Source organism: Trifolium pratense, linkage group LG3 (genome assembly GCF_020283565.1).
Source record: "Trifolium pratense cultivar HEN17-A07 linkage group LG3, ARS_RC_1.1, whole genome shotgun sequence".
In the NCBI taxonomy this organism is placed as follows: Eukaryota; Viridiplantae; Streptophyta; class Magnoliopsida; order Fabales; family Fabaceae; genus Trifolium; species Trifolium pratense.
The window spans coordinates 39,504,338-39,648,516 of NC_060061.1; the positions used below are offsets into that span (position 1 = coordinate 39,504,338).

At 33.6% G+C, this 144,179-nt stretch overlaps 9 protein-coding genes, 6 long non-coding RNA genes and 2 pseudogenes across 20 annotated transcripts in view; 7 read left to right on the top strand and 10 right to left on the bottom strand.

Moving 5' to 3' along the window:
• Positions 1-478: 478 nt before the first annotated feature.
• On the bottom strand, positions 479-1,099 carry LOC123915083 (probable CCR4-associated factor 1 homolog 9). The gene has a single exon (XM_045966231.1). It carries the CDS (start codon positions 1,097-1,099, stop codon positions 479-481), a length of 621 nt encoding a protein of 206 aa, XP_045822187.1.
• Positions 1,100-4,005: 2,906 nt separating this feature from the next.
• LOC123914503 lies at positions 4,006-5,224 on the top strand. The gene is made up of 2 exons (XR_006811840.1): positions 4,006-4,253; positions 5,014-5,224. It is a non-coding gene; the product is annotated as an uncharacterized LOC123914503 (long non-coding RNA).
• A 3,627-nt stretch (positions 5,225-8,851) lies between these two features.
• On the top strand, positions 8,852-9,423 carry LOC123914501. The gene is made up of 2 exons (XR_006811838.1): positions 8,852-9,113; positions 9,201-9,423. It is a non-coding gene; the product is annotated as an uncharacterized LOC123914501 (long non-coding RNA).
• Positions 9,424-17,435: 8,012 nt separating this feature from the next.
• Positions 17,436-18,208, top strand: LOC123914499. Its single transcript, XR_006811836.1, has 2 exons — positions 17,436-17,652; positions 17,757-18,208. It is a non-coding gene; the product is annotated as an uncharacterized LOC123914499 (long non-coding RNA).
• A 6,243-nt stretch (positions 18,209-24,451) lies between these two features.
• Positions 24,452-25,231, top strand: LOC123914500. Its single transcript, XR_006811837.1, has 2 exons — positions 24,452-24,668; positions 24,773-25,231. It is a non-coding gene; the product is annotated as an uncharacterized LOC123914500 (long non-coding RNA).
• Positions 25,232-26,687: 1,456 nt separating this feature from the next.
• LOC123914502 lies at positions 26,688-27,259 on the bottom strand. Its single transcript, XR_006811839.1, has 2 exons — positions 26,998-27,259; positions 26,688-26,910 (listed from the first exon to the last, which is right to left on the bottom strand). It is a non-coding gene; the product is annotated as an uncharacterized LOC123914502 (long non-coding RNA).
• Positions 27,260-27,391: 132 nt separating this feature from the next.
• On the bottom strand, positions 27,392-34,735 carry LOC123916561. The gene is made up of 6 exons (XM_045968042.1): positions 34,677-34,735; positions 30,536-30,852; positions 30,307-30,439; positions 29,806-30,210; positions 29,262-29,682; positions 27,392-27,639 (listed from the first exon to the last, which is right to left on the bottom strand). The coding sequence occupies exons 2-6, from the start codon at positions 30,850-30,852 to the stop codon at positions 27,392-27,394; spliced, it is 1,524 nt and encodes a 507-aa protein (XP_045823998.1). The 5' UTR covers positions 34,677-34,735.
• Positions 34,736-39,477: 4,742 nt separating this feature from the next.
• Positions 39,478-42,869, top strand: LOC123914495 (KH domain-containing protein At3g08620-like). Of its 2 annotated transcripts, none has more exons than XM_045965697.1 (7): positions 39,478-39,725; positions 39,849-39,937; positions 40,033-40,181; positions 40,899-41,015; positions 41,161-41,277; positions 41,605-41,748; positions 42,436-42,869. In XM_045965697.1, exons 1-7 carry the CDS (start codon positions 39,643-39,645, stop codon positions 42,580-42,582), a joined length of 846 nt encoding a protein of 281 aa, XP_045821653.1. In that variant the 5' UTR covers positions 39,478-39,642; the 3' UTR covers positions 42,583-42,869. The 2 variants fall into 2 exon arrangements, with proteins under 2 accessions (XP_045821653.1, XP_045821654.1); XM_045965698.1 differs by having other exon boundaries at positions 39,652-39,725; positions 39,853-39,937; positions 42,436-42,810.
• A 14,402-nt stretch (positions 42,870-57,271) lies between these two features.
• On the top strand, positions 57,272-60,507 carry LOC123914494 (metal tolerance protein 4-like). The gene is made up of 7 exons (XM_045965696.1): positions 57,272-57,591; positions 57,868-58,037; positions 58,512-58,710; positions 58,882-59,060; positions 59,150-59,300; positions 59,450-59,580; positions 60,009-60,507. Exons 1-7 carry the CDS (start codon positions 57,360-57,362, stop codon positions 60,186-60,188), a joined length of 1,242 nt encoding a protein of 413 aa, XP_045821652.1. The 5' UTR covers positions 57,272-57,359; the 3' UTR covers positions 60,189-60,507.
• Positions 60,508-61,083: 576 nt separating this feature from the next.
• On the bottom strand, positions 61,084-63,246 carry LOC123914497 (60S ribosomal protein L10-like). The gene is made up of 4 exons (XM_045965699.1): positions 63,100-63,246; positions 61,964-62,465; positions 61,762-61,843; positions 61,084-61,347 (listed from the first exon to the last, which is right to left on the bottom strand). Exons 1-4 carry the CDS (start codon positions 63,194-63,196, stop codon positions 61,279-61,281), a joined length of 750 nt encoding a protein of 249 aa, XP_045821655.1. The 5' UTR covers positions 63,197-63,246; the 3' UTR covers positions 61,084-61,278.
• Positions 63,247-66,661: 3,415 nt separating this feature from the next.
• On the bottom strand, positions 66,662-68,416 carry LOC123913323 (annotated as a pseudogene).
• Positions 68,417-69,361: 945 nt separating this feature from the next.
• LOC123915084 (probable CCR4-associated factor 1 homolog 11) lies at positions 69,362-70,189 on the bottom strand. Its single transcript, XM_045966232.1, has one exon. The coding sequence runs from the start codon at positions 70,187-70,189 to the stop codon at positions 69,362-69,364; it is 828 nt and encodes a 275-aa protein (XP_045822188.1).
• Positions 70,190-72,497: 2,308 nt separating this feature from the next.
• On the top strand, positions 72,498-76,912 carry LOC123914504. Its single transcript, XR_006811841.1, has 5 exons — positions 72,498-72,618; positions 73,627-73,671; positions 73,969-74,021; positions 74,120-74,152; positions 76,573-76,912. It is a non-coding gene; the product is annotated as an uncharacterized LOC123914504 (long non-coding RNA).
• A 2,194-nt stretch (positions 76,913-79,106) lies between these two features.
• Positions 79,107-80,726, bottom strand: LOC123914498 (annotated as a pseudogene).
• A 9,679-nt stretch (positions 80,727-90,405) lies between these two features.
• LOC123915085 lies at positions 90,406-91,950 on the bottom strand. Its single transcript, XM_045966234.1, has 3 exons — positions 91,622-91,950; positions 91,412-91,519; positions 90,406-90,639 (listed from the first exon to the last, which is right to left on the bottom strand). Exons 1-3 carry the CDS (start codon positions 91,722-91,724, stop codon positions 90,530-90,532), a joined length of 321 nt encoding a protein of 106 aa, XP_045822190.1. The 5' UTR covers positions 91,725-91,950; the 3' UTR covers positions 90,406-90,529.
• Positions 91,951-92,085: 135 nt separating this feature from the next.
• LOC123914493 (probable LRR receptor-like serine/threonine-protein kinase At1g06840) lies at positions 92,086-101,806 on the bottom strand. Of its 2 annotated transcripts, none has more exons than XM_045965695.1 (20): positions 101,453-101,806; positions 100,787-100,966; positions 99,344-99,494; positions 99,005-99,076; positions 98,756-98,827; positions 98,389-98,532; positions 98,229-98,300; positions 98,051-98,122; positions 97,244-97,318; positions 96,977-97,045; positions 96,797-96,862; positions 96,610-96,681; positions 96,356-96,442; positions 95,865-95,933; positions 95,157-95,644; positions 94,447-94,605; positions 93,971-94,306; positions 93,633-93,883; positions 93,105-93,239; positions 92,086-92,648 (listed from the first exon to the last, which is right to left on the bottom strand). In XM_045965695.1, the coding sequence occupies exons 2-20, from the start codon at positions 100,890-100,892 to the stop codon at positions 92,298-92,300; spliced, it is 2,847 nt and encodes a 948-aa protein (XP_045821651.1). In that variant the 5' UTR covers positions 100,893-100,966; positions 101,453-101,806; the 3' UTR covers positions 92,086-92,297. The 2 variants fall into 2 exon arrangements, with proteins under 2 accessions (XP_045821651.1, XP_045821650.1); XM_045965694.1 differs by having other exon boundaries at positions 101,321-101,774.
• A 30,660-nt stretch (positions 101,807-132,466) lies between these two features.
• LOC123914002 (probable LRR receptor-like serine/threonine-protein kinase At1g06840) overlaps positions 132,467-144,179 on the bottom strand; it is a 14,487-nt gene continuing 2,774 nt past the window's right edge. Inside the window, exons 6-20 of one of the 4 annotated variants that reach the window (XM_045964960.1) lie at positions 144,048-144,119; positions 143,864-143,935; positions 142,716-142,790; positions 142,298-142,366; positions 142,140-142,208; positions 141,926-141,997; positions 141,610-141,696; positions 140,927-140,995; positions 140,290-140,774; positions 139,719-139,877; positions 138,952-139,235; positions 134,181-134,232; positions 133,729-133,979; positions 133,231-133,365; positions 132,467-133,076 (exon numbers count right to left, since the gene is read on the bottom strand). In XM_045964960.1, coding sequence (XP_045820916.1) covers positions 132,768-133,076; positions 133,231-133,365; positions 133,729-133,979; positions 134,181-134,232; positions 138,952-139,235; positions 139,719-139,877; positions 140,290-140,774; positions 140,927-140,995; positions 141,610-141,696; positions 141,926-141,997; positions 142,140-142,208; positions 142,298-142,366; positions 142,716-142,790; positions 143,864-143,935; positions 144,048-144,119 — 2,260 coding nt within the window. In that variant the 3' untranslated portion in view covers positions 132,467-132,767. Of the gene's footprint in view, positions 133,077-133,230; positions 133,366-133,728; positions 133,980-134,180; positions 134,233-138,951; positions 139,236-139,718; positions 139,878-140,289; positions 140,790-140,926; positions 140,996-141,609; positions 141,697-141,925; positions 141,998-142,139; positions 142,209-142,297; positions 142,367-142,715; positions 142,791-143,863; positions 143,936-144,047; positions 144,120-144,179 lie in introns of all 4 variants that reach the window. The other 3 variants (XM_045964959.1, XM_045964961.1, XM_045964958.1) reach the window with 3 other exon arrangements.

Consider the following 144,179-nt stretch of genomic DNA (forward strand, 5'->3'; position numbering starts at 1 on the left):
AACGGTGTCATTAAAAGAAATGGTGGGAGTTGAGATTCTGATGCCAGGAAATTCAGCATTGAAAGCAGAGTTGATGCCGAAACCGGTTCAAACATGGAATGAAATTAAACACCACTAACTAATTTCATTAGGTCCTTGGTTGTTTCACTTTTGTCCTTGTCTACTTTTTGTTCAAAACTACTGGAATTATGTTGTGACAACGTGAAAAAAGCATGTTTTACTTTGGAAACCATTGTTTTGAAAATATTGATTTGTTGTCCATGAACTATATTGTGATTTTGCACTAGTTATTCATATAATAAGTCATTTCATTTGGTTTCAGGAACATATATTTAAATAGCGACAGTACAGAACAATATAGTAATATGAATAACTATGAAATAAAAATATCATATCATAAAAGACTCATTTCAAATAAGAAAAACAGAATAAAACTATGGCAATTTACATTTGATTGTTCAATATTCGATTTTACATTTTACTGAGATGTAACTTCTAATCCGAAAATCATTCCAGCATGATTTGTAGCTTCGTTGTTTCTGAAATATATGGGTATCATCTTTTGAAAAGTCTGCCACGTTAGCAGACTATCAGACGCGGCTTGGTGGGATTTTCCAGCGATTCGGCCAACCTTAAGAGTACTAGCAACACATTCGAGACCTCCATATAGTCCATTGCAATAACGGATCATATGTTTCATATCATATACACTCCTTCCAAATAGGAATCTCAACACACGCGAAAAACCTTCCAAGCTATCCGGAAGATTACTCCGTGTTAGTATCTTCACAAGATATGCAAAATCGTAGGTGCCGTGAAATGTCACCCACGTCACTCTTTCATTGCAGACAAGCCCAGACCTGAGCATCAACTCAGAAAAGTGGAACCAACTCACACCGTGAATGACGTTGTAGTTGAAATCAATACCTTGACGTCGGAGAAGATCAATGGAATCTTTGTTGTGGGGGTCGCGCTTGACGTCAAAATCACGAAAATTAAAGCTCATAAGGTTGAAGGTGACGGCGATCGACTTTAGATGGATAAATGACGCCGGGGAATTCTGTATCCATCGAAACAAACCGATACCTATCGACAACATGATGTATGAGATCAAACTCAGCTTCTATATTATATGCCCAAACACGACGGATTACGACCGGTTTCGAATCTTTCTTCAATGTCGTCATCTGAAATTTCTTGATGATCAAAGTGTGATCTTAATAAAACTCTGAATGAAAAAGAAATAAGCAAGAGAGAACGTTTGTTTAATGTTTGAATTCGAAAGAAACTGCATACATGACTAAGGTAAACCTCTCGCTATATATACTAAGATAAGATTTAGTTTAGCATTTATGATAAAAAAAAGATTTGATTGTATTCAGTAAGAAAAGATTTGGTTAATCTTCAGAAGAAAAAAAAGATTTAATATTTTACTACTACTACCGAATCTTAAATAAAAAGATTTAATATCTTTTTTTTACTTGTTGATAAAGTAATATCTCATTTTTTTTTATTACAAGTATTATCTCATTTATTAGTACCAAAAATTTTTTATCTCATTTATTTTTATTTTTTGATAAGATTATCTCATTAATTGTACGATTTTCTCAAATGAAATTGATTGAATTACTGCTATTAATTCATCTTTGTACCATAGATTTCTTAATTTTTTTTTTATGAAAGTGAATTTTTGAAAAAAGAATTGAATTTTTAAATGATTTAATAAAAAAAACAGAAAAACTGTATTTTAAAAAAAGTCAACGTCGGAGCTCTGAAATTGGACAAAAATCCTAAAATCGGCCGAAAACCCTAAAATCGACTCTAAACCCGACTGGAACCCAAACATCAGTAGAAAAATCTAAAATCGACTCTAAACCCAAAAATTTGGCCAAATATCTAAAATCGGCCAAAAACCCTAAAAACGACTATATACCCTAAAATCGGGCGGAAAAAGCTAAAATCGGCCGAAAACCCAAAAATCGGCGGGAAAAACTTAAAATCGGCCAAAAACCATTAAATCAACTATATACCATAAAATCGGCCGAAAACCCAAAAAATCTGTCGAAAAACCTAAACTCGACCCTAAACCCAAAAAATTGGCCGAAAAATCTGCCAAAAACCCTAAAAACGACTTAACACCCTAAAATCAGTTGTAAACCAAAAAAATCGGCCGGTAAAACCTAAAATCGGCTGAAAAACCTAAAATCGACCAAAAACCCTAAAAAAGACTATACACCATAAAATCGGACGAAAACCGAAATAATCGGCTGGGAAAACCTAAAATCGGCTGAAAACCCAAAAAATCGGCCGAAAAACCTAAAATCAGCCAAAAACCCTAAAATCAACTATAAACAATAAAATCATCCAAAAACCTAAAAAATCAGCCGAAAAACCTAAAAGCGGACAAAAACCATAAAATCGACTATAAACCAAAAAATCGACTGAAAACCCAAAAATTGATTATATGGTTTCCTGTCAATTTTAGGGTTTTTCGGCCGATTTTTTGTCAACGTCGGAGCTCTGAAATTGGTAAAAAATCCTAAAATCGGCCGAAAACCCTAAAATCGACTCTAAACCCGACTAGAACCCAAACATCAGTAGAAAAATCTAAAATCGACCCTAAACCCAAAAATTTGGCCAAATATCTAAAATCGGCCAAAATCCTTAAAAACGACTATACAACCTAAAATCGGCCGGAAAAACCTAAAATCGGCCGAAAACCCTAAAATCGACAAAAAACCCTAAAATCATTTATAAACAATAAAATTGGCCGAAAACCCAAAAAATTAGCCAAAAACCATAAAATTGACTATAACAAAAAAAATCGGCCGAAAACCCAAAAATTGGCCGGAAAAACCTAAAATCTGCCAAAAACCATAAAATCAACTATATACCATAAAATCGGTCGAAAACCCAAAAAATCTGTCGAAAAACCTAAACTCGACCCTAAACCCAAAAAATTGGCCGAAAAATCTGCTAAAAACCCTAAAAACGACCTAACACCCTAAAATCGGCTGAAAACCGAAAAACTCGTTCGGAAAATCCTAAAATCGGCCGAAAAACCTAATATCGACCAAAAACCCTAAAAAAGACTATACACCATAAAATCGGCCGAAAACCGAAATAATCAGCCGGAAAAACCTAAAATCGGCCGAAAACCCAAAAAATTGACCGAAAAACCAAAAATCGGCCAAAAACCCTAAAATCGACTATAAACCATAAAATCATCCAAAAACCTAAAAAATCGGCCGAAAAACCTAAAAGCGGATAAAAACCATAAAATCGACTATAAATCAAAAAATCGCTCGAAAATCCTAAAATTGATTAAAGGGTTTCCTGGCCAATTTTAGGGTTTTTGGCCGATTTTATGTTTTTCGGCCGATTTTTTGGGTTTAGGGTCGATTTTATTAAGATAAATAAAATTAAACGAATGAAATTCAATTACATTACTAAAAAAAAGAATTTTACGATTGAAGGAATTTAACCACTTTATCTAAATAATAAAATTTAAAAAAATCAAGGGAATTCAAAGAGATAGATAGAACTAAAAGAGAGTAAATTCGATTTTAATGAAGTGGCAATACAATGCTTAAATAAAGTTGGCACATACTCGTAATAAGATAACTATATCAACTATACAAATACAACTGGTAACTAACTTATGGAATACACATAAAATATCTCTTTTTTTTTTTTGTTTACAATGAGCTGGGGATCGAACCCAGAACCTATAACATACTACCCAAATAAGATATTTGAAAAGTTAACAAAACCAACTTAATTTAAAAAACACGGAGCTTTTGGCTATAGATGTTGTTCGAATCTCGTAGATAGACATATTACATATTTTTCCCTCAATATTTTTCTTAAAATAAAAAGTATAGTGTTTTTTTTTTTTTTTGACAAATAAAAAAAAGTATAGTGTTGAAAACACAATATATATATATATATAAAAGTAACTTTAAAAAAAAAAAACTTTATTGTAGTTCCCGCTTTTTATTTTTATTTTAGACAGCATTTCCTGCTACCGCTAAAGTTGATTACCCTATCTAAGAAAACCTCAATAGTAAAAAAAACAAAAAAGCACAATCACCAAAATAGGAACGGTTTCCATGTTATGTTAACTCGTACTTACACATAGTAACCACGCTAAACCCAACACGTTGCCCCAGCGCCACCGCTACCACCGCGCCGACCAACTCTTCAGCCACCGTTACCACCGCGCCGACCAACTCGATTACGTCAGAATTCAGGTACGTTAATGGCTTTTCACTCTTTAATTTGTACTGTTTTCTGTGATCTCTGCATTAAAGTCAGAATCCAATTCCAAACCCACTATTCCCGTTACCGCAAACATTGACTATTTTTGCTATCTAATTCTCGTTGTAACCCACTTTTGCATTAGCTGTTCAAGTAAAATCAGGACAACCTGTAAGAACTTAGAAATGATAGATATCATATTTGTTTGTTTCAATTATTTGTTTCACTAATTTCAATTGTTTAATAGGTGAAGTCATAAGGTGTTTGTGAAAATGCCTCAATGAGATAGATAGATATAACTGTATCTATTTTTGTTAGAGTTAGAATGATGGGACTTTTGTTAAATATAGTTGTTATAGCTTTCATGTTTAAACCTTCATCCTACAACTTTATGGTTCTTAATTTCTTGCACCGTCTAAAACTAGAAGAATCTGATTTTTCTACTCTATTGATATAGTGCATAATGGATTGATAATATTATTATTATTGATAATTTTGATATACTTGCAGTTTTTTTTTTTTTTTGACTAATTGCAGTTGTTATAAGCATATGAATATTTTATATGCTAGTTCTAAAGATGACTATTTTTATAAGTTATTGATGTTATTTACAATTTAAAAGAGTATTATTCGTTTTAAATTTTTTATATTTCTTTTATTAACGGGTCTAGTTTTAATATTCATAGTCGGGCCTCCGGATTTTCGGGGCTGGCCATGGTGATAACTTGCTGATCGGGTATGTTTTTGTCTTAGAAAGTATGTACATTTCTAGCTAGCCAAGCAGAAGAGCTCGGAGAATCAGACGATGCAAGTGACTTTGATACTGATGATGATTACGAAGATGAATCTTCTATATATGAGGATGATTATGTAGAGAATGTAGACTCTGACTCAGAATAAAAAGATTTTTTTAGTACTATTGCTTATGTAATATATTTTGCTTGATTTCTATTTTTTTATCTAATTACATAATTGAATTTTATCATAGAATCAAAGGGAGAAGGGTCGAAATCTTCCGGAGAGGAACTATGTCATTTGCATATCTTGCATCATTTTTACCTAATTTGGAAGAGAAGTAGAAGGATTTGAAAAACAAGGAAAGTAAAATCTTCCTTAACAAACTCCCACTTATTTATATAATTTGGAGGAAAAATCAACGCACAAGAATTAAACAGAAATCAAACCTCGAATCCAACGACCTAGATGATAACTTCGGAATTTTTTGTTTTAAACAGCATATATTAAATAGGTAAATATACAAAAATGTACCAAAAAAAAAACACACAAAAAAAATAGAGTTTGGCAAAGGAAAGGTTCGAATTGGGGACCTCTGTCAAGCATCATCAAACATAAATGAACACAAACCACTGGACTATGAACTTATTCATTTTGTTTCCTGCATTTAATTACTATTATTATATGGTAAATTTCTGTAACCAACTAATGCATTATATTTAAATTTTTAATCATTTAATTATGTGCATTAAAATTAATTGGTAATTGTTTAGTTTATGCAATTGAATATTCTTAACTAAATTTAATTTGATTAGAGAGTAGCTGCACCCTATCTTTAATTAAGTAAAATTATTATTTATTTATTTTTTACAAAAGTAAAATTATATATTGAAAGTTTAAATTTATGTTAGTGACATTGGTGGTAATTAATAACATTAAGACAAAAAGATCAAATGGTTAAAACTGGTTAATAAAATTCAAAATCTCAAATTAAAATCGGTAGTTTTAGGTAAAGTTGATGACCCTTTCATTAAAAGTTTAAAACTAGGTTTTCGATGAGATTTCAAACAATCTGTCTATCCATTCAGAGTCCGATCATCAAAATTCTTTTTCTTGTTCCTTTGTCTTTCCAATTAGGTGATATTGAACGGTCGGATTGATTAAATTCAAAATCTCCATTCAAAATCGATAGTTTTAGGTAAACTTCATGACCATTTCATTAAAACTAGGTTTCCGATAAGACTGTTATAACAATCTGTCTATCCATTCGAAGTCTGATCATCAAAATTCTTTTTCTCGTTCATTTTTCACACCAATTATGTGATATTGAATGGTCGGATTGATTAAATTCAAAATCTCCACTCAAAATCGATAGTTTTAGGTAAACTTCATGAACCTTCATTAAAACTAGGTTTTCGATGAGACTGCTATAACAATTTGTCTATCCATTCAGAGTACGATCATCAAATTCCTTTTCTCGTTCATTTTTCACACCATTTATGTGATATTGAACGGTCGGATTGATTAAATTCAAAATCTCCAATAAAAATCGATAGTTTTAGGTAAACTTCATGAACCTTCATTAAAACTAGGTTTTCGATGAGACTGATATAACAATCCGTGTATCCATTCAGAGTCCGATCATCAAAATTCTTTTTATCATTCGTTTGTCTTTCCAATTAGGTGATATTGAACGGTCGGATTGATTAAATTCAAAATCTCCACTCAAAATCGATAGTTTTAGGTAAACTTCATGCTCCTTTCATTAAAACTAGGTTTTCGATGAGACTGCTATAATTTGTCTATCCATTCGGAGTCCGATCATCAAAATTATTTTTTCTCATTCATTTTTCACATCATTTATATGATATTGAACGGTCAGATTGATTAAATTCAAAATTTTCAGTCAAAATCGATAGTTTTATTCAAACTTCACGACACTTTCATCAAAACTAGGTTTCTGATGTGACTACTATTACAATCTATCCAAAGAAAAGAGTCTAAGAACAAAATTCTCTTCAAATATGAGAATAGATTCATATATAATTTGTTTAAACCCTCGTGCATTCTCACGGGTCACTGACTTTTATTAGATATATTCGTCTTATTTTTTCTATCATTTTTTATTGACTATTTTGTTATTTTTTTTTGGGATAGAATTGACTATTTTATTCTCATTTCTATATTCCTACCTATGACGTATTTTATTCTTATTTTTAAGCATATAATAATTCATTTCTCTTATAAAAAAAAAAATTATTGTATTTATCTTTTTTTTTTAGTGTGATTGTTGAGTTGATCATAATCATCTCTTTTAATTTGTTGCTATTTTTATGCATATATATTGTTCTATTTTGTTGTTTTATTCCTATTTTGAAGCATATCATCTTTTTTTTATCTTATATTCTTTATATATATATAAATGTGACTGGAGGGAGTAATATTTAGGCTTAATTGCACATTTGGTCCCTTATCTTTTAAAAGTTTCAAATGTTCTCTTATCTTTTATTTCGTGTAATACGTTAGTCCCTCCCGTCAATTTTTTGACTAACGTTGTTAGATGTAGACACGTGGCAAACGTTGATACACTTGGACAGACACGTGGATTTTTTGTCATATCATTTGCCACATCATTTCCTTTTAATTTTTAAATTTAAAATAAAACAAAAACAAAACTGATTTTTTTATTTAAATTTTGTTGTTTTTTGTTTTTAATTTTGTTGGGATTAAATTGAATCTTTTAATCTATATCTATACTATATATAAAGAAGATACATGAGTTTTGATGTGGACTTTTTATAATAACAACAATACCCTTGATTTTTCTTAGTAGCAATAAAAATCTTTTATTAACAAACTCACCATAACATAAAACACATCTTATTTTTTTTAGCAGCAAAATTTTTTTATTCACAAACTCAACATAACATAAGACATTTTTTTAATTGTACATAAGTTAGACACAGGCAGGCGCGGAACGCGCTTGCCTGGCCCGTTAGTATAAAGAGAATATATGAGTTTTGGTGTGGACTTTTCATAATACCAACAATACCCTTGATTTTTTTAGTATCAACAAAAATCTTTTATTAACAAACTCACCATTACCTCCTCAAGAAATTAGTTCCACAGCTTTAAACCAGCTACAGGAGTACCAAACTCATGGCTTTGAGCAGCAAATCGAAGATCCTCGAGTGAGAACGAACGCTTGCAACAACGACATCAGCTGGAGTCCACCGCTTAGGGGCATCCTGAAGATCAATGTGGATGCTCACCTAAGCAGTGATGGCCATTGGTCGACGGGGCTGGTTCTAAGACGGTCGAATGGAAGCACCGTCGGGGTTGCAACTAGATTTCACAAAGGGACAGCGGACATTGTTACTGGTGAAGCTATGGGTTTAATGGATGCTATAGAGTGGATCGAAAAGATGGGGAGCAGAGTGTGATCTTTGAATTAGACTCGCAAGTTATTGTTAAAGCTGTTAAGGGACAAGATGATATTTGCAAGAGCTGGGGAAGAGTAGTGCGGCGCTGCATGCATTTCCTAAAGGAAAACCCTAGATTAGACATTAGATGGGTTCAAAGAAAGGCAAACCAAGCTGCTCATGAAATGGCTAAATGGGCCAAAATTGAGCCCTATAAGAAATGGACCACTAACATCCCCTATTGTGTTTGGCTTGTTATCCAAAAATATAAAGGCAGTGTAATTTCTATTCAAGTTGAATAAAATTGCTTTTTTTTCCCCCTCAAAAAAATAAAATAATAAGGCTCACATTTTTTTTTAGCAGCATAAAATAATAAGATTGGTAAGGTTTTTATGTGGCCTATTCTTTTAGTGTGCTAAAGGGACAAACACAATTAAATAATGATTCTTAATGCTTATAAAAAAAATAAATAATGATTCTTAATTTTAGAATGAATTGTTTACAACTTCTTAAGCGCTGAAATCTTTTTATCAGTGTGACGAGAGGACGAGCTTTCTAAATTATAAAGTGATCAAATCTCGTGTTACATTGCAAAGGGGAGAAACATGGCTGAATCAGTGAAGTTTATTTATGTTATGATTATTTTTCTTTCCATATTTCTTGTCGCAAATGCGAACAAATGGGCTGAATTTTTGCGTAAGTCTTTCTTTTATTCTTTTAAAATTTCTTTCTTTTCATCATACTTAATATTTTATCTCATTTTATTCTCTTTTTTCATGACAGATATTTATAGATGTTTTACTGCTGTCGATTGTCCACTAGATATATGTATCGCTGGTAAGATACCGGACTGTAAGTTCAACCTTTGTAAATGTGTTACAGCGCCGGTGGTGGAACCAGAAGTTTAGTGTTAAATCCCATGAGTACACAAATTAATAATACTCTTGTTATTTAGTTATATTTTGTTGGCACCCAATAATTTGATTTATTTTCTTCTTTTTATTTATTTCAAGAACCTTGCATTTCGCCATATTATTTAACCTTGCATTTATTAATATGATTTTAATCGAATTCATAACAATTGACGTCTACCGTGGGCCAATCGTAACAATTTTGAAGTGAGCACCATGAGATATAGAGGACTTTCCGGAGACAATTTTGAATTGTGGAAAGTTAAGATAAAAGCAATTTTAATGTTCGAGATGATAGATAAAACATGGAGTGTTGTTATCCGGTGCCTCAGAGATAAAGAAGGTCAGCATGGAGAGACGGTAGTAATAATACTCGACATCACCCTAGAGTGTTCTTTACAAAATCAATTATTCTCATCGCAGACCCAAACATATACATAGAGTATCTTAATTAAGTTTCGGCAAAAAAAATATTTGTATAAAAGCGAAAATTAATATTGTACACATGAATAAATATAATGTTAACGAATACAGATAGTACGGTACAGAAAAACACAGCACAATGTTTAATGTATTGACCAAACTTTATCTTGTATAACATTGAATGGATAAAAAGTTATTTTGATATTTTAAACAAATTGTGCATGAGACAAATGTAATTTAGTGGGAGACTAAAATTCCAGTTTTTGTCTAATTCATTGGCCCCAATTTATCGAGAAATAATTTTAAAATCAAACATAATACAACTAAAGTTGTTCCATACAATCTTTTATTCTATAACAGATCAAAAAGGCACTTTTAGAATTGTTTTAAAATTGATTTTTCATAGCAAAAATTGGAATTTGAAATATACCTTCATGATGATATCTATAATTCTAGGATTTTTATTTTATCAAATCTTTTCTACAAAATATAACCAAATCAAATCCCCTCAAAATGTCTCGTTTTTTGCATTTTTTCACAAATTAATTCAAACTGTTTTGCATCATCTTTTGCGTTTTCGTTGGGTTTATATGTTTGTAACATTAAAAAAGTACAAGTGAGTTTGTGTAGAACAAGATGATTTAATTGCTCTTTTGGTAGCATTAATATTGGTGTCAATTTTTTAGCACCAGAAATTACTTCATGTGCTTGTTGTCATCATGACAGCAACTTGGCTTAAGATGCATCTATTGGTTTAAAATACAGAGAAAAAGGAAAGTGGAAGGAATCAGGTTTTTCTTAGCAATTTTTGGGCTTTTGAGCACCACAGTGTTTTTTTTTTTTTTACTTATTTTGTATTTATGTTATATTCTTTCTATATTTTTATTTTATTTTTTTTAGTAAAATTATAATAAATGATATAAAACTTGCAACGTGGTTAAAAGTAATAAGAATATATTAGTAATTTAGGTGGTAATCAATTTTAATAATATATTAGTAATAGACAATAATACTTTGCACTTGCGGCCTATCAGTGTGACTCTATTCTTGAGTTAGAGATTAATTTGTTACACACTAGACCTTCTTAATTAAATATAATAGCTTGGGTGCAAAATTTAAGAATTAGATGGAAGTAAAACTTGAACATCGTAAAATTATTAGTTCCATAATACATAGGTTCCATAAGGTAGAGAATCATAACACGTTTATGAACGTGGTAAAAAAACACAAGAAAAAAGGATTTAAATTGTGTCTTAGTCATTTTATTGGGCAAAAACAATAATTAAATGATACTGATCCCTCCCTCCCAAAATATAAGGAAAAATTGGTCAAACAAAGTTGATGTATTTGGTTAAAAATTTAAACTAAATACATCAACTTTGTTTGACCAATTTTCCCTTATATTTTAGGACAGAATGAGTAGTTTATGAGATCAGGAATAAGGACATCTCTCCTGAACATACACAGACGGGATCAGGAAAAAGCAAAGTGTTAAACGCATGACACTTCACTTCCATAGCACCAGCACATGTAGATATTTCATTTGGACAATCAGAAACGTGAGTACACTTAATCAACGCTGCAATGAAAATGAGAATAAAAAAATAATGTTATTAAAATGGGCTAAAATATTTTGTAGGATGTAACTACGAAAATTTGAATATGATAAAAAAAATGGCATACCATCAACGTTCATTGCAATAAGAAATAGGGAAAAAAAGATAATTATAACATAAACAAACTTAATAGCTTCAGCCATATTTTCTTCCCTTTGCGTGTTAGAAATAGAATTTCGTTTTTTCACTTTATAATTTATTATGAAGTTTATCTTCTCCTTACATACATTATATAGTTTTTAGTGCTTAAGTACACGTGTTATTTACCGCTTTAGCGCACTTGGTAAAAATGTCACATAAAAACATAAAAAATTACAAAAGAGGAATAATCTTGTTGGATATCTCATGTAAGGAATTACATGTCTCTTAAGTACATCAAAGTGTTGTTTGACCCATTACCATTATAAAATTAATTTTAAAAAAAATCTATCTACTAGACTACTACTACTACTCTTACTGCTACCGATATTACTCCTACTGTTACCGCTATTTAGGAAGCACCGACACCTCTATGATTAGGCGTGTCGTAGTGTCCGACACTCGTATGACACTCGTCCAACACGTGTCGGAGAGCTCATATCGGTGTCGGAAAAAAAATCAATTTTTTCTTTAGTTTGACACTCCTTTGATCGGTGTCCGACACTTATAAGACACTCGTATGACACGTATCCCAAAAATAATTATTTTTTCTTTGCTTATACTCTCCTTATCAAACATATATACAATACAAGAGTTAAAAATGTGTAGAAATAACAATATTGATCGATGAGGGATTGAAGACATTACATTTTGATTACAATATTTTTAGTTTATTATATCGTAGATGAATAAATAAGGGTAAAATACTATTATATCTTGTTTTTAAACTTTTTTTAACAAATAATTTGCTCAAATTAGATTTACATGTATATATTTTGATTCTCAATTTATATGTTTTATAAATATGTAGCGGTGTCGGTGTCATATATTTTTTACATTAGCGGTGTCGTGGTGTCCGTGTCCGTGTCGTGTCGCGGTGTCCGTGTCGGAGTCCGTGCTTCATAGACTGCTACTGCTACCGCTACCAGATAATTTTTGTTCATGGTTTTTACAATTCTCCAAGAGAATCAAGAAGAACATGTCTTTTACATATCAAGAGGTTAAGAACTTAAGCAAGGCCATCTCCGATAATTTGGAGGCCCCAGGCTAATAATAAAAATGGACCCCAAATAAAAAAAAAAGAATTTTTTTTATAAAAAGAACATTATATATTTAAATTGTAAGTAACATTAAAATATAGTCATTATAAGATGGAATGAGGAGCTAAACTGATTGTAATTTTTTTTTTTGTTACAAGAGAGAACAACTGATTGTAATATACTAACAACTAACGATTTCCCATTAAAAAAAATAGTCATTCTATTTATTATGAATTGACCATAAATAAAATAAAAAAAATGTCACAAAATAAAAAACAATGTCACAGGTGGGATTTGAACCCACCACCTCATCGAACTCTCAAAGTACTTAAAGCAATAATTTAAATTATGGGCTTGAAAATAAAATTTTGAGGCCCCATATTTTTGGAGGCCCTGGGCTGGAGGCCTGGTTGCCTTGGCCCAAAATCGGGCCTGAACTTAAGATTAACATTAATACATTCATTCCAATACCTCTGATATTCATTCCCCACTTTCGCGGGGATCCATCAACATTAAAAAAATTATCAAATTTCTATTATTTTCAATCAAACTAGTTGTAAAAAAAGTTTAATCATAAAACAAATAAAAAGGGTAAATAGGGCTTTACCCCCTGCAAAATAGGAGAATTTTGCATTACCCCCTGTAAAATAAAAAGTTGTGATTCCCCCCTCGTAATATTAAGATTCTTTGTTTTACCCCCCTGAATTGACAACATGGATTTGGAATCTTAATTTTGCTGACATGACAACCATACGTGGCTTTTTTTTTACACATGGTTTTTTTTTTACTGTTTTTATTTATTTAATTTTTATTTTGCCACATATTAAGCTATGTCATTTAAAAAAAATAAAAAACAAAAAAGGGGAAAAACAAATAGCAAGAAACATCAACAATCTCCACCACTCTCATGGGAAGAACAAACAACAACAACAAACTTCATCTTCAATCTTAAATTTCATCTCATCAATTCAATCTCAAACCCATAAATCCAAAACCATAAAAAACTCATAAGTTTCTCAAAACATAAAATCTCACGGTTCATTCTCCACCACCAGCCACCACCACCGTCGTCGTCCATCTCTCTTTCCCACCAATTGCATCTCTCTTCCTTGTAGCATCACTCTCAATTTTGTTGTTTGTTGATTTTCCAAAAAATTAAAATTAAATCAGGATTAATGATGTTTGGAGAACATGTGTTGTTATTTTTCTTGAACTTGTAATTGCTAACCCAACCCATATCCTTCACCAAGATCAAAGGAATGAACACGTGAGAGGTAGAGACCAAGAAGGAGAGGGATGAAGGGGTTGATTATGTTAGGGTTGTTGTTGGTGGTGGTGGTTATGGAGGAGGTGGAGGAAGAGTTTGAATTGGAGGAATTGTGGAGATGATGATTTTTTTTTTTTCGATTTAGGGATTTGAGATGAAAGTTGCTTCCTGGGATTTGATATGAAGGTTGTTTTTTGGAAGAAAAAAAATTGTGGGATTTGAGATGAAGATTTTTTTTATTTTTTTATATTTTAAATAACAATGATTTGGAATAATTATAATAATAAAAAAAATAAAAATTCATAAAAAATCCACATATGCATGCCACATCATAAAAAAAAAAGATTCCATGTCTAGTTGGCGAATTAGGGGGGTAATTGAATGAATCTTTATATTACAGGGAGGTAATCACAAAAAAAAATTTTACAGGGGGTAATGCAAAATTCACCCATTTTGCAGGGGGTAAAACCCTATTTACCCTAAAAGGAATGGTTTAAATCTTGAGATTGATTTTGTATATCATAAAACGGTTATCCAAACCTATAAAATTTATCAGGTTATTATTAGGTTTGCATGTTTGTTTTGGTTCACACCAATTAAATTTAGATTGGAATCTAAAATTTTACTATGTTTTGTTTTTCACACCCTAACTAACATCCCTGTGAAACAAGTGAAACAAATAACAAAAAAGTTTATCTACCGTATAATTTGTCATAAAAAATAACAATCTGACATTTCCAAAAAAGCAATAATACACTGTACGATGTTATTGTAAAGAGAGAAAAATAGTACTAATAATAATAATATGGATAGTGACATTTATGTTCATCTTGAAGCATAAGCTGATCATTCTCATTCACCAACATGATCAACCATTCCTAAAACTAATTAAAAATGACTTAGCTAACAACAATTTTCAGCTAACAAACACTTACATATTCATATGCTCAAATATAAGTAAATTATCAATTTAATAAAGGGTAAATAGGGTTTTACCCCCCTGCAAAATGGGTGAATTTTGCATTACCCCCTGCAAAAAAAAATTTTGTGATTACCCCCTGTAATATAAAGATTCATTCAATTACCCCCCTAATTCGCCAACTAGACATGAAATCTTTTTTTTTTATGATGTGGCATGCATATGTGGATTTTCTTTGAATTTTTAATTTTTTTATTATTATAATTATTCCAAATCATTGTTATTTAAAATAAAATAAAAAATAAAAAAATCTTCATCTCAAATCCCACAATTTTTTTTTTCCAAAAAACAACCTTCATATCAAATCTCAGGAAGCAATTTTCATCTCAAATCCCTAAATCGAAAAAAAAAAAAAATCATCATCTCCACAATTCCTCCAATTCAAACTCTTCCTCCACCTCCTCCATAACCACCACCACCAACAACAACCCTAACATAATCAACTCCTTCATCCCTCTCCTTCCTGGTCTCTACCTCTCACGTGTTCATTTCTTTGATCTTGGTGAAGGATATAGGTTGGGTTAGCAATTACAAGTTCAAGAAAAATAACAACAACACATGTTCTCCAAACATCATTAATCCTGATTTAATTTTAATTTTTTGGAAAATCAACAAACAACAAAATTGAGAGTGATGCTACAAGGAAGAGAGATGCAATTGGTGGGAAAGAGAGATGGACGACGACGGTGGTGGTGGCTGGTGGTGGAGAATGAACCGTGAGATTTTATGTTTTGAGAAACTTATGAGTTTTTTATGGTTTTGGATTTATGGGTTTGAGATTGAATTGATGAGATGAAATTTAAGATTGAAGATGAAGTTTGTTGTTGTTGTTTGTTCTTCCCATGAGAGTGGTGGAGATTGTTGATGTTTCTTGCTATTTGTTTTTCCCCTTTTTTGTTTTTTATTTTTTTTAAATGACATAGCTTAATATGTGGCAAAATAAAAATTAAATAAATAAAAACAGTAAAAAAAAAACCATGTGTAAAAAAAAAGCCACGTATGGTTGTCATGTCAGCAAAATTAAGATTCCAAATCCATGTTGTCAATTCAGGGGGGTAAAACAAAGAATCTTAATATTACGAGGGGGGAATCACAACTTTTTATTTTACAGGGGGTAATGCAAAATTCTCCTATTTTGCAGGGGGTAAAGCCCTATTTATCCTTTTTATTTGTTTTATGATTAAACTTTTTTTACAACTAGTTTGATTGAAAATAATAGAAATTTGATAATTTTTTTAATGTTGATGGATCCCCGCGAAAGTGGGGAATGAATATCAGAGGTATTGGAATGAATGTATTAATGTTAATCTTAAGTTCAGGCCCGATTTTGGGCCAAGGCAACCAGGCCTCCAGCCCAGGGCCTCCAAAAATATGGGGCCTCAAAATTTTATTTTCAAGCCCATAATTTAAATTATTGCTTTAAGTACTTTGAGAGTTCGATGAGGTGGTGGGTTCAAATCCCACCTGTGACATTGTTTTTTATTTTGTGACATTTTTTTTATTTTATTTATGGTCAATTCATAATAAATAGAATGACTATTTTTTTTAATGGGAAATCGTTAGTTGTTAGTATATTATAATCAGTTGTTCTCTCTTGTAACAAAAAAAAAAATTACAATCAGTTTAGCTCCTCATCCCATCTTATAATGACTATATTTTAATGTTACTTACAATTTAAATATATAATGTTCTTTTTATAAAAAAAATTCTTTTTTTTTATTTGGGGTCCATTTTTATTATTAGCCTGGGGCCTCCAAATTATCGGAGATGGCCTTGCTTAAGTTCTTAACCTCTTGATATGTAAAAGACATGTTCTTCTTGATTCTCTTGGAGAATTGTAAAAACCATGAACAAAAATTGTCTGGTAGCGGTAGCAGTAGCAGTCTATGAAGCACGGACTCCGACACGGACACCGCGACACGACACGGACACGGACACCACGACACCGCTAATGTAAAAAATATATGACACCGACACCGCTACATATTTATAAAACATATAAATTGAGAATCAAAATATATACATGTAAATCTAATTTGAGCAAATTATTTGTTAAAAAAAGTTTAAAAACAAGATATAATAGTATTTTACCCTTATTTATTCATCTACGATATAATAAACTAAAAATATTGTAATCAAAATGTAATGTCTTCAATCCCTCATCGATCAATATTGTTATTTCTACACATTTTTAACTCTTGTATTGTATATATGTTTGATAAGGAGAGTATAAGCAAAGAAAAAATAATTATTTTTGGGATACGTGTCATACGAGTGTCTTATAAGTGTCGGACACCGATCAAAGGAGTGTCAAACTAAAGAAAAAATTGATTTTTTTTCCGACACCGATATGAGCTCTCCGACACGTGTTGGACGAGTGTCATACGAGTGTCGGACACTACGACACGCCTAATCATAGAGGTGTCGGTGCTTCCTAAATAGCGGTAACAGTAGGAGTAATATCGGTAGCAGTAAGAGTAGTAGTAGTAGTCTAGTAGATAGATTTTTTTTAAAATTAATTTTATAATGGTAATGGGTCAAACAACACTTTGATGTACTTAAGAGACATGTAATTCCTTACATGAGATATCCAACAAGATTATTCCTCTTTTGTAATTTTTTATGTTTTTATGTGACATTTTTACCAAGTGCGCTAAAGCGGTAAATAACACGTGTACTTAAGCACTAAAAACTATATAATGTATGTAAGGAGAAGATAAACTTCATAATAAATTATAAAGTGAAAAAACGAAATTCTATTTCTAACACGCAAAGGGAAGAAAATATGGCTGAAGCTATTAAGTTTGTTTATGTTATAATTATCTTTTTTTCCCTATTTCTTATTGCAATGAACGTTGATGGTATGCCATTTTTTTTATCATATTCAAATTTTCGTAGTTACATCCTACAAAATATTTTAGCCCATTTTAATAACATTATTTTTTTATTCTCATTTTCATTGCAGCGTTGATTAAGTGTACTCACGTTTCTGATTGTCCAAATGAAATATCTACATGTGCTGGTGCTATGGAAGTGAAGTGTCATGCGTTTAACACTTTGCTTTTTCCTGATCCCGTCTGTGTATGTTCAGGAGAGATGTCCTTATTCCTGATCTCATAAACTACTCATTCTGTCCTAAAATATAAGGGAAAATTGGTCAAACAAAGTTGATGTATTTAGTTTAAATTTTTAACCAAATACATCAACTTTGTTTGACCAATTTTTCCTTATATTTTGGGAGGGAGGGATCAGTATCATTTAATTATTGTTTTTGCCCAATAAAATGACTAAGACACAATTTAAATCCTTTTTTCTTGTGTTTTTTTACCACGTTCATAAACGTGTTATGATTCTCTACCTTATGGAACCTATGTATTATGGAACTAATAATTTTACGATGTTCAAGTTTTACTTCCATCTAATTCTTAAATTTTGCACCCAAGCTATTATATTTAATTAAGAAGGTCTAGTGTGTAACAAATTAATCTCTAACTCAAGAATAGAGTCACACTGATAGGCCGCAAGTGCAAAGTATTATTGTCTATTACTAATATATTATTAAAATTGATTACCACCTAAATTACTAATATATTCTTATTACTTTTAACCACGTTGCAAGTTTTATATCATTTATTATAATTTTACTAAAAAAAATAAAATAAAAATATAGAAAGAATATAACATAAATACAAAATAAGTAAAAAAAAAAAAAACACTGTGGTGCTCAAAAGCCCAAAAATTGCTAAGAAAAACCTGATTCCTTCCACTTTCCTTTTTCTCTGTATTTTAAACCAATAGATGCATCTTAAGCCAAGTTGCTGTCATGATGACAACAAGCACATGAAGTAATTTCTGGTGCTAAAAAATTGACACCAATATTAATGCTACCAAAAGAGCAATTAAATCATCTTGTTCTACACAAACTCACTTGTACTTTTTTAATGTTACAAACATATAAACCCAACGAAAACGCAAAAGATGATGCAAAACAGTTTGAATTAATTTGTGAAAAAATGCAAAAAACGAGACATTTTGAGGGGATTTGATTTGGTTATATTTTGTAGAAAAGATTTGATAAAATAAAAATCCTAGAATTATAGATATCATCATGAAGGTATATTTCAAATTCCAATTTTTGCTATGAAAAATCAATTTTAAAACAATTCTAAAAGTGCCTTTTTGATCTGTTATAGAATAAAAGATTGTATGGAACAACTTTAGTTGTATTATGTTTGATTTTAAAATTATTTCTCGATAAATTGGGGCCAATGAATTAGACAAAAACTGTAATTTTAGTCTCCCACTAAACTACATTTGTCTCATGCACAATTTGTTTAAAATATCAAAATAACTTTTTATCCATCCAATTTTATACAAGATAAAGTTTGGTCAATACATTAAACATTGTGCTGTGTTTTTCTGTACCGTACTATCTAATACTTATATTTTACAAATCTAATATAATTAAGGGTATTTGTTTATTCATGTGTACAATATTAATTTTCGTTGTTAGCATTATATTTATTTATACAAATATTTTCTTTGCTAAAACTTAATTAAGATACTCTATGTATATGTTTGGGTCTGCGGTGAGAATAATTGATTTTGTAAAGAACACTCTAGGCTGATGTCGAGTATCATTACTACTGTCTCTCCATGCTGACCTTCTTTATCTCTGAGGCACCGGATAACAACACTCCATGTTTTATTCATCATCCTAAACATTAAAATTGCTTTTATCTTCACTTTTCACAATTCAAAATTGTCTCCGGAAAGTCCTCTATATCCCATGGTGCTCACTTCAAAATATCACTTCAAAATTGTTACGACTGCCCAACGGTGGGCATCAATTGTTATGAATTCGATTAAAATCATATTAATAAAATATTTAATGTGTGGAGCAAAAGAGCAACAACCAATATCAAGAGCAATAACAATAACAATCATAAACGATAAAGAATAAAAGTCTGAAATCCAACACTAGTGACATAACTCGAACTTCACTCAGTCACAGACTTCACCTAGTTCAGAGTCAGAGTCTCGCTTCGTTCAACGTCCTTTATGTGAGGCCTTTCAGCATCTTCAGATACATCTTTCACTTATTTTCTGCATACTTAACAAACACGTTAGTGCATAAAACTGTTCTCTCCATATTTTGGTATCATCAAAACTCACGAGTTAGATAGTTGCAGGACCAACCTTGTTCCAACATTAAGTTCGTTATATATATATATATATATATATATATATATATATATATATATATATATATATATATATATATATATATATATAACTTTCCAAATCTTTTTCAAGCTCTATTTAAACTTATACGACTATAGTCAATACCTTGCACTTTAATTTTTTTAAACTTTCTCTTTAACAAAAAAATAACTTTGTACGCGTTTATTCATTGCACACTTGTGATGACTTTTATTTCTTTCGGTTTTTGGTTTATTTTTTTATTTTTATGCATATTTATGTCGGTTTGAACTTTGTATGCGTTTATCCATTTTACAGTTGGGATTACTTTTATTTTAGTTTAGTATTTGGTTTTTCTTTTTAAAAAAATAGTTTAAAAGGTTAAAGATCCAATTTTGAAATTTTGACCACAAAATTGACTTTAAAATCATGCGATTCACTTAACGAGTTGAACCTAACGAGCCGAACCGAGTTGTTCGTGAATTTAAAATGAGTCGAGTTTGAGCTAAACAAATAGTTCGTAATGAACTCGAGTCGAGTTTTGAGCTGAACCAATTCTTAACGAGTTGAGTCGAGCTAATGAGAGTTCGACTCAACTAGACTCATTTCCAGCCCAACTCCGGAGTGTATTGAAAATCAATTTTGCACTTTGTTTATTCGTATTTTTTTTTTTGTACAATTTATTCATTCTTTTTTTTTGTTTGCACGCCAATATCCGGCCCACTAGACAACCTAATCTAGTTCGGAAGTCAATTCTGATATCAAGTGGTTCCACCCCTTTTTGGTCGTACAGTTTTTTTCTTCTTATTTTATAAAATCCGTAATTTTAGTCCCTTTATTTTGTTTTGCGTAATTTTGGTCCCCATATTTTACAAAATGCCCAATTTTGGACCCCTTATTTTAAAAAATTTAGACATTTGGTCATCCTCTTCATTTAATTTAACCTTAAATTTTGATGATTTGACACATTCTTTAAATGACATGACACATGATACATGCCTATGTTTAAGACGAACACGATGAAGAAGAAGAAACACACTCTTAAATTTAATTTTAATTTCTTAGTTTATGTTTTTTTAATTATGTTTTAATTTAAGAAGTAATAAAACAAGATTTAAATTTTAAATAAAAAATCCACTACAAGAAAATGAACACTTTGCGACTGTCAATATTGTAATTTGTGACGGTTCTTAAATCGTTACAGATTTGTGTGTCGCAATAGAACTTTGCGACAGTTTTGAAAACCGTCGATACAACCGTTCAAAACCGTCACTATGTTTTTTCCCACGTGATACTAGATTTAATAGTAGAGGTTGCAATTTAAAACATTTTTTTATTCATTTTGATAGCTTATTAAATAATAGTTACAATATCCATAGAAGAATAAGAAAATTAAAATGCACAAATATATAAATATAAATAACTTAATCTCATTTATATAATTCATTCAAATCAATACCGACAAAATTCATACATAAAAAATTTAATTAAATTACATGAAACTCCAAAAGAAAAATCTTATGTAGTTCAATCATTCAAAAAACTAAAACCTAACCATAATAGAGTGGCAAAACATACAAAACATTAAGTCAAAATAAGTTCACAAAATATCTCAATATTCCTAGTACGTGATGTTGCTTCATGATCCTTAATTAGTGCTAACTAAACTCTGAACACCTGCCATCTCTTGACTCTTCTAACTCAGTTACCTGAAGAAACATAAGTACATATTAGGATACTTAAAAAAACGGAATTAGATTAACTTAGTCCATGGCATAATTCCACAATTTATTACAGAACAAGTAAATGAACTTATAACAAAACATAACGAAATCTATTTTCTAAGTACATCAAATAAATGAACTTATAACAGAACAAGTTTTTATTTTTTGAAAAGTAAAGAAACAATTTATTAATGAAAGATGAAATAGAAACATAAGGTATACAAAAGAGTCACAATAGAAAACTCCAAAACTGACAAACACAAATTATTACAATGTCAAAGTGGCTCAAACAACCCCAAGCTTTACTGAATGAATCAAACAACATCCCACAACCTGTGTCACAACAACAATCTCTAAGCTAGAATTTAATATCACATTCCTCAAAAAATCCCCTACAAAAAATCCCCTAAAAAAATACCTAAGTTAAGTTGGAAAGCTCTTGAGCAGCCGTCATTCACTCTGTTGCGATTCCGATAACGGGAGGCGCAACGCTGCTGACTTGGAGGTTGGGACATCATCTTTAAGTGGTCGTGCTTTGTAGGTTTACATTTCTATTCTCTTATGAAGTGTAGATCTATTATCCTTGTTATCTGTGTTGTAAAGCTCACCATGAGCTAAATCTCTCGATGTTGGAATTAATTATGTGAAGTCTAATGAAAGTTTAATGTTATTCATGTGATGTGTTGTGTGTTGTTATGTTATTTTGGTTCATTTGCTATTTTGTTATATATTTGATTCTGAGATTGATCAACTTAGGATTAGATACAAGTTTATTATTATGAGACATCTAATAGTAAATAGACTTAATGAACCAATATGGTTAAGTAGAGGATGAACACATACTTCTTACTCTAGGACTTAGACATAAGCCTTGGGGTCATAGTGATTAAAACAAGCAAGGATTTCTGAACTAAAATGAACTAAGCATGACCTAGACATATGATCCACCTTATCCCTCATTTTATTATCTAACGTTGTAGACATACACCGCAAGGCAAGCTTGGTCATAGTATCCATGACATCACTTATCACACACATACATTGAATCGTAGTTAGACTGATCATTGATTCCAACAACTTTCCAACTATGGTTACTCAAACCTATTTTCATTATTGTCATTTATATCTTCTTGTTATAAAAACCCCAAAAATGATGTTTTGTTACCTTTATACTCATAAGTTAAGAATTGGCTGAATAAGAATTGAAACGAAGTTCCATTCGCAACTGTGGAAACGATACTCTATCTTATTATTTTTCTGTAATTGACTGTGTATACTTGCACACGTTAAAAGCAACGAACAGGAGGAAGAAGATTGTATCATGATATGGGAATTGGGCGGTCTGAAAATTACGATTTAAAGAATGCAAGTGATGCTAAGGAGATGGAGGGAGAAGAAATGAAGGATTATGAAGGAATGAAGGTGGAATATATAGAATACTTTTTTAATGCAGCAAGTTTTTTATTATAATTGTTGACCAAGCACAAGATGGCTAGGAAAACAAAGTAACAGCACATTCAAAAGATCTTTATAAGGCTTTATGACACGCTCGCAAGTGTACGGGTATATGTCATCATATTAGAAAGAGTATCAAATTCATAGGAACTTGTGAGATAAGGTATATGACATGATAATTGTAAAATCAATAAGAAAGTAAGTAGAAATATGATGATGAATGTTTGCTTTGAATTTAGTTTGGTTTTGCAATGATAAGAAAATAACGATAAACAAACAATATATCTAAACATTTTAGTATCGCAATTTGTCACATTGATTTCGGTTATGTTATCCTCTACTTACTCTAAAGACATCAAGTATATTTACAGACGAGGTACTAATTTATATACACGTACTCTCTCGAGTCAATTAACGGAATATTCAGCGTAGACGTCCTAACCCAACTTTATCCCCTATTTTAATGTAGGGATGTCAATATGATATATAAATGTGTATTTCCGTGAAGATTGCCCCGTATATGGAACCCGAAGACGGAAATTTTTTTCCCGCGGGAATGGTGAAGGAGGAAAAAGTTCCTTTGGGGATGAGGATGAGATTTTTCTCCCACCCCGCGTAGACTCGTTCTCAAAAACTTTATTAAAATAACATTTATATGTGTATATTTAAGTATTTTATATGTTATATTTATTTATATTTTTACACAATGTGTGCATAAACTTATTTTTATGTGATGTTTATTATTGTTACAACTCACAAGACTCACAATAATGTCTTAATTTTTTATTTGTTTTATGATTAAACTTTTTTTTACAACTACTTTGATTGAAAATAATAAAAATTTGATAATTTTTTTAATGTTGATGAATCCCCGCGGAAGTGGGGAATGAATATCAGAGGTACTTTGATAAATATCAGAGGTTCAAAGGTACTTTGATAAATATTAGAGGTATTGGAATGAATGTATTAATGTTAATCTTAAGTTAAGTTCTTAACCTCTTGATACGTAAAAGACATGTTCTTGATTCTCTTGGAGAATTGTAAAAACCATGAACAAAAATTATATAGTAGCAGTAGCAGTAACAGTAGGAGTAATAGCAGTAGCAGTAAGAGTAGTAGTAGTAGTCTAGTAGATAGATTTTTTTTAAAATTAATTTTATAATGGTAATGGGTCAAACAACACTTTGATGCACTTAAGAGACATGTAATTCCTTACATGAGATATCCAACAAGATTATTCCTCTTTTGTAATTTTTTATGTTTTTATGTGACATTTTTACCAAGTGCGCTAAAGCGGTAAATAACACGTGTACTTAAGCACTAAAAACTATATAATGTATGTAAGGAGAAGATAAACTTCATAATAAATTATAAAGTGAAAAAACGAAATTCTATTTCTAACACGCAAAGGGAAGAAAATATGGCTGAAGCTATTAAGTTTGTTTATGTTATAATTATCTTTTTTTCCCTATTTCTTATTGCAATGAACGTTGATGGTATGCCATTTTTTTTATCATATTCAAATTTTCGTAGTTACATCCTACAAAATATTTTAGCCCATTTTAATAACATTATTCTTTTATTCTCATTTTCATTGCAGCGGAGATTATGTGTAGTGACGTTTCTGATTGTCCAAATGAAATATCTACATGCGCTGGTGATATGGAAGTGAAGTGTTATAGGTTTAAGTTGGGTTTCTTCTCTTTCGTTTATCCTTATCGCGTTTGTGTATGTTATGGAGAGAAGTCCTTATTCCTGATCTCATAAACTACTCCTTCTGTCCTAAAATATAAGGAAAAGTTGGTCAAACAAAGTTGATGTATTTAGTCCAAATTTTTAACCAAATACATCAACTTTGTTGGACCAATTTTCCCTTATATTTTGGGACGAAAGGAGTATCATTTAATTATTGTTTTCGCCCAATAAAATTACTAAGACACAATTTAAATCTCTTTTTCTTGTGTTTTTTTACCACGTTCATAAACGTGTTATGATTCTCTACCTTATGGAACCTATGTATTATGGAACTAATAATTTTACGATGTTCAAGTTTTACTTCCATCTAATTCTTAAATTTTGCACCCAAGCTATTATATTTAATTAAGAAGGTCTAGTGTTTAACAAATTAATCTCTAACTCAAGAATAGAGTCACACTGATAGGCCGCAAGTGCAAAGTATTATTGTCTATTACTAATATATTATTAAAATTGATTACCACCTAAATTACTAATATATTCTTATTACTTTTAACCACGTTGCAAGTTTTATATCATTTATTATAATTTTACTAAAAAAAATAAAATAAAAATATAGAAAAAATATAACATAAATACAAAATAAGTAAAAAAAAAAAAACACTGTGGTGCTCAAAAGCCCAAAAATTGCTAAGAAAAACCTGATTCCTTCCACTTTCCTTTTTCTCTGTATTTTAAACCAATAGATGCATCTTAAGCCAAGTTGCTGTCATGATGACAACAAGCACATGAAGTAATTTCTGGTGCTAAAAAATTGACACCAATAGTAATGCTACCAAAAGAGCAATTAAATCATCTTGTTCTACACAAACTCACTTGTACTTTTTTAATGTTACAAACATATAAACCCAACGAAAACGCAAAAGAAGATGCAAAACAGTTTGAATTAATTTGTGAAAAAATGCAAAAAACGAGACATTTTGAGGGGATTTGATTTGGTTATATTTTGTAGAAAAGATTTGATAAAATAAAAATCCTAGAATTATAGATATCATCATGAAGGTATATTTCAAATTCCAATTTTTGCTATGAAAAATCAATTTTAAAACAATTCTAAAAGTGCCTTTTTGATCTGTTATAGAATAAAAGATTGTATGGAACAACTTTAGTTGTATTATGTTTGATTTTAAAATTATTTCTCGATAAATTGGGGCCAATGAATTAGACAAAAACTGGAATTTTAGTCTCCCACTAAATTACATTTGTCTCATGCACAATTTGTTTAAAATATCAAAATAATTTTTTATCCATTCAATGTTATACAAGATAAAGTTTGGTCAATACATTAAACATTGTGTTGTGTTTTTCTGTACCGTACTATCTGTATTCGTTAACATTATATTTATTCATGTGTACAATATTAATTTTCGCTTTTATACAAATATTTTTTTTGCTGAAACTTAATTAAGATACTCTATGTATATGTTTGGGTCTGCGGTGAGAATAATTGATTTTGTAAAGAACACTCTAGGGTGATGTCGAGTATTATTACTACCGTCTCTCCATGCTGACCTTCTTTATCTCTGAGGCACCGGATAACAACACTCCATGTTTTATCCATCATCTCGAACATTAAAATTGCTTTTATCTTAACTTTCCACAATTCAAAATTGTCTCCGGAAAGTCCTCTATATCTCATGGTGCTCACTTCAAAATTGTTACGATTGGCCCACGGTAGACGTCAATTGTTATGAATTCGATTAAAATCATATTAATAAATGCAAGGTTAAATAATATGGCGAAATGCAAGGTTCTTGAAATAAATAAAAAGAAGAAAATAAATCAAATTATTGGGTGCCAACAAAATATAACTAAATAACAAGAGTATTATTAATTTGTGTACTCATGGGATTTAACACTAAACTTCTGGTTCCACCACCGGCGCTGTAACACATTTACAAAGGTTGAACTTACAGTCCGGTATCTTACCAGCGATACATATATCTAGTGGACAATCGACAGCAGTAAAACATCTATAAATATCTGTCATGAAAAAAGAGAATAAAATGAGATAAAATATTAAGTATGATGAAAAGAAAGAAATTTTAAAAGAATAAAAGAAAGACTTACGCAAAAATTCAGCCCATTTGTTCGCATTTGCGACAAGAAATATGGAAAGAAAAATAATCATAACATAAATAAACTTCACTGATTCAGCCATGTTTCTCCCCTTTGCAATGTAACACGAGATTTGATCACTTTATAATTTAGAAAGCTCGTCCTCTCGTCACACTGATAAAAAGATTTCAGCGCTTAAGAAGTTGTAAACAATTCATTCTAAAATTAAGAATCATTATTTATTTTTTTTATAAGCATTAAGAATCATTATTTAATTGTGTTTGTCCCTTTAGCACACTAAAAGAATAGGCCACATAAAAACCTTACCAATCTTATTATTTTATGCTGCTAAAAAAAAATGTGAGCCTTATTATTTTATTTTTTTGAGGGGGAAAAAAAAGCAATTTTATTCAACTTGAATAGAAATTACACTGCCTTTATCTTTTTGGATAACAAGCCAAACACAATAGGGGATGTTAGTGGTCCATTTCTTATAGGGCTCAATTTTGGCCCATTTAGCCATTTCATGAGCAGCTTGGTTTGCCTTTCTTTGAACCCATCTAATGTCTAATCTAGGGTTTTCCTTTAGGAAATGCATGCAGCGCCGCACTACTCTTCCCCAGCTCTTGCAAATATCATCTTGTCCCTTAACAGCTTTAACAATAACTTGCGAGTCTAATTCAAAGATCACACTCTGCTCCCCATCTTTTCGATCCACTCTATAGCATCCATTAAACCCATAGCTTCACCAGTAACAATGTCCGCTGTCCCTTTGTGAAATCTAGTTGCAACCCCGACGGTGCTTCCATTCGACCGTCTTAGAACCAGCCCCGTCGACCAATGGCCATCACTGCTTAGGTGAGCATCCACATTGATCTTCAGGATGCCCCTAAGCGGTGGACTCCAGCTGATGTCGTTGTTGCAAGCGTTCGTTCTCACTCGAGGATCTTCGATTTGCTGCTCAAAGCCATGAGTTTGGTACTCCTGTAGCTGGTTTAAAGCTGTGGAACTAATTTCTTGAGGAGGTAATGGTGAGTTTGTTAATAAAAGATTTTTGTTGATACTAAAAAAATCAAGGGTATTGTTGGTATTATGAAAAGTCCACACCAAAACTCATATATTCTCTTTATACTAACGGGCCAGGCAAGCGCGTTCCGCGCCTGCCTGTGTCTAACTTATGTACAATTACACTACAAGAAAACATGCATTTACTGAGGGCCTTTGGCCCTCAGTAATGCACAAATTTCGTCTAAAATACATGCATTACTGACGGCCTTGGGCCCTCTGTAATTAGCTCGCCAGTAATGGTTACTGACGGCCCAGGACCGTCAATAACGTTACTGACGGCCTGGAGCCGTCAATAATACACACCGGGCAATTCAAAAGGCCACGCATTTGTGACGGCCTGGAGCCGTCAGTATGACATGTTCTTTTCACACATTGTGACGGCCTAGAGCCGTCAGTAATGTTGAACGATTAAAAAAAAAATTAATAATTTAATTATTTAAAAATCAGTATTTGATTTTTAAATAATTAAATTATTAATTTTTTTTTTAAAAAATTAATATTAATTTTTTAAAACAAAAAATATACTGCATAATAAATAATTAAAAAAATATTAAAATTAAAATTTAATAAAAAGCATAATAAAAATACTTAACATAAGCATAATTAAATATAATGATAATATTGTCATTACAAAAAGAAAACAATTAAACAAATAATAATCAACAACAGATTATTAAAATTACACATCAACGTTGGTCAGGCGGCTGATATAGTGGTCGCTTCCCCTTGCCAGTGTCTGTTGGCTGACGCGACCTTCCTCGGCCTCGGCCTCTACCTCCCTCGTGTATTACGACTCCGGGGAGTGACGTTCGCGAAGGAGGTCGTGCCACAGGCCTATGAACGAAGTTAATTGGGGCTTGATTTGGGAAGAAGTTGCCTTGGGGTTGATTTGGGTTTTCATGTGGGATTATGAAGTCTTGTTGTGGATTTAATGATCTCTGGTATTCGGTGAAAGCAGTTTGTTGATTATTTCTACCGCTTCCGTCACTACTGCTTCCACTTGTTTGCCCAGTAGGATCAAAAAATTGTAAATGAACTGGTTCATTAAGCATCTGACTCATATCCTCTATGCTCATACTCAGTACTGGATCACCCTCTCGGTACTCCGGCAGCTGATTCAAATTAACCATGCTACTCAAATCCGGTCGATATTCTTGTTCACCGGCATTTTGATTTTGTCGTGCCGAAGCCTGAGATGATGATCCAACCCCCCCCCCCCCCCGCCGGCGCCCTCTGCTGCGCAAAGAATTCCTGCAATATATGTTGGACCCGTAGGTCCACCCGGTCATCAAATGATGCTTCGAACTCATCGCGGAATTCTTCTCTATACGTGGCCCTCATTCGCGCTTCATACTCATCATCGGTTTCCTCTCTTTGAGTTGGACGAGAGCGTCCTGTACTCGATGAAGATGAAGATGTGTAAGTGACATCTCTCAAACCAGTTGGGTCACTTGCATATAGAGAAGATGTACACCCAGCAGCGAATTTGCGACCTCGAGTCGCACCACCAGCATTCTTAACAAAAGCCAACGACATCTTGTTTCGACGAACATCCTCATTATCTCGCCTATGAGGTGGTAGTCGTAGTTGGCTTGCATTATATTCTTCAACCCAAATTTGCGTCAACCTCTACAATAAATTAAAAAAAATTTATAATTAATTAATTATAATGTTTAGATATAATTATATAATGTTTAAAAAATAATGTTATACGAAATAAATAATAAATAATATATATAATTAAATACTTACCGACACTTCTTGCGCCCTTGCCCCCGTCCACTGACCGGAATCTGCATACCGGTGCATCATGTCATTCATCTCCATAAAGGTGGGTGGACGACCAAATTGTTGGATGAACTCAAGACGAAGCGTTCCGGCAGATTTAGACCCTCCAGAGTGTACGCACGCACGATTGGCTTCATCAGTATTTCTGTTGGCTTTGTTCTTTATACACTTTGCAATATACTCTTCCTCTTCCCATCTGCGGCACAGCATAGGGTATGAATTGCCAGCGAGCCAAAGTGGTGGTTTTGAAGGATCCTTTTTAATCTTTTTCCGCGCTTCAAAAAGTAAGGTCGACAGACGCTTGGTGGCTTTTTTGTTGAATATACGCTCAATAGCCGCTGTGTGGTGATTCAGCCAAGTTACTTGCGACTACGAAAAATAAAGAAAAATTGTTAATAAATTAGTAAATATATGTTTAGTAACAAAATTGATTGGATAAAAAAGTAATTATAAATAAAAACGTACCCTGAAGCCATTCCAAAATTGTTGATATCCACGCTCATCTGCCCTGACCTCCGTCCAATTGAGATATGGAGCCTGGAATTTGGATTTCAATGCATTATTGATTGCCTTATTCGCCGGATTTTGGGGTTGCAAACTGCACAATATATATATATATATATTAGTTAAGAATAATTATCATATATATCCAATTAATTTATTAAACACAAATTCTTAATAATAATTAACTTACTCTGTGGCGGTATATGGCATGATGATGGGTCTACCATGCCGGTCAACCAACAATTCATTTTGAGGAGCTAGAAGTGCAATATCGGCAATTTCCTCGTCCTCGTGGTCATCATCGTCGTCGTAGGAGTCGTACTCCTCTTCCACACCATCTACGGTTCGAGACTTGGGCATACCCTCCAACCATCGATTCCGAACAACGCGGCGGGGTAATCTACGTCTACGTGGAGCGCGTCCGCGTCCGACACCCGGTGCTGGTGGAATATCATCAATGTCATCATCGACATTGTCATCATCAAAATTTTCTTCATCTGGATTCATCTATAATAAAAAAATATATGATAAATATATTTATATAATTAAGAAATACATGACAAATATATATATAATTAAGAAATACATGACAAATATATATATAATTAATTAAGAAATACATGACATATATTGTTTTATAATTCATCATCATTAAACGATAAAAATGCAACCAAAAACAAATATTCAAGTACAACGATTAATATTATTACAACGCGGATAACTATATTATAAAATTAATTGTCATCCCAATCTGATACATCTTCATCATCACTGCATTCATCATCACCATTAGCTTCGACGTCCTCTTCATCAACATCACCATCAGAAGGTACTTCTTCGGCTTCTTCTTGTACACAAAGTTGATTAAAAGTTTCAACTGCAATGACATCATCAACATTGGACATCTCATCTTCCTGATATGGTTCATCTTCACGTTCATCTATCTCATTTTTTTCAATCAGACCCCTTGGTTTTGATGTTATTGCGGCACACCAACCTCGCTTATCCCTTGTAGTCGATGGATAAGGGACATAGTGAACTTGTCTGACGTTATGAGCCATAGCAAACGGATCATACAATGGATAATGTTTGTTCATTTTTATGTCCACGGTATTAGTCTTTGAATCATATCTGGTACCTCTATTTGAAGGATCAAACCATTTACAGTAAAACAACACGACTGTTTTCTTGTAATCAAGGTAATTGTATTCGATTTCAAATATGTTCTCAATGACACCGTAAAAATCTCCTTCACCATTTTCAGTCACACCTTTCATACACACTCCACTGTTTACTGTTGTTTTTCCTTCACTCCAACTGTGTGTCTCAAATCTGTAACCATTGACAAAGTAGGTGTGCCATTGTTTCACGGTTGACTTTGGGCCATCAGATAAGTTTCTCAAGTGTTGTATGACACGAGTTGCGGGTGTTTGTTGGTACATGTATTCTTTGAACCATGCTGGAAATTCCGAATTGATTTGAGAAGAAGTATGTTGTGTTAAAAACATCCTAAGTTATTAAATATCGTTAGTTATAAGCGAACTTAATTGGAATAAATAATTATTTATTAACTAATTAAAAATACTCACTGTAAATATGGCTCGACTTCATTGCAATTAATCAGCAAGTGAACATGCGCCGAATAGAGAACTTTGTCACCAGGATACAACACTTTCTCACCACCACCATTACGACCAGGCAAGCTGAATATTGACATGTTTAATGGGTGAATTCTCACAGGCCGAGATGTTTCAGTTTCATTGCGAATATGGCTTGATGACAACGTGTCTTTGAAGTAATGCGAACAAAAGTAAATTGTTTCGCGGTGTAAGTATGTTGCACAAATTGAGCCTTCGACCCTAGCTTTGTTTTTCACGGCACGTTTTGCATAACCCATGAACCTTTCGAACGGGTACATCCATCTATATTGAACTGGCCCACCAAGCCTAGCCTCGTATGCAAGATGCACCACAACATGCTCCATAGAATCAAACAAGGCAGGAGGAAATATTCTCTCCAACTTACACAAGATCAGTTACGTTTGCAATAGAAGTTTGCCGTTAGATGTCTCCACCAACAACAGTTCGTTACGTTTGCAATACAACCCTATGTCTCTCCTCGCGTTGTCATTATCTTTCGTTTTTCCTTTGACATTCATGACAGTGTTAAAAATATTTTCAAACACATTTTTCTCAATATGCATAACATCAAGGTTGTGACGTAAAAGGTTGTCTTTCCAATACGGCAGATCCCAAAAGATACTTCTTTTTGTCCAGTTGTGTGTTTGTCCATAACCACGCGGTTTAGATGCAACACCACCTACAACCTCAACCTTTGGAATATCTTTCACTTTGTTCCAGACTTGTCGGGATGTCAAATAATCTGGTGGATCACGAGTCTCGGTGTCACCATGAACAAAAGCATTTTTATTTCTTCTAAACGGATGATCAGTAGGCAAGAACCGACGATGACAGTCAAACCAAGTAGCCTTCCCACCGTTTTCTAACCAAAACGCTTTGGTGTCCATCATGCAAATAGGACATCCTAGTTTACCATGTGTCCCCCATCCATACAACATCCCATATGCAGGAAAATCATTAATGGTCCACATCAAAGCTCCTCTCATATTGAAATTTCGTTTTTGGTTGATATCATACGTCGCAACACCGTTCCACAATCTCTTCAAATCATCAATCAAAGGTTGTAAATAGATATCAATACCAACAGTTGGACTAGATGGGCCTGGTATTACAGCGGCTAAAAACATGTAAGGTTTTGACATGCACATATCAGGAGGAAGATTGTACGGGGTAACCAGAACAGGCCAACATGAATATGGAGTGGCTGATACTTGAGTATATGGTGTAAATCCATCTGAGCATAACCCAAGTCGGACATTCCGTGGCTCCGAAGCAAATTCAGGATAAACTTGATCAAAATGCTTCCAAGCCATTCCATCAGAAGGATGTCGCAACTCACCTGACATTTTTCTCCTTTCATAGTTTTCACGATGCCATGTCATTTTACTGGCTGTTTGCATCGATGCATACAACCTTTGCAACCTTGGTATTATGGGTAAATAGAACATCGCCTTTCTTGGGATTGGCTTCCTTCTGACTGACCGTGAATTTCTTGTTACACGATATCTTGGTTCTTGACAAAATTTACATTCAAGTAATGCACCGTCATCTACACCAAATTCGTTGCTATAGTACAACATACACCCGTTAACACAACAGTCAATTCTCTTCGCTCCGAGTCCTAACTTTGCAACCAATTGTCTTGCTTCGTAATAATTTTTTGGCAAATCAAGAGGACGGTCTATTGTTATATCCAACATCAGTTTTGTTATCAAGTCCATGGTGTATTCTGAAACAAGACATTCAGACTTGATACCCAAAAGTCTAATACACACCGTTAACTTTGAGTCTCGAGAGCCTTCACACAACGGTGTATTTGTCTCTTTCAAAAGATCAAAAAATCGCTGGGCTTCCTCATTTGGTCTCTCGACGTTAACATCAGCGTCATATTCATCATCAGCAGGGTCGTCGACATCATTTGGCACATAAATCGGCGTATTAAACCCAAGGGCATTAGTTATCATATTGTCCATCTCATTAAACGGATCATAATGCTGATGATAATATTGGGGAACAACAACGGGCTGAAAAACACTGCTTGAAGCACGATTTTGATTCACGGGAACAGTCGTGGAACATCCTTCGCCATGACTTGACCAAACCCAATAATTAGGTTGGAATCCCTTTTTATATAAATGAGACCTAATTTCATCTTCGCTCTGTATTCTTGTACATCGACAAAGTACACACGGACATCTAATTCCCCCTTCACGTATCACAATGTCATTATATTTTACTGTATTGATAAACATTTCGACCCCTATTTTAAATTCCTCTTTAACCCGGCCCCTCTTTCCAGGATTATGTCTATCGTACATCCAATTACGATTGCTAAAATCCATATCTGTGTAGTTTAATTAATATATAATTAGATCGATATATGTATTAAATTTATTACTTTATTTTTCAAAAGTATTTTGGACATATATATATGTCTACTCAACAATAACATATAAACTTTTAACATTTTATTTTTAAAGTTTATGGTTTATTAAATCTAAAAAATACTAAGTTTTTTAGTTGACAAAACTACCGACTTTTTAACATATATATTATAATTTTTTAAAATATAATTGTTTTTCTTTTTTTAAATACATAGTAATAATAAAATGCTAGTAACTATTTCTAAGTGTACGGTAAAAATAAAACTATCACTAAATATTATAAATTAAAATTACATATATTACTTACTTGGGTGCCGGGTAGAGTCTTACTTGGCGCGCGCTCCTAACCACAAACTCCGCTCCTAACCCACGACCTCCGATGACCACGAGAATTTGCTAATAAAAATTGTAAATAACAAATTATTAGAACATATACATTTAAATAACAAAGTAAAAATTTTAACTTTAAAAGTAAAACACAAACACTTACCACTTTTTAGATGGAGATATGAAAATTACATCACTTTTTTAAAAATACACAAACTGTTAAAAAATTTCTTTTATAAATTTTTTTTAAAAAAATTTCGTTTTTTTAAAAAATAATATAAATATACTGTTTTTTTGAAAAAAAAATACTTATTTAAAAAAAATAATTCTGTTTTCGAAATAAACAAAATTAAATATATTTTTTTAATTTTTTTTACAAAAACAATAACTTTTATACATAGTGATAAGAAAATATTAGTAATAAATTACAAAGTATTAATTAATAACTATTACTAAGTATACGATAAAAAAAAACTATCACTATATAAATTAAAATTACGTTACTTACTTGGGTGCCGAGTAGATTCTTACTTGGCGCGCACCTAGCCCACGAACTCCGCTCCTCACGAGAATAAGACTTGCTATTAAAAATGGTAAAACACAAATATTAGAACATATACATTTAAATAACAAAACAAAAATTTTAAATTCGTAAAAGTAAAACACAAACACTTACCACTTTTTGTATGGAGATTAAGTTGAAAGTATGAAATTAGAGAAAATTTAAGAGAGAAGTTAGATAAAATTTAGAGAGAGAATGGAAATGAAAAAATGAAGTGAAGGAGTAGTAATATATAGGAGTAGTCATAATTGACCGTTACAATTTAAAATTCAAAATCAAGCAATTACTGACGGCCATAAGCCGTCATAATTGTCCAACGGAAATGTGGTTACTGACGGCCTGGGACCGTCATAACTCACATGCGTTACTGACGGCCCAGGACCGTCATAATTGCTTAACGGCTAGTGCGATACTAACGGCCTGGGACCGTCTGAAATGGGCAGTGCAATACTGACGGCCCAGGACCGTCACTAATGCTTAATAGTTAATTTTTTAATTATTTCCGTTCTTCAAGACTACTTACTGACGGCCATAAGCCTTCAATATCCCACAAATGCATTACTGAGGGCTTTTAGCCCTCAATAAGTTTGGTCAGTAATATTATGTTTTCTTGTAGTGTTAAAAAAATGTCTTATGTTATGTTGAGTTTGTGAATAAAAAAATTTTGCTGCTAAAAAAAATAAGATGTGTTTTATGTTATGGTGAGTTTGTTAATAAAAGATTTTTATTGCTACTAAGAAAAATCAAGGGTATTGTTGTTATTATAAAAAGTCCACACCAAAACTCATGTATCTTCTTTATATATAGTATAGATATAGATTAAAAGATTCAATTTAATCCCAACAAAATTAAAAACAAAAAACAACAAAATTTAAATAAAAAAATCAGTTTTGTTTTTGTTTTATTTTAAATTTAAAAATTAAAAGGAAATGATGTGGCAAATGATATGACAAAAAATCCACGTGTCTGTCCAAGTGTATCAACGTTTGCCACGTGTCTACATCTAACAACGTTAGTCAAAAAATTGACGGGAGGGACTAACGTATTACACGAAATAAAAGATAAGAGAACATTTGAAACTTTTAAAAGATAAGGGACCAAATGTGCAATTAAGCCTAAATATTACTCCCTCCAGTCACATTTATATATATATAAAGAATATAAGATAAAAAAAAGATGATATGCTTCAAAATAGGAATAAAACAACAAAATAGAACAATATATATGCATAAAAATAGCAACAAATTAAAAGAGATGATTATGATCAACTCAACAATCACACTAAAAAAAAAAAGATAAATACAATAATTTTTTTTTTTATAAGAGAAATGAATTATTATATGCTTAAAAATAAGAATAAAATACGTCATAGGTAGGAATATAGAAATGAGAATAAAATAGTCAATTCTATCCCAAAAAAAAATAACAAAATAGTCAATAAAAAATGATAGAAAAAATAAGACGAATATATCTAATAAAAGTCAGTGACCCGTGAGAATGCACGAGGGTTTAAACAAATTATATATGAATCTATTCTCATATTTGAAGAGAATTTTGTTCTTAGACTCTTTTCTTTGGATAGATTGTAATAGTAGTCACATCAGAAACCTAGTTTTGATGAAAGTGTCGTGAAGTTTGAATAAAACTATCGATTTTGACTGAAAATTTTGAATTTAATCAATCTGACCGTTCAATATCATATAAATGATGTGAAAAATGAATGAGAAAAAATAATTTTGATGATCGGACTCCGAATGGATAGACAAATTATAGCAGTCTCATCGAAAACCTAGTTTTAATGAAAGGAGCATGAAGTTTACCTAAAACTATCGATTTATAAAATTACTCCCTCCAGTCACATTTATAGATGAAAAAATTACATACGCGGTATTTATAAAATTTAGTTAAGTGTAATTAATTTTTTTGATTTAATATAAAGCATGAATAAGTTTAATATATTGCCATTTGCAAATAAGCATTATTTCTAGACCTAAAAAAAAAGAGAAATAAGCATTATTTTTCTTGAATATCACATACACTTTTTGGAAAGTAAAATGAAATAAATGCTTAAAAAAAAGTAGTATAATTAAATAAGGGTATATTAGGAATAACAATATTAATTAGTTAACTTTTTCTTATAATAGTGACCAAAATTTAAAGTGTTTTTTGCTTATAAATATGACCGGGAGGGAGTAAGCGTTATACTACCTTCGTCCCTGTTTGATCACCACACGTACGCCAATGCCCAATTTTGATCACTAATATCTTTAATTGTCTATTAGTAAAAATTATAAAAAATTTAATATTTTGAAAATACTCATCAAAACAAATTGAACAAGATCTTATATGCTAATATTTACATTTATATATTATTAAAAAAATACGGTCAAAACAAGGTAAATGAATAATACATTTTTGTCAAACAATGTCTTATAATTAAGAACGGAGGTAGTATGAAATTACTTGAGTTGTTCCAATTTGTGTGATAAATAATTTGGTGATGATTGGTGATCAATTATTTGGCAATATATATACGTCTGAATATTTTTATGGTGATGTAATAATTATAATTGTTTTTTTTTTACAATAAGTTGGAGATCGAACTTAGGATCTATAATGTACTACTCAAACCCTCACTATTAGATCAATAATTATAATTGTTATGCAATGACTTGGTTAATGCAATGTTGTAATGATAGTTATCTAACTTAAGTTGAGGTTATTCAATTATGTATACGCATATCTGAGTTAAATTATTCAACTGTTTTAACTTATTAAGTGTCTTGATATTTTTATTATATTCGGTCACTCTTTATGATTACATTTCTAACATTTGTTTATGTGTTTTGTGTTGGGCTCTTGGGAGTCCGGACACCCGGGTTGATTGTTTCAATGTTTCACTTATTTGGTGAAGTTCCGATTGTGACACTTGGGAAGAGTTCATTGAGTTTTCTTCTTGTTATTTTATTTAATTAAAAAATGTATCGTTTAGAATAGAATTCTCTAAACTAATGTTATGCTACTTTATTTCCTTAGCAATTAATGTATGAAGTAGAATGTAATGCTTTGAATCGATATTTTTCTACTTTTTTTCTTGACTTAAAGTCTTAAAAGTTATTTTTATCCGTTATATGATTTAGAAAAAAACATTCTAAAATTAGAATATTATGAATATTGGGTTTAAGGTGTTACAATGGGTACGTGAGTCGTTCCCTATTGACGGTCAGTTCATTCGTTTTAAGTGTTATTATGGACTTCTATTTTGTTTTTTAAGATTAAATATGAGTTTGTATGTTTCATTGTTCTACGTTGGGGTAATATGTGGAGGACGAGGAATGATAGGGAAGAAATATAGGGCTACCTTGATATCTAGATGCTTTTAATTTATAAAAAAAAATTATATGTAAATAATAAAAAAATTAAATATGTTTTTGGTCCCTATAAAATTATCAAATTTTATTTTTGTTTCCCATAAATAAAAGTGGCATATTTTGGTCCTAGAAAATTTTTATGCCTGCTGTTTTACCTTCTACTATTTTTTAAAATTTTAAAAACTGATTAATTATTCTCAAACATTTAAATTTTTGAATAATTTAAATTTTTGAATAATTTTCTTTTGAGGCATACTATAAAAAGATCCGGTGACAGAATCAATGACCCACATTGGTCATTTTGGGATACCATCTTTCATTAATATTCTTCTTTCTAATTGATTTGAAACAAATTCATCTCACCTATTTGCTTAGTATTTAGTTACCATTTTAACTTAGAAAATCTCCTAATGAAGAATGAAATAGAAAACTATTATTTCCCATCATTTGAATAATTTCCTTCCTCTATCTTTGATTTCAATATCTACATTTCATTAAAGAGTTCTTAATGATAAATCCTTTGCATATATGCAACAAAAGGCAACAAAATAAAAAACAATGAAAAAAAAAATTACATCGATGGTGTAAAATAAGTTTCACTGCGACCAATATAACATTACTGTATTCCACCAATCACCGCCATTCATTCCACTTTAATGATATTACATAGAAGAATAAATCATTCTATTTGATGTCAGTGTAAAACTAATTTGCACCGACGGTGTAAACTCAATGACAATTAACACACACCTAGAGAAGTACATAGAGACACCCCTTTCTTTAAGACATGCTTTTACTACTGAGCTACTACAGAAGTGGCCCTCCATTTTTAATTTGTAGTTTTGTACATTTCTTACTTCCCCTTATACCCTTTTTCTCTTTCAAAAATTTATTAAATGATTCTTTTTTTCTCATAGGATTCTTCAAAGTAAACTCATCAAATCTCAAAAAAAAAAAAAAAAAAATCCTTATTCCTTACTGCATTTGAATTTGTGGAATTTATATTATCTAACATGTTCAATCAGATTTCTTCACCTTCTTCTCAAAGGACTAATTCACCAAATATGAACATGAGAAGCAATTTTGATGCTGAAAGGTATGAATGAATGAAAAAATAATTCTTATATACCATTTTGTTATGAAATTTCTGTATTTTAAGTCACATATATATATATATTGAATTTGATTTGATTAGTTTTTTGAGTATATGTTGTTTTAGTCAGTATTTAATGGAGCTTCTAGCAGAACATCATAAACTAGGACCTTTCATGCAAGTGTTACCATTGTGTAGTAGACTACTCAATCAAGGTATGTTTGTTGTGAAATTTCTTTATTTAATTTGAATTTGGCTTAGTCATTGTTAATGTTACTTGTGTTTTTTGATTGGTGTGGTATATTATTAGAGATTTTGAGGGTTTCTGGAAAGAATGGATTGTTACAGAATCATCAAGGGTTTAATGAATTTGATAGAATGCAATTCATGAACCAAAGTCATATGGTTTCTTCAGATTTGAATCCAAATTTCACTGGCTGCAATAGCTTGTCACATGAAGTAAGTACCTCAGTTTTTGTGTTAATAGTCAATGTAAATTATATCGGTAGAAGAAATCATTTTGGCCTTGAATGTATGACGCGTTGTTAACCTGACATTGTCCCCGATGTATTAAAATTGCAAACATATCTATCTCCAAGTGTCTCTTTTGTTAGTCATTTTGGTCTTCAAAAGTGTCTTAGTTGGTTAGTTTAGTTCTTAAATGTGTTTTTTCGTCGGCTAATTTAGTCCATAAGATTACTAACAAAATAGACACTTGAACATGTGTGTTCGCAATTTTGATACATTCAAAGACAATGTCAGGCTGACAATGCCTCACACATTCAAGGTCAACATACAAACTTGAATGTGTCAGGCGCTACCGTTAATTCCTGAATTGACCAAAGGTACAAATTACAAAATCATCCTCGAATGAATCTCTCGTTAGTCAATTTGGTCATCGAATGTGTTTTGTGTTGATCCATCAAATTGCTAACAAAATATACACTGAAAAATGTTTTTGTAATTTTGATACATTCAAGAACTATAATAACATCATCGCACGCATTTAGGAATCAAAATGACAGTTTACTCAATTTCAAATGGACTTCAATAAAAAAGCTGGTATAGTTGTACAAAGTAAAAACACCCAAATTTTTAGCCTATCTCTAGTTCCAGCTTTCCTTTCCCTGCTAAGCAGGTTTATTTTACTGATTAATTAAGCACATGATGCAACAGATGTTAGCTGAAGTGAAGGGACTAAACATGGATTGGCAAACATCACCAGTTGTTCCAAGTTCTCACATTGTGAAGAAGATATTGCGCTTGGATATTCCTAAGGATGGCTATCCAAATGTAAGATCTGTATGTTGTAAGTGTAACTCATTTTATTTTGCTTTACTATAAGCACTAATTATATGATAAGTTCTTATGTAATAAGCGTTTAATTAAGTTGTTTATCTATACAGGGTCTAAGGCTAATGCTAGTTTAATTTTTCAGTTTAATTTTATTGGAAGGCTTCTTGGCCCTAGGGGCAATTCACTGAGGCGAGTCGAGGCTACCACAGGTTGCCGCGTATTTATTAGAGGGAAAGGTTCAATTAAAGACTTAGACAAGGTATAGTACTATAACTTATCACATTGTCTTGTAACTTCACAAAACCTAATTTTAACTACACGAGATTCAAGCCAAATAGTACATGCGGTCCTTTAAGTTTGATCGTTTCCTCATATTGGTCATTTAGCTTAAAGGACCTATTCGGAAAAATGTCAAACTTAAAGAATCGCAGGTGCAATTTTACCTAGATTTATATGTTAGTCATTTAGTGTCTTAATGTTCATTGGCTTATGTTTTCAATTTATTGTCAATTTTTGTTGCTAATACAATATATATGCTGTTGATAACTTGTTTAACTTTGTTATACTTTTTATTTTTACTTTAAAGGAAGAGTTGTTAAGGGGAAGGCCAGGCTATGAACACCTGAATGATGCACTTCACATCTTAATTGAAGCTGAATTACCTGCTAATATTGTTGATATAAGGTTGAGGCAAGCACAAGAAATCATCGAAGAACTGCTTAAGCCTGTGGTATCTCATCCTAACTCTGTTGAATTGATCTAAATAATAAACTCACTGGATATTTTTTTTTTCTTCTTTTACTTTCTGCTAAGACAAACGGTTTATTCTATGTGTCGGTTTTTAAGTCACTACCTATTCGTACATAATTATCGCATATCACTTCGAAATCAAAATTGTAACTTCACTTTTATGGCATGGCACATAATCTGCTGACACACTGATGCAGAGTGGCTCGAATTGATTATGAAGCACTCAGAAAATACTGGAAAAGACACTGACACTGACACGTAAACATTGGAAAATGAAAGTAATTGTAGCTAGTAACCACATGTATTAGTGTCACGTCTCCAATCTAAACTATCCGTGCTGCCTAGGTTAAGTGTTGATCCCACCCGGCACATATGTATATAGCATAACAAATGAATATGCAATGTGATGATGGACTGATAAAAAAGGATAATAAACCTTTCTAAGATCGGTTACATGCTAACTAACTGAAAAAACTGATCATAGTTCAATGTGTAATAAAGAACAGTAGAAAACATTCATAATAACTTTGAGTATTCTAACTTCAACCTTCTCACATACGTTGAAATCAAATTCTACATCTTAATTTTTTCAGAAGTTCTCTCATTTAGCTTCCCTATAAACACATATAAGTTTATAAGTACTTTTTTTTCTTTATTACTTGTGCAGGAAGAGTCACAGGACCTTTACAAGAGGCAACAACTAAGAGAACTTGCTATGCTCAATTCCAATTTTAGAGAAGAGAGCCCTCAACTGAGTGGTAGTGTCTCTCCATTCACTTACAATGAAATAAAAAGGCCAAAAACTGAGGAATAATAGTTACTTATTATATGCTGATCATTGTTACATTTGATGTTGCTTCCTTTAACTAGATTTTGTGAAGTTATAATGAGAACACCTTGTTTATATGATGCTGATTTTGAGAAGGAAAAATAAATAAGCAGAAACATATTCATTGTTAGTCTTTTGCATTAGTAGACTTTCAAAACTAGCAAAGTTCTTGTTGAACTATATTTTGACATGTTTATCAATCTATGTGTAATGTGTGTAAATATGATATTCCTTGGTTTATATGCTTCTTATTCATTCATATCATTGGAAAAACATGCTTCACTGAGCATTATATAACATGGTAGTTTAGTTTGTATATATAAAAAGATATAATAGCATTGGTTGCTGGTAACTGAATTTCATAAGCATAATGTCAGAACTTTCATACAAGCTAGGTTAATGTATATGGAAGCACTTTTGTTGGGAGAGGTCAGATCCTTAAATAAATCGTAGTATTTTGAGTGACTAAATTGGTTGAATATGGGATCGGATCCTCTGCAATAGATGCTTTCGTCCAGTGGCTCTAGAGCCGTTGGACTTGGGTGCAAGATCCAGCTGTACCCTATTGCACCTGCCACAGAAGATTCGATTGCGTTGAGGATGTTATGATCACTATATACAGTGATCATAAGGTTACTAATGCAGCCAATTAATAACTAACTTCTAACTGAGGACACCTTTAGTTTGTTTGTCATCAATCTAATGACTATTTCGGGGTTGTTAGTTCAATTGATGTGACATGACTTCTCCTGCCACACTTATCATATCGGACAAGAGTAACTGAGTCACCTTTGTCACCACTGTCGTTGCGTGACTTGGCTCTCGTTGTTGCTATTTCCACTACTGATTCCTCGGTTGTTCGGATTTTCTTTACCACTGTTGTCGTTACCTTTTCCTTTACCACTCCCCTTTCCAACTAAAGATCCTTCTTGATCATTCTGACGGTAAGAGTATAAAGTGATCACTGTATAAGAGTATGGCTTTCCTTTGCCTTGATCCTTATACTTTTGTAGTGTGCTCTCTCAGAACCGTTATCCTCATCATAAATCCTGCACTTGTTCAACAATGTAGGAAAAATCAGGAATCTCTTGCATTCCCATTTGTTTCTTAAACTTTGGCCTCGGTCACATTTCATACATGATGCACTTAGATTTTTCCCCTTGGGAACTAACATTGAAGGGATAAATATAATACATAGACAACTCCTCAAATTTTACTAAGTTGATTCCCTTTCTTCCCCATAATTTACTCACTACATTTTACTTGTATGTTTGGTTTATGCAGATACTAATGGTGGTTGGGAGCATAGTTTTAAATTGCGGTTGCATTCGCAGATGCGACAGCTGTAGTTGTTGCGATATCGGTTATTGGGGTTGCTACGACGCGCAATACAGTTGTTGCAGCATGAAATCATTTTAGAATTTCACAAACTATATCATATGACACCACTATGCCACTACAAAATTTACCGACTATTACAAAGTCTGAATTTATTCCATAAATATTGATTCAAAGGTACTTGAAATATGGGTACGTATTCAAATCCAAATAAAAATCGTAAACCGATAAAAAAATTAAAACTGCAAAAAACCTGAATACGTTTGAATGTGTTTGGATGTTCTTTTGTGAAAATTGCCGGATCGGATTTTGGAATGCTTTTTCAAAACCGATCCAAATTGAACCAAACTACATACATATATATATTTTAATACTTATTAAATTTTTTTTATTATGATATATTGCATTCACCTATAATTTTGTTATAAAAAAAATTTATACTACTTATTATTTCAATTTAATTTATTTTTTTTTACAGTTTCATATGTTTTAAATATAATCGATAATTGTCATTAAAATTATTGATTTTTCATATAATATATGTTATATTTTGCATCAAACATATTATTGTACCAAGTTTTTATAATATTAATATTTAATAAACGATCCAAATTAAACCGTACAAAATTGGATTGAATTTTTTTTAAGTACCCATCCAAAATCGAATCGAACCGCTATTATATTTTAACTTTGGATATGATAAATTTTTGCCTCAAAAACGATCCAAACAGAAGCGCGAACACTCCTAGCTAGAAATATATGGTTAATTAAGAGAGGGTTAAAGGTAAGCTTTTTCATTAGATCTAACGCAAATTGAGATTCGAGATTCATAAATTGTAACTTTTGTTGAAAAAATTGGAACAAACATAATCGAAATCTCCAAATGTAGTTCCTGATGTGGTTAATTACGATGCAATCATACACAACAATATTGCGGCCGCAATGGACCGGAATATAAAACCATGGTTGGGGTGACATAACAACCTCTCTAAGTTTAAACAAGTTTTTGGTTTCTATAAAGGGTTAAATATGGTTTTAGTCCCTACGTATGTTTTCATTTTTAATCACTATTAAATTTTAGTCCTCCATAGCATTGTAGTTTGTAAGAATAGAGTCCCTATTTTGAAATTCTTTTACAAAAAAATAGATACTTTTAATCTCTCAAAATAGTCCCTATATTTTGTCAAAATACAAAAATAGTCTCTAGGATAAAATTATAGACTTAAAAGTAACGTCAAATATATATTTTACTTAATTATTAATGAAGAGAGAAGAAGAAAAATGTTTTTAACACAATGTTTTTATTTTTTTGAAGAAGCAAAAATGAAATATATTAACACAATCAGTCTCTCCAGCACAAGACGTAGCAAGATAGACTATAAAAGTTTACAAAGAATCATAGAGACAAAATCATAACTACAAGATAGTAATGTTTTCTTATATAATTGATAATATTTTTTGTTGGCTTATTTCATTTTGTTTACATACAAAGTCATAACTACAAGATTCCTGAAATTATGAAAAGGAAACAAATTTATTGGATGCCAACACAACAATAACTAAATGAAAACTCATGAAATATTTTAGAAGGGTGTTTGTGTACTCTCCTAATTTGTTTGGAAGTCATAAAATTTGTTACTTCACTCTCATACACATAAACAACGGCCAAAAACACACTTCACTTTAGGAGTTAGTAATGTGCAATGGTTTGGTGGACAATTAGAATCTTCTTACATTTATAGTCGTTGATAATACCTGTTGTAATTAAAAAAGATAATAAAAGAAAGTTACTATAATGGGATGAAATATATTGTGTAAAAAGTAAATAACGAAATTTGAAAAATGAAAAAAAAAATTCAAAAAAAATCTCTTACCTTCAACATTGACTGCAAAATGAATCAGAGAAAGACAAATAATCAAAACATACATAAACATGAAAATTTTAACCATAATTGTATAGGAAACTCTCTTTGTATATAATCTATCACAAGATGAAGAGAAAAAAATCGAGAGAAGGTTTCTGGTTGGTTTGATACACTGTGATTTGGTCCATTTGGAGTGCTCGTAACAATCAGATTTTTAATAATGTTGTTAAGGTTCCGGTGGAGTTGGTAGAGGATGTTAAAGTTCTCTCGTGGAGATGGAGTGTTGATAAGTTGAAAATCTCCCAATGTTTGTTTGAAATGGTCTTGGGATCCCGATATTTGGTTTCACCGTTTGACGCTAGTGTATTGCTTTGGTTGTTGGGGTGCTAGTTTTGCCTGCTTGCAGCTGCGTGGGGGTCCTGTTCTTTTGGTTTTCTCGCTGGATTTTTGTTTTAGTGTTGTGACTCTGTTCTTGTTTTGCTGTTGTTTTCTCGCTGCATATGCCCCCTTTTATCTCTCTTTATTTTGTATCTTTATCCCTGCTATACCTTGGTTTTGTGGTTTTAATAATATTTGATTTGATGTTCAAATTATTTTTTTGTAAGAATAGAGTCTCTATTTTGAAATTCTTTTACAAAAAATATATATTTTTAGTCTGTCAAAATAGTCCCGATAAAAATATACATATGGACTAAAAGTGAATAAATTATTATTAGGGACTAAAAACTTATAAGCTTGCGAATTTTAGTTTTAGTACTTCAAAAATAAAAACATAATATTTCCATCCTCCTAATATTTTATGCTCTTGACATTTTTCAACATTATTTGGACATATAGAGCTTTCATAAAATAGGGTGGGTTAATGGGTCGGCCCATTAGTCCACGGATTTGGGCAGATTGGATCTCAAAAAACCTAGCCCAAATGAAATCGGACCTTTTTGGGCCAAGCCCATGTAGCCCAAATGAAAATTGGGCTAGCGGAACAGGTCTCAAAAAGCTTAGCCCAAATAAAAGAAAATTTCTTTTTAGACCCCCATGTGTCTCCCAAACCGCCCAAAAATTCCAAAATACCCCCGATTTTGGTCTGAGTATCGTTCGGTACAAACGAACCGAAGGTTAAATTTTCGGTTCGTAACTACCGAAAACCAGGAAAACCAGGAAAAACTCAAATTCAGTAGGTCGGTACCGAAAACCCTAACGTTCGGTAGGTTTGTACCGAAAACGCTAACGTTCGGTAGGATTGTACCGAAAACGCTAACGTTCCGTATGGGCGAACCGAACTGGTCTAATTTACTAGTAGAAACCCAAAACCTTCATCAGTTGCGTGAAAACATTTTGTAAAGATTACCTGTTGTATGACTCCAAATAAGTATAGGATCCCTTTTTGAGTGATGAAACGTTGCTTTGATGCCTTCAAAACCTCCCAAAATCGCCTTAGTTCGCAACAATCCCGATTGAGTGTCCTAGTGGTCATGAAAGTACAGTTTCTGTCACCTAGGCTATATAGGGTTGCTTCGGTAACTGTGGCCCGAACCGCAGCATTTTCGGTGCGTAAGTACCGAAACGGTTAAAAAATTATATTCGGGTTGTAAATACCGAATTCGTGTTTTATATGCCTCCAGGATTGTTGCGAGCATACAAGCAAACGTTTAACCACTAGAATGCGACATGGTTGCTGGTAACTGAATTTCATAAGCATAATGTCAGAACTTTCATACAAGCTAGGTTAATGTGTATGGAAGCACTTTTGTTGGGAGAGGTCAGATCCTTAAATAAATTGTAGTATTTTGAGTGACTAAATTGGTTGAATATGGGATCGGATCCTCTGCAACAGATGCACTGGTCCAGTGGCTCTAGAGCCGTTGGACTTGGGTGCAAGATCCAGCTGTACCCTATTGCATCTGCCACAGAATATTCGATATGATTGCGTTGAGGATGTTATGATCACTTTATACAGTGATCATAAGGTTACTAATGCAGCCAATTAATAACTAACTTCTAACTAAGGACACCTTTAGTTTGTTTGTCATCAATCTAATGACTATTTCGGGGTTGTTAGTTCATTGTGATGTGGTTGTAAAGGCTACCACATCTGCAATATTGCGACCGCAATGAACCACAATTTAAAACCGTGGTTGGGAGAGATGACTGTGTTATTGCTAAAGCCATTGTAGGTGTGACAACACAGGCTCTCTATGTCATGGTTGTTGGTGAAGCTGAGGCCACTGCTTAGGCCTCTGCTCGGGTTTTTGTTCAACCCACTGCTAATGTGGGTGGTCTTTGGAATATTACGACAGTTACATTACATGATCAGTTCAACGTGATAGATCGATTATTGATGAAGTTTAGAAGTGGTTGCAAGAGATATAGAAATATTTCAGTTTGTGTGATATATTTAATGAGAAAATTATGAGAAATATATATATTGAATCCAAATGAGTCATTCCGCAACGAATCAAATTATCTTTTGTTGGAAGCCGATTATTGAGTAACCTTCAAGCAAAAAGAGACACTTTCAGGGGAGCAATTTTGTTCCAAATAATGTCATTGTGGGCAACCATCGCTAACGGAATAATGTGAGTTAACAAATGATAAGCTCCGTGGACCGAGTAACCTGCATTAGGATCAAGCAGCCATCTCCATAGATCTGGTGTAGCGTTCTGCAAGAAAATAGAATCCAAAGCGGCACAACACTCCATATGCAACTCCTCCTCCCACACAAAGAGATGTTGCACCACTCCCCACCTCCTCCTATATATCCTCCACTGAAATAATTTTATCAATTGATAACTCAAATAATCTACTAAATTTAATGTTAAAAGGTTGATCACCTAACCATTTGTGTCTCCAAAAATCAGTGTCTTCCCCATTACCCACCGTCCTACTTAAGTTAACATCAAACCACCACCCAACACTCAACCCAACCCCTTCTCGAACGTCACACACATCCTTCCACCAACTAGACGCATTCCTCCCTCTGCCCCTCACCCGCCCATCCTCAACGCCATATTTGGCTACCAAAACCTTATACCACAACTCGTCCTGCTCAACCAACAGCCTCCAGCTCCACTTACCTAAAAGCTAAATTAAATTCTCTAACCCTTCGGACCCCCAATCCGCCAACCCTATCATGACAAACTTTGTCCCACTTTATCCGGTTTATCTTACGAACCTCTTCACTATCCACCCCCCCCCCCCCCCACCCCCACCCCACCCCCCCACCACATAACAAAAATTTAAAGAGAGACTCATGAGGGTATATTATAAGACTTTAATACACATAAACAGCTGCCAAACATACACTTCACTTTTAGAGATTTTTTTTAATTTTTTGATAAAAAAATTGATAACAAAATATTGAAATACTTAAAACGAAATATTAAAATTTAAGAGATATTTTAAGAAAAACTATTTAAATCAATTTTTCATTTGAAGTTTTATAAAAATATTCTTTATTAAAAAACTTTTAACGCAAAGAAAAAAAGGGTACTCTGTAAAAATCATTTTTAAAAAAAGGTGAAACAAACTCACCTAATATCATACTATCACAAAAATCATTCAAATTTTTTACAACGTTATTTTCATAACTATCACTACACATATTATAGAGAGGAAATGTTATTTAAAGATCTCACTCTTGAGTGTATTCTGTCGCAAATATAATTACAGAATCACAATTTGTTGATAAAAAAAAATTAGAATCCTGTTAATGAACCATGGGATACTCAAGGGCAAAGTTGAAGGATCAGAACAATGTTCATACGGAGGTGATCTGTGAAGGAGGCTGCTAATTGGTCTGGTGTTTTAGTTGTTTCACAGTGTTTTGGTGTGATCTGTGGTGGTTGTTTTACTTCCGTTTTTGGTGGTGGTTGATGGCGACTATGGCTGGTTTGTTGCGGTTCATGAATATTTTCTCTCCGTCAAAACTCTGTCTAGGCTTTCTTTCCCGAGTATTCTCCGGCAGCCACACAATCAGATCGCAAATGAAGATTTTTTGCTTATACCAGAGGCTTCCTCCGGTCTCCACCGTGCTAGATGCTTTGGTGAGTTGCAGTTTGCTCAGATCTGTGTGGAGTGTGTTTAGTTGTCGGCGCTTTCATGGGTATGGTTCGGCAATGGTGTTTTCGGTGGGAGATGTTTCTATTCTGATTCTCATCGGTGTTCCGCTATAAATTTTAAATGATGTTGTTTAGGTTTGGTTGAGGCTGGTTATAGGGATTAGTTTCAGTGGTGGGGATATACACTCAAACTAATTGTAAGGATGGGTTGACGCAGTTGTTTGTTGTAATTTTTGATTGGTTAAGGTGTTTTCATCACCTTACCTTTCTTTGTTTGATTCGACAATCTTTTATATTTATTGTTTAGAGAATTTATCTATTAATAAAATTTAGCCGATTCATAAAAAAAAAAACAATGTTCATAGCTAGACTACAACATGTTCCCGAAAACATTGAAAGAGGTAATTGCAAAGTATAGCTTTATTATTATAAAAATAAAGAAAGAAAAAAATTAATTTAGGAAAGGAACGTGAAGACACAAAATGGTCTCATATGGCTAACCAAACATGTAAATAAAAAAATTTCAAAAAAAATACATGGAAGATCAATCTAAAACAAAACCAAAATCTATACACCTTCCTTGACAAATCTAAATAAATTTATTGCTGTTTTTCATTATTTGGGAAGCACATTCAGCCTCCAAAATGTGGAGATAAAAAGAAGCACGAGTGAAAATTACATAGAAGAGAGATGAAAGAGTTTGTGGTTTGCAAGCAAAATGGAGGAATAATACAAAATGTTGCACATAAGAGAAAGAATAAGGATTCTCAAACAAATGTTTACACATAGAGAGGCAAAGAAGAAAAAGTCGCACAATAATGAAAGAAGGAAGGTCAGAAGAAGAAGTGGTTTTTGCAGAGAAAGTATCAAAATTTAAATTGATAAAATGTGAAATTGGATAATAAAGGACCACTCTTCCTATTCAAATTAATTTTCCCTAACGTGTGTGAGAGAATTGAAGCGTTTTTTGTTGGAAATTGTGGAATTGAAAACTAAATAGGTATAGTGTAGTGGAGTAGTAATTGAGGAGAGTTATTGGTTGGTCACTATATTACTATCAAAAGAAGCGGTGCAATAGAACTGAAGAGCGTGTTGAAACAAAGTGATTGGCAAACACAATTACAACAATGTCCTTCATTTTGGCGGACTAATTGGGCGGCAAAATATGATTAACATGTTTTGTGTCTTAATATATTAAGGATAATGAAGGTTTAATTTGTACATAATAAATTAATAATGAAGGTTTAATTTATCTCTTTAGTCTTCACTACAGATTTTTTTAACAAAGAGTCAAAGACTAATATATGTTCATTCTATATCACATGTAATTCTTGTGAACAATGTGAAAGTAGAATGCTTCAAAAAAAAACGTGAAAGTAGAATAAATGGTTTTTTTTTTTTTTTGGTTCTTTTTAATCATTTTCGTTGGTTCTTTAATAAGTGGTTATTTTACATAATCATATTAACTTTAGTTGTACTGGTTTATGTCCAATTGGCAAAAGAAAAATGTTATTCAAACACATTTTTTTGACAAAAATATAACAAAACTACACTTTTTTTTTTAATATTTTTTGCACATCTCGATATACGTGCTGTGAGTGGAAAAAAAAATAATGTTGTATTTTTGTCAACTTTTTTGTGTTTATATAACACAACTCTTGGTAAAATATATCAAAATCATATTTGTCTATAGCACAAGGACAAATATGGTAGGTTGGAGATAATGTTATTTATATTATTTATCTATGGTTGTCTTGTAACACCAAATTTTGTAGTTACGTTTTAATTTTTCATATATTTTAAAAGCGGACAAAACATATGAGGTTGTTATTAAAATTAAAAGGTAAGAGAAACATAAATTGAAGTTTGAGAAAAATATCAAATCACAGATATATTTAACAATTAACAACAAATTATATTAACAATAATACACTGATAAAGTACGATTATTATTAACATAATATTAAATTTAATTATTTTACAAAAGAAAAAATTGCACAATTGTACCTAACAACAAATTACTATATCTCCGCCCCAAATTATAAGACCCTGTTTGACAAAATTGAACTATTCATTTACATTGTTTTGACCGTATTTTTGTAATAATATATAAATATAAATATTAGCATATAAGATCTTGTTCAATTTGTTTTGATGAGTATTTTCAAAATATTAAATTTTTATAATTTTTACTAATACACATTAAAAATATCAGTGATCAAAATTGTACACTAACATACGTACAATGATCAAACATGTCTTATAATTAGTCACGGAAGTAGTATAATAATTAACAATAACATACGGATAGGATACCGCTATTGTTACAATATTTCATTTTGTTTTCATCATCTTTAGGTAGAAAGTCATAATTACAAATTCCTAAAATTAGGAAACGAAAATAAATTTATTTGGTGCGAATCCAATAACTAGATGATAACTCATGAAAAATATTCTAGAAGTGTGTTTGTGTACTCTCTTGAATTTGGCACTCATAAAATCTATGGCATCATTCTATAGCATACACAGTTACTATAAATACACTTTGGTTTAAAAGGAGATTGACACATGTCTTGAGGACAATCAGAATCTTGGAAACATCTAGTACCCGCTGTAACAAAAAAATATAATGAAAAATGTGACTGTTATAGGATGTAATATTGTATACAACAGTAAATAATGAAATTTGAAAAAGATTAAAAAAAAAAATTAAGAAAAGTGTCTTGCCTTCAACATTTGTTGCAAAATGAATTAGGAAAACACAGATAATCATAACATAAACAAACACGACAATTTTAACCATTTTTTCCCCTTTGCATGTATCAAATATAATATTATTTTATCACTTTATAATTTATAAAACTCATGTTCTATTTATATCAATTGAATAGATATTAACCTTATGGAGTTGTAAGAATATTTCCTAAAATATGAATTATTATTAAATGTCTCTTAAGTATATCAATATGTCGTTTTTATTTGTCCCTTGAGCATGTTAAGTATGGAGATCAAATAAAAAATTACAAGCATTAGAGTTCATTCTGTTTTATTATCAAATTTATATTTGGATTAAATATAAAATATTTATAAGAATAATTCCCATTTAAAAAACTTTTTACATAAAATGGATACTTAGTCCTCGAAATATTTCCTATAAAATGCAAATTAGCACTAAAAATAAAATAATTTTTAGAGAGATTTAACTTTAAAATTCGTAATATTATAGGAACTAAAGATATATTTAACGTATATTATTTTTAACTTTCATGATGGTAGGATTATAGCTACAGTATATGTGGAATTTCAAATTTAACAAAAAAATTTCATTAGAGCTTGAAAAGTTAAGTATTGGTATTTGGGAATTATGTATGGTTCGATAGATGGAAATGCATGTAGTAGTAACAACGGAATTTTTATTTTTTTTATAAAATGATATTTTGATATATCAATTTATAAACCCTATAAGTGAAGTTAATTACTCAGCAAGCCAATCCATCTGGTAATTTTCCTAATTTATAAAAGAATCATTTTATTCTCATATTTAGTTGGATAAAATAGTCATTTCTAGGTGATGCACATTATTTGAAGATTACATTATGGAATTGGAAATATAAGAAAATTATCATAAAATTTAAAAATGAGAGAAATAAACATAAGATGGAGTTGGATTAGTAGTTTAAAAAAGTTACCTTAAAAAACCTTTTTTTTTTTATTTATCAAAAATACATTTTGAAAGATTAAAATCTTAAACTATCTAAACGAGTATCTTGAAAATAATTTGACAAAGGTATAAGGCAGAAACAAGATAAATGAGCCGGCGCACAAAAAGATTTATACACTTCACTATCAAATATGATATTAATTCGCTAAACCCATTTGGGTTGGTCCTATGGTATTGGCTTGGAACCTGAGAGTGTGCTCCTTCTTAAGGCCTCGAATTCGATTATCTTTGATAATAATTTGAATGATTCTTAAAAAAATATATATGATATTCGGCATCTTGTCTCTTCTCTGTAGACGGATTTCTCCGCTACTCAAAAATTTATTACATACTGTATTTGTGTGTATCTTCAACTTCACACAACCTATACTTTACAACTTCTTTAAAAAAAACAATAACAAACATAATGACATTTTTATGGGGGCGAACAAAATTTTAGGACATTTTTCAAGTAACTTTTTTATATAAAAAATAGGAAAAGAGAGAGATTTTTATTAATTAATGTGACACTAATGACTTAAAGGGAATTAATGTGAAAAACAATTAAAGATTACATCTCTTCTTATATTTTATTGTTATGAAATTTATTTTCTTACTAAAAACAGTAAATCATATGCTCCACTTTCATTGCTTACCAAACGATTAGTTGTTTGTAGGTTAGCACAAGTATATGTTAAAATATAGGAAAATGCTAAACAGTGCCCCCGGGGCACTGGTTAAGGATATCAAAATGGAAATTTTATCTTGGAAATTGTGAATTCAATACCTTAAAGATGTAAAAAGGTATTATCTCTCATCATTAATTTTATTCTTTCTTTCTTTTTTTAGTATGCTTAACTAGTGCCCCGGGGGCACTGTTTAGCATGACCCTAAAATATATAGGCTCGTCAAAAACAGCTCATACTGCACACCGTTTTTTTTTTCTTCTTTTATTTTGGTGTGAAACTGCCCAAATTAGTTTCTTAGCCACGATATTTTTTTTTTAATTTCTTCTAATTAAATTACTTTTGAAACTTGAAAGTTATCTAAATCTAATAATAATTGGAAGGGGCTGGAACCACTTGATGTTATAACTTATAACTGACCTTCAAACCAGATTAGACGGTCCAATGGACCAGATACTAGTGGTGAAAATAAAATTAAAAAAATCAAATAATCAATGAAAATAAATCACGCAAATAAAATTACGTTTGGAGTAAAAATTAGCTAAAAGTTAATTGATTAGTATCCTATCCAAATGTCAATACCTCATTTTATATTTGATTCGTAAAAAAAAATGCCTATACCTCATTTTATATTTTTATAATATTTTGTAGTCAAGTAGTCTAGTTGATAGAAATTTCAACTTCAAAGATGAATAAGTAGAGTATCTGATATTCGAATCCTGACCCCTGCATATAAAATACAATATTCCTACTAACTAAGCTAAGCTCAGTTTCTAGTCACGATACTTTCAACAAATTATAATATACAAAAGTTGTAATGTCAAATTATAATATACAAAAGTTGTAATAATTAAGTAATCGTTTTCATATAAAATACCATATTTCAAAGTTTATCTAAGTCCCCCATTTGTCAACGGTTGCCAATTTTATTTTATATCATAAACATTACACAAATAGAAGTGACTGACGTAGATGATTAAATACATAGTTTATTTTTAAGGGAACATATAGTTTGTTCTAGATGATTACATACTAAATTTCTGAAGGTTTGAGCTATAATTATTTTTTTTTTACTAAAACAAAATATTCATTTCATTCCAAATTGATAAATACACGATATACAAGTACAAATTTAATGTCGCAAAAAATGTAAAAAATAAATTTGCAAACAAACTCATAACATCCAAATTAATAGCAGACATACTCAAACCTACAAACTATGTAGCATGGGTACTCCTAAAATGGTGAAGTACCCGTACCGGGTACGTATCAGTACCGGATACTCCATGGTACTCGTATGGTACGCACCGATTCTGTACCCATTTTTATTTGGTTGATTTATGATGATGAATATGGAAAAAACATATTGGCTGTTGAAAAATCTCTTAAAATATTATAATTTTTTACTATATTTCAATTATCTCTCATTTTTTATGAAAATAGTTGAGACGGTAGAAAAACAAAAATAAATCTTCAAAGTATGATGATAATAATTCACTTAAAAATAATTTTTCTAATATTTTATACTAACGTACCCGTACCTTAAATTTTCTAAAAATATCATACCGCGTACTAGTACCGCTACCGGATACCGGTACCGCACCCGTACCTAGGCAACATAGCCTACAAATAATGTGACAAAATAAAAGTAACTGAAATAGCCATGTCTTCGGATCTTCATCGTTGATGAATTTGTCATTAATTGAATCAGTAATTGATCAAAGTTGATATGTCAATCTGAACCAAACGAATGTTGTAAGAAACACGAAAACAAACGAGCACCGCGCGAAGACGAGAAATCAAACAAATACCGCACGAAGACGAGACACACTTAGACGAAAAAAAACACAAAATAAAAAAACTTCTATGTAAAAATCACTTATTTGAAATAAAACAAAGAAAAAAAAATGCACAGGGGTAATTTCGGATCAAACAACGACCCAAAACACCCCATTTTTTAAACAAGAAGATGAAAATTCTCTAGGAAAATTTAGGACCGGCTATGTTTTAAAGCAGGAAGAAGAAGCCGCGCGCAGTTTTTAAAGGTACTGTTTACTATAATTATTGAATGCATTAAAATTACAAACACATCTCTCTAGTGCATTTTTCATTAATAATTTTATAAAAAGCAAAACTTTTCTTATATATAAGATTTTGGGGAGTATTTTTCAAGAAGTTTAGTGGCTAGAAATTCCACTTTTAAGGTAGAGTTTAAACTTCGGCCTCATACATATTAACATATATAATACAATATCTCTGTCAACTGAACTAAGGTCATGAAACCTATATATACCCCATTTGAATTAGTTTATTTTTGAGCTTATGCAAACAGATTATGCAATATAAATTAGGTTTTATGCTATTTTATAAGTTCACTCTAGTGAAAATTGTATTTTCATAAGCTATTTTATCGTAAAGTACCTTGACAAACTTATAATAATACATAAAAATTGCATAGGTTGTTTGCATAAGCTCAAAATTAAGTTAATCCAAACATGGTCATAGTCAATGTTTTAATAATAAAAAAGAGAAATTTTATGTAGGTTTTTATTTATTTTTTTTGAAGCAAAAAAAGAAGTTTAGATATATCTATTTTACGATGAACTTAAAAAGTCAAACTTTTCTTTCTTATATATAAAATCGGAGGGAGTATATTTGATATATAAGTTATTCAATCAATAAATAGGTAAATAAGTATTTTTTAAAAGAAACTCTTTTTTATATCATTAAAAATATTATAATAATTGAATATTATTTATCAAAACCGTTAATAATATTATAAAAATATTAGTGTAATGCTTATGACAATAAATTTTTTAAAAAAATTTATATTTCTCATAATAGTTAATATCGAATTTTTTTATAAAAAAATTATTAAAACATTAGTGTAATGCTTATAACAATAAAATTGTTTTTTTTTTCCTATTAAATTATTAATTAACTAAGTATACAATAAATATTATTGATTGACCACAAAAAACAATTATTTATCTATATTTATTTCTTATCAAAAACTAGAAATGTGTGTTGTGAGTATTCACTTTCATTATTTATTGAGATTTGAGAGTATTGCATGGGTGATTCATTTCCTTAGTTGACAGTTCAAAATAATAAAATGACCGAAAAACAGAATTCGGGTTCGGATCCGACCAGACCGCTTTTGCCCAAAGATGACGACCGGAATTCCACCGAACACGACGGTCGGAGAAACCGTTTCAGTCGCCGGAACTCTGTTAACTCCCTCAGATCCGCTTTCTTGTCCACGCTTCCTGATAAAGTCCGTTCTAACCTCGACTCTGAGTCTCCTTTCGATGCTGATTTCTCCAACGCCACTGCTTTAAGCCAAGGTCCCCTCTCTCTCTCTCTCAAAATCTATCAATCACTGTCGTCAGAGACACTGACACCTTGACACTGACACGTGGAGACCGATAGTAATGTAATAAAATGACATAATTGAATTTAATGATATCATATGTCTCTGATGGTGTCGTGTCAGTGTTGGACGAGACATGTCTTCCATCAGAAGTGTCGGTGTTACATAGCTGGATATTTATATGTATATATGTTTATATATATATATATATATATGATGAAGTTTAATATAATAATTTGTGAACTTGTAGGAGAGAAAGAGTATTATGAAAAACAAATAGCTACTTTGAAATCATTTGAGGAAGTGGATACTGTGGTAGAATCTGACTGCATTGAGGATGATGATAAAGAGGAGCAGGCGAAACAAGAAAGAGCTATGAAGGTTTCAAATTATGCAAACATAGTTTTGTTGATATTGAAGGTATATAATTTATGTTATATATTTCATTAATTTCTTGTGTTAATTAAATTTCAAGTAGCTATTAATCACCGTGTGTGTTTGAAACTTTGAAAAGTTTTTCATGAAAAAAGTGATTTTGAACTTAATTTGATTTAATTGGTATTGATTCTTTTACAATTGAGTTTAAACTAAAGGAATTTTGGTACTTTTAGTGTCAACCTTTTGTCATAGGACAAAAGCTACTTTTTGTCAGTTTTCGGTGAAATTAAAGTTTGAAAGCAAAATAAATTTTATGGAACAGTAACAAAACATCTAAAACATATGCAGTTGTCGTTATAGAAGATTCATTTTTAAACTTGTGACTTGTGAGAATCAATTACTTGAAATCTTTGGCTTTTTGGATTGTAGTCCTTTTGTGAAATAAGTTTTTTTTTTAGAAAAGGAAAAGAACTTTTGTGAATTAAGTAAAATAATAATATGCGTGTTGATGTGTAGACTTATGCGACGATAAGGAGTGGGTCAATAGCTATTGCAGCGTCAACTTTAGATTCTCTGCTCGATCTAATGGCTGGTGGGATACTTTGGTTCACTCACATAGCTATGAAGAACATAAATATCTATCAATATCCTATTGGAAAACTGAGGGTACAGCCAGTAGGCATAATTGTTTTTGCTGCTGTCATGGCCACACTTGGTGAGTCTAATTGACTTTAACATAAAATTTACACCGAAATTCCTTTGAGTTGAAGGGTGGATGATTTGGATTCTAACGGTGTAATTGTATACAATTCTTTTAGTACTTTTTGACAATATCGGTGTATTGACATTCTACGTTACATGATACATTGAATCGATTTTACTACAGGTTTTCAGGTATTGTTCACGGCTGTAAAACAACTAATAGAAAACAGTCCTGGCGAAAAAATGACAGCTGAGCAACTAATATGGTTGTACTCTATCATGATATTTGCAACTGTGGTGAAGCTTATACTCTGGTTTTACTGTAGAAGCTCAGGAAACAAGATTGTCCGTGCCTATGCAGATGTAAGTATCCCTCTCGTCAGTGATATTTTCTTTCTTGAATTAAGTCAAAGTACAACAATTGAACAATAAAAAAACATGCCAAAATGCAGGATCACCACTTTGATGTCGTGACAAATGTAGTTGGATTAGTAGCGGCTATTCTTGGTGATAAATTTTACTGGTGGATTGATCCGGTAGGAGCTATTTTGCTTGCAATTTACACTATCACAAATTGGTCTCGCACTGTCATGGAAAATGCAGGTAATTTTCATCAGAATTTCAAACAAAAAAAAAAAAATGATACAACATGTAATTGGTTAGCATATAGTTCATTTGTTAGTCATTTGTCTGTGAATATAATTGTGTACCGATCCTGATTACCGTCTGTCTACCGATACCTTTCTTTACAGTTTCACTGGTGGGACAATCAGCACCTCCTGAAGTTTTGCAGAAGCTGACATATCTCGTTATAAGGCACCCTGGAATTAAACGTGTTGACACTGTCCGCGCATATACATTTGGCGTTTTATATTTTGTAGAGGTATGTTGAATTACACATAATCAACTAACCCCATTTACTCAAAAAAAGTCATACAAGACTAGACCTGGTTTAAAACAAATAAATCATTTGGCATTCTCAATTAGTATTTGCAAAATACTGACATAAATCTAATATTATTGTTAATGGATCTAGTTAAGTTTCGTTATTCTGTAAGCTTTTATTGTATACATAATACTTGGAGTATCCATATTGCATTTTGAACGTACTTGTGACAAAATTGGTTTCTCTTACATGGTTAGCTTTGAATGTCGGTACATATATCTCTTACATAGTTAGGATAATTTTCTTTTATGGGAATTTTTTCTTACAAAACTCTCATACCAATGTTCATGTATGCTATATTAATATAAATGCAGCTTTGAATTTCTTGATTTTATGCCTCATCATTTGGGTCTGATTTTGAGCAGGTAGACATTGAACTGCCAGAAGATTTACCCTTAAAAGAAGCACATGCCATTGGAGAGACTCTACAAATAAAGCTTGAGAAACTTCCAGAAGTTGAGCGAGCATTTGTTCATCTAGACTTTGAGTGTGACCACAAACCAGAGCACTCAGTTCTAAGTAAACTACCGAACAATCAGCCTTAAGCACGTTTCAACGTTTCGTGCATAAGAAGAAATGCACACACTTTTGTAATTGAGTCTTCACCAATGATTTCAAAGTGAAGATTGAAACTGTAAAAGAGAAGGATCCAGCTGTTTATTTATATGGAAGCTGATAAGGTAACCAAACTGTTGCTAGAATTCGAGTTACGTTTAATCCAAATACATTCTGTTGTAGTTCTATTAGTTTCATTAGTTCTTTTATAGTTCATTTTGGAATCACACACAGTGTATTTAAGGCTACTTGTTGTGTTGTACTTGTATCCTTAATAATATATAAATGCCTCAGTTTCTTGAGATACAATTTATTCTATAATGATCAGAAACTAAAACAGATATGTTCCATTTAAGATATTGTTGCTGTCTTGTGATAAACATGGTTTCAATTTGAATTTGAAGATATTGTTGTTGTCATGTGAAAAACACGGTTGCATTTTGAAGTTATAGCTACCAATCACATAAGCAGCTTGCGAATATTGGAGATGTTTTGACATGTTTGGGCACTGGTGCGGCGTGAATTATACGAATGTGTTCTTTATTTTGTTGCTTTTCTTGTGTGTTAATCTTTCGGGACTTCACCAAAATAACTTTGATTAATTCAGAATTCAATCGAAAGATTATTAAGATCTCGTTAATGATTTTTCCTTTTACTGATGAATCGAATTCATATACTATATAGGATTGATAAGTTGATATTAGTCTTTCTTCTTTGTCACTTTTCTTATTTGTCGGTAATGTTTAGATGGTAAAACACTGCAAGAATATTTGATATGTTGAAGCACTCTCCTCTTCTTAGTTATCAATGCTTAATGTTTGTGAATTTTTCAGCTAGGATCTTTGGACAAGAAACAAAGATCACCTTACTATACTAAAAGCAATGTAGACAGAACAACAAAAGCACTTTATTTATATATTTTTTCCAACCATGACAGTACATAATTAAAAGTTCGATGCATCAAATTTGTATCTGTCATACACCAAACATCTTGGAAAGACATGTAGATACACAAAATACAAATATATATTAACTAAGCACAGAGTGTATGTGACCAATGATCAGTAAAAAATCATATCACTATGCATACATTGGCAAGAAAGCTCTTCCAGGCGCACGATTGGCCAAAGGTCCATGGCTGCCAAGAACCTGAAAAGAAACACCAGAAAGAAAAATTTAGTCAACTCCTTCATCCATCCAAAAATATTGTTAAAATATCCAACCACCCTTATTAGGTGACCAAATGAAACTATGGTTCCTCTTCAAAACTACATCTATAATACGGCAATTATAGCATAGACTACTTTGATGGTTAGTCCACTGTAAACCAGTTCTTAAAACTCATTTGAAACTCCAACGACAATAGATGTCATCTTTTGAAAATAGAAAGTTTACAATCTTCCTCGTCCGGCTTAAGTCAGGTTCGACAAAAACAAGTGAAAATCAAACCAAACATGCAGGAAGGACTACGATCTTCTACTTTGGAGAAAAAGGATGGTGATCTTCTACTTTCGAGAGAAGCGTCATATTTAAATACCGAACGACAACAGTTCAAATTCTTACCTTGGCATTTACCCCATCCTGCACAATTCTGTTCTCGGATTTCAACTTCAAGTACTCATCTTGACTCAATTTAGTAAATCCCCTAAAAATTGAAAACAATCATTAAGCGCAAATTACTACTAAACAGAATGGATTAAAAGACATGCATACACATAAGATAATGAATTGAGAAAATCCAGAATCAATAATCAACAATGCTTACCACTTTCTGCTAACAATAATTTTCTGACGACCAGGGAACTTGAACTTAGCACGACGAAGAGCCTCTTGAGCATGATGACCATTACCATTCTTACATCTAACAGACAACAGCACCTGACCAATACTAACCCTAGCACACGTCCCTAACGGTTTCCCAAACGCACCTCTCATCCCCGTCTGCAACCTATCCGCCCCAGCGCACGATAACATCTTATTAATCCGCAACACATGGAAAGGATGAACCCTCACTCGCAAATGAAACGCGTCTTTCCCAGCAAACTTCGACATGTACTTGTTGCACGCGATTCTTGCTGCCTCTAGTGCTTCGCTAGACACGTTTTCTTTCTCCCATGATACTAAGTGAACGCATAATGGGAACTCGTCTACGCCTTTTTTCTTCATTCCTACGTCATAGATTCTGATCTTTGGATCCGGAACCCCGCGGCAGAATCGTGACTTTGGGTATGGTTTGTTCTTTATCTGCCGATAACATCTTGCCGGTCCTAACAATATCAAAATGTTCATACTACTAGTAGAATAATTAATACTTGTCGCGAAGAAGTTCGAGCCCAACAAAGGAAAAAATAAAATGATATAATTATTATTTATTGAAAATGACAATATGTTGTATTTGATCTGCTACAAAAAACTGGACAGAACAACTAGTATATGTTTATGTGCTTGATTTTAAAACTGATGATGAGAGTGGACAAATTAGAGGCAAGGGGCAAGGAAAAAAACTGAAATTCCGTTCCTCACAAAACCACAAGACAACTTTTTGTCCCAAATACAAATTATCTAAAATACTAAAATAACATTTTGTTCACTAAATATCGTACAAAAACAAGTTGTTCAATAATTTAAAAATTTGTGTTACTCTGTCCGGTACTTATCTTTAGCAGATCAAACAGATCATGTGTGTAGGATGCACCTTATATCATGATACTAATGTAACTAATATAACAAACTTCTAACTAACCATAACTAACTAACATGTAAACTATGTAAAACAATATTGAACTAATTCTAATTAATATCCAGCTATATCTAACAATAATGAAATTTCATTAATATGAAGATTTAGTATTAATGTGAAAAATATGAGAAAAATGAAAGAGAGATTGTTATGTTGCTTACTTCTTCCCATGGTTGATTGTTGTTGTGTGAAACTGAAAGAAAGATTGAAAATGGAGGGAAAGGGTAAGAGGGTGGTGTTCCTTTTATACCTTTGCATTAGCGTGTTTGGTTTATGTGATTACGTATGGGCTTGCGTCATCTATTGAGAACGTGGGCCATGACGCATATATTTGGGCTAGGCCCATTTCGGCCCAGAAGGTTCCAGAAAGTGAGTTAGTTTCTTGGACACGGGATCTTTTGAAGGCTTCTGCCAACAATATTCCCACCGACCCTTTAATTTTGTATAAATATATGAGAAAAATTAATTTGAAACAATTGGTTTTTCAGTCTTTTTTTTTTTTTTTTTAGATTTTCAGTATAATTTTTTTTACTTTTATCAAAAAAGGTTTATATTACCAACAAATTATATGTGTTACTTTAAAAATAATTATGATCAAAATTAAATATTTTTAGTGATATGAAGATAGTATATAATTGATTGATAGTGTAAAAATCATTTTTAAACAGACAATGTATAAATGATTATTTTAAGAGAGGACTTTTTTAATTTTTTAAGAAACAATTGGCTTTTTAATAAATATGCGTCCATGTTGTCTTTAACCATCCAGTTGTAATTATGAGAAGATATAAAGTGTCTTATTGTTATAGATTCAGAAAGTGATTTTAACTTTATATTATGTATTTCTAAAAAATTATTTTTATGATTACTTAAAAATAGTAGAAGGCATTCTGAAATCATTAGTTATAAATTAAATGAATAATTTTCACATTCAATACTAGAGATTTCATTTTTCAATATAATAAAATTTATATATATATATATCCTGCGTTCGATTCCCGGCCGATAAGTATGGAGAAACATTTGTTAGAAGAGATCAATCCCTTAAATGAATCTTAGTTAACTCGAGGAAATTAATCTATGTAGTTGCGCGCGCAGGATACCTTTGATTTAAAAAAAAACATATATTTTTAAGAAGATATCTCTTAAAATGATTCAAAAATATTATGAGAAAAATATGAAATTAATATTTTAATATTTTTTGAAATTTTAACATCCAAAAAAATGTAGGAAAACAATGAAATTAATATTAGTTATGCTTGGAGTATAACCAGATGATTCTGAGGCAGGACTAAGAAACAGTTACGGTGGTGATAGACTTTAGATATGGTGGATAATGGTGAGGAAAGTGCATGCAAAACACGTTAACACTCAAATGTTCAAGTTAGTATATGATCAAGAGAAGTGAAAGAGAAAAATGATCGAATCGTGTACCCTTTTCTTTAATTAAAAGGGGGACGATTATAACCGTTTGTGACAATTATATACGATTATATGGTATGATGGGAGACGTTGAGATTTAACTAACAGTCCCACCCCACCCGTAACCCACCCCCGTTTCTTTTACTATAACTTCTCACATTTGTTCATCTCGTACAAATTTGTGGTATTACTTCCCACCAGGTACAAATGTGTTCATGTCACCTCCTTCTTTCTCATACAAGTAAATTTTATGTTAGTTAAGTGTAGTTTAGATTTATGTTTAAAAACTGCAGGTAAGGGAAACGTATTTTTTTATTTTCTTTTTCAAGCCAAATTTCGGAAAATATTTTTTGATATAAACGTGTGTCGGATTATGCTTTATGTTCAAGAACCTACAACCTACTATAATGCAAATAATCATGCCTCAAAAAGTGAAGAAAGCCTTTGTCAATCCTCTAATGTTGATTTAAGTCCACCACTCCAAGTAAAAATGCAAGCTTCTTTCAGAAATATTATGATTCATTTTTTATGTAGTACCACTGCTTGTAGTCGTTCTCATATTTTGGGTTCAGTATTACTATTTCTTATACTTGGTTCCATTTGTGATATAATTTTGTCAATATGAAAAATTAAAATTGTTTGATTATATAAATAGTTTATTATAAACTACCTTTAAAATTTTATAATAATAGGAAATTAATTGAGTAATGCACTATTAAAGAACTAAATAAGGGGGTGGGTGGGATGGGGAAGCTCAACTAGTTGAGCTCAGGGTTAAGGAGCAAAAGGTCCAAGGTTCAAGTCCTAGCAAATGAGAAAAGAATTTTTTTTTTCTACCCTTACATTTAATTTTTTAATTGTGATTCTCTCGACAATATCTAGGATTATGACGTGACCACAGTCGTCACCACAACTGCAATAAAACCTTAGCCCTACATATTGTTGTCTATTCTATGAAATGTATGCATCATGAGCAATAATGCTTCATCTAGGATCTAATAAAAAACAACTTTAGAGAATAAACAACAAAATTGATATACATGATAAACAAGCCATAACATTAATGTATCTTCTCAATCATTCGAACATAGAAGAACTCACCAATGAATTCACAAGGAACACAGGACAGGAGAAGTGTAGTAGGACTAAGACCAGGCGGTATAGTCAAATAAGGAGACTGAATCTCAGAATTGAGTGAAAGTTCAGTAGATCTAATGCTTTCTGTATTCAGTCTTGGAGCATTAAATCTGGTTCTAGCAATTCTTTCAACAAGACCACCCCGCGAGCTCGATTTTGTCATTCCTATTTGTAACTAAGAAAACACAGAAGTTTTTTAAGGATTGATTATGAACCAAAACACATGTGACCAAAACTGTAATATATAGTAACAGAAATCCAATGAAAATGGAAAACAAGTTATGTTGAAGACAGCATCAGCAAAAATAAGGTTGACTATAACGCTAACAAAACACATGATAAGAGTGGCTATGTTACTTTTCGATCGGTCTCTTCCCTGATAGAAGTTCTAACAGTATGACACCGTAACTATAAACATCGCCTTTTGCTGTGCATCGAAAACTTTGATAGTATTCAGGTGGTACATAACCTGGTGTACCTGCAAGTGTGCTAACTGTGAGATGAGTGTCATGAGCATTAACCAATCTCACCATACCGAAATCCGAAACTCTAGCCTCAAAATTTTCGTCGAGAAGAATATTGCTTGACTTCATATCTCTATGGATAATATGAGGTATGCAACTATGATGAAGAAATGCAAGACCTCTTGCTGATCCTAGTGCTATCTTCTTTCTTGTTTCCTAAGCAAGCTTTGAATTTTTGTTCCTCTCATGTAGAACAGTTTCTAAACTTTTGACTCTTACATAAACCGCGTCTCATCTTCTCACCCTTCCATCATCTTCCACTGTTTCCCTTCCATCACTGTCACTCACTCCAGCACTCAAAGCTTAGCGACAAGCGGATGCCCACTGTTATCAAAGTCTTCATTATTGATATGTTTTGCACTTCTGCCATGGAAATAGCTTCCACCATGGGAATTCCTGTTTTCAAACAAGTTTGCATTTTTTTCAAACAAGAACTCCTTTTCTTGTTGAAGCAATTTTAAATAAGAACAATCAACATTTCTTAAACACTGAAAATATCTGTCATATCAAACTCAAAATTAACTGATAAGTGAAGAATAATGTAACACATTACAATAAGACTAATGTGAAGTCCACCTATATATGTCTGATCATTACATATTTACATATGTGTATATATATGTAAATCATGAGATGTAAAATATCAGTTTGCTTTTGAAAAATATAAAAGAGAATAAAATTTTACATGTGAGGTCCAAGCGGCATGTGATTCATAATATCTTGATACATTGATGACGAACCATTATGCATGTTAAGGCCACTGCGTTCAGGATTAGCATCCACATTTGGTTCTCCCTTTGGTAACATGAAGCCCATTTCATTTGTGGGGCGTTGTTGTTGCGCCATGAATGGATTCATAGGCATTACAGGAAACTTCGCTTGCAAAGAAGAGCCTAATCCCGACATTGCAAGGTTCGACAGGTGTTGATTCATGCCATTGTGAATTTGAGATGGTTCATTTCTATGAACATGGTTTTGAAGAAGACCAGAAGCTTGCCCTTGACCTGCGTTAGAAGCGTTCGCATTGACATGACTGCTAGAATGAGCAGCAGGGACGTCGTGATTGTGTTTTCCCTCATATGTAGTGATCACATATTTAAGGTCATGTGATGCTCTCTCCACATGCTTCCTTACAGTGCACCCTGCATCGGTGCACTTGTAGTAACTCCTGCACCGCAAAACAGAAACAATCAGCTATCAACATAAACTAGTATATTAGTTATGTTAGTCCTTTGACAACTTTTTGCCCATACTTGCGTCACCGATAACCATCATCAAGGATATCTACTTCGCTGGTAGTCTGCACAACAACTCTAGGCTCACGAATGGCTCTATTAGCTCCACTCATTTCGGCATATGATTCCAGTTTCCTGAGAAAATCAATTGTGGATTTTGAATGTGAACCAATAATACGTTTCACACAAAAAAAACCGAAAGAAAAGAAACTGCGGCTGCAGCAATGACAAGTATGAAGTACCTTCTTTTAGACTCTGATTCATCTCCTTCCACATCGTAAGCTAACGATACACTACCATTAGTAGCTTGATCATCTTCCCCTTCGTTAGAAAACGTAGATGAGCCATCCACTGCATCTCCTGAATCAAAGTGAGCAGTACCATTTTGAGTTTGCAGATTGGTAGACTGGTTACCGTACTTGGGGTTGAGAGATGATGTCGCTTCAAGGTTGTCAGGCTTCCAATTACCAGCTCCAGCTATATTTCCCTTTTTTAAATTAGCCCAGCCGCGATCACCGTCGCCACCACCCTGTGGTTCACCATGTTCAGGATTGTCCCCTTGCATGTCAGCATGGGAGTTAGTGGACCCTATGCCTGCCCGGCGACTTGGAGGAGGTTTCGGGTGGTTATGTGCCCCCTTATAGATTATCTCCGTTATATGGCCCTCATGAGAACATTCTACTTTCTTTTTAACCGGGCAATTTGAATGAGTACACTTGTAGTAACTTCGAGGGTACTCGCTGCCCTTAACTTGCTTTTGGTCTTTCTTCTAAACATTCAAAAGCAATTCTCAAATATTGTAAAAGGTCACCTTCACTAGATGTTTGTGTTACCAAATCAGGATCAAGTATTTCAATAATTCTTCTCTCTCTATGAATCTTCTTAGACCATCCAACAAGATTGTTATCATCTTTGAACTCGGACGAATCGATCGGTCACTTCCCTGATAGAAGTTCTAACAGTATGACACCGTAACTATAAACATCGCCTTTTGCTGTGCATCGAAAACTTTGATAGTATTCAGGTGGTACATAACCTGGTGTACCTGCAAGTGTGCTAACTGTGAGATGAGTGTCATGAGCATTAACCAATCTCACCATACCGAAACCCGAAACTCTAGCCTCAAAATTTTCGTCGAGAAGAATATTGCTTGACTTCATATCTCTATGGATAATATGAGGTATGCAACTATGATGAAGAAATGCAAGACCTCTTGCTGATCCTAGTGCTATCTTCTTTCTTGTTTCCCAAGCAAGCTTTGAACTTTTGTTACTCTCATGTAGAACAGTTTCTAAACTTTTGACTCTTAAATAAACCGCGTCTCATCTTCTCACCCTTCCATCATCTTCCACCGTTTCCCTTCCATCACTGTCACTCACTCCAGCACTCAAAGCTTAGCGACAACCGGATGCCTATTCATAAAAAGAAATGTAGTCAACGTCGAATCCAAACTCCGTCAAATTACTGAAACCACTGTTACCAAAGTCCTCATTATCGATATGTTTTGCACTTCTGCCATGGAAATAGCTTCCACCATGCGAATTCCTGTTTACTATTTCTTCACTACTGGAGCTTCTGCTTTGTCTCTGTATTCCTAATTTCCAAAAATTCACAGCGAAATAACGGTGTCATTAAAAGAAATGGTGGGAGTTGAGATTCTGATGCCAGGAAATTCAGCATTGAAAGCAGAGTTGATGCCGAAACCGGTTCAAACATGGAATGAAATTAAACACCAATAACTAATTTCATTAGGTCCTTGGTTGTTTCACTTTTGTCCTTGTCTACTTTTTGTTCAAAACTACTGGAATTATGTTGTAGACAACGTGAAAAAAACCATGTTTTACTTCGGAAACCATTGTTTTGAAAATATTGATTTGTTGTCCATGAACTATATTGTGATTTTGCACTAGTTCTTCATATAATAAGTGATTTCATTTGGTTTCAGGAACATATATTTAACTAGCGACAGTACAGAACAATATAGTAATATGAATAACTATGAAATAAAAATATCATATCATAAAAGACTCATTTCAAATAAGAAAAACAGAATAAAACTATGGCAATTTACATTTGATCGTTCAATTAATATTCGATTTTACATTTTACTGAGATGTAACTTCTAATCCGAAAATCATTCCAGCATGATTTGTAGCTTCGTTGTTTCTGAAATATATGGGTATCATCTTTTGAAAAGCCTGCCACGTTAGCAGACTATCAGACACGGCTTGGTGGGATTTTCCAGCGATTCGGCCAACCTTAAGAGTACTAGCAACACATTCGAGACCTCCATATAGTCCATTGCAATAACGGATCATATGTTTCATATCATATACACTCCTTCCAAATAGGAATCTCAACACACGCGAAAAACCTTCCAAGCTATCCGGAAGATTACTCCGTGTTAGTATCTTCACAAGATATGCAAAATCGTAGGTGCCGTGAAATGTCACCCACGTCACTCTTTCATTGCAGACAAGCCCAGACCTGAGCATCAACTCAGAAAAGTGGAACCAATTCACACCGTGAATGACGTTGTAGTTGAAATCAATACCTTGGCGTCGGAGAAGATCAATGGAATCTTTGTTGTGGGGGTCGCGCTTGACGTCAAAATCACGAAAATTAAACTCCCAAATGAAGCAGTTGCTGGTTCCGAAATCAGGTAGGTTGCCATTTTCATCCGAGAAAGTGAGACCTAGCTGAATAAGTTTGAGAGCATCAACATTGGCCTTGATGTAATTGTAAAGCTCATAAGGTTGAAGGTGACGGCGATCGACTTTAGATGGATAAATGACGCCGGGGAATTCTGTGTCCATCGAAACAAACCGATACCTATCGACAACATGATGTATGAGATCAAACTCAGCTTCTATATTATATGCCCAAACACGACGGATTACGACCGGTTTCGAATCTTTCTTCAATGTCGTCATCTGAAATTTCTTGATGATCAAAGTGTGATCTTAATAAAACTCTGAATGAAAAAGAAATAAGCAAGAGAGAAGAACGTTTGTTTAATGTTTGAATTCGAAAGAAACTGCATACATGACTAAGGTAAACCTCTCGCTATATATAATAAGATAAGATTTAGTTTAGCATTTATGATAAAAAAAGGATTTGATTGTATCCGATAAAAAAAGATTTGGTTAATCTTCAGAAGAAAAAAAAGATTTAATATTTTACTACTAGTACCGAATCTTAAAAAGATTTAATATCTTTTTTTTTACTTGTTGATAAAGTAATTTCTCATTTTTTTTTTGTTTACAAGTATTATCTCATTTATTAGTACCAAAAAAAAATGATCTCATTTATTTTTATTTTTTGATAAGATTATCTCATTAATTGTACGATTTTCTCAAATGAAATTGAGTGAATTACTGCTATTAATTCATCTTTGTACAATAGATTTCTTAATTTTTTTTTATGAAAGTGAATTTTTTAAAGAAAAAATTGAATTTTTAAATGATTTAATAAAAAAAAACAGAAAAACTGTATTTTAAAAAAGTCAACGTCGGAGCTCTGAAATTGGTCAAAAATCCTAAAATCGTTCGAAAACCCTAAAATCGACTCTAAACCCGACTAGAACCCAAACATCAGTAGAAAAATCTAAAATCGACACTAAACCCAAAAATTTGGCCAAATATCTAAAATCGGCCAAAAACCCTAAAAACGACTATACACCCTAAATCGGCCGGGAAAACATAAAATCGACAAAAAATCCTAAACTCGATTATAAACCATAAAATTGGCCGAAAACCCAAAAAATAACCAAAAACCATAAAATCGACCGCAAACACAAAAATCGCCCGGAAAAACCTAAAATCGGCCAAAAACCATAAAATTGGCCGAAAACTCAAAAAATCTGTGGAAAAACTTAAACTCGACCCTAAACCCAAAAAATTGGCCGAAAAATATTCCAAAAACCCTAAAAACGACCTAACACCCTAAAATCGGCTGAAAACCGAAAAAATCGACCGTAAAAACCTAAAATCGGCCGAAAAACCTAAAATCGACCAAAAACCCTAAAAAAGACTATACACCATAAAATCGGCCGAAAACCGAAATAATCGGCCGGAAAAACCTAAAATCAGCCGAAAACCTAAAAAATCGGCCGAAAAACCTAAAATCGGCCAAAAACCCTAAAATCGACTATAAACCATAAAATTATCCAAAAACCTAAAAAATCGGCCGAAAAACCTAAAAGCGGACATAAAGCATAAAATCGACTATAAACCAAAAAATCGACCGAAAACACTAAAATTATTATTGGTTTTCCTGTCGATTTTAGGGTTCAATTCTAGCTTACGGTCAATTTTAGGGTTTTTGGCCGATTTTATGTTTTTCGGACGATTTTTTGGGTTTAGGGTCGATTTTATTAAGATAAATAAAATTAAACGAATGAAATTCAATTACATTACCAAAACAAAGAATTTTACAATTTATGCAATTTCACCACTTTATATGAACAATGAAATTTAAAAATCAAGCGAATTCAATTGAATCAATTGAATTGCCTAGTATTTAAAATCCCTTAAATTTCTGGAATGCCCCATCCAAAGACACTCTTATGGGTACATTATTCCTGTGTTTTCACTATCTAAAGGTTTTATAGTGAAACGTTTAAAGATGTGGTTGGAGTTTGAAATTCTGGTGCCAGGAAATTTAGCATTGAATGCTGAGTTGATGTAGGGAGCAGTTCTTGATACGCAAGATCTTGCTTATTAGGAGATATGCTGTATTATTTTTAGTATCTTTCGATGGCAAAGGGAATTGTGGTGAATACATTTCGTGAATTGGAAGTTGTGGCGGTTAAAGCGGTTGAAGACGGTTTGTGTTTTCTGGATCTCAAAAGTTTGCTGCATTGGACCATGAAGTGGAGGTGCTGAGTTGCCGGAGAGCCAATGATTGCATGGCCATTCTACGCAGAGCAGCATGTTAATATAGGAATGTAATGGTGGAGGACCTCAAGGTCACCGTTGCGGTCGAGCAAAGGGAAGAAGATTGGTTTGTGAGTGGAGATTGGTTTTTGAGTCTATAGACGAAGTGATAAACACCGCTAAACTCACACAACTGTGAGGTCCCAGATTTGAACTCGGATGAAGATATCCAATCTAATAATATCGGTATTGCCGGTTGAACTAAGACTTCTGGATAAAGTAATTGGTTTTATTATATGCAAAGCAAGAGAAGAAAACAACAAATACACAAATTAAACTTTATATTCATGGTTGGCCATCTACTTCTATCCAACAAAGAAATAGCCATTCAAATGACCATAATACCCCTCACCTTCCACAAGCTCAAAAAAAATACATGTGGCATATGCATTAAATGCTACCATCTTCCCTCTACTTTCCTAAAGGTCTTCTACTTTAATTCAAAATTCAAAAATGTTTTCCCCCTCTTTAGCATTTTTTATTTCTATATAATATATATTTCCTTTCACTTTTCACATATATACTTTCTTCTTTCTCTTATTCCTCACTTTTTCTTTGCATCTGCATTTTTTCATCTTTCTACATATTACTAACGGTGGATTCTAAGGTGAGGGAGCAATTAAGTCCCTCATCGGTGTACCATTAAAATTAACCATTAGATTAAATTAAGTTACATGATAACATTTTTTACTATCACACATAATTATTAATCATTAGTCATTCAACCTCCTTGTTCATTGGTTTCTTCCCAAACATCGAACCCAATTATTTTCTTGTCACGGTGGTTCTCCACCACCATCTCCCACCCTCAAAAACATCTAACTGCCACCCCAACCAAGGAAATAATAAAAACAAGAAAAAACAACTCTAAGAAAAAGAAGGATTATTCAAACCTTCTCTCATTCCCTTTTTAATATTAACATACAACCATTAACACCAAGTTTCAAGTTCACTAATTCATCATCGATGTCCAATCTCCATGGTTGAAAAGTCCAATTACTTTTCTCATTTGTGTTCATTTCCACTCAAAGACAAATACAATACTTTTATAAATTTCCTTCGCATATATTAACGTTTACTATTTCAAATCCAAATCCTTTTTCTTTTCTTTTTTTCACAGAAATTATGGGGGGGTTTGGCCTTCTATATTCTTTTTTATTGATGTGCATATTGAGGAGCAATATACTTATGCCGTGATGGAAAATTCTGAGAAAAAAGAATGGATGGTTGCAGCAGTTTTGCAAAGAGGAGATACAAGATTTTATTTTTGTTTATTTTGTTGGAAGAAGGTTATATAAGATCTGGTGTGGTAACAAAAAATGGACCATTTAATCTAACGATGAAATAGTATGGTACACCGGTGAGGGACTTAATTGCTCCCTCACCCTAGAATCCACCATTACTAACATCTTACTTTTCTCCTCATTTTGTAGAAAGAAGAACAAAAGTCAAATGAAACTCTCATCCTCTTGACAAAGGTATGAACACAATGATTATCAAAATCACAATTTTTTATGTTCATATATCTCCTTTATTTTTTTTGTCCATCATATCATTGTTTTTTTTTTAAGGCAGCCAAATTTATTAGAAAACGATCTCATAGTATAAGAAATACTCAACAAACATAAATTTGTACATAAGTAACTACAATGATGCAGAAATAATTAGGAGACTACTTCAACAACTATAAACTAAAAGGTAGAAACCACACACTACTGCTTATTTGTTTTTTCTGCATTTTTTTACTATTAACTTTTTGTTGTGTTTCATCCTAGAATGAATGGAAAGAATGACTACAAATCAGTTTGCTTCACCCGCATCTTTTCATGTTAGTGAAATTCATTCTTCCGCTTTATTCTTTATTGCTATCATATCTTTATAATCTTCAACTTCATTATATAACAAATCAGTTTTTTCTATTTGCAGCAAAATTTAATGCTCAGCACAACAAAGATCTAGGTAAATGTTAATAATACTGTTTATTTTGTGACTCTCAAGGAATGAGCTTAAAAAAAGTGACGGACGAAAAAAACAAAAATCAAAATAAAAGAGAGTATTGACATTTTTGTCTTTCAAACTCCAACTTTCACATTAAACTTCATTTGGTGGCTATTCTTCAGTTTGATCGTTTCGCCTCAAAAAGATTTTTATATTTTAACTTTTTACCGTATAAAAAAAATTATATTAGAAAGAAAAGGAATTAACTTTTTTTCATCTCAATTTCTAAATAAAAAATAAAACACATAACAAAGAATATGGAAATACAGTATAAAACATTAGATCTAGAAAGAAAATAAATTATCCGAAAACAAGAAACTTTTTTAAATAAAACTTCGGTCTATATAACATGAAGAAAGAAAGAAAAATGCCTAAAAAAAACGATAATTAGAAAGAGAATCGAAAAATTTAATATAAAGAAAAAAGAAACAGAGAAAAAAATAAAAACAAGATAAAGACAACAAAATAAACTGATTCAAACCACTCTACTTAGATTAAATAAAAACAAACCGATTCAAAGCAGATATGGTTTTATTCATTCTTTTCATGTCTTAATTAATTTGTTGTTCTTACATGTACATAAAGAATGGAGATGACGAAGTCGCACAGTATTTCCGGTATGGTTGTTTCACTTTCCGGTACGGTGGTTACCAGAAAAAGTATTTCAATCTTCATTTTTATATTGTGGGTTTTATAGAGAAGGTCGAGAAAAGTCTCTATGAAGACGATTTTTCAAAAATTGGTCCATGGTGGTCGAAATCTAACGTTGAAGGTGGTGGTTGGGGTGTCTAATAATATCTCTGATTTGAAAATAAAAATGGTAAATAGAAAAGAAGATGGTACATATGTGTTTGTAGCACAACATGATGATGTTGGAGGTATATTTCCAGTTCCAATTGAGTGGCTAGGGTTTGTTTGAGAGAGAGAGAGCTTCTTTGGTGTGAGAGAGATTATGTTGAACAAATGAGGTGTTAGAGAATAGAGAGATGAACTCTTCTATATTGTGGACTTCAAAAAAAAATTCAATCAAGTTAATGATGAATTTCTAGATTGTGGACTTCAAAAAAATTCAATTAAGTTAATGATGGACTCTTCTAGATGGTGGACTTAAAAAAATTCAATTCAGTTAATTTTTAGTACTATGAAGTTGAATACGTGATACGATACCGATACGGTGATACGAGAAAATTTTCAAAATTCCAGATACAATACGGCTTAGATACGTTATTTATAAATTAAATTTAAAATTAAATATATAAATGCACAATATATAAACATAACTAAAATCGATAATGATAAAAAAAAATTAATATTCAAACTATTAATACCATAGTTGGAATGATATAAACATAACTCTTAAGTAGTACGCAAAAATGACGATTAATACTATTTCAAAAAACATCATCATATAGTACCCAAAAATGCATAGTTGCTTATCCATAAAGAACATCATATTCTAATATTCACTACTTAGATATTTTTTTGAATTGTATCGGTCTTCTCTCCTCCATTTACATCATCAAAGAACATTAATTGTCTGATAGTATAGTTGAATATTTTTGTTATTTTTATGAAGAATTTATGTTGTCTATGGACTTCCATATTTATCTACATTATACGAGATACGTCTAACATGTCTTAAAGATGAATATTTAAAAATAATCATTATAGACAAAAACCAGTGCACTTATTATAGTAATTTTTTTTAATTGAATATAGTATAGTATAAGATTTTCGCTACTTTTTTTTGAAGAATTTATGTTGTCAATGTATACGACTAATAATTTAAACTTTCACATTTTATCAACAATAAACAAGATATGAGATATCCTGAACATGTAATAAAAATGAATATTTAAAAATAATTATTATAGACAAAAATCATTATTAGTGCACCTATATTATAGTAAAGTATTAATTGAAAATACTATAGTAGAAGATTTTCATTACTTTTATGAAGAATTTATGTCTTTTATATATATGACTAATAATACATACTTTCATATTTTATTAACCAATATATGAGATATGTTAGACGTGTCTTAAAGTTTAAGTTTGTCACGGGACGGGATATCCTGAAAAATGTCTTAAAAATGAAAAATGAATTCCAACAAAGAAACAACCATGTGAAGTACCAAAATACCCCTCAAATGGCCAAAATTCTAAATAATGACACCTGACAACTGCATTAAATGCACAACCACTTTCTTTTTGGAGGCAAAATTTCAATTTCAAATTGAATAGTTTTTCTATATATCAATCAATATCATATACTTTTCAACCACTCTCATTTCTCTTTTCTTTCTGTCACTTTTTTCTATCTAAAGTTTATTATCTTCTCTATTTTCTAATCTCTATTTTATATTCATGTCATTTTGCAGGAAAGTTATGTTTTTTGTTAAGAAGAACAACATTGCAACACATGTATTTCACTTTTCGGTGCGGTGGTTACAGAAGAAAATATTCTAATCTTCATTTTTATGTTGTGGGTTTTGTAGAGAATGCGGAGAAAAGTCACTTTATGGTGATGTTTTTTCAAAATTGGGTCGTTACAATATACGTCACACTGCATGTCTTAAAGTTTAAGTTTGTCATGGGATATCATGAACATGTCTTAAAGATGAATATTTTAAAATAACTATTATAGACAAAAAACCATTATGAGTGCCGCTATTGTAGTAAAGTTTTAATTGAAAATAATATAGTAAAAGATTTTCGCTACTTTTATGAAGAATTTATGTTGTCAATGTATACGACTAATAATTTGAACATTCACATTTTATCAACAATATACAAGATACGGGATATCCTGAACATGTTTTAAAAATGAATATTTTATCAACAATAAATGAGTCTTCTATATATATATGACTAATAATATGGACTTTCATATTTTATTAACCAATATACGAGATACGTTAGACATGTCTTAAAGTTTAAGTTTGTCACGGGACAGGATATCCTGAACATGTCTAAAATAACTATTATAGACAAATTAAAATCATTATGAGTGTACCTGTTATAGTAATTTTTTATTGAAAATAGTATAGTAGAAGATTTTTGGTAATTTTATGAAGAAAATATGTCTTCGGTATATATGATTAATAATATGGACTTTCATATTTTACTAAATAATATGAGATACGTTAGACATGTCTTAAAGTTTAAATTTGTCACGGGATAACATGAATATGTCTTAAACATGACTATTTAAAAATTACTATATTCTAGACAAAAAATCATTATGAGTGCACCTGTTATAGTCATTTTTAATTGAAAATTGTATAGTTGAAGATTTCCGTTACTTTTATGCAGAATTTATGTCGTCTATATATTTGACTAATAATATGGACTTTCTTATTTAATTAACAATATACGATATATATGTCAGAGATGTCTTAAAGTTTAAGTTTGTCATGAGAAATCTTGAACATGTCTTAAAGATGAATCTTTAAAAATAACTATTATAGACAAAAATTATTATGAGTGCACCTATTATAGTAATGTTTTAATTGAAAATAGTACAGTAGAATATTTTCATTTCTTTTATGAAGAATATAAGTCGTCTGTATATATGAGTAATAATATGGACTTTCATATTTTACTAACCAATATACGAGATACATTAGGCATGTCTTAAACTTTAAGTTTGTCACGGGACGGGATATCTTGAACATGTCTTAAAAATGAATATTTAAAATAACTATATTGCGGACAAAAAGAATTATGAGTGCACCTGTTATAGTCATTTTTAATTGAAAATGAATGAGTCTTCTATATATATATATATATATATATATGACTAATAATACGGACTTTCATATTTTACTGACCAATATACAAGATACGTTAGACATGTCTTAAAGTTTAAGTTTCTCACGGGACGGGATATCATGAACATGTCTTAAAAATGAATATTTAAAATAACTATTATTGACAAAAACCATTATGAGTGCACCTATTATAATGTTTCTTACGTTAATTATACAACAATATATATTTTCCATGATGATATATAATGTTTTCGAATTGTAATTCTAGAATTTTAAATAATTAAAACCCGTGCGAAGCATGAATAATAGTATAATATTTTATATTGTCTTTACTTTTGTTTCGTACTTCGTGAAAAAAAAAATCATACAAAAGTCAATTACTAACATCGTTAATGTTTATAACATTCTACTTATAATGATCATTTCCGTATTTACATTCATCTCTTCAAACATTTTCAAATAACTAAGTTTCAATTCAATTTTCATATAAGTTTTTTTTTTTATTTTTATATGTCAGTTCTTAATTTTTTCAAAATTATCAAGCAATTTCAACCCGTGCGAAGCACGGGTTCATAACTAGTTCTACCCAATACAGAAGTTCAAACACAATAAAGACTAATTAATAGTAACCTCATGACCCCTATTGACCAATGAATGATTTAACTAAAATAACTCCTGCTTTAATTTATTTTAGTGTAAAAAATCATTTTAACCTTTTAGAAAAAATGTAGAATCCAGTTCTGTTCCTCAGTAAAAGAAATCCAAAAATTGCCATTTAGAAATGCAAAATCATGACACATTAGTCCCTTTGTCATGGATTGTTTGAATGTTTGTTAGGGACTAATAAGTTAGCAGTTCTAATAGGCTATTGTAGACTTGTTTTTCCTAAGGACTAAATCAATTTTGCATTTTTTTCAAACAAGAACTCCTTTTCTTGTTGAAGCAATTTTCAATAAGAACAATCAAACATTTCTTAAACACTGAAAATATCTGTCATATCAAACTCAAAATTAACTGATATGTGAAGAATTATGTAACACATTACAATAAGACTAATGTGAAGTCCACCTATGTATGTCTGATCATTACATATGTGTATATATATGTAAATCATGAGATGTAAAATATCAGTTTGATTTTGAAAAATATAAAAGAGAATAAAATTTTACATGTGAGGTCCAAGCGGCATGTGATTCATAATATCTTGATACATTGATGACGAACCATTATGCATGTTAAGGCCACTGCGTTCAGGATTAGCATCCACATTTGGTTCTCCCTTTGGTAACATGAAGCCCATTTCATTTGTGGGGCGTTGTTGTTGCGCCATGAATGGATTCATAGGCATTACAGGAAACTTCGCTTGCAAAGAAGAGCCTAATCCCGACATTGCAAGGTTTCATGCCATTGTGAATTTGAGATGGTTCATTTCTATGAACATGGTTTTGAAGAAGACCAGAAGCTTGCCCTTGACCTGCGTTAGAAGCGTTCGCATTGACATGACTGCTAGAACGAGCAGCAGGGACGTCGTGATTGTGTTTTCCCTCATATGTAGTGATCACATATTTCAGGTCATGTGATGCTCTCTCCACATGCTTCCTTACAGTGCACCCTGCATTGGTGCACTTGTAGTAACTCCTGCACCGCAAAACAGAAACAATCAGCTATCAACATAAACTAGTATATTAGTTATGTTAGTCCTTTGACAACTTTTTGCCCATACTTGCGCCACCGATAACCATCATCAAGGATATCTACTTCGCTGGTAGTCTGCACAACAACTCTAGGCTCACGAATGGCTCTAGTAGCTCCACTCATTTCGGCATATGATTCCAGTTTCCTGAGAAAATCAATTGTGGATTTTGAATGTGAACCAATAATACGTTTCACACAAAAAAAAAAAACGAAAGGAAAGAAACTGCGGCTGCAGCAATGACAAGTATGAAGTACCTTCTTTTAGACTCTGATTCATCTCCTTCCACATCGTAAGCTAACGATACACTACCATTAGTAGCTTGACCATCTTCCCCTTCGTTAGAAAACGTAGATGAGCCATCCACTGCATCTCCTGAATCAAAGTGAGCAGTACCATTTTGAGTTTGCAGATTGGTAGACTGGTTACCGTACTCGGGGTTGAGAGATGATGTCGCTTCAAGGTTGTCAGGCTTCCAATTACCAGCTCCAGCTCCAGCTATATTTCCCTTTTTTAAATTAGCCCAGCCGCGATCACCGTCGCCACCACCCTGTGGTTCACCATGTTAAGGATTGTCCCCTTGCATGTCAGCATGGGAGTTAGTGGACCCTATGCCTGCCCGGCGACTTGGAGGAGGTTTCGGGTGGTTATGTGCCCCCTTATAGATTATCTCCGTTATATGGCCCTCATGAGAACATTCTACTTTCTTTTTAACCGGGCAATTTGAATGAGTACACTTGTAGTAACTTCGAGGGTACTCGCTGCCCTTAACTTGCTTTTGGCCATATTTTCTCCAATTATATCCGTCTTCAGATGGAGTACCAGCAACCAACGAGTCAACGTTGACTCTTTGTTCTCCCTCTTCATCTGCTTGCTCTTCCATTGGTGGAGAATTGTCTTTTTGAGGTGGAGAGTTGGAGAACTCTGCCTTAAGATGGAAATTCAGCATTGAAAGCAGAGTTGATGCCGACACCGGTTCTTGATAGGGAAGATCCTGCTTATTGGGAGATGTATTTCTGTGAGCAACTTTCAATGGTGAAGGGAATCGTGGTGAATACATTTCGTGAATTGGAAGTTGTGGCGGTTAAGGCTGTTGAAGATGGCGTGTGTTTTCCAGATATCAAAAGAAGTCCGCCTCCCGTTTACTGCATTGGACCATTGATTGCGGACCCTCAACAATCGTTTGACCGCTGCTTTTGTATTTATTTTTTGGTAAACTAAGTTCTTGCAAGAGTGTTTTGATTTCTTGATGTAAAAGTGACTTATGAGAAGTTCATTCAAAACCAAATTAATTTCTTTATCTATGAATGCTAAGAAAGAAATTTTCACAAATTAATTGTGTGCAATCATGGATGTGTAATAAGTAAAAACCACTTCATTAAATTTATCAGTACAAAAATAAATATTATACAGAAGTTGGTTTTGTTTACACTTGTATTGTTAATTTGGTCATTTCAAAATCACTTTATTTTCAATGCAGTGAAAGTAGACATTGGCCTTAGAATGGAATCTATAATATACCTTTAGGCCATGCAATCTTTTTGTTTGTCTGTAATTTGAACTTATAGCACTTCTTGTTCTGTTCTCATTATATTCTTTATGATTATGAACAAAGTTATGTTGCCAATAAAAAATGAAGCATTGATTGTTTGGATGAAAATCAGATGAAGTAAGAGAGACCAAAGATTGTCTGTCATGGCTAGATAAACAACCGAGTAGAAGCCGTGGATCGTTCTGTGTGGCACAATGTGACAGGAATTAGGTATAGTTTAATAGTTTATTTTAAATAAATAGTTTTATTTATGTCAATTACCTTTTTAGCCTTTGTGGTTGTATTTAAACAATTGTGCCTCATTTTGAAAAGGATCAATGAATGAATGAACAATTATCTTCTTCTCTCAAAACTCTCTCATTTATGTTTGTATAATCTCATTTGTATCGAATTCTATTCAATTAGTTAGAATTCCTACTTTGAGACTTGATTCTATCGGTTTCGTCCCTAGAATCTATTTTACCCGTCTCAATTGGTATCTTGAGCCTTCGATTCAGCGCTTTTGATGGCTACTAACGATAATCCCATGAAAATTTTGAAAATTCTGAGCGCACTTGAAGTTGAAGAAAAGATGGAAAGGGGTTTGTGTTTGTTATGCGATGAACTTTTTACTCCAGATCATGCAAAGCATAAGCGCATTCGGTTCAAAGTGATAGAGATGGATGAAGTAGATGTGGAACCAGAAAGTGAAGCTTCTTCAAAAAATAATATGAAATACTCCACACATAATCTTCAAATTGATTTCCAACAAAAGGAAAGTGTTGCGCATAACGATGACACGTCGAAGGCAGCGGTGAACGACGCAGATGATTTCGCCAACTTCCATCAACCTGTAGACGTCATTTCTGTAGACCCAATGCCGATGATTGTCGACGAACAAGAAAAAATGATTTCATTGATCGTTGACGTATCAACTAACTCTGCAATTTCTCAGCCCTGCTACGATATCCTTAGTAGTGCCAAATTCTTACCTCATCAGGTTAGTGTCGATCCCTTAGCTGATACCATAGAGACTTAACACTTCATGTCATTCAACCAACCATTGTCACACTATGTTCTCCTTACGGGAAAAGATTTCCAACCTCTGAGCCAAATTTGTGAGCTCTCACCACCACCACCGAAACCACCCGATGGGGTTGGGGTTGTCACTCCGATGTCGTCCCTCAATTTGTCTTTGTTGGTTACCACCGCAAAGCATTTTTCAATCTTGCAAACTTCCCTCCAACTGTTTGATGAAATGCCAGAGTGCCACAAAACTGTTTGTAGTGCCATCATTAATAGGTGCATGGATAATGAGCAGGTTCTTGCTTATGGTTTGTTCAAAGACATGCATAAGATGCATAATACCCCTCGTGACTTTGAAGAGTATCCTGAAGAGAAGCATATGCATTGCACCACTCGGTTAGTGGAGATGCTTCATCTTTGTGCAAGTAATTTTGGAAATTGTGTTGAAAGTGATCCTAAAAAGAATTTTCTAATTGAAGAAATTAAGGTTTTGGAAGAGGCTAAGTGTATTGGTCTTCCAAATTTCATGCCGCGAGCTGCATTTCTCTATTTACTGCAGAGAAAGCTTGGAGTGTCCACTCGAAGAGCGGGTGAGGAACTGATTGCCAAGAAGAAGAATTCAATTCAACATGTGATGGAGGTTGATGAGTGTGGAAAAGCAAAGGTACACAAATATGGTTTAGTAAGTATGAGTAGTAGACATATTAAAAAATTTAAATGGTCATTGGAGACCTTGATTAGAGTCCCGAATTATCAAATCATGAAGGTAATTGAACCATTACTAGATGGAGTGTGCATTGAAGTTCCAAAAGTGTTGGCACCTGGACCTCAACTTGTTCACACTTGGGGCTATTCGCGTGATCTTTTTCATGATGATTGTAGTTCTGTTTTAGCCAATATTTACTGCTATTTTGTTGACAGTGCAAGGATTAGAAGATTTGATTTTGTTTCTAAAGCTAGTGGAATTAAACATACCATTGGAGAGTTATTCTATGATAACTTGATTTTTCAAAGGTCTGAAGCAGAAAGAGTCAAGTTTTATGTTCTAGAATTTTTAGTATTCCTTGTTGCTATCTTTGGCTCTAAAATTTGGATCATGAGTTTTGTTAATGAGGAATCTCAATCTCTCTATCTAATGGCCCTTGGTTCAAGTGTTGGGACACATGAGCTAGGGAAGATCAATGATGACAAGAATATGGAAGTACCAAATATTTATAGACAAATGGATGGTTGGAAGAGTAACTCTTTTAACATTTCAACAAATGAAACATATTGTTCCATTTCTTTAGTTCAAGGTGTTCACTTAGTTATAGCACATGATGCTCTAAATAATTTTGAAATTACTTCTCAGTTTGGTTCTCGTCAGTACTTTTCAACTGCCAAGCTTGTGCAGCTGTTCAATGATTTTCACACACCATTTAAAGGTTTATATGTGGTTTCAAGGCATGGTAGAAGACTTTTGAACATTGGAATAATAGTGGTTAATGCTATGGATTGGATGAAGCTTATTAGTCTTGCCCATTTCTATCAGCAGATGCTATCAGAGTTCCTAAAGAGTGAAAAAGAGAAGGGTTTTTATGAGAATGTAGTTGCTGCCTGGGTGCCAACAAGGAATGTGTTGTTAAGCAATTACTCATTGAGCTTACCTATGTTTGTTGCTGCACACTATTCATCAAGGCAATATGGAAAGGTTCTGAACTGGTTTGCTTTTATAGTTATTTTTCACAGGAAGATGATCGATAGGGGAAATGTTCGAGATGCTAAAGTTTTAATCAAATGGAAAGCCTTGCCTCTTAAACATGGCACTTGTGATTGTTCATCCTTGAGGACAAGGATGTTTGAAGGGGAGGGTATTGTGACAGGAATTAGGTATAGTTTAATAGTTTATTTTAAATAAATAGTTTTATTTATGTCAATTACCTTTTTAGCCTTTGTGGTTGTATTTAAACAATTGTGCCTCATTTTGAAAAGGATCAATGAATGAATGAACAATTATCTTCTTCTCTCAAAACTCTCTCATTTATGTTTGTATAATCTCATTTGTATCGAATTCTATTCAATTAGTTAGAATTCCTACTTTGAGACTTGATTCTATCGGTTTCGTCCCTAGAATCTATTTTACCCGTCTCACACAATTGAAGGAGATAGCTGAAGGCTTAGAGATGAGTGGACACAAGATTCTTGTGGGTTGTGAAGAGGCCAATACAAGGACACCTCGCCTCGGCCGGAAAGAGTACGAGCATTTTTCTCCATGAATGGTGGTAAATTGATAAATGTGTATGGTTTATAGATAGGGACTCGGAGGAATACATATATACATGAAGAGAGGACTTATAGAGGTAAGGTTGTATAAGCACGTTCCATAATATTAAAAAAAAATCCGGAAGAAAAATCTAACATAATATTAAAAATACTAACAATTAACATTACTTATAAGAAAAAAAAAAACCTAAATAAAGGTTTTAAAACTATAAAAAAAAAAGTTTTATTTTAGCCTCTTCAAAAAAAAAAAGATTTATCTTGGTCTAGCGACCAACCATTTATAGCCTTCATCGAGTTTAAGATTTACCCACTTTTTTTTTTTTTGCTACATTAAGATTTACCCACTTTAATCACACAAAAATTAAAGAATGGATGATAAAATGGTGTCACCCCAACACAATAATTCTCAAAAGATTTCCTACTCCATAATTTCAATCACGAGATATATCACACCTCAATACAAACAAATATAAAAAATCAGACCTAAAATTATCCCAAAGGAGTTCATTTTACAAAATAAATTTCAAAATATCTGTTAAAGAATACTAGAGAAAGCTTAGAGAGTTAAAGAAGTGGAGGAAATTATTCTTGTACATTTATTTGGAGTGTGATCTTATAATTTAGATGAATCTTAAAATGACAAAACTTAATGTACAAACATACATAAAAACAACAACTCCCTAATGTGTTTGTTCGTGGAGATTAAGATCTGGTATTTAGTCTTTATTGCAGCCATTTCTGCTGCAATGCTTCAACTGTTTGATAACATCTTATTCTTTTTTTTTTTTTTTTTTGGTGATAAACATCTTATTCTTATTATAATAAAATTTAACCGTGTGATTATAGACAATTAATTTAGCTAATACAAATTTAATAGTATACTCATTCTCAGCAAATTTCATCTTTTTAAATTCATTGTATACCTACGAAACCAGTAAAAATAATTTGGATGGGCCATCGAAAAAACTATAATATATAAGTCAAATACAAAAATGATTATTGTATATAAAAATATAAGTCGTAAAAAATACAAATATACTATTTGACATAATAACTAAATGACAACTCGTGAAATATTTTACTAGAGCAGTTTGTGTACTTTATTGATTCTAGCACTCATAGAATCGATGGCATCATCCTAACACCTACAATATCCAGAAAAACACCCTGGTATAAAAAGATGAATCCACATATGAGGAGTGCTAGCAACACACTCTTTAACAAACACACTCTAACACACTCTCTTCTATTGGTTAAAATTTATATGGGTCCCATAAAAATTATATGGGTCCACATTTTTGTATGGGACCCATGTGAATTTCAACCAATAAAAGAGAGTGTGTTGAAGTGTGTTTGTTAAAGAGTGTGTTGCTAGCCTTATTCATACACATATTCTTTGGACAATCAGAATCTTGTAAACATGGGGTGCGTGCCGCTGTATTGAATAAAGGGAATAAAAGAATGTAACTAAAATTAATATGATAAAAAAATAATATTATATATGAAGTAAATAAGGAAATTTAAAAATGATAAAGAAAAGGTTTACCATCAATAATTGTTGCAACAAGAAATAGGTAAAACAAAAGGAAATAATCATAACATGAACAAATTTGATGATTTCAGACATAGCTTTCCCCATTTACATGTATAAGTAAAATATGATTTTATCACTTTATAATTTATAAATCTCATGCTCTTCATACATAATAAATTAAATAGTTTTTAGCCCTTATGGAGTTGTAAAAAAATTCCTAAAAATAAGAATCATCATTAAATATCTTTTAATTATATCAATGTGTTTTGTTTGTCCCTTCAACTCCCTGAGGTCACATAAAAAAAACATATCAATCATAAGATTTCATTATTTTTTTGACACATACTATAGACCAATTATAAATACACCTCGATTAAAAGGAAGAAGACACCAATTTTGTGGACAATCAGAATATTGTAAGCATTGTACCCGTGAGTTTATCTCAGTTAACAGAGATATCGCAATATATGTGTATGAGTCGGCGTTCAAATCCGGACACTCCACTTATTCACTTTTAAGGTGGATTTTCTAGTCACTGGGCTACTTGACGAAAAAAAATTTGCAAGCATTTAGGTACCGTTTGGCCAGACTTTTTTATGGTCTAAAAGCAACTTTAAAATAAAGTTCAAAATAAGTGCTTTAGAAATAAAGTTGAAGTTGTTTGGTGATTTCATTTTTAAAAAACTTAAAATAAATTATAGTTTAAAGTTTATTTCGTAAAATATTTTATAATAGTTATGATAATATTAAAAATCATTATAAAATATGATATTTCAAATTAAATATGATAATATATTCTATGTTATAATATTTTTTAAAAGATAATACATAGTACTTTTTTTTGTTACTATGATATTGGTACGAAGTTTCCACCGATGTTAGCGATCACTAATCTTCTTCGAAGAACCTGTACGGCACAAAACGTGGGTTCTCCCCTCCCAATCAAATTTTCTCCATATATATTATAAATGTTTCTCAAAAAGAAAAAATAGAACATTAGACAAAGTATACGTACTAATATCATTTTATTTTTTTTCTTGACATAATACGTACCAATATCATAAAAAGTAATATAGTCATATATTTCTAAAATCATCAAAAAGTAATATAGTCATTTTTTATTCATGAAATAAAAAAGATGAGTATACGTTGGAAAAAAAAAAGTATATGATGTAGTTAGTGGTTACCTACAGCCGTTTCCCATAAAAAGATTGAACCGGGTATCGAAGGGGAACATGGAAAAAAGGAGGCGCAAGCCATTTTAAGTTGATATTTTTAACTTTTTTTGGGACTCCTTATACATTGTTTTTCTTCAATAAAAATAAGTCCTTATTTTTTTGTAGAGCTTCTTTCAATTTGCGTTTGGCCTGACTTCTACTTAAAACAAAAAAAAAGTCATAAAAAAGCTGGGCCAAACGGTACCTTAATACCCGATGTAAAGAATAAGAGAATAAAATATTTTGTACAAAGTGTCCACAAGAGCTTAGTTCAGTTGGTATGAACATCACATTTTATATGCAAATTATTACCACCAACGTACATTCATTGTAACAACAAATTTGACAATTTTACTTTTTTTCCCCTGCAAAGAGAATTTAATTTTATCACATTATAATTTTTTAGTTTAGGCATTTGCAAAAAATATTTCTTAAAATACGAATCGTTGTTAACTGCCTCTCAAGTACATCAATGTAGGGGTGTACATGGGTTGGGCAAATCCGGTCGACCCGGTCAAACCCACCTAATCCAACCCAAAAAAGTGGGTTGGGTCGGGCAAGTGGGTGGATATGGGTTTCAAAAATGAAAAACCCATTAAAAAAATCGGGTTTCGGGTAAAACCGGACCCAACCCAAAAAACCCACTAACCCACTAGTGCTATGTTTTTTGAAATTTTTTTATGAAAATACTAAAGATTTTTTCATTTGATTATTAAATATTTTTATATTGAAAATAAGTTATACTATTTTTTACGAAAATAAAAAAAGATTGAATAATTTTTATGAACAAATATAATAATTTTTCGCATTATTTTTTTAAAATTTGAAAAAATTGAATAATTTTCATAAACAAATATAGTGATTCATGGTTTAGTCATTTGATATTAAAAAAAGCAAAAAAATCATTTGGATAACACGCTATCCAACCCGTAAATTAGTAGATTTACACAAAAAAATGGGTGATTATTTTTTATAGTGAAAAAAAGTTACCCTATTTTTCAAGAAAATATATTGATTGAGTTATTTTTTATGAAAAAATATTATGATTCAACATTTAGATATTTAATATAAAAAAAATAGAAAAATAATTTGGGTAACCCACAACCCAACCCAATCCAACCCGGAAATTAGTGGGTTTACCCAACCCGGCCCAATATTATAACGGGTGGTTATTTTACTAAACCCAACCCGGAGTACCATATGTGGTTTGGGTTTTGGTTTTGGCCAAACCCAACCCAATCCGGCCCACGTACACCCCTACATCAATGTGTTGTTTATGTCGCTTCAAGACACTAAGTAATTTTTTAATTTTTTTTTACAAAAAGACACTAAGTAATTAAAGAGGTCAAATATAATAAAAAACTTACTAAACATAAGAATTCATTCACAGTTATAAAAATAAACTATCATTTTGTAGGTAGAGGGATAACATCCCTATTAAACTCTTTTCTCACCGTGAGCTTAGTTCAGTTAGTAGGGACATTGCATATATTATATAGGAGTCGTGATTCGAATGCTGGACACTCTACTTATTCACCTTTAAGGTGAAATTTACAGTTACTAGGCTACTAGACAAAAAAAAATCCCTATAACTGGTATTTTTTTTGTTTTCAACACTAATATTCATTTTAATTTGACGCCTAAACTGGTTCGGGGTCGGTTCTTGCATCAAGTGGTTTCAAGCTCCTTCTAATCGCAGTTGCATGAAATCAAACCATGATCATTCCTACCAAATATAGCACAAATAATCATTACATCAACTAACGATTGATTCCCTATAACAGGTATTATCATTCTCTTGAAAGAAAGATTTGAAATTTTTCTTGTTGTTAGGGTAATTGTGAATTACCTTTCCTCATTTATCTCACCATCCACAGTATATTTCCAATGTTCATACAAAAAAATAATCCATTTGTAGCAGTTTTATATACATGATCACATTTATGATAAGTGACTCTGCCACGTCATTAAAATTGAGCCAAAACTTTGTTGGTGACCAAAAGTCATAAATATTGAAATAGATGGACCAATAAATTGATTTTTTTTTGGTGAATCCAATAAATTGGTTTTTAAAATAAGGAATCAAAACTTCAAATAATTAAATATATAGGACCAAAACTGGATTTAATCCTTTTATAGCCGTGGTCAACCATTGCCCGTAATGTTTTAGGTATCAATACAAACATTTATCTTGCGATTTTTTAAATATATATTACTTCGATATTTTTCATATATATTAGAGTAAATAAAACCAAAATTATAGAATAGAATTGAGTGTGATAAAAAAGTTGTCTGTTGTTAAAAATTGAAAAAAATTCAAATAAGGACAATGTTTTGTTTGTTTAGTGAAACAAAAAGAGTAAATCTAGGTCCAATTTTGAGTTATTTCGACAAAATTAGCTATTCTTTTACTTATATGTCAACTTATTAAATTAGGTTAATTTGGTAATTATTTATATTGTATGTTATTTTCTCAAATATATAAATAAAAACATAGTAGAATTGAGTGAAAAATAAAAATTGTTGTTTGTTTCTAAAACTGAAGAAAATTCAAATAAAGATAAAGTTGTGTATGTTTAGTGTAACAAAAAGATAATTAGTAGCATTAAATTAGAAAAAGAGATGGAAAAAATTATTCTTACGCATTTATTTGGTTGGAGGATGATCTTATAATTTAAATTAATATTAAAATAACCAAACTCAATGTATAAACATACATCAAAAACAACTAATCCCTATTACATGTCATTCTTATGATAATTGTGAAAATAGAATAATTGGTTATTTTAATTACTTAATCATTTTCACTATAGTTATAGGTACAAATTTTAATTTGAAATGGCAAAATATATTAAACACACATTACTCAATATCACAAGAAAAACTAAGCTTAGTTCATAGAGTCATACAAGCGTAATAACTAAATGATAACTCATAGAAATATTCTACAAGCCTTTTTTTTTTTTGTTGAGCAATTCTACAAGCCTGTTGTGTACAACTCTCTTGATTTTGGCACTCATATATAGAATCTAGATGTTTTCTCTTTAGGCTTTCATGGTTCTTTTTCATCATCTGGATTTTACTTTTTTGTCGTTCAATAAAAACTTCGGTTTCTACGAACCGAATTTTTTTTGCCTTAAAAAAAAAAAAACAGTTTCTGTTAACCGAAATTTTCCTGAATTTGAACTAGAAAAAACTTCGGTTTCTGCGAACCGAAGTTTTTATTAAGAGCAAAATTGAAATATTTTGAATATAAAAGATACATCGGAGGCCCGAAGATAAAACATCTAGAATCTATGGCATCATTCTAAGATTAACTCTGGTACACACCACCCATAAAAACACCCCGGTTTAAAAGGAGGAGAGCACATATTTTGTGGACAATCAGAATCTTGAAAACATCTATTACCCGCTGTAATAAAGAAAAAAAAAAAAAGGGAATAAAAGAATGTAACTATGATGAGATAAAAATATTGTATATGACGTAAATAAAGAAATTTGAGAATGATAAAGAAAAGGTTTACCATCAATAATCATTGTGAAGAGAATTATGTAATTCAAGATAATCATGACATGAACGAACTTGACGATTTTAGTCTTATTTTTCCCCATTTCCATGTATCAAGTCGAATATGATTTTATGACTTTATGATTTATAAATCCTATTCTCTTTTTACATATAATAAATTAAATAGTGTTTAGCACTTATGAAGCTGTAAAAGAATATCCTAAAATAAGAATTGTTATTAATTGTTTTTACATCAATGTGTTGTGTTTGTGTCTGTTTGGTTAAAATAAACTATAAGTTAGCTGATAGCTAAAAAGTTAGATTATTAAAATTAGAGTGTTTGGTAAAATTAGCTTTTAAAGTGGTTATTAAATATAAAATTACATCATTGATAGTGGGTAAGTTTTTTTTAGAGTGGGTAGTTATTAAATTAAAGGGTAAAAATGGAATAAAGTGTAAAAAGCTATAAGCTCAAATGATACTTGAAATAATATCTGAAAAAAAGCTATATAGTACAAAAAGTTTGTTACCAAACACCTCTAATTTTTTGAAACAAGCTTATAAGCTCATATAATAAGCTATAAACTAGCTTATTTGTGTTACCAAAAACAACCTTCGTCACTTCAATACACTTACTTAGAAGGTCACATAAAAATCTTACCAATCATAAGATATCATTCTTTTTTTTTAACACATATACACCAACTGTAACTACACCTCGGCTTAAAAGGAAGCGGGCACCAATTTTGTGGACAATCGGAATTTTGCAAGCATTTAAACCCCGCTATAATAAAATAAGATAATAAAATAATGTTACTATAAGGAGATAAAATATTCTGTACGAAGTAAATAAGAAAACTTAAAAAATGATAAAATCAATTCTTACCGTTAACATTCATTGTAACAAAAAGTAGGGAAAGAAAGATAATCACAACATAATTAAATTTGACAATTTCAGTCATATTTTTCTTAGAAAACATTTTTATCATGTTATTTTTTTACATGAATTAAATAGTTTTTAATGCTTATGGAGTTGTAAGAAATAATTCTTAAAATAAGAGTCGTTATTAACTGCCTCTCAAGTACATCAATGTGTTGTGTGTGTCCTTTCAACACACTTAATAAAGAGGTCACATAAAAAAACTTACTAATAATAAGATTTTTTTTTCTTTTTCCAAATCACTTGACAGTGGTTGCAGTATTCAAGAGGGCTACAAAGACATTTGATGTGTTGTGGTGCGGATTGAAATTCTCGATACCCCTGTTCTCCGCACTTAATGTATGTGAATTTTGCCGGGCACTTTGGAGCCAAAAAATAAAATTGCACTACATATACAACACCTTAGCTTATATGATGTAAAAAAACTTGTATGTTATATGCAACCTCATGTTCTATCAGTGTATCAGATTGTACAAAAGAAAAAAATTACAAAGGGTGAAGATGAAACCTAGTGACATAATACATACTCTCATTATTCAATTCATATGGTAATTAATGACAACCTCACATAAAATGGACCATAATATCTAAATCTAATATTTTTCAACTGTTGTATGTAATTCTATCTTGGCTTGATGCTTGGTATTACTCCACTAACAAGGTCACTACCAGATACATCACCTGATACAAAAGGAGTCCTTATAGCAGATGATGAAGATGGCGTGCTCATTGCTTTGCTTGAATCACTGACACTAGTTATAGATTCAGCTCTCCTTGTATCTGATTCCGGCATCACATTCCATATGTTTTCGAGCTCTCTAACCACTTCTGCCATTTTAGGCCGATTATCTGGCTCGTCGTTACAACACTTGAGGGCCAATGTCAAAAATTTCTCCACATGTTCAGATGGATATGAGCCCATTTGTGGATCGATGATTGAAAATATTACGCCCGATTGGTATGAAAGATTGACCTGAAAAAAGGTATTGAAAAGTGTTCGCGTCAAGTCAAGGGCTCCATTATTTTGATATCTTGAGGTAGGAAATAAATAAGAGAATTTTATACATGACACCAGCCTGGTTTCGTATGTAAGAAATAAAAATTTCAAAACTAGTCAGTTAAGCAAAATTCAACAACCATTACTCCAAGGTGAAGGGTTGGGACATTGAAGGAGTTTAAAAAGGAGGTCCGGGGTTCAATTCCTGGCTACTAACATTTCCCTCTCCCCCTAACAATATACTAACAACTATTTAGTTTGTTTCAACCTATATAATGTCAAGTACTACTCAGCTGAATTTTTTATTTTTAACTTAGATACTACCTGACAAATTTACAAAATAAGTTGCAGAAATTAGATTTTCCAACTGTTAATACCAGTTTGATTCAAACACACTTGTTAATAGGGAGAGAAACTAAGTCAAGCAAATACCTCTCTAACAATATTTTTGCCATGTGAGATAGGATGCATTCCGGTCAAAATTTCAAGAAACACAACACCAAGACTGTAAACATCACTCTTGTCGGTCAACTTGTGAGTTAAGAAGTACTCTGGATCAAGGTAACCCTGCATAGTTAAAATTGAGGGAAAGGGAAAACATTAACTAAAGATAAACATCAACACATGCACACACGCACTCTTCTGACTGGCCATTTATCTGAGACGTTGTTTTTAATTTCCAGATTAAGGCCCTTTTGAATTAACAATTTAATTAAACATTTTTTGCATAAGCACTTATCATAAGTGCTATGTATAAGCTATTCTTATAATAAAAAATAAAATAAAGTCAACATATGGACATATTTCCACAAGCCAAGCAATCTCACAAGTGTTTATGGAAGTAAATAAGCTAAAAAAGTTAATCAAAAGCGGCTATAACTCAACAATAAGTCTGCCAATCCTCTTAACAAAAACACATGCACAGTATAGAAAAGCCAAATCCAATTATAAAAACCTTACCGGTGTCCCCTTTACCACAGTAGATACATGACCAGGCACAATTCCTTCCATATCTGGAACTGGGGCAAGCCGGGAAAGTCCGAAATCAGCAACTTTTGCAGAGAGCTTAGAGTCCAATAATATGTTGCTGGCCTTGACATCTCGATGAAATATTGGAGGATCAGCTTCATTGTGTAGATACATGAGACCTTTAGCTGATCCTAATGCAATCTTCAATCTCATGATAAAAGTCAGAGGTTCTTTTGCAGTAACTGTGGTAAAACAGCGATGATGTTACTAAATCATAAAAAGTTAATATACAATGTCAGAAAATTAGAAAATAAGAACATAAGATGTACCAGAAAGGTGATCCCTTAGTGTTCCGTTTGGCATATACTCATAAACCAGCATCTGTTCACCTTCTTCATCACAGTATCCGATCAGAGACACAAGGTTGCGATGATGTAACCTTGATAGTAATGATATTTCTGTAAGGAACTCCTTTTCGCCTTGCAGTGATCCCTCTTGTGCACGTTTTATAGCAACGGCAGTGCCATCAGAAATAATACCTTTATATACTTTCCCATATCCCCCTTGTCCGACTTGAGCAGAGCTGCTAAAATTGTTCGTAGCAGAGGATAATTCTTCATAAGTGAAAGACCTTACGCCATCCATTTTTATTGAGGTTTTAGACACTGTTAATAAATATGAAGCTATGTTATTCTAGATGACCGGTCAAATATGATCTGTAATAGTTAATTTGTAGCACCACTGCCACATTTTTGATAAGTTACAAAATAACAATACACTTGCTGATTCGTGATAAGGAACTCACCACGACGCCTTTTGGAAACTGCACGATAATCTTTCAATTTTGTTCTTAATATAAGAAGAGTAACAATCGCAGATAGCGTCACTGCACATGCAATTGCCCCTAAGACTATGCCAACTATCGCTCCTGTACTTATCCCTGATTTTGAAGAGGTGGTAGTCGCTGCAACAATAATGAGCAGTATGTATTAACCCTATATACTTGACGCAGTACGGAAGCGCTAGGTTAGCAAAACGCTAAACCTAATGGATAAAGACAAGCCGCAAACACAAACTTGTCAAAATAGGGTTTCGGAGTCCACCGAAAGAGTAATTTGGAGTCCACCAAATTTGAGAAAAATCTCCGAATTTTTATTCAATCAAAAAAGTTGTCTTCAAGGCTACAATAATTTAGCTTAAATAGGAGTGACAAATAAAATTAACAAATCTCCTAAAGATTGTAAAAATAAAAACAACAAACCTAGCTAAATAAAAATTACAAATCTACCTAAAATATAAAAATAACTAACCTAGGTGAAATATAAAAATAAGGAATCAACCTAAAATATAATAGAACTAAATCTAACTAAAATAATAAAATACAGAAGAAATCCTCCTACATCAATACTTTATTTGAAATTCATAATATTCATCCAGATAAAGAAAATGTGAACATAATGTTAACAGTATGTATTAAATCAATCTAGCAGATGATAAGAAGATACCGACACTTACCATTCTGGTAAAAACCTAGATTGAAGTTCAACAATTCATATGGCCCAAACAAATCACTGTCAGGAATATTCCATCCAGTGAACATGCTTTTAATCCGTTGGACCTCAGTTTCATTGAAAGTATGAGAACTATTTGGACCAAAATATACAGGAAAGAACTTCAAGTCCATTCTGAGTCGAGGTCCTGCTTCCCACCGAAAAGTAAAGTTTAGCTGACTCATATTTATACTAAGACCAGTAGTCAGGTATTCCTCAAAATCATTTATGAATGGAACGAAATCCGAAAACCCGGGACTTTTTAGTCGATAACGAACAAGCAATGGGGCTGCACAGAAACAATCCAAAGAGAATTCATAAGGCGGCGGGCATGATTGAGCACGACAGATGCCATTGCCATTTGTTGGAACAAGGTCACTTGTGTCATTAACACTTTCAGATCTACAGAGCTGAATCAGGCTGTTATTTGAGCATAGGGGATTCCCATAAAGCCTGAAATACAATAATTTTCAGATAACAACGTGGAATTCATTTAAAAATAGATGTAGTATATATGCCAAATCTTTTGATCAATCATATTTAATACTCAATTTTCGATATTCTGAAAATGACACTAGTTGTTTGAACACGCATAACAGACAAAAGAATGGAAAGCTGAAGTCTCCATCACAATGATCTCAGTACAAACTTCATAGTAAGTTAGGAACCTTACAAGACTGTGACATTTTGAGGAAGATCGGCATTGCCTGATACAGTTGTAAATTGATTATTTTCCAACTCCCTGCAAGATCAGAAACACAGGCTAAGAAAATCAAAAGTGTAAATCTAAGTATTGACTAGCATCAATGCAGAGGGAAATACAAATGAGTTGAATATTTTAGCATAGAAAGACACCCAAAATATGCCCCAAAGTTAAAATCTGCACCCATTTGATTGTGCACACCTGTCTCACACCGACACTTCAGATTCAAGGTGTGTCTGATGTTTAACATTGACATGAACCAACACTGACACAGGTGGTTACATTCAATTACTTTCATTTTGTAAAATTATTATCGGTGTCTATGTGTCTGTTCTTGTCTCATGCCTGTGTCATTGCTTCATAGGCGCACAGACACAATGATTTGATATACAAAAAAGAACATGCATGCACACTTTTAGCTAGGAAAACAAAACTGTAGAACTTATCACTTTAGGGCTTACAAGATAAATCTTTCTGTTTCATTTGAAATCTTGTCCTGCCAAATCGTGGAAGGAACGCTGCCAATCAATGAATTGTTTGCAAGAGACCTACCACAGAGAATGATATTAGTAAGAACCAATTTATTTTATATAGATATATATAGCAGGGTCTTACTAGTTAGTAAGAAAATGAGATAAGTGGTATCTAATAACTTCCATATGGCTTAACAGTTTGATTTAGAGAAGTAGAAAAGATAAAACAAAAGACAACTTACAACTTCTGAATATGTGGAAGACTAGAAAACGAGGACGGAATGGTTCCCGTAAGCTCGTTGTTGGATAAATCACTGCACATAACTCCAGGGGTTAAAAATCAAAAGTATGCAATCTCATATTACTTAGATTTACTCTGAACAATAGACTACAAAATATTTTAAATGATAGACTCATAGAGATACTTACATGGTTGTGATGTGTTCTGAAAGTTTGGAAGGAAGTGATTCATTCAACTGATTGGAACTCAGGTCACTGAAATTCATAAATTAATGGTCAGTAAAAATATTTGCACAATAGTTTCTTTTAAAAAAAGTACATCATAATCTTCACTCTTAAATTCTCTTTAATACAGATAACTGAACTTACAGATAAAGAAGGTTTGGTATCCGGCTTAAGTCGGGAATCGGTCCTTTCAAGTTGCAATTCTTAAGGCTCCTGATAATATCAAGAAATCAATAACAACATTTAGATCTACAAACTTGAAATCAAACCCTTCTCTCAATCACAAAAATCTTCGTATCTTAAACTGGTACTTCACAGCTAAATATTGGAAAAAAAGGCTTTGGCACCTAGACTCCACTTCCCGTTCTTAAAAAGCTTACTTAAAGACAAGGGATCGCAAAATTCACTTACAGCTTCAACAATTTTGACATGTTACTATAAGTATCTGGAATGCTATTTCCTTCGAAGTTATTGTTGTCAAGTTGACTGCAAGAAAATCCAAAACAACACTTACAGTAATTAATTATATACACAAACAAACAATTATTTACGAGCTGCAATGTAAACATAAAAAAAAATATATTATGAAGGATGTGTTACAATGATCACACAAAGACAAATGCTAACCCCTTATTTATAATAAAACTAGACTAGCAAATTTAATCGGAAAATAAAATCATGAAATATAATGAACTGTGGAAACTATTCCTAAGACTTTATGACACTCAAACTATTTTATAATACAATGACGATATATGAGATATCCTAAGACATATTTTAGAGTGAATACCCAAATTGGTCTCCAACAAAACGGACCCATTTCATTCCTGTGAAATGAAACACCAATTTGGTCCTTAAGAATCTCAAAAGTCATCCCAAAAATGCTCCTAAAAATCATCTTAAAAGGACTAATTTGACACACTTTTAAGATTCTTAAGGATAAAATTGTTACTTTTCATTTCTCAAAGATCAAATAGGTCTGCATGTTTTTTGTCAGGGACCAATTTGAGTATTTACTCTATATTTTAATACTTAGTAACAGTTGGAATTACAGATGTTTAAATAATGGAGCAGCTAACAGAGATTAATGACCATTGAAAGAGAAGCAAAATGCAATCATCTTTATAAAGAAATATGAGCTTTTTTCATATGAAACGAGAAATATAAAATAGAATCATGTGTATACACATACACATTACAGAGAATAAGAAATCATACAGTATAAGTAAGCTCGGAAGTTTCGATAGCTCAGGAGGAAGATATCCTGATAACTTGTTATTGTCAAGAAGGCTGCAGGTCCAGAGAAACATCTTGTTAACAAACATATAATCATGATTAAGGATTAAATAAAACCAAGAAAAATATGTAAATGGCTGCTTCCAATGAACAAACTTACAAGTGAACGAGTTTTGGTAGTTTGGAGAGTTCCGGTGGGATTTGCCCGCTAATTGAATTATTGTTCATGTGACTGCTCCATTGAGAAATGAAAGTGATCAGATAAAATTAGCAAGAGTGATCATGCTTTTAAACTACATTATCGTCATAAAGAACCTTACAAGTGCTTTGTCTTGTCCAGGTTTGCAAATGTTTTAGGTAGAGGTCCTGATATATTGTTCTGATCAATTTGTATTCGATCAAGGTTCGGAAGAAAGCCAAGCTCATCTGGTAGTGGTCCTGTTAACTGATTTCCATTCAGAAGCCTACAAAAAGTGGGGGGGGGGGGGGGGGGGAGAAAAGAACAAAGGTTAGAAAAAGAAAGCATAAAACAATTCATTTAGAAGGCATGTTTCTAAATTAATTCAGTGACAAGGATGTTTCTGTACTAAATTGTTTATAACAAGACGGGATATTAACCAAGGCAATAAAACAACCGAGTCATTTAATTATATAGCAACTAACATACAAGAAAAAGGTTCAACTTACAAGAGGAATAAAGATTTGATATTGCCAATTTCCTTTGGAATACTCCCAGTTATTTTGTTCCACATGAAGTTCCTTTAGAACACAGAAAATCATGTATCAGCAGAAGTTAACTAAAAACTGTAAAAATGAGGAAACACTCAAATGAGTCAAAACTACATAAGAAAAACTGATATTGAGAAATTGCTGAATTAAAAATAAATTAATTTGCAACATTTGTGATTTAAAAAATAAATTCAGCTATAGTCTTACAATCTTTCCATATAAAGTAAGCTGCCAATTTCTGGTGCCAAATTTCCGGACAAGCTCAAATTCATTAGTTGCCTACAAACAAGAAAAACAAACTTAATAAAGGAGTAGCAGAACAAAGAAAGTTCTCTAATTTTCAAACACAACATGATCGCTCTGCATTGAGTAGTGTTGATTCTTGAAATAAAAAAATAAAAAAGTGATGAATGAGATTGATAGCATGTCAAATGGAGAATACAGGACATGTTAACTCATGAAAAAATAAATAAAATTGAAAAGTTCATCGTAAAGAACTGTGAACTACGAAACAGAAATGCCAAGTAGAAAAGACAGAAGTCGTACAATTCTTGAACATGTAAATAGCCATCGAATAATGTTTCATTGAAACACAAAACTCCTGTCCAACGAGATGTACAAGGGTCTCCGCGATTCCAATTGCTCAAATTTCTATTAGGATCAATCAACCTTTTTTTTATGGCTTTTAATGCTTCAACTGCATGTTAATTCAAACAAAATCATCACAATATAATCGAGTCGGCAGAAACAGCATTATAATTATAAGCAATGTTTTACTTTTAGAGATAGTTTCATAGTATCCATTATTTTGCACACGTGTAATTTTACTTTTGATCTTTGACGCCTTAATTATATGTACAAACAAATTGGTATGTGGAAATATTCATTTGCTAAAGAACAACCTATCTTCTGCTGAATTCCAACTACTTTTAGTGAGGGAGACGAGGATGAAACTCGAGACCACTTGCTCATAGAAACATAGAAACCATGTTATGAAGCAACTCTAGAAAAAGCTTAAACTATTAAAACACATAAATGGTTTTGTTATAACTTTTTTACTGTCATCTAAGGTTTTTTTCATACAATTGATTTCCTAAACTACCCAACAATATAAGTAACTAAAACAATATTATTTGCAAATTGTCTCACAACCATTTCATGAAACACTTGTATGCCATCAAAGAGAATTTATCAAGAGCCAAATATCCGAAAAGCCTAAGTTACAAGTACTTATGTATAAGCTATTTCTATAACAAAGATAAAATATAGTCGAATTTTTTTTTGTATAAGTTATAAGTTGTTTTCATAAAATAACCTGAAGAGCTTACAAAAATAAGCTGAAAACAGCTCACGACTATAGGGCCCATTTGGATTAGCTTATTTTTGAGCTTATAAAAAATAGCTTATGCAAATAAATAAGCTTTTATGTTAATTCATAAGTTCTCGCTAGTAGCTTTTATCTTCATAAGCGACTAGGTTTGGTCTAGTGGTGAGGGGTTTGGGTAGTATCCAGGAGATCCTAGGTTCGATCCTCTCTGGCTCCATTGTAACCAAAAAAAAAGTTGTATCTTCATAAGCTATTATTTCATAAAATACCTTAACAAACTTATAAATAATACATAAAAAATAAGCTTCTATCATAAAAGCTTATTTATTTGTATAAGTTGTTTTGCATAAGCTCAAAAATAAGCCAATTCAAACGGGCCCATGTCATAAGCTTTCTCCATAAGTTCTCCCAAACAGTCTCACAAGTGTTTATGTCAGTAGATAGACTCAAATAAGTCAATCCAAATAGGCCCAAAGGCATTAAAAAAAAAAATTAACAATACATCCCTAACATCTCCCTCATACAAGGACACTTTAGACTTTAAGGGTGAACAATGGCAAGTCCACAAAGTCTTTGCTCAAAATTATTTTAGAAATTTAAGTACATCCTTAAAAGAAGCAAAGCAAGCATGAAATGCCAAAAAAAAGAGAAAAGAAATATACCTTCAGTAGGGTCAGTGATATTATCCTGTGCAGCAACAAGTACCAAATAGCAGCAAAACCATAAAATGAAAACAACTTCATGCTTGTAACCTTTTGAAAGATACATCGTTGAAATATTTGAAATCACCACAACACAACCCTTTAAATATCTCTCATGAACAACTCAAAATTCTTCTTTCTCTAACAAAAACCAAAAAACCCATGTTAGTATATAAGCTCAAAACCAAGTAGCTACCAAGCTAAACAGGAATTTCACCTTAGACAACAGAAGCAAAATTGAAACTAAAATTGAAAAAGAATCAAATTTTGAAGCTAATAACAAGAACTAAGTAAAAACTAACACATGGGTTGTTTGCTATATTACCAAAGAGATGTAAGCAAATAAGCACAAAACCAAAAAACAACCACACTAAAGAATAACTTCACCTGATATAACAGAAGCAAAATTGAAACCAAAATGGAAAAAGACTCAAACTTTGAAGCTAATAACAAGAACTAACTAAAAACAAACACATGGGTTGTTTGATATATTACCAAAGAAAGTGAAACTTTGATCTTGAAGAATTATTACAATGAAACCAAAATGCAAAAAGACTGAAACTTTGAAGCTAATAGCATGAAGAGACTAAAACCAAACACATGGTGTGCAATATTATTAATACTTACAAGTAAAACACCCAAGAGGGTGAAACATAAACGTGGGACAAGATATTGTCTTTATGACTTTGTCGCAATAACAAATGGTGTGGAAAATGTAGGTGGTGTTGTTGATGATGAGAGAAGCCATCACTTTCAAAACTATAGTAAATTTGCACCATTTGCATTAAAAAAAAGAAGATTAAATAAAGGAAGAGTTATTCTTATATGGGTTGGCGTCTTTGACTTTATGTGTATGAATTGAAAATGGAGAATGAATTTGATTTGATGCTTAATTGATTGAAACAATAAATCAAACAAAATGAAGAAAAAAGTTTATGGGAGGAACAACTTCAGCTCCAACCTCCAACTGCTAGCAAAGAAAAAAGAGTTTATGTCTTTACTCTTTTTTGTTTTATTCGTTGTAGTTTTTTTTTTTTATCTGTAGATAAAATGAGACTATTAAAATTTGTGTTTAACTGTGAAGTTGGATAAAAAGTGTTCAGCTTAATAACATGAGTTAGAATTAATACATTTCGCCCCATATTTCGAGCCGAGCTCAATTGGTAGAGATATTGCAAATTATCGTATGAGTTGGAATTCGAATTCTTGTATTTTCATTTATTCCTCTTTAGAGGTGAAATTCTATCCACTAGGCTACTTGACCCAAAACAAAAGAATTAATACATTTCGTCTCGTGATATTAGCTCAGTTGGTAGGGACATTGCATTATATATGCAATGGGCGGAGTTCGAACCTTGGTCATCCCATTTATCTATAAAATGAAAAAATTTTACTAGTAAGATGAACCTTGGTTGTTTGCTATATAAATTATACTAGTAAAATTTCTTGTCACTAGACTACCTAACAAAAAAAATATTAATACATTCCTTGTATCTTTTATTTATTTTTAACTATGTCTATTTTGGTAAAAATAGCGTTTAGATGGTAAGCTAGCTTATAGCGGATAGTTTATAGCTGATGGCTGATAACTAGTTGATAAGCTAATTGAAGTGTTTGCTAAAATTAGCAATTTAACTAGCTGATAAATGTAAAATGACATGAAAGGGCATTTTCAATTCATAATAAAATTTATATATCAATTAATATTTAAGATATTTAGACTTTCATAATTTAAATTATCAATTCAATATATCTTTCATATATTACTAGCAGGTCAAGCAGGTGTGGAGTGTCTAACTTATATCCAAAAAAAAATATGTTTTATGTTATGGTGAGTTTGTTAATAAAAGATTTTTGCTGCAATTATGTTATGGTGATAAAAGATTTTTGGTGCTACTAAAAAAATCAGGAGTATTGTTGGTATTATGAAAAATTCACATCAAAACTCATGTATTTTTTTTTTTTTTAAGGAATGTATTCTCTTTGTATAGATAGTATAGAAGTATAGATAACATCTTCACTTGGGAGAAGGAGAAAAAATAGAAAAATAAAATATTAAAATAACTAATTTGTCTCTAAAACAATTAATTTTATTTTTTAATTGAACAATTAATTTTATTTGAGTGAAGGATAAGAGCATAGTTTATGTTGGCCCCTTACCTATATAACTAAATTTCTCATTTATTCAAAAAAAAAAAAATCTCATCTCATATATATATATATATATATATATATATATATATATATATATATATATATATATATATTGACATAAATCTTGGTCACCCGTAGGCTTCTGCTTTAAATCAAACTTTCGGAATTTCCTACGAAATGTGTTCATATTGGTATCACAAAAAAATCATTAAAAAAACTGTGTTCAAATTTTTACTTTGTGTTAGTCTATGGAGAAAGCCAAGTCAAATAGGTAAAACCTAGAAGTAAAGCAAAATTCAAGTTTTTAAAATTTAAAAATAAAAAAATAACTTTTTGTCTAATAAAAAACTTGTGTAAGAAGTAACAAAAAAATAATGATAGCTGCAAAATTAGTAAAATGGGTTTGGTTATTTTATATATGATGGTGTAAAATTTGGGTAGCTTTTATTCAAACATGCGAATGTAGAAAGTTACTACGTACTCCCTCCGTCCCAAATTATAAGGGAAAAAAGCCCATTTTTTTGTCCCAAATTATAAGAGAAAAATCATTTTCAAGAATGTTTTTTTCCTTATTTTCATAAAATTAAATGCAAATTGCATTTAATTTATTCTCTCTCTCATTTTCTCAATAAACAACAACCAATAAAAATTGTTTTTACATCTTCCTATGCAACTTATTCCAAGAAAAACCCACAAAAACATACTTCAAATTCTCATGTTTTACTTTTTCTTAATAAGTGAGATTTTTTTATTTTCCCTTATAATTTGGGACGGAGGGAGTACCGATTATCTCATGCCACCCACAGGCCACAGACAAGTCAATAATTCAATTTCAACTTGTAGAGGTTAAACTTTATATAATACCTTTATAAAGAAAAACTTTATATATTAAATTGGGCAATTAGATAAACTAATATATTATTAAAACTTGTTTCTGGAAGCCTTTCTTCATAAATTTTTGTATTGTTTATGGCCCTTTTTCAATTAAGTCAATCAAATATTTTATTTTAGCATTCAACAGTATTACAAATGTTTAATAAAAAAAACAGTATTACAAATGCGTAATCTGTTTCCTAATCCATCTAACACTTTGAATCAAATTTATTATCTATCTATACCATATACAAATTATAATAGATTTTAAATTGAATGTTCAACTTTAAAAACATATTTTCCGTCAACAACAACAACAAAAAAACACTAAAAATTTACACCAATTCGTGACATGCGGTAACTTTACAACATCACATTAATTTAATAAACAATAAATTCATAAGTTCAAACATGTATAGGTTTCAAAATAAATTATTTTATTATATATAATATAATATAATATACCCACAAACAATGCATTAAAATGTTGTGATTCAACATAGTTTTGTTCACTATACTTTGAATTTCCACACGCAGGATGTGATATTTTAGAACTCTCAAGTTTTGGTTGTTTATATATGTACCTCAATTTTAGCCTCTCTCTATACCGAAATATACCCTATGGCATTTTAGGTCAAGACATCTCTATGATATTATATTGTCTTTAATACAATTTTTATTTTTTTTTTGCCCGTTTACACATAAAATTAAATAATTTGTCTGCCAAATTCAGCGAACAGTTGAATTTTGGGCTAGGATAACTCCCTTTAACTGAAGGAAGGTGAATAGGGATGGCAATGGATGTTCATGGGTGCGGGTTTGATACTACCCAAACCCCACCCATATATTTGGATGTCACCCAAACCCAAATATTGTTCGGGTGGAAAAATGAAACTCACACCTGCACCCGCTGGGTTTAGGTTTTTTCACCCAAACCCGAAACCCGTAACAAGAACACGCATAATTAATTATCTGCTCAAACCCGACCCGAACTATATTTGATAAAATGCAAAATGTAGCATAATTTGGTAATACAATTTGTAAATTTCAAAATAGTTTTTTTTTTTTACTAAACAATTCATCAAATGTTATCATCACTACAGCATGCACCAGTACAACATTCGAAAACTTAAAAGGAAGCAAAATACACAGGGGTAAATATGAAATTTAATATATAAACGGGTGAGTGAATGAGTTTCGGGTGTGGGTTTGATACTACCCAAACCCACACCAATATATTCGGGTGACACCCGAACCCAAACTCAGTCAACTCGGGTTTCGCCCGTTTACTTAGGTTTGAGTTCGGGTGGATCTATCGGGTTTGAGTTTTCCTGTCATCTCCCTAAAGGCGAAGCAAATACAAGCCCGATGAATTTTTTGCAAGTTTGGTCAATGCGTATAAAACCGTTGTCTATTACTCTTTTGACAACGAACGACTTTTTAGCGTTGCCTAAAGTAAAAATTGTTGCAGTGTGTTCCTTGTTTATAACCGAAATATAGCTATATATTAGCGTGAGAATCATTATGAGGGGATAACATTGTGTTGATTAAAGAAATGAGAAATATTGATGCAAAGGAGGTAGGATGAGATCAAGTCCAACGTCGAGCGCCACATACTTCCAACAGTGAAAAAATTAACTGTTTTTTAAGAAGAAGAAAAAATTAACACACTTATGTAGGCACAAGGTTATTAGTACAACTTGTGTGCTGCCCTAAAGATTTTTAGAGCACTTTAAATAAAGACTAAAGTTCAAATACACTGTTTACCATAGAAAATGGATCTCTCTTCTTTCTTTTTTTTCTTCCTAAGTACCTCATTTTATAGTCCAACATTCCTTGATCTAATGGGGCTTTTCTTGAATTGAGGTGGCCCAATAAGTTATGACATTGAGATCCATATCCAACTCATCCGTACAGGACGTGTGGGTTGAAGAACGCGTAACTCATGTCACTCGTCCGTGCAGATCATGTAAAGTTGAAGCGTGCGTAGTCACTATATTCGTACAGTTTAACTAAAATTGAAGCTCAACACGACCTAAATGAGACCACTCTGAGCTCGTCTTGGGGCAGGAATTGCGTTCAACATGACTTGGACGGTCAAGTTGATGTAGACATGTTGCATGTTGAAGTTGAGCTATGGTGAAGCTGAGCTACGTCTGTCGAAAGTAAAGCTCATGATAAAGCTGAGTTGAGTTAAGTATGTTGAAGTGGAGTTCATGGTGACAAATAATGATCAAAATGTAATAAAGCTCATATGATATGGTCTTCATAGTCCATTATGTATTTCATTTTCTACCTCAAACAGCCGAAATTCATACATAATTAATATAATTAACACTTTTTCGAATAACCTAATAACCCATAATTTTTATTTTTTTTACGCAATAACCCATAATTGAGAGATAAAATTTCTACCTAAACATAATCGTTTGAAGATAAATGGAATTATAATCGAGAGCTATTAGTTGATATTAGTATTTGACTAATTAACTTTCAATTCAACATCAGTACCTATAGATAAATCACTTGCATGTGGTGATATTCGTATTTATGCCAACCATATAGAATTAATTCATTCATATACATTCTCTTATTATTACACGTTGCTGATTTTTCCTAAACTTTGCTCAATATTGGATTTTAAGTAGATGTTCTGGACTGGGCCAAGAGCTGGCCCAACCACTTATGCCCGACATTTGGGGCATGGCCCAATAAGGGGATACTTCCCCGACACGTCAGCCAATGACGTGTCCTGCTCGACATAACAGATTAGCTCCACGCTAATCATGTGCTCGGCTATCCGTGCACAACGACTCATTCAGCCTTAGCTTAACAGCTAAGCAGCACGTTTAATACGTGCTCCTTTATCCAACCGCATTTGTCACGGAGTCTATCCCTTACCCGCGAATAGCGGAACGACTCCAACCAGGATAGAGGCGAATAACGGCCTTCCCCTACGATACAGGGACTATCCTGGCAGTTGAGCCTATTGGGCCGGTTATCCAGGCCCAATAGACCAACCTTTGGCCCAGCGCTGGGGGCACTATATAAGCTCTCCTATACAGGAGAGCCAGGTATTCAGAACCATTCTACACTTTCTTTCTCTCTCTTCTTTTGTATCTCTCTGTTCACTTTGCTGACTTAGGCATCGGAGCACCTGCAGGTACAAACCCCCCCTTCGGTGTGGACGCTCGCTCAACGGACCGGCCATCAATCTATTCTGATCACCAGGTACGATCAGTGGCGCCGTCTGTGGGAACTGAGTTCTTCCCCATTCTTTAACCTTTCCTCAAAGAAACAAAGATAAAAAACCAAACCTCTCAAGAAACTTCATCATGGCCAGTTCTTCGCAGCCACTCAACACCGACGCCGGCGACGACAACGTGCTCAACGTTCCGTCCTCTCCGCCGCCGCAGCATAACACCGTGCTATCACCGGTGCGTGACAATACCACCGTAACACGCGGTCCAGAAACCGACTCTCGCGACGGACGGGAAACCTCACTCTCTTCCGATGAAGAAGACGTCGAGATCCTAACCGATCGTCAGATGGGCAAACGCCCGCAACTGAAACAAGAAGCTCCGGCAAACAACGCCGAACAGCCCGCCGTCTTGGCCAACTCTGAGGTCGCAGCCTTGATCGCTGCCCTCAAACAAACAACGGAGGCCATGCAGGCTCAAAATCGTCGACTGGACGAGCAGAGCGAAAGAATCGCCGCGCTGGAGAAAAGCCGGCGTCGCAGAAAGACCAACTCTCCCCCGCGGAGACACCAGGCTACTCCTTCCCCTCCTCGACAGGCGGCCGTCAAACATCGACGCCCCGACTTAGAGAGGGTCGAAGTTACTCCTCGGAAGAGGGACCGTACTCCTCCACATCGCGAGGGTAGGCTCTCCCCGGGCAAGAAAGGAAAACACGAAGCTCCGCGCCGCCATTCACCTCAAGGGTTGGCGAACATGGCCAAGCATGGCGCGTCGGGCAGCTACCGTCCTCGCAAATCTCGCAGTCCAACGCCCATGCCCGGTGACTATTCTCCCCGGTCTTCCGAGGACCATTCTCCTAACGGGAGCGACGAGGGTGATCCCCGGTGCCCCCTGACCGCCGACATTCTGAGGAAGCGTGTCCCAAAGGGCTTCGAGAGACCTCCTACGCTCCCCGCGTACGATGGTTTGACCGACCCCGACGACCACATAGCTAATGTCAACGCTAACCTGGATTTCAGGAACATTAGCGGGGCCATTAGGTGCAGACTGTTCCCAACCACGCTGAGGAAGGGAGCAATGGCATGGTACCAAAGCCTGCCCCCTCAATCCATCCATTCATGGAGGGATCTTACTGAACAGTTTTGCAGACACTTCACTGCTTCCCGCAAGCACCCAAAGACTGTGCATGCCTTGGAGGCCATATACCAAGCTGAAGACGAAACTCTCCGCAACTTCGTCGAGAGATTCAACAAAGAGGCTGTGCAGGTCGAAACGACCGACGACATGAAAAAATACTTGCTGCAGAGGGGCCTTCGCCCGGGCAGCGATTTTGCCAAAGCTGTGGGCATAGAAAAGCCACCCACCTGGGACGACCTCCTCCTAAAAGCTCAAAAGTACATTGATTACGAGGAAGTCCAGGCAGCTGATGTCGCCCGCCTTGCCCGACCTGGAAGCAGCCACCCTGCCCGCGAGTCCTCCCATAGGAACGAGGACAGGGGTGGCGACAAGGGAAGCGATAGAGGCGGCGACAGGGGTGGCGAGAGGGGCAGAGACAGAAGGAGGGGCGAAAGACGAGAGCCTCGTGGCCCTCCAAGCACATTCGCCACCTACACCCCCCTCGTCAAATCACGGGGAGAGATATTCGCTGAGGTTCACATCTCTGAGTTCGACAGAGCAAATGTGAAGCAACCAAAGCCAACCCCCCTGAAGCCCGGCCAAGACAAAAATAGGTATTGCAGATACCACAAAAGTTATGGTCACAGGACCGACGACTGCATCCAACTGAAGGATGCTATTGAAATCATGATCAGAAACGGACAACTAAGACAGTTCGTAAGAAGAAACAATGATCCTCGACCAGAAACCGCGGAGACTCGCGCGGTCGAGGAGGTACCTCCACAGCCTACCGGGCAGAAAAACGCCAAGCAGATAGCTATGAGCGTATCCCGGCCAGAAGATTTTGCTATCCCCAGCGGTTCTGGGGACACCTATACTGGTCCTACGCTTAGCACGGGGGACTACTTCACAGACTCACTCGTCATATCCGGCGGTCACATGGACAAGCACACCGTCGGATCGATAAAAAGAAAATTCGAGGATCTCATCAACACGTCCTCGAATATGAACGCAACACTGGACAAGGCGAAGGGGCGATCAATGCCTTTAGCCTTCTATCGAGAAGAGCTGCCCGGCGGGACAGCCAATTTCCAAATTCCCCTCCTCGTCCGGGCAGACATGGCCAACATGGACGTTCGTCGGGTCCTCATCGATCCGGGGAGCTCCTGCGACATTATGTACGCCAGTTTGTTCAGGACCTTACAGCTGGACGAGACACACCTCACCCCGTACTTGGGCTCAGACCTCACAGGATTCAATGGAGCAACTACTAGGCCTTGGGGTTATGTCGACCTGATCGTCACCTTTGGCTCCGAAGAGACTGCTAAGTCGATCAGGGTGAAATTCTTGGTCGTGGACTGTCCTTGCCTCTACCAATGCATCATCGGCAGGACGGCCATAGCAGACCTGGTTGCTGTCCCTTCTACTGCCCACCTGAAGATGAAGTACTATACTCATAAGGGGCAGGTTGCTACTCTGCACGGGGACATTAAAGCTGCGAGGAGGTGCTTTGACGCAGCATCCAAAGGCAACAACTTCATTGGCAAAGCTCCTGAAGCAAAGAAGCCAAAGCCTTCCTCGGAAACACCACCAAAGCCATCCCCGGAAGCACCACCAAGTCTGCCCGGTCCAAGTGTGAGCTCTGTTGATCTTGACAGCCGCACCTCCAAGAAAGAGCATAAGGAGGAGAAAAAGCTGAGGAAGGAGGAGAAGGAGGACGACGAGGCGAGCAAAGAGCATTATCGCCCCATTCCAGATGGAGACTTTGAGATAGTCCAGTTTGGCGAGGATCCAGAAAAAGGAGTCAAGATTGGTACGGGGCTCCCCGAGTTGGCGAGGAAGCAGCTGAAAGCCTGCCTTAGAGAAAATGCTGACTTGTTCGCATGGCACGCTGCCGACATGCCCGGGCTGGATCCAAACATCGCCTGTCATCAACTTACTGTCGACCCACTTGCTAGTGCTGTAGTGCAACGTAGGCGTAGGCAGTCTCCCGAAAAAGCGGAGGCTGCTGAAAAAGCTGTAAAAGACCTCTTAGAGGCAAATTTTATTTCTGAAGCCAGATACACTACCTGGTTGTCAAACGTTGTACTAGTTAAAAAATCTAATGGAAAATGGCGCATGTGTGTTGACTATACCGATCTCAATAGGGCTTGCCCTAAAGATTCCTATCCTTTACCTTGCATTGATAAATTAGTCGATAATTCTTCTGGCTTTAAATTATTGTCTTTTATGGATGCATATTCAGGATACAACCAAATCCCAATGGCCGTGGCCGACAGGGGAAAAACAGCTTTCATGACCGAGTCGGGCAACTATTACTACAACGTAATGCCCTTCGGTCTAAAAAACGCTGGTGCTACATACCAGCGGATGATGAACAAAGTATTCCGGGCAGAAATAGGCGACATGCTCGAAGTCTACATGGACGACATGATCGTAAAATCCCATGAGGAAATCGACCATACCGCCCACTTACGTAGGGTCTTCGAGCAGGCCAGAAAACACAACATGCGATTCAACCCAGAAAAGTGCACCTTCGGGGTACGAGCAGGAAAGTTCCTCGGATTCTACCTAACAGAACGAGGAATCGAAGCCAACCCCGACAAATGTCGTGCCTTTACGGAGCTCCCAACTCCGAGCAACAAAAAATCTATACAAACCCTGAACGGAATGCTGACCTCATTGTCTCGCTTCGTAGCAAAATCTGCTCAACACGCATTACCGCTTTTCAAATTACTAAGGAAAGAAGCTGTGTTCGAATGGACGGACGAGTGCGAACAGGCCCTCCAACATCTTAAGAAGGCCCTGTCCGAACCCCCAGTCCTCTCGCGCCCGGATGTCGAGGAGGTGTTATACATCTACCTTTCCGTCGCATCCGAGGCCGTCAGCGCAGCCCTTGTCCGCGAAACAACGGAAGGACAAAAACCAGTGTACTTCACGAGCAAGGCTCTACAGGGGCCCGAACTCAGATATACACAAATCGAAAAGGTGGCCCTCGCCTTGATCAACGCAGCAAGAAGACTACGTCACTACTTCCTAGCACACACAATCATAGTACGAACCAACCAACCCATCAAATCATTGCTTGGTCGACCTGACATGGCGGGCAGGATGCTCAAATGGTCCCTCGAGCTTTCCGAATTCGACATTCGTTACGAAAGCAGGAAAGCGCTAAAATCACAAGTCCTAGCAGACTTTGTGGCCGAAATGACGAGTCCAGCCTCCACGACAAGCGAGGCAGACAAATGGACAATATTCGTCGACGGGGCGTCAGGCTCCACGGGAGCAGGAGCAGGAATTATCCTGGAAAACGAAAATGGAATCATCATCGAAGTATCCCTAGCACTATCCTTCCCGACATCAAATAACCAAGCAGAATACGAAGCCTTCCTAGCAGGGCTACGGTTGGCCGAGGACATGGAGGCAAAAGAAGTAAAAATTTTCACAGATTCACAACTTGTTGCCTCACAAGTATTGGGAGAATATCAAGCCAAAAACGATAGTCTCTCTGAATATCTAGCATTAGTGAAGGAAAAAATCACTAAGTTCGAATCCGTGGAGGTGCAACACGTTCCACGCGAGCACAACAAACGGGCAGACATCCTGTCCAAACTGGCGAGCACAAAAAAGAAAGGCGGAAACAAATCCGTCATTCAAGAAGTACTCCCTCGACCAAGCATCGAGAAGACGACCAACGTCCTCGACATAAATGTCATTGGCGACCAAAATTGCTGGATGACCCCCGTGTACAACTTCCTCGCGAATGGAACCCTCCCTGACGATCAGAAAGAGGCAGCAATAATTAGACGTCGAGCATGCGCATATGTCGTCCTCGACGGAAAGTTATATAGAAGAGGATTCTCAATCCCACTCCTTAAATGTGTCGACGAGGAAACGGTCGACTATATCTTGCGCGAGGTACACGAGGGAATCAACGCCCAGCATCTGGGAGGAAGATCGCTGGCCAGGAAAGCTCTTCGAGCAGGATACTACTGGCCCACCATGCAGCAAGACGCAAAGGACCATGTGAAGAAATGCGACAAATGTCAACGACATGGGGACATGCACCTAGCTCCTCCCCACGAACTCAAATCTTTGTCGTCACCATGGCCCTTCGCTTGGTGGGGCATGGACATACTTGGCCCCTTCACAAAGGGACTCCACCAAAATAAATTTCTGATAGTCGCCGTGGACTATTTTACCAAGTGGGTAGAGGCTGAACCCCTCTCCGACATAACGTCGTTCAGGATACTCCGTTTCTTTAAACGCGACGTACTCTGCCGATTTGGGATACCACAGGCCGTCGTCACGGACAACGGGACACAATTCACGGACAAAGGTTTCCAAGACTTCCTCGCTGCCCTGGGGACTAAGCAACATTTCACTTCCGTGGAACATCCCCAAACTAACGGGCAAGCCGAGGCCGCCAACAGAGTAATCCTGCGCGGCCTACGTCGAAGATTGGACCTGAACAAAAAGAAATGGGTCGAGGAGCTCGAAAGCGTCCTGTGGGCCTATCGCACAACACCACACTCCACAACCGGGGAGACTCCATTTAGAATGGTATATGGAACAGAAGCAGTCATCCCCGTAGAGGTGGGCGAGCCATCTCGCCGAACCGAGCAACCGCTCGAAGAAGAAATGAACGACGAAGCTCTCCGCGAAGAGCTTGATCTCGTCGAAGAGATCCGCACGGGGGCATCCCTTCGGGAAGCCACCCTTAAACAAAAAATAGCTGCCCGACATGACGTCAAAGTCATCAAAAGAGAATTTGAAGTGGGCAGCCTCGTCTTAAGACGAAATGCTAAGGACTCCCAGGATGGTAAATTGGCGGCCAACTGGGAAGGACCATATCGCGTCATTGACAAAACAGAAAATGGCGCGTATTATCTCGAGGATCTTCGAGGAAAGAAACTTCCTCGACCTTGGAACGCCCAAAAATTAAAACAATATTATAGCTAAGTTATTGCCAAAGTAAAAAACACTTCTAAAAGGCTGCTCGGATCCTCCAGCAACGAGCCCGACACCTCGACAACGGAAAGCACGCGGGCACACGTGCTCGATCCAATTATTGAAAAGGAGATACTTTGGCTCAGGAAGGGCATAGCATCTCCCCGACAAGGATGACCTTTGAGACAAGCTCCTCGTCTTTCGTGCCAAGGCTTAACGCCCAGCTCGCGATGGGAAGTTCAAGCCGCGGGGACGGGCACAACAACGTGTCGGCCTCCGTATTAGCCTCAGAAAACAACTCTAGGCGCTTAGTTAGTTCCCTAAACTTTCTAAGTTAAATCCGAGGACGATCTCCTCGACGAAACGCGCTCGCAACAAAAAACTTACAAATATAAAAACGGTTTTGTCAAGCAGGCATACAACAATGTCGAGCAAATATACGAATATCAAAACCAAAAATTTGTTAAGTTAAAAACGAGCAAGCATAAAGACATGCACATTACGAACAGGCATAACTTAGCAAAAACAAAGAGCAATAACTTAAACATACATACGAGGAGATAAAATTGACGAGCAGGATGAATAAAACGATCATTGTTATAATTACCGGGCATAAAAACCCATTTGTCAAATACTACAAAACCGGGCACGCAGGCCCCCAAATATTGTGCAAAATAAAAAGAAAATTACAAGTTAACGGCGCACAGGCCCAAACAAATGAGTCGAGGAGGATCAGGTGCTCTCATCGTGACCCTCTGGGTTATCATCCGGTGCCTTCTCCTCCCCGACAGCTTCCTCCTCAACTTCCTCCTCCTCCTCGTCATCACCACCACTACCCTCATCATACTTCTCCTCTTCAAGGGCCATTTGCTTATATTCTTCAGGAATAACAATCTGCCCGTTCTCAACCCGTTTGAGCTTGTGAATGCCATCAGTAATCAAGCCATGCTCGGCATTCACAACCTTGAGTTGGGCGATCGCATTCTTCCACCCATGCACCATGCTCGCCAACATTAAGCCCCCTTGCCTCTTGATTTCCTTAACCAGGTCCGCTCGACTTACCAGCCTGGAAGTTTCAATAGCCTCGTCGGCAGCTGGAGCAAGCTTGGATTGCAGGTCAGCTATCACCGCTTCCAAGTTCTTTTTTTCCTCGGCTCCCCTGGTCTCCACCTCCTCGAGCTTTTTCTTAGCAAGCTCCAGCTCATCCCGGCTTACCCTAACATCTTCCAGCAGCTGGCCATAATTCTCTTGCTTGCCCCTAAGGTCGATGAGCTCACCCTCCAGCTTCACAATATGCCCCTCCAGCTTGGCGTTTCGGGCAGCCAACTTTTCCACCTCACGAGTTGGTCCCCCTTCATTTAGTACCAGGGCTGTCTCCGCCAGCCGGATGACAGCAGCAATATCCTCATTCAGCTGGTTCTGTCGGGCAGCTGAAGAAACACCCAGAACATAATTCTTCTCCGACGCAGGCACCTGGAGGGGATTTTTGTCAAAAAAGCTCCGGTCGCTCAAACACGCGGGGAGGACAAAGCCACCGTCCCCCTCCGACAGGTCGACGATAGGCGTCATCTGTTCCTCCCGTTGCCTCTTTGCACGACCTCCCGGGGTTCCCGCTGAGCTTCCCACCGGTGAAGACTGACTAATGCTCCCCGAAGCAGCTTGTTCAGCAATCAAAACACTAGGCTTGGATCTCCTCGCCTTCTTCTTTGATTTCTCTCCCTTCTGCTCAGCAGCTATCCTCATCAACTCGGAAGCTAGATCAGCCATTCTACCTGCAAATGTGGAAGCGTGGTCAGAAACACGGGGAGAAACTCAAAACATCAAAATGCTGAATATAAAACAAGTAAAAAACGGGCAGGAATTGAAGAAAATACCCAGCAAAGTATTCTCAGCTGCAACAGTCTTGCACGACAGTAATAATTTGGTATTAACAAAACGAGGCTCGATCCTCGGTTGACCATGCCTATCTAAAGCAACTTCCCCTAAACTAGTCATTACTCTACAAGGCTTAAAGCCATCCACGTAGGCCTTAAGCTTCTCAAAGCCTGCCATCTCCGCCGGGGTCAGGTCCTCGGCAGCCGTCAGATACTCGTCGGTCCGCAGTAAAAAATGCTCCGACGACCAAGATAACGGAAAACGAAGGCCCCACTCCGTTACCGGCTCCCCTCCCTCGTCCAACTGGGGAGATCCATCCTCGAGGAGTACAGGCCTGTCCATATATAAAGAGTTCAAAGCAAACTCCGTCACCGGCTTCACCACGTAGTATCTCTCCTTGAAACCCCGAGCAGACTCCACGAACATCTTAAATATTTTGCTCGACTGATGCTTCAAGGAAATCCAACCCTGCCGGTCCCCGACCTTCTGTCGTTGGATTTGGAAGATGTAGAAAAATAAGGAAACAGTGGCTTCCACCTCCAGATACCGACAAAGGATCTGGTATGCCCGGATGAACGCCAACGAATTTGGATGCAGTTGGGAGGGAGCCACCTTTAACCGCCCAAAAATCTCAGCCTCCAGGTTGTTGAAGGGCAGCCGATATCCCATCTCTTTGAACGCCATCTCGTACATAGTAAATCCACCTTCAGTGTACGACGAACAAATCCGCTCCCCTTCCGCGGGTGCGTGAACCTCCCAGTTGACCGAGCCAGCCTCCTCGACGATAGTAAAGAGCCGGGGATCCTGGGCAGTAATCGTCGAAGCAATGCCCCTCGGCTCGGGCGCAACCCAGGCCAGCTCTGGATCTGTAATTGTGTCGACCAACTTATGTTTTGACGCCGCTTGGCTCCCCGTAGCCTCCTCTGTGTCTGACATTTTGAATACCTGAAAAGCAGCGAAAATAAAGTGAATTCGACAGTCATATCAAATCCACCCTTTCACCGCAATTCAAGTGAAAGGGCGTGAAAAAGGGCGAGGACGCTGTCCCCGACCAAAAGCCCTTATCAAAATGGCAAAACAGACAAAAACAGAGAAGACGAGGAGAACTATTTAACAAAGTCTAAAAACGGGGAGAAGCTCCCCGACACAAGCTCAAAACGTTGCTCGACGCTTAGAAGCAAACTTAGTTTTGCATAAAAACCTAAAGTTAAAAACGGGGAGAAGCTCCCCGACACAGAGTTGCTACAAACTCCTCTATCTACAGAAATTTCCCAGCGAAATAACGGGGAGAAGGTCCCCGACATTCATACAATTCATAAAGACACTCAAAATATTCGCGAAGGCGAAAACAGGGAGAAGCTCCCCGACATAAGGTTCAACTAACCTAGCTTTTTGCTACAATAAACGGGGAGAAACGGCAATTCAAAATCTCCCCGACAGGGTGATAGTTGTAACGAGGAGAGAAAACAGCATTTTCCTCCCCGACACAAAACGCATGGAATTCCAGAAATTCATCAACACTGTTCATCACCTTCATCATATTCAACAAGTTCATCATGTTCATCATTTTTTTTCCAGCAATGTTCATCAACACTCATACATCGCAGATTCCCAGAAAAGGGATGAAAACACCCATGTTACGCCAAAAATCGTAGCATAGAGTTGGCATTTGGGGGTGATTTTACCGCAAATGAACACCAAATCACACTAAATACAGTGATTAAACACAAAGCCTAAATTGAGACATCCTCAAACCAACACAGTACAGGAATGCAAAACCCAAATAACACAAACAAAATGGGTACAAAGAAAAGGGACGAAACCCAAAGGCAAACATGAAACTAAAACACAAATGGTAACGAAATGGAGGATAAGAACAAGTTCAAAGGCGTTACCTTTTGAAAATAAAACCTTGAATCAACAAGATGAAGCTTCAAACAAAGGTCCTAAAATCCCAACCTCGAGTGGAATCACGCAACAGCAGCAGCAAGAGGACGCAAAGAATGCAAAGAGTGAAACTTTGCAATTGATCCTCTTCCCTTCTATTTATAGACCACAGGTTCTTGCACCCTACTTCGCGGAGCAACACGCCTAATCGCATCATAGCCGTTGATCCAAACCCAACGGTGTTGATCAAAAGCCATCAAATGGCCTTGATTCATTCTGATGAAAACTGAAAAGACGCGATGAATCCAACGGTCCACGCGCCTCCTCGAAAAACGACGCATTAAAGAGCCGTTTCCCTAGGCAATTATTACGTCTCTTCATAGCCCACACACGTGGCTTGAAAAGACGAAACGCTTGTCTTTTCAGGTCACTTCAAACTGACGATGCGTTCCTCGAAGAACTCATCGCTATCACCAACGCAATTATCTCCCCGACTCTGCGGACCAGCGCGAATTACGGGCAAGCGAAACAAACGTAAATGAACGTGCCCGCAAAAACAGGCAGCATCAGCTTGATGCAGTTAACACAAGACTTCCTCGACAACCCGTCGAGAAACGTAAAAGCAAATGATTTCCAAAGGCAAATCTCTTCCCCGTAAATTCCTCCCCGAACATCATGGCGTGTGATACGAGCAAAGGCGCAATTTCCTCTTTGGAAAATCCTCCTCGTCATGCCACTGAGGAATTTACGAACAACATATAAACTCTTCTCGCGCAAACGAGCAACAAACATAATCAATGAATTATGAACTCCTCCTAGGATTAACGAGGAAAACATCTCCTCGACACACGGGCATGGACCTTAAGTCATTACTCCTATAGCTAGGAGCAACGACTTGGGGGGCTCCTGTTCTGGACTGGGCCAAGAGCTGGCCCAACCACTTATGCCCGACATTTGGGGCATGGCCCAATAAGGGGATACTTCCCCGACACGTCAGCCAATGACGTGTCCTGCTCGACATAACAGATTAGCTCCACGCTAATCATGTGCTCGGCTATCCGTGCACAACGACTCATTCAGCCTTAGCTTAACAGCTAAGCAGCACGTTTAATACGTGCTCCTTTATCCAACCGCATTTGTCACGGAGTCTATCCCTTACCCGCGAATAGCGGAACGACTCCAACCAGGATAGAGGCGAATAACGGCCTTCCCCTACGATACAGGGACTATCCTGGCAGTTGAGCCTATTGGGCCGGTTATCCAGGCCCAATAGACCAACCTTTGGCCCAGCGCTGGGGGCACTATATAAGCTCTCCTATACAGGAGAGCCAGGTATTCAGAACCATTCTACACTTTCTTTCTCTCTCTTCTTTTGTATCTCTCTGTTCACTTTGCTGACTTAGGCATCGGAGCACCTGCAGGTACAAACCCCCCCTTCGGTGTGGACGCTCGCTCAACGGACCGGCCATCAATCTATTCTGATCACCAGGTACGATCAGTAGATAATTTAGTTTCGTCAAAAAAAGAAAAAGTAGATAATTTATTTGACTTTGCTATGTGGAATCCCCAAATGTATAATTGGAATATCCATCTATTGACACTCCAATATTGCCATTAGGACAATTAAACCGTGATTTTTAAACTTAATACACAAGCCAGATAAAAAGTCTAAAACACTCCAGCTTTCACCTAAAGTTAATATGTCATTTTCTTTCGACAACGGTTAACAAATCATTTACAAATTTCAGATGTGATGTATTATTATTAATATTGAGTGTCAAGTGTTAACTCAGTTATATCAAATATTCAAAGTGTTTAATATGATACATATTTAAACCATAGGTTCTTCTATTTATTGAACTAGTTTTTTTTGGTTGAACTCTTATAGTATATGCTTAAGTTGCCGTGAACGTCAACGTTTAAAAAACGTGTCAATATTAGGAGTCTTACATTGAGTATATCAAAGTGATCAATGTGGTATTTAAACTATGAAATTCTCCTACCTATTGAATTAGTTTTTTGGGACTCTCGTCATATGCTGAAGTAATAAGAATTTGTTGGACCGTAAAGAGGAGTTTAAGTGAATTGGATGCCCACATTAGATTAATTAAGATCAATGTTCGACTTTAACTCATTTAATATACTTCAACGAAATTTAATCTTATAATCTCAATGTGTATATATATATATATATATATATAATGTGTATAGCTTAGAGTCTTAATTGACTAAGAATTTATTTTTTTTTATAAGCGTTCAAGTGGTTAATTAGCCCTCTAGGGTCTTGTTAACATGTGCCCTCAGGGCACATGTTAAGATATACCAAAATGGAGAATGTTAACTTGTGCCCTTAAGGCACATGTTAAGGAAGCAAAAATAGAAATTATTAAATGCTAATTTGTGCATTTTAACTTTTGAAACATTAAATTTCTTGTATCATTATTTATTCTTAAATCATTAAATAAATTAAGTTTAGTGGAGATTGTATAAATTCATCAAAGCACGTGGAAAGCTTCAAATCAACTTTCCAAAATCATTATATGGATGGAGTGTTCATATATACTGGTTACAAACTTTTTTTTTTTTTACGATAACAAACTTAACTTATATCATTTATAATATCTGTAGCAATACAATTTGGCATCAAATCAAATACACGAGGACTAGCCGTATATATAGATGCGCTCCCTAGCTAACCTATTGACTACCATATTAGCTTGTCTCCTAGAAAACTCAACCAACGAATTTGAACATAAATTGAGTAAACAAGACTTACAATCTTTAATAATAAACCCAAAATAAGATAGATCATGTGTTGTCGTGTTGAAACTGTCGACAACGCTCTTAGCATCCAAATTAAAAATAACATTATTCAGTCCCTGTTGTTTTTGGATTTAAAAAACCGTTAAAAAATAATTTTTACAGCCACCGAAGAGTTTACTGGGTTGAGTCGCGGACTAGGTCGCTCTCTTTAAGACGTTTCGTGGCACTGCCCAAAATTGTGCAAGCAGACTATCAACCACGCCGTCCCCAGGATAAAACAGCCCAGTTACAACTGTATACCGATATGCTACTGCATGGTAGAAATCGGTCAAAGAATACACCTTCATGAATGGTACTACAATACCACTCGAATTGATGCTACGACATCATTCTATGTTTCATCGGTGATTCAGTGGTACTACAATACCACTCAGATTGATGCTACAACCTCAATCTATGAATCAACGGAACTACGATACCACATGTGGTACTACAATACCACATGTATTGATGATACTACAATATCAATCAATATAATGACACTGAGGCCATTCCAATATGGTACTAAGACCATTCAGGGACTATGGTACTAAGACCATTCTCAATTTGATGGAACTAGTGATACTCTTGTCACTATAATATAAACCAAATTAATAATAATAAGGTTCATTTATCTCCAAAATTTCAAATCAGTGAAGTAACTAAAAGAGAATCTATGTTACTGACATAGAAAAGGTTCATGCTATCAAATTCTTAACAAAACAAATTCATCAAAACTAACAGCAGCAATTTGACAATCAAAAGCATATTAACAATCGAGTTTCAAAATCTATGTGCATTAGCTAAAATATTAAACACATCATTCATGAAAAACCTTTTTATTTGGATTAAAAATATGACTAAGGAGGTTTATGCACTTTAATCATAAATATTATCAAATGTAGCGGTCATATTTCTAATAGGAACAAACAATCTTGTTAACTCAATATTATAAGAAACATTCAAAGTTCTAATGGTGCATAAATTATATACAAATATCAGCACATGCATATTCTAAATTACGACTTATATATGTGCATATCCAAATTTTATTTTGGTTCTTGTTCCACATGACCACTTGAACATTTTCAAATCAAGTAAAATAAAATGTACATACCTGAAGGAACATTAGGTAGCTCGAACATATAATTGCGGTATGAGATATTCATTAGAATAAATTACTGTCAATGCAAGCACACCTATTAATATAATTTTCAGATAGAGTTTCGAATCACCACTCTACCCACACTTGTGATCATTTCATTTTGTATATAATTAATCAATCTCCTTGAGTGTTGTGGCACTTGATTTCTTATATTTGTTGTTATTTTCACCCAAAAAATTAAGAGAGGCCACTACTTACGTGAAAATAAGTATATGTTTCCTTAGTGTAGTTAGCCATCAAGTAGAATTATTCTCCCATAAACTTGTCAGTTACAAATTGATGGAAAATAAATCATATAATAAAATAAATAAATGTGAGACTTAATTTTATTTATTTCCTCAAAATACACACTAGTATGCTACAACATACTAGTATGCTCCAGTACCCGATATGGGACTCGATTTTATTTTCAATTCACACACCAATGTGAACTTTGTTCCAACAATCCCCCACTTGAATTTAAAAGAAAATTCCAAAATATCGTAGGACGCTTCTAAAATATTGTGCATAAGCAAAGGTGTCTATGACTTGAACCTTTACATAGCAAGTAAGAGCCCGATTTAGTAAGAGTGACACTTGTCTTGAACTCTATCTCGGATTTTTCTCAAACCCGCACACAACCTTTTCTTAAGGTGTATCTTTATAGCCCGTGCTTTAATGGCCCTGCACGTGTATCCCAGTTTCATGAACGCTCTAGGAATTCGCCTCTAAATTCCATAGGAACCGGCCTCAGTTCCACATTCATATAGGTGAGTCTATCAAGAGTACTCCTGAAGCTTGGTACTCCACTCATACAGAGTATAGATCTCATTAAGAGTTTTATTATCTCATCCTTTCGCTTTCAGGAATCATGCTTTTCTTATTTTTACTTGCATGATCATCTTTAACTCCTCACAACTTGTTATTACCCATTGAACCTATTTCTTGGGATCTCCAGTCATTTAGGTTGGGTTTCCATCATGAGAAATTCATTTAGGCATTAATTAGTCCCATCTTTCCAGATGTATTATGGACTTCCTCTTTAGCTATTCCTTTCGTCAAAGGATCTGCTAAATTTTTCATCAGCGTGCTCATGACCCATTCTTACAACACCTTTAGAGACTAACTATCTCACTGTGTTGTGCTTCCATTTAATCGACGTCTTTTACCATTATAATAACGGTTCTCAATTTATGCAATAGCCGCGGTACTATCGCAATGGATCAACACATCTGGCATAGATTATTCCATAAAGGAATGTCAAATTGCAAGCAACCAACTTGCTTCTTCACTAGCTGTGGCTAATGGTATCATTTCAGACTTCATATTGGATTAAGCCAATATAGTATGTTTCTCTGATTTCCAAGATACAATTTCTCTACTATATATTCCAAATATATAGTCACTAATTGTTTTGGAATCATATAATAATGTATTCCAATCTACATCATTGTATCCTTCAAGAATATCAGAAAATCTCTAATAATAATATGATATGAGATTCATGGTCATTTTTATCTCATGAATCTCTCAATAGCATACCAATGCTAGTTCTTCGGTTTACTAACAAACCGGCACAACAGTACCACAACATATGCAATGCTACGACATATGCAACGTCGGGTCAAGTACAATCAGTGACATATCAAATGCGGCAACATATATAGGCTTTCATATTCTGATTGTCTTACACTTTCACCAGTGTTCTTCCATAGTTTTTACACTATGATCGTATAGTATGCACAAACAAATTTGCTTCCGTAAATATATTTCTTTAAAACTTTCTCATCATAGTGAGATTGATTTAAGAAAATTTGCATTCATGGATCAATAATTTCAATATCCAAGATTACATTTACTTCGAAATTCATTTGACAATCATCAAATTGTCAAACTTTTCATGTCATTTCATATGGCTTGTTTAAGACTCTACAAAGTCTTATCCAAGTTATCGACTTTAGTTTTCATGCCCATGAGTTAAAAAAATATTTAGGTTGTTCCATAAAAAATTCTTCTTCCAATTCACTATTTAAAAAAGTAATTATAACATCCATTTGGCCTTATGGATATTATTCTTGTAATTGGAGAAAACATGTTGAAAAGATATATATTTGTTTTCCTTTCTAAAATTTATTTATAATCATTCAATTTTTACTCATGAGGCAAGTCTACTAAATGTCAAGTCTTGTTAGACAATAGATAATTCATCTCATTATTTACGGCTACCACCATAAATCAACATAGAGAATCTATCTCATCATTTACGGCTACAACCATAAATCAGCATCCAAGAAAGACAGTTTCTTGGAGGTTCGTTGGATCCTTTTTAATCTATAAACCATGTAATCAGGTTCATACTTTTTAGCAACTTTTGCTATCTTACCTCTTCGAGGTTCTATTACATCTTGTTCGATGTTCTCATTACAACTTCTGATCACTGGAATGTGACCAGGTACAATGCCCCCACTAGAGCCCCCACTATTTCTCAATTTTAAAGAGAAATTCATTTTCATAGAAATCATTTTTTGATTCTATGACCATTTTAGCATTTAGGCAACAACCTATAAGCTTTGATGTTAATTGTGTATCAACAAATACACATTCATAGGCTCTACTAGTGAGTTAAACTCTCTTGGAGTTGAGAATTTGAACCTACGTCAAATTACTCCAAGTTCAAAAAATAAGACAAGTTAAATTGTCTTTTCTACAAAATTTCACAAGTAAATTTTGTTCTTGCACTTAGGCACTCTATTTAGCACAAAACAATCAATTAATTGAATTCCCCCACTAATGAGACGCAATGCCGAAATTAAACATGACTGTAACAACTAGCTCGGTAAAAGGTTCTTTATTTTTATTTTATTTTTCTTTACCGTTCAACTCAAAGGAGTAAGTTGTAGTTGTTTCATGTATAATTTCATTCTCATTAAAAAAATGTGGGAATCAAATTTTGTGCCTTATAACAAAATGAAGTTACTTGACTTTCTTATTGAACTAATTTTCAATTTCAATTCCAAAGAATTGAAACATGTCAAGAACATCATTTATCACTTTTATTTTCCATAAGATTTATGAAAAATAATCTCAACATTCATCAACAAAAGTGATGAGTATCTTTTTCTGTTTCTAGTGTTGTTGTTCGAGACAACAAACACTTCGTTATTTTTCTGATCTTGCTTTACAACTTTTTCTTTCAAAAGAAGACAAGTTATCAGACTTTCAAGTGCATCTTCTTTAGACTTTTTATCATTTTTAAATTTGTTCAATTGTTTCAAATACAATTGAAATATAATCCTTCAACACGTTAGCAACTCTTTTTTGTTCTAAAAATATGATTTATTTTGTTGCTAATGTTTGAAGTGATTCCCTTTAAACCAAAATGGTTTGCCATAGTCAGCGACATAATAATATGAACCAGTAATTTCTTCGGTAGCCATGGCAGAAAGAAACGTCTTAAAATTGTTGTTTTTGGATTTAAAAAACCGTTAAAAAATAATTTTTACAGCCACCGAAGAGTTTACTGGGTTGAGTCGCGGACTAGGTCGCTCTCTTTAAGACGTTTCGTGGCACTGCCCAAAATTGTGCAAGCAGACTATCAACCACGCCGTCCCCAGGATAAAACAGCCCAGTTACAACTGTATACCGATATGCTACTGCATGGTAGAAATTGGTCAAAGAATACACCTTCATGAATGGTACTACAATACCACTCGAATTGATGTTACGACATCATTCTATGTTTCATCGGTGATTCAGTGGTACTACAATACCACTCAGATTGATGCTACAACCTCAATCTATGAATCAACGGAACTACGATACCACATGTGGTACTACAATACCACATGTATTGATGATACTACAATATCAATCAATATAATGACACTGAGGCCATTCCAATATGGTACTAAGACCATTCAGGGACTATGGTACTAAGACCATTCTCAATTTGATGGAACTAGTGATACTCTTGTCACTATAATATAAACCAAATTAATAATAATAAGGTTCATTTATCTCCAAAATTTCAAATCAGTGAAGTAACTAAAAGAGAATCTATGTTACTGACATAGAAAAGGTTCATGCTATCAAATTCTTAACAAAACAAATTCATCAAAACTAACAGCAGCAATTTGACAATCAAAAGCATATTAACAATCGAGTTTCAAAATCTATGTGCATTAGCTAAAATATTAAACACATCATTCATGAAAAACCTTTTTGTTTGGATTAAAAATATGACTAAGGAGGTTTATGCACTTTAATCATAAATATTATCAAATGTAGCGGTCATATTTCTAATAGGAACAAACAATCTTGTTAACTCAATATTATAAGAAACATTCAAAGTTCTAATGGTGCATAAATTATATACAAATATCAGCACATGCATATTCTAAATTACGACTTATATATGTGCATATCCAAATTTTATTTTGGTTCTTGTTCCACATGACCACTTGAACATTTTCAAATCAAGTAAAATAAAATGTACATACCTGAAGGAACATTAGGTAGCTCGAACATATAATTGCGGTATGAGATATTCATTAGAATAAATTACTGTCAATGCAAGCACACCTATTAATATAATTTTCAGATAGAGTTTCGAATCACCACTCTACCCACACTTGTGATCATTTCATTTTGTATATAATTAACCAATCTCCTTGAGTGTTGTGGCACTTGATTTCTTATATTTGTTGTTATTTTCACCCAAAAAATTAAGAGAGGCCACTACTTACGTGAAAATAAGTATATGTTTCCTTAGTGTAGTTAGCCATCAAGTAGAATTATTCTCCCATAAACTTGTCAGTTACAAATTGATGGAAAATAAATCATAATAAAATAAATAAATGTGAGACTTAATTTTATTTATTTCCTCAAAATACACACTAGTATGCTACAACATACTAGTATGCTCCAGTACCCGATATGGGACTCGATTTTATTTTCAATTCACACACCAATGTGAACTTTGTTCCAACAGTCCCAATTCATCTAACCATTTAATCGTAGTAATTAAATGGATATATAATCTCTAAGTTTTTTTTTTAAGCATATAATCTCTAAGTTAGACCGTCTCCAATGGTAGTGTACTACCATTGGAGCACAACACATTTTAGTACGAAAACGGTACTATTTCTCAAATAAACACTCTCTCATAGTACCTAATAGAATTTGTGGGACCCATTTATAAAAATGTAGAGTTATTGATGAGATGTGGAGTTATTTGTGGAACCTGTTTAGAATTTTTTAAGAAGTGATGGGTTGAAGAGATTGAGTACTTATTAGGTACTATTATCAAAAAAAATTATAAATAAGTGATGTGGACACGCGAGACCCACTTAAGTACCCAAAATTAAATTTCTCCATTTTAGTACATAGAAAACCATGTCAAGTAGGTGAAACAAATTGACAGTAAGTATTAGTAATAATTTGTCTGTTTTCTTTTTCTTTTTGGCTTTTGATAAATTCCCTCAAGTAATTTTTTATTTTTTATTACTTTTACCGCCAGTTTAATCTGGTTTCAGGAGTCAGTTCTAGCATCAAGTGGTTTCAGCACCCTCCTGATCCCAGTTGCGAGGGATCGAACCGTGGTCATCCCTACCAAGTTCAGCGTCAATCACCACTAAACCAACTAAAGATCGAGGATGGAGGGAATAACTAATAAGAATGCAGTTAAAAAATAATATATAATTAATAAGAATAGAGATGATCATAAATTTAATTGTGACACACTATCATTTTTTTTGACTAAATTGTGACACACTATCATGTTAAAAGTTTTACACAATTATAATAAATTGCTAGTTAATTTTTCATAATTTTAAATTTATTAACCTACATTAATTTTTTGCATAACCTAAACTTACAGACCAATTTTGGGTCTTGCAAAACTTATCTTTGACTGGTCTAATGGTTTATCTACTCATCATATTAAATTGTTACTTAATATCATATCAAACACAACAATATTACAGTATTTACTTATTTATAAATTATAATACACCAAAAACAAAATAAATAATAACAAAAAAGCTCTAATTATTAAAATTAATTAATAATTAGTTGTTAATATTTTCCATCTTCATTATTTAAACCTTTAACTTCTTAATTCTTTTAACTTTTACCTCAAACAAGTTGTGTTAAGAACCTCACTCACATAGGATTAACATATGAAATTAATATGCTTGTGTTGCAAGTAACAAAAAAATAATTAGTAGCTGTTGCTTATAATGAGTTTTGATGTTATGGTATAACCATTGGATGAAAGTTTTCTATTTTGTCAAACATGTGCATTACTGAAACTTCACCAAATGCCACTCATAGCCAATGTTAAGTAGTCTTTGTCTACGAAAGTCAAAAGTTCAATTTCAATGGGTTACAACTTTATAGACTTAATTGACTTTTAATCTATGAACCAGTCGTTTTCTATTTTCCATAGTTTGGAAATTTTGTTAAGGATAATATTATAATAAATAAAATAAAATTATGTCATATTCTAGAGACTAGGATAAATATTAGCATGTACACTGTGATTAGTTCAAATTAACATCAACTAATACGAGCTAATCCAAAACTACAATGACTAAAAGTCATTATTTCTTGTAAAAAAAAAAAAACTTAACAATTATTTTCAAAAAGGTTAAATACATTTTTAACCCCATGAAATTTCAAAATCTTGTTCTATGTCCTTTAATAATAAATTAATAATCATACATTTTGGTCCCCACTATCCTACATATAGTTTTAATCTTTAAGATTAAATAGCATTTACTTCTTGTAATGTTAGCGAATTTTGATTTACCTCTTATAATATTAATATTCTGTCATTTTAACCTAAATGTTGATATTGTTAGGTTAAAACTTTCATCGGGGGTTAAAATTTATAACCTCATATTTATGAGTAAATTTTAAGTGGTCATTTCGTCTACGGGCTTAAAAAATATCTTTATTTTTTATTTTACATTTCTGCACATATGTCAATGCACAACTTTGATCACTAATATCTTTAATTATCTTTTATAAAAAAATTATGAAAATTTTATATTTTGAAAATACTCGTCGAGACAAATTGAACATCTTATAATTATGCTAATATTTATTTTTATATATTTGTAGAAAATTACAATCAAAGTAAATTATATGAATAGTGCGCACGATTAATTCAAACACAAAAAAAAGGAACGAAGGGAGTATACTCATACTCCTGTTTGGTGCACAAGATAAGAGACATGATAGGATAACTGTATCATATCTTGTTTCAGTCCAGTGTTTGATGACTCAGCAGGATATGATAAGTTAATCCTGTAGTTTATCCTATCATGTATCTCTAGTTAAAATTTTTATCCTGAATTTGAGCTGGATTACCAGAAGGATAGGATAAAAATTTATTTTTACTGATTTATTCTATAAAATATATTTTAAAATAAAAACAAATGAAAATTAATAAAATATAAATAATAAAATAATTTAATAGTAAATTAACAATAAAATTATTAATTTTTAAAAATAAATGTGATTTTCTCACAAGGGTAATTTTGTAATTTATATAATCTAAAAAAATTAAAATTATACTAAAATTACAATATTTTAAAGTAAACTAATTATTAAAAAAATCATAAAATATGGATATTAATTTAAATTTTATAAGAAATTAAATATAATTATTTTGCAATGGTATTTTTATTATTTACGTATGAGATATATCATATATTTATTTAGCTTATCTAACATGTATATATCATTGGGTTATTTATTTGATCATGATTCATATACAAAATTAAACTTTATTATTTTCTCATGTTTTTTATTTAAAACTATATAAAGTTATTTGATTACTTATTTATATTGTTTATTTAAAAAAATTCAAAGTATTACAAAATAATTTTAAAAAAATAACAATTGATTTACAAGGGTAATTTTGTCATTTAAATATTTTATATAATCTATCATATTATTATGAGCAACTATGTATTAAAAACATGATATAATAGTTGTCATGTTTGTTATCCTGTGTGCACCAAACACAAGATAGGATAACTGAGGATAACTGTTATCTTGCTGATATCTTATTATATCATTATCCTGTTTTATATCTTATCCTATCACTATCATATCCTGCGCACCAAACGGACCCTTATACAAATTCTAAGATAATTTTACTATTTTTTTTTTAGTTTTTTTTTTTGGTACAATTATTTTTAGTTATTTAACCAGTGTTATAAGTGCACTTAGCGTTTTCCATATTTGAAATTTTGAACCTATGAATGTGAATCGACATTATGAACCTAAAATTAATTGATAGGGTTTGAAATTTGAATTATTGATCTCAAGTTCTAGATCAGTAGTTACAAGGAGAAATCATATCTTAATTGTTGCCATCACATGCCAACTTGATTCAATAATCACATTTAAGCCATCTTATAATGGCTGAACAGAAACAGTTGATATTAATTTCTCTATCTTAATCCAATTTAAAACATGGACAGGTAGTCTTTACTTAACCTATGTCCCACTAATAAATATCCCATGTCCTTAGTTATATGTAGAAGTGAGCCCACATTGGTTTAAAATTAGGACTAAATAAATTAATTTTCTTTAAACAATTTTTATATATCTACAATTAAGTTCAAAGGAAACACAGAAACGAAATAGTATACACCCTCTATGACAATATATAAGTAAAAATCACATTTTTAGGTTCATTGCATATTTAATGTATGAGTCATGTTAGCTGGGCCCCACGGGTACACATCACTCATTTATAATTTTTTAATAATAGTACCTAATAAGTACTCAATCCCTCCAACCCTACATCTCTTTAAAAGTTCAAAATAGGCCCTACCAATAACACATATCACCAATAACTATACTTCTTTATAAATAGGACCCACAAAAACAAAATATGTATTAATGCTTATTGTAGAACCAGTACCTATTAAGTACTCAAATAGGTATTGCTCCAATGGTAGTACCTAATAAGTATCATGAGTACCTAATAGGTACTACACCATTGGAGATGGTCTAAGGGCACAAGTTAACATTTTCCTTAATGTATTTGGTCTATATTATAAGACAAATACATTAAATATGCAATGAATTTAAAAAGTTAATTTTTGCTTATATATTGTCATGGAGGGAGTATTAAAATAAGGGTCATTTTAAACAGTGTTCTTAGGGCATTAGTTAAATATACTAATAAAAAAAACAAATGACAAAATTAATGACAAAAAAGAATAACTTTTTATATCTTTAAAACATTTTAACATTTTCCTTAAAACAAACATAACAAATATTTACTACATCTAAAATTAAAATAACCACATCTAAAAAAACATAAGAGACATTTAACCCCCCCCCCCCCCCCCCCCCTCTTTTTTAAGTCTAAAATAGTTAAGAACAATTTGGCCCCATATATATATATATATTTTAAAATATAAACCAGGAAACTTCTAGGCACAAATATAAATATGAGATGTTAGACACACTCACAAAATAAACAAAATTAAAGAAAAAAGAAATAAAATGATGTTGATTGATGTGATTATAGTATTTTTGTTTAAATTTGATGGATTAGTGTATGTGCGCCTAAATAAAATATATTTGGGTTTGTGTCTATGTAAGTCTTCTTCTTAATTTATTTCTCCATTAAATTTATTTTTTGTGCATTAGAGTTATTTTTAAAATAGTTTTCTTGTAGACCTAAATGTCGTTCATGTTCATTTTACACACATGTGGGCATGTAGCTAACCACTTGAAAAATTGACTGTCGTGTCACTTGATCGATGCTAAAAAATATACAGTATAAATTTTTTGAGAAAAGAAATAATATACATCTGGCCTAAAGAGATTAACTCGGTTAATAGAAAATCATATTATATATGTAATGAATTAGAGTTCAAACTTAAAACACATCATTTATTCACCTTAAGGGTGCGTTTGATTCGTAAAACAGCAAGAACTGGACAGAACAGTACAAGACAGAATAAGATAATACAGGACAGGACAAAACTGTACCGGAGAGATATAAGGCGATAATATTTTTATATTCGAAAATAAAATGGGCATTTTCGTATTTTTTATAGTTGTACTGTGGACAAAAAGTTGTCATTTGGTTCAGTGAGGGACAAAAAATCTTGTTTTTGTCTTGTCCCTTGCTGCCTAATTTGTTCAGTTCCATAACCTGTTTCAAATAAGTTGTACAGTCCAGTCCCCTATTTTTTAGCAGTTCAAACGCACCCTAATAGTGAAATTTCTAACCACTAAACTATTTAAAGGAAAAATTAGATATCTCATTTTTTTTCAAAGGTGGACTAATAATTGTATTTTTTTCACAAGCACTATATATGTGCCATATTTTTTAGGAGGGTCCAGAATGAGACTTAACACTGAAGTTGAACTTTAATTTCCAACTCAGAAGCAGCCATATCAATTGAACAACCAAATCTGTCCAATTAATTTCTTTCATTGCACTGTTGTTCTGCATTTGTCTACTTAATATGGTGGCCCCTCGCAACCGAAATAAAATGAAATGACTTTTGTCTTGCTAGACCAAAAAAAGTTAATCCAATAAAAAAGTTTTCTTTTTTTTTTTTATTAATATTCATATTCAAATAGGTTACAAAAAAAATTCATGGGTTGCTTTCCCACTTTAGCTATTCTCAGGAGTTCATCATTACCCAAGAAAAATATGTGAATGATGTTATATTTATTTCTAAAACCAAGTCGAAGAATTGATTCAAGTGATAAATAATTTAGAATCGTTAAGCAAGTGGTCATTAGTGATTTGATCCTAGTGTATATAGAAAAAATTTAGTTGAGAGATATAGTTACCTTGTGTGCCCCACAAATTTTTCAACAGATATTAGTACTATTAAATAATATTTGAAATTTCGTACCTATAACATAGTAAAAAAAAATTTATAAATATTTTACATTTTTATTTCTTAAAAAGTTGGAATATAAATAAATTGTTCAGATTTTTTTATAAAAAGTAATGGCACATACACTAACTTTTTTAATTAAAAAAATTATTTATGTTTTGATTTTAAAAAATTTATTTACGTGAAAAATAAAAAATTATAGGTTTTTTTCATTTTAAAAAAAATATGAAACACAATTTTGGTACATATATTTATTTTCTGAAAAACTCAAAATTCTTGATTATTTTAAATAATAAAATATTCAGAATATAAATATGTTCCAAAATTTTAAAAAAGTAGGACCAGGTTTTTTCCTCAAAAAATACTCACTTGTGTTTCCAATTCTTATAACTTTTTTTTAAAAAAATAAAAATGATTTTTTATTAAAATAATTGAAGAACTTTTTGGTAATATTATTGGATTTGTAGAGGTATAGACACTAAATATCGGGGTTCCAATAAATTTTTTAAAACCGAACTATTTGGATAGTGGGCCTAGTTGTTTGTCATCTCATCATCATACTCATGTCTTATGTATGAAGTTTTTTTTTTTTTTTTTACAAAAACGACATAAGTCTAGGACAAGAAAACTAAACAACACAAAGCATAATGATCCTTACAAAGACAGACAGGTCGTATAGACTGTATTGCTCGACTCCAAGGTACACCGGTGAAAAACCACCTCCGAATCTAAATCCATGAAGCAAAGTAAATTTACACCAACTTCATCCATTATGCCACTTGCAATGCAATCTTGTATCAAATGTACAAAGTCATATTTATTCAACCATTATAAACATGTAATCTTCCAAACATATATTTTGGAAATGTCTCACAGAAACTAATGTAATTACATGTGATCATCATTTAATTCACAGGCTAATAATAACTAATAACAAACCACACACTAGATCAATCAAAAAAAAAAAATCATTATTTCTAAAGCTAATATTTTTTAACTGCTATAGTTCTATATTGGCTTGGTGTTTGGTATTACTCTACTAAAAAAGTACATTATATATTTCTTGATGCAGAAGGAGTCTTTATGGTTGATGATGAAGAAGGTGTACTGCCTAGAAAGCTGACTGTTTTGCGGGAATCGGTGCTTGTAGATGTACTTCTCGTGGTATCTGAATCTGACATCATAGAACAAATGTTTTCAAGCTCTCTAACCACTTCTGCCATTTTAGGACGCGGTTCTGGCTCGTCTTCAGAACACTTTAGGGCCAAATTTAAAAACTTCTCAGCATGATCAGATGGATAAGACCCCATGCGTTCGTCAATAACTGAAGAAATCTTACCCGATTCGTATGCAACATTAACCTGAAAAGGATTTGGAGAAATGTTAGTGGCAAGCTTACTCTTATTAATTTGGATGCCCTACAATGAAGAGAAGCATGAAATCAAGTGATCTCTCAACTCTTGAATAAAGATCAAACGACTTATATCTGACTTCAAAAAGAATGTAAGCAAATACCTCTCTAACAATATTTTTGCCATGTGAAATAGGGTGCATCCCAGTAAAAAGTTCAAGAAATACAATACCAAGACTGTAAACATCACTCTTGTCGGTCAAAGCACGAGTTAAGAAGTACTCCGGATCAAGGTAACCCTGCATATTTAAAACAGTGAAAGAACAATGAAGACAATTAAAGTTCGGCCAATTTTACCTACATCTCAAAATGCAGAGTGGCTGCAATTCCTTTGCCTACTTGTATTTAAATACTACGGTCCACATTCCAACGTGTATTTAAATACTCCGACCTTGTCCACTTATCAATAACTATGAGCCTAACTTATTACGGTCCACATTCCAACTCGTATTTAAAATTTTAAATACTCCAACCATGTCCACTTATCAGTAACTAACTATGAGCCTAAGCATGTAATTTCTACAATGAGATTACTAAATTTTATACATAATATAAAACATGCACAATTATAGAAAGATGAAATCTAGTGATGCAGGTCTTACCGGAGTCCCCTTTACCACTGTGGATACATGACCAGGTATAATTCCTTCAACATCTGGAACTGGGGCAAGCCTTGAAAGTCCAAAATCTGCGACTTTTGCAGTGAACTTAGAGTCCAATAATATGTTGTTTGACTTAACATCTCGATGAAATATTGGAGGATCAGCTTCTGTGTGTAGATACATGAGACCTTTAGCTGACTCTAATGCTATCTTCAATCTCATAGCAAAAGTCAAAGGCTTTTCTGATGTAACTGTAGTAAAACATTATTAAGGACACTATGAGAGGGTACGTGTGTTATTACTTATTAGAGATATAAATGAAAATGATTCATGTGTTACAACAATTGATGACACAAACTCTATTGTTACTAATTAGTAAAATGCAATGGAAACCAAAAACTATACTAACTAGACAAACTCAGTAAATTAGAAAAGTGAAACACATGATGTACCAGAAAGGTGGTCTCTTAGTGTGCCATTCGACATAAATTCATAAACCAGCATCTGCAAGTCAATGGAATTTGTCGATGTTAAAACTTCCAAAAATCATATTAGTGTTAGTATCGAGCAATAATAATAGTAGAAGAAATGAGAAGAATAGAAAAAGAGAAAAAGGACACAAAGATATAACGTGGTTCAGCACACAGTGTGTGTGCCTAGTCCACGGTTGCACTAGAGAAGAGCTTTATTACTTGGTGTTTAGAAGTTTACAAGATGTCTATATATATAGCACTTAATGAGACATAACAGAAATAAAATAAGCGATGTGGGACTAATTTAGACCACACAACTCTAACAATTCTCCCACTTGGGGTCTAAGTTTCAAACAACAACCACTTCTTGTAAACATTGAGCTCATCTGCTCATTCCCTAGTGCAACGCCTTCGTCTTCAATTATCCTCGAAGGCCAGCTGAGGTTATGCAAAGCCTCAGCTTGTCAGTAGTGACAGTCTTGGTTAACATATCTGCTGGATTCTCTGATCCTGAGATCTTTAGCAATGACAACTCTCCATCATTTATTAGCTCCCTGATAAAATGGTATTTCAATTGAATATGCTTGCATCTAGAATGGAAGACTGGATTCTTAGCAAGAGATAGAGCACTCTGACTATCACTGAACAATGGAGCATCATCTTGTTCTTTCCCCAATTCTTTGAGAAAATTCTGCAACCAAATCATCTCCTTAGCTGCTTCTGAGATGGCTATGTACTCGGCTTCGGTGGTTGAGAGAGCAACACTATGTTGAAGTTTAGACTTCCAACTCACAGCCGTACCTCCCAAAGTGAAAATGTAACCGGTGGTGCTTTTTCGAGTATCTAAATCTCCTCCCAAATCTGCATCTGAAAAACCTTGTAAGGAGATATTACCTTTTCTGAAGCACAAACACATCTCTGATGTACCCTTCAAATATCTGAGTATCCATTTTACACCTTCCCAATGCTCCTTTGCTGGATTTGATAGGAACCTACTGACAACTCCCACTGCATGTGCTATATCAGGTCTGGTACACACCATAGCATACATCAAACTCCCAACTGCTGACGCATATGGTACTTTTGACATGTAACATTTTTCTTCATCTATCTGCGAAGACTGACTCTTTGAAAACTTCAAATGAGATCCCAGAGGAGTATTTCTGGTCTTGGCATCTTCAAGGCTAAATCTATCAAGTAACTTGTGTATATATTTCTCCTGAGACAATTTCAAAGTTCCTTCTGATCTGTTTCTGAGAATTCTCATACCAAGTATTTGTTTAGCTGGACCAAGATCCTTCATTTCAAAGTTTTCTGCTAACTTCTGCTTCAACCTGTTGATTTCTGCCATATTCGATCCTGCAATCAACATGTCATCAACATACACAGCAAGAATAATATAATTGTTAGCATATTTCTTAACATAGCAACAATGGTCCATGTTACATCTGTTGAATCCTGAGTTACTCATAAACTCATTAAACTTTTTGTACCACTGTCTCGGTGCTTGTTTCAAGCCATATAAACTCTTATTAAGCTTGCATACAAGATTCTCCTTGCCTGGAACTTCAAAACCTTCTGGCTGAGTCATGTAAATGTCTTCCTCTAAATCTCCATGTAAAAACGCAGTTTTGACATCTAACTGCTCTAAGTGAAGATTCTCTGCAGCTACAATACTCAAGATAACTCTGATGGTGGTCATCTTGACGACAGGAGAGAAGATCTCTGTGAAGTCAATTCCATGTTTCTGTTGAAACCCTTTCACCACAAGTCTCGCCTTGTATCTTCTACTACCATCAGATTCTTCCTTTAACCTGTAGACCCATCTATTATGTAAAGCTTTCTTTTCTTTTGGCAACTTGGTCAAAGACCACGTTCCATTCTTTTCAAGAGATGTCATTTCATCTTTCATTGCTAGCTCCCACTTAATAGAGTCATTCCCCTGCATAGCTTCACTAAAACATTCTGGTTCACCAGCATCAGTTAACAACAAATAATGTAATGAGGGAGAATACCTATCTGGTGGTACTGACATTCTGCTAGATCTTCTCGGAGGAGTTGATGGTTCTGATTCTGACTCAACCTCAATACCTGTATTCTGGCTTTTAATGGCTATATCACTTTCTGAAATTTCTTCAAGTGTTGCCTTTTCAGGAAGTTCTGGTACTTTACTAGCACCCACAGATTCTGCAGAAAGTCTGTCCTTATAAAATAAATTTTCATTAAAAGTGACATTCCTGCTTCTGATGATTTTCTTGTTTTGGTCATCCCAAAACCTGTAGCCATACATGTCAGATCGATAACCAATGAAATAACACTTTCTTGCTTTCGGGTCCAGTTTATCTCTATTACAAGAGTCAATTAGTATATATGAAACACAACCACAGATTCTTAAATGTGAAAGTTTTACCTCCTTTCCTGACCATACTTCTTCCGGCAATTGATAATTCAAAGGAACTGATGGTCCTCTATTGATGAGATATGCTGCTGTGTTTATTGCTTCTGCCCAAAATACTTTAGGCAAACCAGATTGGATCCGGATACATCTAGCTCTTTCGTTTAAGGTTCTGTTCATCCTTTCTGCAACACCATTTTGTTCAGGTGTTCCTGGTATTGTCTTAATCATTCTGATCCCATGTTCTGAACAGAAATCTTTAAACTCTTGACTATCATACTCTCCACCATTATCAGATTTCAGACTTTTAATCTTTAGACCTGTCTGATTTTCAACTTCTACTTTCCACCTTTTAAATACAGAAAACACATCTGATTTATTTTTAAGAAAATAAACCCATACCTTTCTGGTGGAGTCATCGATAAAGGTGATGTAATAGCATGAGCCTCCAATAGATTTCACCGGAGCTGGTCCCCAAACATCTGTATGCACCAATTCTAGCTTTTCAACTTTGGAATTCTTCCCTGTTCTTGAGAAGCTAACCTTTTTCTGCTTTCCAAAGATACAATGTTCACAGACACCAACATCAACATGCTTCAAGTTTGATAACTTACCCTTTGTTGCCATAAGTTTCATTCCTTTTTCACTCATGTGCCCAAGTCTTTGATGCCATAAGGATGAATTATTGACAACCTCAGTAACTGCTATCATATCTTCATCTGCAACCATGTAAAGAGACCCTTGCTTCTTACCACGAGCCACAACAAGATTACCTTTTGTTACCTTCCAAGCTCCATCTCCAAAAGTGGTGTAATGTCCTTCACTATCCAACTGCCCTATAGATATCAGATTTCTTTTTAAGGCTGGAATGTGTCTGACATTGTGCAATGTCCAAAGAGTTCCACTAGAGGTCCTGATGTCAATATTGCCCCTTCCGACAATGTCAAGAGGTTTTCCATCTGCAAGATAAACTTTTCCAAACCTTCCAGAAACATAATTAGATAACAATTCTTTACAAGGAGTGGTGTGGAATGACGCACCTGAATCCATAACCCATGAATCAACAGGACTATCCAAGCTACATATTAATGCATCATCAAATTCATCAGTTGCTGCATTTGCGGATTCATCATCATCATGCTTTTTATTTCTGTGACTCTTGTTCTTCTTTGGTGCCTTGCACTGATTGGTAAAGTGGCCTATCTTGTCACAATTCCAACAAACAATATCACTTCGAAACTTTGTCTGACCTTTCCCTCTTGACTTTGATCTACCTCGACCATTCTGAGACTTTTGAGTTGTCCTTCCTCTGCTTTCAGTATTCAATGCTGAATTAGAAACATGACTGGAAGACTCCCCTGAGGCTCTCCTGCGAACATCTTCGCTTAAGATCAAGTTACGGATGTCATTGAGCTTCAATGTGTTATCCCCTGTAGAACTACTGACTGCTGTAACAGTTGCATCCCAACTATCCGGTAGTGATGACAATAGGATCAGTGCTTTCACCTCATCCTCAAATTTAATCTGCACTGATTCCAACTGGGAGAGAATAGTATTAAATTCATTAATATGATTAGTTATAGAAATACCTTCTCCCATCTTGAGGTTGAACAACCGCCGCATCAAATATACTTTGTTGGCTGCAGACGGCTTCTCGTACATATCTGATAACGCCTTTATCAAACCTGCAGTAGTCGTCTCGTTCACAATGTTGAATGCAACATTCTTGGCCAATGTCAATCTGATCACGCCAAGAGCTTGTCGATCTAACAAAACCCAATCTTCCTGCTTCATGTCATCTGGCTTCTTCCCTGACAAGGGTTGATATAACTTCTTCTGGTAGAGATAATCCTCTATCTGCATCTTCCAAAAACTGAAGTCTCTGCCATCAAACCTCTCAATCTTCACCTTCCCTTCTTCTAACGCCATTGCTCGACTATCTCCTCTAAACTGAGAAGACTCCCACTAATTCCTCTAAACTAAGGAATTCCCTTGGAATAACCAAAGGCTCTTGATACCAATTGTTAGTATCGAGCAATAATAATAGTAGAAGAAATGAGAAGAATAGAAAAAGAGAAAAAGGACACAAAGATATAACATGGTTCAGCACACAGTGTGTGTGCCTAGTCCACGGTTGCACTAGAGAAGAGCTTTATTACTTGGTGTTTAGAAGTTTACAAGATGTCTATATATATAGCACTTAATGAGACATAACAGAAATAAAATAAGCGATGTGGGACTAATTTAGACCACACAACTCTAACAATTAGAATCCAATACAGTGATTGATACAACAAAATACTAACATGAAATCTAGCAAATTTTGAAATTTCTAAATTTTGAAACAAAATTTACCTGTTCACCTTCTTCATCACAGTATCCAACCAGAGACACAAGGTTACGATGATGTAGCCTTGATAGTATTGATATTTCTGTAAGGAACTCCTTCTCACCTTGTAGTGATCCTTGCTGTGCACGCTTTATGGCTACCACAGTGCCATTAGAAAGAATACCTTTATAAACCTTCCCATAGCCTCCTTGTCCAATTTGAGCATTGTTGTCAAAATTGTTTGTAGCAGCGGACAACTCTTCATAAGTAAAGGCTCTTGTGCCATCAATTTGTATTGAGATCTTAGATGCTGTGAATAAACACAAATCTGTATTAATATATATGCTTTAATTCTATAAGAAACTCATTAGTATTACCAATCAGATAGGGTTTGTAACATTAAATTTTTGGATCCTTTAATGTCATTGTTTAGCTATGAAGCAGTAACATCGCCACAACACTGACAATGATACATAGATACCAGTAATAATTTGAGAAAATAGAAGTGATTGGATATAACTACATGTGCCGGTGTCAGCATCAGACACACCTTAAATCTGTAGTGTCGGTGCTATATATAGGAGCTTAAAGCTTATGCAAAATATATAAAGGTAAACAGTTTTCATAAGGGAAAAGAAATCAAAGGAACATACATTAGATATGTAATCATTTTAGTATGCAAATATGCTAAATGAAGGTTTGTGTGAAAACATTAAGACTACTTAAACAATGGTAAAGATGATTACTTTTCAAATTTAGTTAAGTCATAAATTGATGGTAAGAAGGAACTCACAATGGCGTGGCTTGGAAACTGCATCATGACGTCTTAATCTTATTCTTAATATTAAAAGAATAAAAACAGCAGACAACGATATTACACACGCAATTGAGCCTAAGATTATGCCAACCAAAGCACCCGTGCTTATGCCAGATTTTGAAGAAGTGTTAGTCCCTGCAACGATATTGAAAAGCATGAGGACAATCATATGACAATTGCAAATATGGTATTCATTTCTTGATATATTCATAAAAGTATGGTTTAGAGTCCGACATTAAATGTGATATGAACTGAAAATGAGTTTATGGGGTTGATTTAGCCTCAACCCAATTTTTAAGTGGAATCAGAGTCTATCCAAGATCTGTTGGGTCACAGGCAATCATGCCACTCGGGTCACACTTCAAATGTCCAGTACTGAGCACAAGTGTGTGTGTTAAGAGTCTGGCATTGGGTGAGATACGATCTTGAAATGTGTTTATAAGTAGGAGACATCTCTCACCTTAAAAACTCATTTTGTAGGATTGAGGTAGGCCCAACTCAAATTTTAAGAAGTAAAAAGCTTCCATGAAAAGTTTCCAAAACTTACCATTATTATAAGGAACCAGGTCCATCAGGTCATAAGGCCCAAACAAATCACGGTTAGGAATAACCCATCCAGTGAACATGTTTCTGATCCGTTGGATCTCAGTTGAATTGAAAGTATGAGAACTATTTTTATCAACATATTCAGGAAAAATCTTCAAGATCATTAAAACTCGAGGTCCTACTTGCCAATCAAAAGTATAGCTTATCTGATTGGCATGTAACTTAAGATTTGAAGTCAAGTATTCCTCAAATGTATTGAAATATGGAGGGAAATATGAAAAACCAGGACTTCTCAATCGATAACCAATAATCAATGGAGCCACACAGAAACAATTCACATAGAATTCATAAGGAGGTGGACATCTTTGATTTGGACAAGGGTCACTGAAGTTTGTAGGAGATGTGCCATTTGTTTCACTTCTAGCTCCTTCAACTTTACAGAACTGATTCAGTGTGTTATCTGAACATAGGGGATTCCCATCAAGCCTGAAATACAGTAATCTAAAGTTGAAATTCTTGACCTTCTGAAAATGACACACTTTTTTAACATGCACAACAATGCATGAGACATAACAACGCGGAAGTCTCTACTACTATGATTTCGGTACAAACTCCACAAAAAGTTTAGAGAACCTTACAAGAGTGTAACATTTGGTGGAAGGTTAGTACTCCCTGATATGCTTATAAATCGGTTGTTTTGCAACTCTCTGCAAGATTAGAAATCAAGTTTCAGAAAAATAAAAAGCGCAAAAGTGATACTCATTAGCATCTATGAAAAGGGAAATACAAATGAGTCAACTACAGTATATTGGCAAGAAAACATCTAGATAAATAAACATCAATATTAAGGCTGCATTTATGCTACAGCACATTCCTCAACAAAAACGAACATTCATTATGTTAGCAGCCAACACTCGGTGGGATTTAGTCCCACATCGGATAGATAGGACTCTTGAGAAGAGTTTATAAAGAGGAGGCAATCCTCACCATACAAGCTGGTTTTGTAAGGATGAGTTAGGCCTCGATATTCGTGACATGGTATCAGAGCCTATCGGGTCTATCGTTGGGCTTCCGACATCGTTCACGCTTCAGGCCCATTGGGCCGGGCTGAAGCGTGAGGGGGTGTGTTAGCAGCCAACACTCGGTGGGATTTAGTCCCACATCGGATAGATAGGACTCTTGAGAAGAGTTTATAAAGAGGAGGCAATCCTCACCTTACAAGCTGGTGTTGTAAGGATGGTTAGGCCTCGATATTCGTGACACATTATTCATACACGCGCTAGAAGAGAAACATTGAAGAAATTATCATTTTAGATCTTACAATTGCAATCTTTCTGCAGCATTTGAAATCTTGTTCTGCCAAATTGTGGAAGGAACACTCCCACTCAATAAATTGTTTGCAAGAGACCTAACAGAAAGAATAATATTAGTAAAAAAAAGCTATTCTTATATAACATGATTGATTGAAATAAGATATATAAATCATACTAGTTAGTACTAGTAGTAATTAGTAAAAAAAATCAATATATTAAGTGAGATAGGGTGAAAGATATCAACTCTTTTTGAAGTTAATAACATAAAGTATTCAGTAAGATTGTTATTTGAAGAAAAAAGGATGAAACAAAAAGACAACTTACAATTTCTGGAGACGTCGAAGACGAGAAAAATTGGATGGAATAGTTCCGGTAAGATTGTTGTTCGATAAAATACTGCACATATCCCCAGTGGAAAAATAATTAAAGCAGATTTATCTTGTGACCAGTAAACACCTATGTGGATCATATTGACATGATATATAATTAAATGCAAAAAAAATATAGAAAAAAAGATTAAAAAGATAGAGATTATTACATGGTTGTGATATTTTCACCAAGCTTATTAGGAGGAATTGATTCATTCAACTGATTGAAGCTGAGGTCACTGGAATTTGGACAATAATCAGTGGTTGATAAATGCAATTAGGTCACTGGAATTAGTGAAACGATCACTTATATCAATGCATAACTTACATATAAAGGAGGTGTGGTATCTGGCTTAAATCAGGAATTGGTCCTTGCAAGTTGCAATTCCTAAGGCTCCTGAGTGTACCAACAAACAAACAACATTGAGATTCAATCAAACCTTTCTCCAAACCAAACTAAACTTATGATATTTTGCCGAATTTTTTTATTAAGTTGAGGTAATGATAATGTTCGAAGAGTGAATAAGTTTTTCGCCTTTGTTTGTAGTTCCTCGTCAACAATCACTTTTTTGTATAATTTTCATTGTTATATTGTATGAGAAATTATTCACAAAGATTTTTTAGTATCTGAAATTTGTACTATACACCTTAAAAATTAAAATAAAAGTTCTAGAACTTCATATCCATTCCTTCAAGTTCAACTTGCAAAACATACTTATAGACAAGGGGTTACAAAAGTCACTTACAACTTCACCAGTTTTGACATGTTGGCATAAGTATCTGGAATGCTATTTCCACGAAAGTTATTGTTGTCGAGTTGGCTGCAAGAAAAAGAAAGTCCAAAACAACACATTAAGAACTACTTAACAAAACAGTTATAAGCATGAACAATCATATTGGCATTGGCAAAACATGTACTTCTTTGTTTTCAATCACTTCTCCTAACAATTTCACCTATGTAGCGCGGACACTTCTCAGTGATCGGCACCAACACAACACTCACACATATTAGTTTGTATTCAATTACAACTATTTTCTCAAATTTTGTTATCGATGTCTCGTGTCTGGTCTATGGTGTGCTTGATAGCTTCTCCCAACCAAATATTCAAATGGGATTACAAGTTGCAACATAAAAAACATGCTTTCGTCGAAACAAAAATTTAATCTTTATCTTTTTTCCTGAGCAAACAAAAAGTTTAAAAAACACAATTATCCATAGTGCAAGACTAGTTTACTTATGTCGGGCTATTGCCCTCATTAGTATAAAAAAAAAACTAATTTATTTATTTTTAATACTTTAAAGTTGGAGTTTATTAATCACTTGAGCACACACTATCTTTCCTTAGTCGGTGATACTAGATGGATTCCCTATTGCTATGCTAGCTTCCTTGGGGTTGGTAAGGCGAAATGGGGCTACACTAGCCCATTGAGTGTTCTACCTCGGACCATCGACATCATATGCTCTACTGAAATAGATTTCGTGTGGTAGAAGGCAGATGAATTTAGCTTCTTACTAAGAGCCAGAGACCCAAGGCCGGCTAGTCTTTTTTTGGGCCTCTTGACTCATGATTGTTAAAGATCATGTCATGTAGAGTGCGAGCTAGGGTTTAAGTAAATGGACGTTAAGTTGGGCAGAAGGAAAATAGACTCCTAGTGTGAAGGTAGCTTGTCTCGAGTTTAATGCTCACGGAAATTCCCACTTGCTTTGCGGGTAGCCGAGCTGGGTTTTCTTAAATTAAAGTTAATTAAAGAGGAAGCCAAAATCAAATGCGAGCGCTCCTACACTATACGGCTTTTTGGTGTCGCCCTATCTTATCTTGCCTTTAAAACCCTCAATTTGATGCTTATTAATCTATTATATAGAATACACATTGGACAGAATAAGAAAGCATACAGTATAGTCAAGTTTGGCGTTTTGGATAGCTCAGGTGGAAGAATTCCTGAGAAGTTATTGTTGTCCAGAAGTCTGCAAATCAAGATAAACATCTTGTCAACAAAACATAGTATAATTTACACACAATAATTATAATTTAAATGTTAATGTTTGTTATGTCAACAATATCCAAACACCAACTTACAGATGAATAAGGTTTGGTAATTTTGAAAGTTCTGCTGGAATTTGCCCGCTAAGGGAGTTATTGTTCATGTGACTGCTCCAATATTAAGGGAAAAAAATAACAAAACATTAATTATATATTTTTTTCATTATT

Bases quoted from the DNA above. Each gene is read 5' to 3' on its own strand.
- LOC123915083 (XM_045966231.1), bottom strand. From the start codon at position 1,099: ATGTTGTCGATAGGTATCGGTTTGTTTCGATGGATACAGAATTCCCCG.
- LOC123916561 (XM_045968042.1), bottom strand. From the start codon at position 30,852: ATGAATCCAGATGAAGAAAATTTTGATGATGACAATGTCGATGATGAC. The intron at 30,211-30,306 runs GTACGTTTTTAT...TATTTTTCGTAG, and splicing joins AATTTTGGAATGGCTTCAGG to TCGCAAGTAACTTGGCTGAA. The intron at 27,640-29,261 runs GTTGGATCATCA...TTATTGTTAAAG, and splicing joins GCCGGCGGGGGGGGGGGGGG to CTGTTAAGGGACAAGATGAT.
- LOC123914495 (XM_045965697.1), top strand. From the start codon at position 39,643: ATGTTCAATCAGATTTCTTCACCTTCTTCTCAAAGGACTAATTCACCA. The intron at 39,726-39,848 runs GTATGAATGAAT...ATGTTGTTTTAG, and splicing joins AGCAATTTTGATGCTGAAAG to TCAGTATTTAATGGAGCTTC. The intron at 41,749-42,435 runs GTATCTCATCCT...TTACTTGTGCAG, and splicing joins AAGAACTGCTTAAGCCTGTG to GAAGAGTCACAGGACCTTTA.
- LOC123914494 (XM_045965696.1), top strand. From the start codon at position 57,360: ATGACCGAAAAACAGAATTCGGGTTCGGATCCGACCAGACCGCTTTTG. The intron at 58,711-58,881 runs GTGAGTCTAATT...ATTTTACTACAG, and splicing joins TGCTGTCATGGCCACACTTG to GTTTTCAGGTATTGTTCACG. The intron at 59,301-59,449 runs GTAATTTTCATC...CTTTCTTTACAG, and splicing joins CACTGTCATGGAAAATGCAG to TTTCACTGGTGGGACAATCA.
- LOC123914497 (XM_045965699.1), bottom strand. From the start codon at position 63,196: ATGCAAAGGTATAAAAGGAACACCACCCTCTTACCCTTTCCCTCCATT. The intron at 62,466-63,099 runs GTAAGCAACATA...TGATATTGTTAG, and splicing joins ACAATCAACCATGGGAAGAA to GACCGGCAAGATGTTATCGG. The intron at 61,348-61,761 runs GTAAGAATTTGA...GTTTCTTTTCAG, and splicing joins AGGATGGGGTAAATGCCAAG to GTTCTTGGCAGCCATGGACC.
- LOC123915084 (XM_045966232.1), bottom strand. From the start codon at position 70,189: ATGACGACATTGAAGAAAGATTCGAAACCGGTCGTAATCCGTCGTGTT.
- LOC123915085 (XM_045966234.1), bottom strand. From the start codon at position 91,724: ATGATAAAAATGTTTTCTAAGAAAAATATGACTGAAATTGTCAAATTT. The intron at 91,520-91,621 runs GTAAGAATTGAT...ATTTTATTATAG, and splicing joins TGTTACAATGAATGTTAACG to CGGGGTTTAAATGCTTGCAA. The intron at 90,640-91,411 runs GATATCTTATGA...TCTTTATTACAG, and splicing joins ATGTGTTAAAAAAAAAGAAT to CGGGTAATAGATGTTTTCAA.
- LOC123914493 (XM_045965695.1), bottom strand. From the start codon at position 100,892: ATGTATCTTTCAAAAGGTTACAAGCATGAAGTTGTTTTCATTTTATGG. The intron at 99,495-100,786 runs GTATATTTCTTT...ATTAACATGCAG, and splicing joins TATCACTGACCCTACTGAAG to TTGAAGCATTAAAAGCCATA. The intron at 97,046-97,243 runs GTAAGTGAATTT...TGATATTATCAG, and splicing joins ATGTCAAAATTGTTGAAGCT to GAGCCTTAAGAATTGCAACT.